Source organism: Mytilus edulis, chromosome 11 (genome assembly GCF_963676685.1).
Source record: "Mytilus edulis chromosome 11, xbMytEdul2.2, whole genome shotgun sequence".
Lineage (NCBI taxonomy): Eukaryota > Metazoa > Mollusca > Bivalvia > Mytilida > Mytilidae > Mytilus > Mytilus edulis.
Window position 1 is genome coordinate 3,695,368 of NC_092354.1, and position 122,870 is coordinate 3,818,237.

The following is a 122,870-nucleotide window of genomic DNA, read 5'->3' on the forward strand; positions in this document are numbered from 1 at the left end:
AAAGATTTTGACCACCTTTTAAACACTTAAGTGTCTATTTCATTTGAATCAATTATTTGTTGTGGAAGATTTTAACTCATTTAGTCATAAAAAAAAAAACGATCCGATTCAAGCTAAAATATGAAAAATCTACCAAATATGCGAAAAAATGTCACTTTTCAGATGGTTTTTGTCAAAAATAAAAGTGGCCACATCCGTGTTCATCCTCAATCTTTATATATGTTATGTATTATCATCAAATACAACTTTCATTTTAATATTTTGGATGAACAAGAATGCGGCCACTTTCGTTTTACACGGAAACCGTCTAAAATTTAACTAAAATGCTTGAATTTTGATAATTTCAGTAATTTAGCATGACTTAATGGTGCTAGTACTCAATATATGTGCATTGTATTGCCAAAAACAGCCAATATTTATGTAGCAGAATCATTCTTCTATCCAATAAATAACTAAAAATTTACATTTTAACAATTTGGTAAAACTGCCAAAAAAGGCTCTTACCGGACCTACTCCTTTCTACATTAAAAATGCCTGTACTAAGTGTATAAGGAATATGACAGTTGGTATCCATTCGTTAAATGTGGTTGAACTTATTATTTTGCAATTTTATAAGAGACTTTTCATTTTGAATTTGCCTCTGAGTTGAGTATTTTTGGTGTGTTTTTTTTGCGTTTTACACACAATATCATATCACCTCAGTATGACAATAGTAATGCCAAACGATTAATATTCGTTATAAAACGAAACTATCATCTGTTATGACTGAATCGCTTTCGAGATGGAACTTCATTAGAAACGACCAAACATAAATATTCAAAAGTCAATGACGTATACATACTTGAAATTAAATGAAGGTTTGATTTCAAACTGCATTAAGTTATCTATTTTATTGGTCATTTTATTAATGCTTCTGGGTTGGTTTTTTTTTTAATCTTTTCACTATGTTTTGTGTTGTCTTGTGTCGTCTAGTACAGTTGTAATAAACAGGTTGAATAATTTGTAATTCATAAGTATATGCAGAAAATTCTTACTGATACTTTAGGTCTTCCGCGAATTTATTTTACCTTTCAACTGTTTTGGGGGCATCAATGACTAATGAGACTAAGTAGTTCATCTACTGTCTGGCAATACTAAGTTATTTACGTTCGAACGCACTATTGACAAGGTTCTCTCTGGTCACTCCAGGTTCTTCCACCAATAAAAACTGACCACAAAGTAGATAAAAGTTTTGAAGGTGACGTTAAACTTATCAATCAATTGTTTTTATTTCAGTGTATATGATGAGTCTGTATACAGATGTCCATCTGACGTAACAAATTATAAGCCTTTGATTTTTATTATCAGTGTGTCAATTCGCTGTTGATGGACATTTTGTTTCTTTAAGTATAACAAACTCAGTAGTAAGCACTTCTGTGTTGACATTCTCATATAATAGTTATAGAAAAACTGACCATTAGTCTGATAAATGGACCTCCCAAAGTACAATAATGCTATTGAATAAGACAGCGATAAAGAATGAACCGAAGGCGAAGTCATTATCGGTGCCGCAATCAATACCAATCAATGACGTTGTCAGTTTATTTTCAATCTATTGGTTCGACTATCCCTATTGTATCTTTTGTAGTGTTATTTGCCTGTTTGTCCTATCATTTTTAGCCATGACGTTGTCAGTTTATTTTCAATCTATTGGTTCGACTATCCCTATTGTATCTTTTGTAGTGCTATTTGTCTGTTTGCCTTTTCACTTTTAGCCATGACGTTGTCAGCTTATTTTCAAGCTATTGGTTCGACTATCCCTATTATATCTTTTGTAGTGTTATTTGCCTGTTTGCCTTTTCATTTTTAGCCATGACGTTGTCAGTTTATTTTCAATCTATTGGTTCGACTATCCCTATGGTATCTTTTGTAGTGTTATTTGCGTGTTTGCCCTATCATTTTTAGCCATGACGTTGTCAGTTTATTTTCAATCTATCAGTTCGACTATCCCTATTGTATCTTTTGTAGTGTTTTTTGTCTGTTTGCCCTATCATTTTTAGCCATGACGTTGTCAGTTTATTTTCAATCTATTGGTTCGACTATCCCTATTGTATCTTTTGTAGTGTTTTTTGTCTGTTTGCCCTATCATTTTTAGCCATGACGTTGTCAGTTTATTTTCAATCTATTGGTTCGACTATCCCTATCGTATCTTTTGTAGTGTTATTTGCCTTTTTGCCTTTTCATTTTTAGCCATGACGTTGTCAGTTTATTTTCAATCTATTGGTTCGACTATCCCTATTGTATCTTTTGTAGTGTTATTTGCCTGTTTGCCTTTTGATTTTTAGCCATGACGTTGTGAGTTTATTTTCATTCTATTGGTTCGACTATCCCTTTTATATCTTTTGTAGTGTTATTTGCGTGTTTGCCCCAACGTTTTTAGCCATGACGTTGTCAGTTTATTTTCGATCAATTGGTTCGACTATCCCTATTGTATCTTTTGTAGTGTTTTTTGTCTGTTTGCCTTTCCATTTTTAGCCATGACGTTGTCAGTTTATTTTCAATCTATTGGTTCGACTATCCCTATTGTTTCTTGTATCTCTTGTACTGTTATTTGCCTGTTTGTCTTTTCATTTTTAGTCATGACGTTGTCAGTTTATTTTCAATCTATTGGTTCGACTATCCCTATTGTATCTTTTGTAGTGTTATTTGCCTGTTTGCCTTTTGATTTTTAGCCATGACGTTGTGAGTTTATTTTCATTCTATTGGTTCGACTATCCCTTTTATATCTTTTGTAGTGTTATTTGCGTGTTTGCCCTATCATTTTTAGCCATGACGTTGTCAGTTTATTTTCGATCAATTGGTTCGACTATCCCTATTGTATCTTTTGTAGTGTTTTTTGTCTGTTTGCCTTTCCATTTTTAGCCATGACGTTGTCAGTTTATTTTCAATCTATTGGTTCGACTATCCCTATTGTTTCTTGTATCTCTTGTACTGTTATTTGCCTGTTTGTCTTTTCATTTTTAGTCATGACGTTGTCAGTTTATTTTCAATCTATTGGTTCGACTATCCCTATTGTATCTTTTGTAGTGTTATTTGCCTGTTTGCCTTTTGATTTTTAGCCATGACGTTGTCAGCTTATTTTCAATCTATTGGTTCGACTATCCCTATTGTATCTTTTGTAGTGTTATTTGCCTGTTTGCCTTTTGATTTTTAGCCATGACGTTGTCAGTTTATTTTCAATCTATTGGTTCGACTATCCCTATTGTATCTTTTGTAGTGTTTTTTGTCTGTTTGCCCTATCATTTTTAGCCATGACGTTGTCAGTTTATTTTCAATCTATTGGTTCGACTATCCCTATTGTATCTTTTGTAGTGTTATTTGCCTGTTTGCCTTTTGATTTTTAGCCATGACGTTGTCAGTTTATTTTCAATCTATTGGTTCGACTATCCCTATTGTATCTTTTGTAGTGTTATTTGCCTGTTTGCCTTTTCATTTTTAGCCATGACGTTGTCAGTTTATTTTCAATCTATTGGTTCGACTATCCCTATTGTTTCTTGTATCTCTTGTACTGTTATTTGTCTGTTTGCCTTTTCATTTTTAGTCATGACGTTGTCAGTTTATTTTCAATCTATTGGTTCGACTATCCCTGTTGTATCTTTTGTAGTGTTATTTGCCTGTTTGTCTTTTCATTTTAAGCCATGACGTTGTCAGTTTATTCTCAATCTATTGGTTCGACTATCCCTATTGTATCTTTTGTAGTGTTGTTTGTCTGTTTGCCTTTTCATTTTTAGCCATAACGTTGTGAGTTTATTTTCATTCTATTGGTTCGACTATCCCTTTTATATCTTTTATAGTGATATTTGTCTGGTTGTCTTTTCATTTTAAGCCATGACGTTGTCAGTTTATTTTCAATCTATTTGGTTCGATTATCCCTATTGTATCTTTTGTAGTGTTTTTTGTCTGTTTGCATTTCCATTTTTAGCCATGACGTTGTCAGTTTATTTTCAATATATTGGTTCGACTATCCCTATTATATCTTTTGTTGTGTTATTTGTCTTTTTGCCTTTTCATTTTTAGCCATGACGTTGTCAATTTATTTTCAATCTATTGGTTCGACTATCCCTATCGTATCTTTTGTAGTGTTATTTGCCTTTTTGCCTTTTCATTTTTAGCCATGACGTTGTCAGTTTATTTTTAATCTATTGGTTCGACTATCCCTATTGTATCTTTTGTAGTGTTATTTGCCTGTTTGCCTTTTCATTTTTAGCCATGACGTTGTCAGTTTATTTTTGATTTATTGGTTCGACTATCCCTATTGTTTCTTGTATCTTTTGTAGTGTTATTTGCCTGTTTGCCTTTTCATTTTTAGCCATGACATTGTCAGTTTATTTTTAATCTATTGGTTTGACTATCCCTATTGTTTCTCGTATCTTTTGTACTGTTATTTGTCTGTTGGACTTTTCATTTTTAGCCATGACGTTGTCAGTTTTTTTTCTTCAAAATATTGGTTCGACTATCCCTATTGTATTTTTTGTAGTATTATTTGCCTGTTTGCCTTTTCATTTTTAGCCATGACGTTATCAGTTTATTTTCACTATCCCTAGTGTATCTTTCGTCCGACTTTTAATAAGAGTTAAGATATCGTTATCAAAAGTCGAATGACTGCAAGTAATATGTGTACTCAAAATATGTTATTAATTAAACACAAAAATACTTGACTCAATGGAAAATTCAAGGCCTTAAGCAAATGACAATATTAAATGATAAAACACATCCAACGAACTGGCAAAGTCATGACTTGGTATAGACATTTTCAAAATCAACTTGATAGCGATAAACCTATCACCTGACAGTCTCATAAAGTTTCATTAAATTAACAAAACAGACATAGTAAAAATAGGCGAACAACAGTCATCAATGCGGCACAATCTCAATTAGAAAAAAAAACACACAAATATTTAACAAAAATAAACAAAAGCGTCTTCCAAATTCAACAAATCAAACAAAAATCAAGAAAATACTGAACTCTGAGGAAAATTCAATCGGAAAGTTTCCAATCACATGGCAAAATCAAATGACAAAACACATAAAAAACGAATGGACAATAACCGCAATTATTGCTTACTTATATTAGTTTTTATATATCAATTCAGAAGGGATTGAAATTTTAGAAGTCCTGTGACTTAATGGTAAGGGTCACATGAACTCTATTGTAGACAAAAATAGCGCTTAAACAAAAATTACAATACAAAATGCCATCGTAAATTTCTTTGGAATGTAGACATCATGGATATAAAATAATAAATATTTGTTTCTAATAATTTAAGTTTTGTTTTTCAAATATTGATAATCTTAAAAAAAACTGTTTATTTTTTTGAAATTCTTATTTTGTCAAACTGGTCAGTATCTACAAGCTATTTCTGTTAAATTCAGTATGGTCAACCGCTGGATATTGTTGTTATATTTTTAGACTTAACAGTACCTGGATACTTCTGTAATTTTCAGACTTGTCATTAACTGAATATTTGTTATTTTTCAGACTTGTCAGTAATTGACTATTTGTTATAATTCAGACTTAACAGCTTCCAGTTGCTTTTGATCATTTCCATATGCTCAAGTCAATGGGTGTTTCGGATAAGCGAAAATTCTGATATAAGAACTTTGATAGGTCACCTTTTTATTTATAAAAAAAGAACATGAATACTCGAATACTCACTGTTCAGCTAAGGAATATAAGATCGACAATGTACACATCAACACAAAACTAATGTTATCCGAATTCGGATAAAATAGAAAAAAACACATTACCAAGGAGAAATAACTGCTCTTATCCGAATTGGGATAAGCAGTATAGATTGCCTACCTCAGAAAAAAGTATGCAATGAGTATCCTTATCCAAATTGGGAAAAGTATATTTAAATTTAATATTAATTTGTCTTGGTTGTTATCCGAATTCGGATAAGAAGATAAAATGAATTATACATATGAGTACCAATCAAGATTTTTCCCGAATTCAGATAAAGGTGATAAAGTCACATGTCAATTGGCCGTGTGATTATTTTTCTGAGCTACGGATTGCTTGATTGTTTCTTGTTTAACGTCCAGTAGCAAATATTTCATGTACATGAACATGAAAAAGCAAAAGTTAATGAAGGGAGGGCAAAAGTGCGTTCTACAAACTGCTCCTCCTTTCGTTTTCCATTGGTAAATGCAAGCATGATAGAAAAAAAAAGAAAAGGAAACTCGTCCGACCATATATATAATAGCTATTACATCTATGGTCCGACATACCATCAAAAGGAACAATCATCGGTAGACCTCGCCACAACGGTCGAGTATCGTTAAACTTTCATGTCAGACCGTGTACATTGAAATAAAACACAATTTGACGACAGATAATTCAGATATATTAAATGAAAATATACTAGTAAATCGACTAATTTATTGTTTATTATAAGTCCATTTCAGGCGAATATTTATATAAGATACAGTTCACACAAGAGTGCACACACTAAAATGTCCCGCCTTTTTTACTAATCATTGATTTTATGTTCATAGGCCTAAATATAAAGCTTTATTACAACTGTCACATAAACTCAACATTAACCAAGAAAACGAAACATTGATCAATGAACCATGAAAATGAGGTCATGGTCAGATGAACCATGCCAAGCAGACATGAACAGCTAACAATTCTTCAATACAACAAATATAGTTGACGTATTGCTTATAAATTCAGAAAAAACAGACCAAAACACAAATACTTAACACTTAGCAATGGACCGTGAAAAGGCGGCCAAGGTCAAATAAAACCTTCGTAACAGACATAGATCATAAAATATTTTCATACACCACATATAGTTGACCTAATGCATAAAGTATTAGAAAAATATACCAAAACACAAAAACTTAACTAAAACCATTGAACCATGAAAATGAGTTCAAGGTCAGATAACACCTGTCAGCTAGACATGTACACCTTACAATCAGTCCATACACCAAATATAGTAGACCTATTGCATAAAGTATAAGAAAAACAGACCAAAACACAAAAACTTAACTAAAACCACTGAACCATGAAAATGAGGTCAAGGTCAGATGATACCTGCCAGTTAGACATGTACAAATGAACACCTTACAGTCCTTCCATACACCAAATATACTAGAGTTATTGCTTATAGTATCTGAGATATGGACTTGACCATCAAAACTTAACCTTGTTCACTGATCCATGAAATGAGGTCGAGGTCAAGTGAAAACTGTCTGACGGGCATGAGGACCTTGCAAAGAACGCACATGCCAAATATAGTTATCCAATTACTTATGATAAGAGAGAATTTATCAATACAAAAAATCTTAGCTTTTTTTCAAGTAGTCACTGAACCATGAAAATGAGGCCAATGACATTGAACATGTACCTGACGGGAAGCTCGTAACATGAGGCATCTTTATACAAAGCATATGAAGCATCCAGTTCTTCCACCTTCTAAAATATAAAGCTTTTCAAAAGTTAGCTAACGCCGCCGCAGCCGTTGCCGCCACCGCCAGATCACTATCCTTATGTCGAGCTTTCTGCAACAAAAGTTGCAGGCTCGACAAAAACATATTTGAAGATTCACATAGAAAAATGTTAGGCACTAATGGTACATTACTTTCACAAATTACCACAAACTGTTTCGTTATATCCATATACAAGAGAATAAGACAACAATGACCAATACGGTGTACACGAATTATTTAAACACGCATAGTGCTCAATACTATGCAGGAAAAAACACACGCAACATTGCCATTACTGTGCGGACAAAAAACACAAAAGTAAATACACATGAATAATAATGTAGCACAACTATAGTCCTCCCAATATCTGCCAAAATCTGCATAGACAAACATAATCCTTTCGAACGTTTCATATTGTATTTAATATTCCTTCTCGCCTTCAATTCATTGATCTCTAAAACAGAGTCCTTGTATAAATATTTGTCACCAAGAATGCACCAACTATGCACCAATAATTTGATCTAATAAATTCTACTTGTTTACCTGACCTATATTGCCAACAAAATATGCACCAAAAATGCACCAACCTATTAATATATAATACAGTTTAACACGTGTTAAAAGGCTGTGACCTCTATGAAATTGGATACATTACACACTACTGAGAACTACGATATAAAAATAAATTGTAGAAAGAATGAAATAAATGACTTTAACAGATAAGAGTTATACTAGCGCTGTCTCATATACAGGCTATTAAAGGATGTTATGGGTGTTCTTTTACACGTGGACAGTGCTTCACTTTCACTTTATACAACATGTACAAGGCATAAGATCTAATCGTTACACTAAACCAATGTGATAGTTGGGATATGAAAACAGTGAAGGAATGTTATTTTTTTCTATAAAACAGTCAACACGTACGTTTGATTGGTACAAACTGTGATTGTTAATAACCTCATCCCAGATTACCATGATTACATGATTAAAATTTAGAAATTTCGCCAAACATGCCAAACGCGCGTTTCGGCTACAAAAGACTCACCAGTGACGCTGGTATAGAGAAAAATGTTGAAAATGCCAAATAGGCTAACGGTCGAGAATGGTTCATTTATATCATTTGCATAACAAATATCATGTTAATTCCTTCCATCCAACTCAGGCATCACTAGGTTAATATTATTGCGAAAAAAGTAATGTCAGTTTAGTCTGATCTGCGGTCAGTTTCACAAAGCTGCCTAAGGACTTATTATATATATTTCTTACTAGGATGGTCTTATGACATATCTTAGTCACAAAGTGGTCCTCAATTAGGACATCTCTAAAAGTTGGTCATACAGTTAGGACTGCACAAGAGGTGTCTTGTGATGGTCTTAGGATAGTCATAAAATTATTTGTATAAATAACACTCATTTCATATATCAATTTTGCAAGTTATCCAATTATTCGGTTAATTTTCTACTCTCCTTTTCCTGCTCATAACTAAATCTTTATAAGTTGACGAATAATTCAATGTATTAATATCAAGAACGCACGATTTTATTTCTTATACTTTATTATATCCGATACAGTGACAGATAAAATTTGGCATATATAAACCTTAGCCATATGTGCACAAATTTTTGGAACTTTAGTGTCCCCAATGTTCTTCAATTTTGTTCTGGCCAGACCTTGACCCGACTAAAATAGGCAATTATATCACATTTTTTTTATTTAAAAAAATCATGCAGAATAATTATCTGGCAACGAATTGAATTGTTTTGTATCTAATAATTATCTGTGTATTATTTATATCTTGTGTTTAAACTATATAGTAATGATGTCCCCGTATATTGATTTCTGATAACTCTTTGAAAACCTTATCATGTATAATTTCTTTATAACTATTTATTACGGAACAGATATTTTATAACAATTATTCCGTGAAGAATAAGAATAATATATCGCTTAAAGTTCTTCTTCGTTACATTTTGAAACACTGACATGAAGCGAGGGTTTAGCAGAAAGGATAGAAGGAAGGCCGTGAAAAAGGAGTAATGAGAAAGAAAAACAAACAGTCGCCAACCCTTAGGAATTAAATTAACTTGATATCTATTTTGTTTTTCGAAATCAATAGTGACGGACATTTAATTAAAGGTGTTTTTATCCGTGATCCGAAATTTTGGACGGGTTGTACTTAATGCAGTACCGACTCTTAATCATATTCCTGCAAAATGTCAAAACATTTCGCATTGTAATTTCTGATGACTGTTATTGTCTAACCCGTTTGATCTGCCAGTCAAACATTTCAAACAATACTCGCTGTCATACACACTCTGGTGCATGCCTTTTCGTTGTTTACTTATTTAATCCTAACCAAGACTTAACAAAAACAAAACAAACTAAGATTGAATTGTAATTGTAAATTCTCTTGCAAGGATTCTTAGTAAATGCGAACTTTATATTTACCGGTTGCGCATTTTCAACAACTACGTGGAAGGGTGGCATAAAATACCCGACACGTAAACGGTATTTGACAGCAATGATCGTGTTGTTTTCACGCATAACAAAGATCCTCGGGCATAATTTTCAAGAGTTGTGGACAATACGTATTATAAAAGGTTAACACTATAACTATAGGATGATGCTCTACAGGTTACTAAACTGCCTTTAATTGGCCAAACATAACATTACAGATCCTCGCGATTTGGTCATTGTATGTAAAATAGAAATACCGCTAGTATTTTCCGTTAGTTTCTTCTATTGACGCAATAAACTGAGAGCTACATGTAGAACAAGCTTAAGAGCAGTAAAAATAAACTTGCAATTGTCGTTCGGGTATCATACATGTATACATGTAGGTGGAACATTCTATTTAGTGTTTAACACTTTCAAAGTCAATTGCAACCTTTGGAGACATCCGTAAAACAAGAATGTGTCCATAGTACATGCCCCATGTACACTATCGTTTTCTATGTTCAGTGGACCGAGAAATATTAGTCAAAACTATAATCTGGCATTCAAATTAGAAAAATCATATCATAGGGAACATGTGAACTTACTAGTTTTAAGTTGATTGGACTTCAATAAAATTGAGAAAGTAAATAGGGAATGTGTCAAAGCCGAAGACCACCAATGGGTCTTTAGTGTAACGAGAAACTCCCGCACTCGTTGTTGTCTTTCAGCTGGTCCCTTCAAAACATATGTATACTCGTACAGTGATAATGGACGTCATACTAAACTTCACCAAAACTACATTAACCAAAATTTTAACCTGAATCAGGACACACAGACGAACAGACGGACAGAAGAACGGACACACAGATCGATGACCATAATTACCATCTGCTATCGTAAAAACAACTCGACTGTAGAGCTTTGTACGGGTTTTCCAGAGATTGGTTGAATGTTGTTTCTTTTTCGTCCAGTGAAAAATAGTTCATACATTTTCAGGACGAGGTCCACAAGTAGCATGACAGTATGATATCGTAATTAATTTCAGTAAAAAATCAAACTGGCTTATTATTTGATTTTGTTCAAATTTAGGTGTACATACTAGAAAAATCGTCCCTTTCCCCTGCAAATACGTATACCTTTCCCATCCTTTAATTATAAGCAATGATATCTATTCAGAAAATGATTATTCTAAAAGAAATTGTATCATCTTCTATGCACCAATAATTGTGTAGGATAACTGGGGCGTGTTTTATTGGTCTCTTCTGCACATCTCTAGAATGTCTTCTAGTGAAGAGTTAAAAGAAGTATCTTTACACCTCTATGACTTGTGGAAAAATCTACGGAAGATCAATAAAACAAAATTTAATTTGCCGTCGAATATAAACAGATTTTTTATATTTTGAATGTCATTAATGAAGTTTACGGTGATTTTTTTTAGAAAAGGAAGATAAGTCCATTAGAAATGACTGTAAAAAGTGTTCGTAACATTTTTCTTTGTAAATTCCTGTAACTCAATTTTGCTAAACCAATCAGGTTATCCCTCCCCCCCCCAAAAAAAAAATGATTTTTAAGAATAATAAACTGCATACGATTTCGTCAATGTTAATCTGGAATATGATAAATAAGGACATCGTGTCTATCCAAATTTGTTTTAAGCAACCAAACTGGATTACTTTGAAATAAAGTAAAGTTATCGGAAAGTTATCGGCTACAAAGTAACTACAATTAGTCAGCACCTCTTAAGGAACATTCCTGCCATGTTTGGTTTCATTCCATTCAGTGGCTCTCTAGAAGAAATTCAAAATGAAAAAAATAACGACCACGACGGACTACGAACGACGGACGCTAAGTGATGAGAAACCCTTCGGGTCAAGTTAGCTAAAAAAGGGGGGTATGTTTTTTTGTTTTATTTTTTTTTAAATATTTAACACTATAAGGAATGAAGTAAATCTGGATTCAATATATATATTATTGGTCATCTGTTTGGCCTGATTAGTGTTTCCCCCAGCATATTAAGGATAAAAAATATTTTTCTAGAAAAAAAACATAAAGTCCCCTTCGACTTCGTCGGTAGGGGGTCTATAACCCCTCCCCCTTTTTTTGAAGTTCAGTGGTTGTTCCCTTATAAATTAAAATATTAAAATAATAATTGAAAATAAATGCCAAACCTTTGCTACAAATCAAATACTGATAAATATAGCTTGTATATCGCAAAATCAATAGTTTCCTTATATTCTTTTATTGTTTTAATCTGCATAATTCATATCTGCTCAAATCAAAATGAAAAAACAAGTGTATGTCAAACTGATGTAATTGGTTTTAACCTCATAAATCTAACCACTGCCTAATTATTTATTTTAAAAAATGTCTAGAAAATCAACAAAAATCATAGGTTTGTATTAAGTTTGTTCCTCAACAAACGTAAGAATCATATTTCATGAGATAATCATGTGAACTGGTTTATCTAACCTCATTAACATGTCACTTTGATAGCTAAAGAGAAAAGTTTCGTAAATGACCTCAATTTTCTACTCTCACATATGTATTAGTGAACTTGCAACATGTCTCTTCTTCTTATCATCTTTTTTTTCTTCAATTTTGCCCCTATATCAATGTTATGCTATAACTAAGAATGAAGTAAAAGAAAAGGAATTGTAGCAATACTACAAAGATGAAAGAAGAATAGAGTGGTAAATTGTTTGTTTCTCAAGGGAAGTTAGTTTGAAAAATTATTTTCAAAGAAACTAAAACAACATTACATTATAGTTCATATATAAGTTTATAGACAAACACATATTCTACGTAAATAAATAATTCTAAATTGTATAATATAATACATGATTAATATACCAGGATCATTTACATGCATTTTTTTTAATCCATTTAAATTTACTTAATTGTAAAATTGATATAATGAATCAACCAGTGATGGAGAAATTACAAGGTCGATGTCTCAAGAAATGTATAATTTATGAGTTCAGGACATTCTGACAACCACCTATGATACAGAAAGAAATTCGGTTAATTCTCATTGCAGATGGATAACCTTTAAACTTCCTAAATTCTAAAATGTGTAATAAATCACAAATTAAGGGTCAAAGCACTAGAAATGAAGGCGCGAAGTTTCTCTCACATATTTTAACACAGTAATTACAAATAGGACGAACACGTCAACTGAAAATGACTTTTTCGAGAATGGTTACTTTCCTTAGAGAATGAATGAAAAGGGGGGGGGTATGTTTTCTTCCCATACTTTTTCGAGAATGTTACTTTACTTAGGGAATGAATGAAAAAAGGGGGGTATATTTTCTTCTCATACTTTTTCGAGAATGTGACTTTATTTAGGGAATGAATGAAAAGGGATGGGTGTATGTTTTCTTCCCATACGTTTTCGAGAATGTTACTTTACTTAGGGAATGAATGAAAAAAGGGGGAGGGGGTATGTTTTCTTCCCATACTTTTTCGAGAATGTAACTTTACTTAGGGAAGGAATGAAAAGAGGGGTATGCTTTCTTCCCATACTTTGTCGAGAATGTTACTTTACTAAGAGAATGAATGAAAAGGGGGGTATGTGTTGTTTCATTCTTTTTCGAGAATGTTACTTTACTTAGGGAATGAATGAAAGGGGGGATGTTTTTCCCCATAAAACATATTTTGATTCCAAAGCTGTTGAAAAACAAGCTTTCAGAGAAAAAAAAATATATTTCGAATTCTGATTTCCTCCATACCTTGAAAAAAATAATTTGATTGATAGCGTTGAAGAAATGAATTTAGTTGTTAGATTTTCCCTAAAATGCCTTTGCTGGTGGACTGATAGTCCCCGAGGGTATCACTATCCCAGTAGCCAATACTTCGGTACTAACATGAAATATGGATTTTTCGTTTTTATTTGAAATTTGCTGTTACAAATTTTTTTGAAATAATTCAAAATTAAGGAATATACGTATCTCCCTTCTGCAAAGCTTTGATTCCTTGCCCGACTTTGGCTCTGTTTTGTCCTTTTTGGTTTATAGCTTTTTTAATAAGCTTTTGATTTTCAATTATTTTGGCCACTAGCATCACTGAAGAGACATTTATTGTCGAAATGCGCATCTGGTGCAGACAAATTTGTACCATTTACGTCTTGTAATGTTGTCAATTTAATGTTATAATTAACACTGCCATTAAAGAGGGAGGTTTGACATGCCCCAAAACCACGTTCAACCCCCAATTTTTCCATAAAATGCCCTGTACAAAGTCAGGAAATTGGCCATTGTTATATTAAGTTCGTTTCTGTGTGTGTTACATTTTGGTGTTGTGTCTCTGTTGTGTGGTAGTTCTTTTATATTTGAACCCAAAGAAGCAGGTGGGTAAAGTTACGGAACTTTTTTTGTGAGGTCCAAAGATAGGATCGGGTAACCCTACCATCCCCCTTATTTAATTCATAGAAAAGTCCCTACGGCAAAGCTTTTGTCCACACTAGGTACACTCGATAAGCAATTGCCGAAGCTTGCCTGGACCCAAAGATCCAGGTGGGTAAAGTTACTAAACTTTTTCTATTGAGGTCCAAAGTTGTGGTCGGCAGAACCTACAATCCCCCTTGAATAGTTCAGATCAAAATCCCTACGGCAAAGCTTTTGTCCACACTAGGTACACTCGATAGGCAATTGCCTAAGCTTGCATGGACCCAAAGATCCAGGTCGGTGAAGTTAAGGACTTTTGTTTTAGGTCCAAAGTTGGGGTCGGGTGACTCTCCCATCCCCCTGGTTTAATTCATAGCAAAGTCCCTAAGGCAAAGCTTTTGTCCACACTAGGTACACTCGATAGGCAATTGCGGAAGCTTTCCTGGACCCAAAGTTTTAGGTGGGCAAAGCTACTGAACATTTTTTAGGTCCAAAGTTGGGGTCGGGTGACCCTACCATCCCCCTTATTTAATTCACAGCAAAGTCCCTTAGGCAACTCTTTTGTCCACGCTAGGTACACTAGATAGGCAATTGCATAAGCTTGCATGGACCCAAAGATCCAGGTGGGTAAAGTTAAGGCTTTTGTTTTAGGTCCAAAGTTGGGGTCGGGTGACCCTTTCATCCCCCTGATTTATTTCATAGTAAAGTCCCTAAGGCAAAGTTTTTGTCCCATATAGATACACTCGATAGGCAATCGCCGAAGCTTTCCTGGACCCAAAGTTTTAGGTGGGCAAAGCTACTGAACATTTTTTAGGTCCAAAGTTGGAGTCGGGTGACCCTACCATCCCCCTTATTTAATTCACAGCAAAGTCCCTTAGGCAACTCTTTTGTCCACGCTAGGTACACTAGATAGGCAATTGCATAAGCTTGCATGGACCCAAAGATCCAGGTGGGTAAAGTTAAGGCTTTTGTTTTAGGTCCAAAGTTGGGGTCGGGTGACCCTTTCATCCCCCTGATTTATTTCATAGTAAAGTCCCTAAGGCAAAGTTTTTGTCCCATATAGATACACTCGATAGGCAATTGCCGAAGCTTGCCTGGACCCAAAGTTTTAGGTGGTCAAAGTTACTGAACTTTTTTTAGGTCGAAAGTTGGGGTCGGGTGACCCTACCATCCCTCTTATTTAATTCATAGCAAAGTCCCTACGGCAAAGCTGTTGTCAATATTAGGTACACTCGATAGGCAATTGCCTAAGCTTGTCTGGACTTAAAGATCCAGGTGGGTAAGGTTACTGAATATTTTCTATTGAGGTCCAAAGTTGTGGTCGGCAGAACCTACCATCCCCCTTAAATAGTTCAGATCAAAGTCCCTACGGCAAAGCTTTTGTCCACACTAGGTACACTAGATAGGCAATGGCCTAAGCTTGCATGGACTCAAAGATCCAGGTGGGTGAAGTTAAGGACTTTTGTTTTAGGTCCAAAGTTGGGGTCGGGTGACTCTTCCATCCCCCTGGTTTAGTTCATAGCAAAGCCCCTTAGGCAAAGCTTTTGTCCACACTAGGTACACTCGATAGGCAATTGCCGAAGCTTTCCTGGACCCAAAGTTTTAGGTGGGCAAAGCTACTGAACTTTTTTTAGGTCCAAAGTTGGGGTCGGGTGACCCTACCATCCCCTTATTTAATTCATAGCAAAGTCCCTATGGCAAATCTTTTGTCCACACTAGGTACACTCGATAGGCAATTGACTAAGCTTGCATGGACCCGAAGATCCAGTAGGGTAAAGTTAAGGACTTTTGTTTTAGTTCCAAAGTTGGGGTCGGGTGACCCTTTCATCCCCCTGATTTATTTCATAGTAAAGTCCCTAAGGCAAAGTTTTTGTCCCATATAGGTACACTCGAAGGGCAATTGCCGAAGCTTGCCTGGACCTAAAGTTTTAGGTGGGCAAAGTTACTGAACTTTTTTTAGGTCGAAAGTTGGGGTCGAGTGACCCTACCATCCCCCGTATTTAATGCATAGCAAAGTCCCTACGGCAAAGCTTTTGTCCATACTAGGTACACTCGATAGGCAATTGCCTAAGCTTGCCTGGACTTAAAGATCCAGGTGGGTTAGGTTACTGAATTTTTTCTATTGAGGTCCAAAGTTGTAGTTGGCAGAAACTACCATCCTCCTTAAATAGTTCAGAGCAAAGTTCCTACGGCAAAGCTTTTGTCCACACTAGGTACACTCGTAAGGCAATTGCCTAAGCTTGCATGGACCCAGAGATCCAGGTGGGTAAAGTTAAGGACTTTTTTTAGGTCCAAAGTTGAGGTCGGGTGACCCTTCCATCCCCCTGATTTAATTCAGAGCAAAGTCCTTAAGGCAAAGCTTTTGTCCCATATAGGTACACTCGAAGGGCAATTGCCGAAGCTTGCCTGGACCTAAAGTTTTAGGTGGGCAAAGTTACTGAACTTTTTTTAGGTCGAAAGTTGGGGTCGAGTGACCCTACCATCCCCCTTATTTAATGCATAGCAAAGTCCCTACGGCAAAGCTTTTGTCCATACTAGGTACACTCGATAGGCAATTGCCTAAGCTTGCCTGGACTTAAAGATCCAGGTGGGTTAGGTTACTGAATTTTTTCTATTGAGGTCCAAAGTTGTAGTTGGCAGAAACTACCATCCTCCTTAAATAGTTCAGAGCAAAGTTCCTACGGCAAAGCTTTTGTCCACACTAGGTACACTCGTAAGGCAATTGCCTAAGCTTGCATGGACCCAGAGATCCAGGTGGGTAAAGTTAAGGACTTTTTTTAGGTCCAAAGTTGAGGTCGGGTGACCCTTCCATCCCCCTGATTTAATTCAGAGCAAAGTCCTTAAGGCAAAGCTTTTGTCCCATATAGGTACACTCGATAGGCAATTGCCTTATCTTGCCTGGACCGAAAGACCCAGGTGGGCAAAGTTACGGAACTTTTTGTTTTGAGGTTCAAAGTTGAGCTCGGGTGACCCTACCATCCCCCTTATTTAATTCATAGCAAAGTCCCTACGGCAAAGCTTTTCTGCACACTAGGTGCACTCGATAGTCAATTGCCTAAGCATGCATAGACCCAAAGATCCAGGTGATTAAAGTTACGGAACTTTTTATTATGAGGTCCAAAGTTGGGGTCGGGTGACCCTACCATCACCCTTATTTAAATCATAGCATAGTCCCTACGGCAAAGCTTTTATCCACACTAGGCACACTCGATAGGCAATTCCCTAAGCTTGCCTGACCCCAAAGACGCAGGTGGGTTAAGTTACGGAACTTTTTATTTTGAGGTTTAAAGTTGAGCTCGGGTGACCCTACCACCCCCTTATTTAATCCAAAGCAAAGTCCCTACCCCAACTTTGGACCTAAAAAAAAAGTTCCGTAACTTTACCCACCTGGGTATTTAAGCCCAGGCAATCTGAGGTAAGTGTCTATCATTTGTACCTAGTTAGCAAAAAAGCTTTGCTGTAGGGAAAATTTTATGAACAAAAGGGGGATGGTAGGGTCACCCTACCCCAAATTTGAACCTCAAAAAAAAAGTTCCGTAACTTTACCCACCTGGGTATTTGGGCCCAGGCAACCTTAGGCAAGTGTCTATCCGTTGTACCTAGTGGGCAAAAAAGCTTTGCCGTAGGGAAAATTTTATTAACGAAAGAAGGGGGATGGTAGTGTCACCCTACTCCAAGTTTGGACCTATACATAAAAAGTCCGTAACTTTACCAAACCTGGGTATTTAAGCCCAGGCAACCTTAGGTAAGTGTCTACCCATTGTACCTAGTGGGCAAAAGAGCTTTGCCGTAGGGAAAATTTGATGAACGAAAAAAGGGGGTGGTACTAAGGTCACGCTAACCCAAGTTTAGAACTAAAAAAAAAGTTCCGTTTTTTTACCCACCTGGTTATTTGGGCCCATGCAACCTTAGGCAAGTGTCTATCCTTTGTACCTAGTTGGCAAAAAAGCTGTGCTGTTGGGAAAATTTAATGAATAAAAGGGGGATGGTAGGGTCACCCTTTCCCAAATTTGGACCTAAAAAAAAGTTCTGTAACTTTACCCACCTGGGTATTTAAGCCCAGGCAACCTTAGGCAAGTGTTTATCATTTGTACCTAGTGGGCAAAAAAGCTTTGCCGTTGGAAAAATTTTATTAACGAAAGAAGGGGGATGGTAGGATCACCCTACCCCAACTTTGGACCTAAAAAAATGTTCCGTATTTTTACCCACCTGGTTATTTGGGCCCAGCCAACCTTAGGTAAGTGTCTATCCTTTGTACATAGTGGGCAAAAAAGCTTTGCCGTAGGGAAAATTTTATGAACGAAAGAAGGGGGATGGTAAGGTCACCCTATCCCAACTTTAGACCTAAAAAAAAGTTCCGTAACTTTACCCATCTGGGTATTTAAGCCCAGGCAACCTTAGGCAATTGTCTACCCTTTGCACCTAGTGGGCAAACAAGCTTTGCCGTAGGGAAAATTTGATGAACGAAAGAAGGGGGATGGTAGGGTCACGCAACCCCAAGTTTGGACCTCAAAAAAAAAAAAGTTCCGTATTTTTATCCACCGGGTTATTTGGGCCCAGGCAACCTTAGGTAAGTGTCTATCCTTTGTACCTAGTGGGCAAAAAAGCTTTGCCGTAGGGAAAATTTTATGAACGAAAGAAGGGGGATGGTAGGGTCACCCTACCCCAACTTTGGACCTAAAAAAAAGTTCCGTAACTTTACCCACCTTGATATTTAAGCCCATGCAACCTTAGTCAAGTGTCTATCCTTTGCACCTTGTGGGCAAAAAAGCTTTGCCGTAGGGAAAATTTTATGAACGAAAGAAGGGGGATGGTAGGTTCACCCTGCCCCAACTTTGGACCTCAAAAAAAGTTCCGTAACTTTACCAACCTGGATATTTGGGCCCAGGCATCATAAGGCAAGTGTCTATCATTTGTACGTAGTAGGCATAAAAGCTTTGCCGTAGGGAAAATTTTATATTCGAAAGAAGGGGGATGGTAGGGTCACCCTTCCCCAAATTTGGACCTAAAAAAAAAGTTCCGTAACTTTACCCACCTGGATATTTTGGCCCAGGCAACCCTAGGCAAGTGTTTATTATTTGTACCTAGTAGGCAAAACAGCTTTACCGTAGGGAAAAAAAATTTAACGAAAGAAGGGGGGTGGTAGGGTCACCCTACCCAAACTTTGGACCTAAAAAAAAGTTCCGTAACTTTACCAACCTAGGTATTTGGCCCCAGGCAACCTTAGTCAAGTGTCTATCATTTGTACCTAGTGAACAAAAAAGCTTTGCCGTAAGGACAATTTTATGAACGAAAGAAGGGGGTTGGTAGGGTCACCCTACCCCAACTTTGGACCTAAAAAAAAGTTCCGAAACTTTACCCACCTGGGTATTTGGGCCCAGGCAACCTTAGGCAAGTGTCTTTAATTTGTACCTAGTGTGCATAAAAGCGTATATGTACGTACAAACGGACAAATATGAAACTTTTATACCTCTTCGCTACGGAAATAGTCAGATTTATTTTGTTGAAATCTTTTTTAAAAATAATTTTCGATTTTTGTTCTAATACTAAATCAAATTAAGGGATTTGTCCATATGCATTTATTTTAGGTATACCCTTTCCCGCTTTTCATTCTAGGTGCAGCGTAATCGAGAGCGTAATGATTGGCATTAACACTGAACAGATGAGACTGTTACGATAACAAAAATTCAAAAAGTCGTTCAACCTTAGGTCACCGAATTAAAAGGGAAGCTACGTCAGAGTATATTATCTGTACATGCGTATACGAATCAGGAAAAAGTTTGTGACCGAGTCTTGTTCTTGTCCAACTTGGAAATTAATTAAATATATATTTTTTTTTCGTTTCAAAAGGTAAAGAATTTGTTTATATATATATATATATAACATGTATAATTTTTATATTCAAGTAAAGTGTAAATAATATATATGTAAACAAGATTTAATTAGCAACATACAACGACATTATCTATTATAAACTATTATTTTCCGGTTTTGATTTGGTCTCGAAAATATTTTCATTTTTTCACAAGTTTGACATTTTTTTATATATAATCATATAAATAAAGTGTGTACTTATTATCTTAAGGTTAAAAGCGCGCAATTATGCGTAATGCATTTTCCAAAGGGTATCACTAGTGTTCCGTATTTTCTTCTTCTCGAAGACTACACAAACTAGGGAAAAACGGGTGGCAGTTCCTGTTACTAGAAATGCCAGTGTTGCATTACAACCAAAAAAAATATAGGGTCATGCGGCTCAAAAATGCAGTTGAAAAAGATCGTCTCCTTATTCGCCGAATGAAAAAGGCATATTTTTAATAGCATAGACGTGCAGAAATTGAACATACTTTCTATACTTCGTATCATATGACAATGATTTTCAGCAATTCTTAAACCTAATTGGATAAGCTTTCGATTAAATGTAATTCAAATCCTGTATCAACCAATCAGACGCCGTATAGCATAGACTATTCTGAGTACCATCTTAAGGTAAAATAAACTTGCCGGTAAAATGTAAACAAATATTTGTTATTTGGATGGAGAGTTGTCTCATTGGCACTCACACCACATCTTCCTATATCTAAATAATTGCGCTCTTGTAACCTAATTAACTAAAATACTAGATTCGGTTGAATCGTCATGTTCGAAAATACGCAGAAAGACTCAAAACTCAATTAAAAAAATGTGCTCATATATACTTAAAAACTTTTCTTAACTCCGAGGCGGGTTTAAGGGAGGGGAGCATCACCTCCACCTTCTTGAGATGCTTCGTATACTGTTGCATCATCCCCACTTTTTACCTATTCAACTATTCAACTCCAAACATATTCTAGGTAGGTGAAACGCCTCCCTCCCCTCCCCTTTTCAAATCTCTTATTATACGGCTTTAATTATCTATTTCTTAACATATTAAAACTTTCAAAATTATATAATGTGTTTACTGGCAAACCAATAACAGCCAAATGATGCATACTCATGGTTAAAGGGTACTCCAAATGATTAAATGAATGGAGACAAACAATCGTATTGAAATATTCAAGATACTATAAAAAAAAGAAGATGTGGTATGATTGCCAATGAGACAACTACCCACAAAAAGACCAAAATGACACAAACATTAACAACTATAGGTCACCGTACGGCCTTCAACAATGAGCAAAACCCATACCGCATAGTCGGCTGTAAAAGGCCCTGATAAGACAGTGTAAAACAATTCAAACGAGAAAACAAACGGCCTTATTTATGTAAAAATATGAACGAAAAACAAATATGTAACACATAAACAAACGAAACCACTGAATTACAGGCTCCTGACTTGGTACAGGTGTAACGAAAATTTGTGTTATATAATGAGAATATAGCCCTGCCAAAACTTACAAAAAAACCGCAACAATCAGTGTAGAGGTCCTCATTGCCTTTTAATGGCATGTTGGAGGTATTTTTTTCTACTGCAGTGTAACAAAATTGCCTTTACCAATGAAAAATGAAATACTTGTAGAACCCAATGATTGATTGATTTATTTTTTCAATCAATCAATCATTCAATCAATGATTATCAATCAACCAATCAATTTGTTTGGTAACATTATTTCGGAAAAAAATAAATAATAAAATATCCTATGTACAATTTGTTTTTTCTTCTTATCCGAATTCGGATAACGACCAAGACGACTTTATTTTGAAATTAAATATACTAGTACTTATCCGAATTTGGATAAGGATCTCCACACTGCATACTTAACTCTGTGCGTCATGTACTCTTCTTTTCCGAATTCGGATAAGAACAGTTATTATTCCTTGATTATGTGTATTATGTATTCTATCCTAAACGATGATAATTCAATTATTTATTATTATTGTCCAAACTACGATAATAAAATAACTACTGCTATTTTAACAGTTAAATAATGTTTTATTTAAAAGAATTAGGTCTGAATACAGTTTTGTATTTAGTTCATCTTAAAAAAAGTGTTGCCTTCCAACATTCTTATTTCAGAAATATGGCTTATCCGAAACACCCATTGACTAGAGCATATGGAAATGATCAAAAGCAATTGGAAGCTGTTACTTGTCAGTAATTGACTATTTGTTATAATTCAGACTTGTCAGTAACTGACTATATGTTATAATTCAGACGTGTCAGTAATTGAATGTTTGTTATAATTCAGACTTGTCAGTAACTGACTATTTGTTATAATTCAGACTTGTCAGTAACTGACTATTTGTTATAATTCAGACTTGGGAATAACTGACTATATGTTTAAAATTCAGACTTGTCAGTAACTGAATGTTTGTTATAATTCAGACTTGTCAGTAACTGACTATTTGTTATAATTCAGACTTGTCAGTAACTGACTATTTGTTATAATTCAGACTTTTCAATAACTGACTATATGTTATAATTCAGACTTGTCAGTAACTGAATGTTTGTTATAATTCAGACTTGTCAATAACTGACTATTTGTTATAATTCAGAGTTGTCAGTAACTGAATGTTTGTTATAATTGAGACTTGTCAGTAACTGACTATTTGTTATAATTCAGACTTGTCAATAACTGACTATATGTGTTATAATTCAGACTTGTCAGTAACTGAATTTTTGTTATTTTTCTATCTTGACAGGTACTGACTATTTGTTATATTTTAGACTTGTCAGTACTTCAATATGGCCCACGGTGTTGGACGTCGTATCTAAGTGAGTTCACCTGCCTCAATAACAAAGTGCTGCGAGACAGATAATTGTAACAGTAAATATTTTACATTTTTCATGTTACATATATTTTACATTTTACGTGTTATTTGCATTTTACATGTTATATAATTGCATTAGATGTATGCTACATTATAATACCCTATTTTGATTGGCTACACTGCTATCACGCGTTATTCCTTAATCAACTTAATTACATAATAAAATTTATCATTCATGATGACACGAGGTCCAACAATAAAGTGCACATGAAAATTAAATAAAAACCTAATAAAAATCGTGTTTTCATGATCCTGGCTAAAAAATGTAATCATAAGTATTGAATGCTTCTTTTTGTAACTTCATAGGGGTATAAAAGCGTTGACCGTGCGAACATTTTTAAAAATGTACTTAGGTCAACGCAATTACACCCCAATAAAGTTACAAAAAGAAGCATTCAACTCGTAAATATATTTTACATTTTACATGTCATTACACTGAAAACAAAGAAGATTTACTTAAACACAATTGACAGTCTTGATTTGTTTCTTGAAGAAATCATCGCTTTGTGCATACCAGTGCACTGTCAGATGTCAATCATATTACTTCTCTTGAACTGAATTTTAATGTGCGTATTGTTATGCGTTTACTTTTCTACATTGGTTAGAGGTATAGGGGGAGGGTTGAGATCTCACAAACATGTTTAACCCCGCCACATTTTTGCACCTGTCCCAAGTCAGGAGCCTCTGGCCTTTGTTAGTCTGGTATTATTTTAATTTTAGTTTCTTGTGTACAATTTGGAAATTAGTATGGCGTTCATTATCACTGGACTAGTATATATTTGTTTAGGGGCCAGCTGAAGGACGCCTCCGGGTGCGGGAATTTCTCGCTACATTGAAGACCTATTGGTGACCCTCTGCTGTTGTTTTTTAATTGGTCGGGTTGTTGTCTCTTTGACACATTCCCCATTTCCATTCTCAATTTTAATAGTGAAAATGATATATATCTGATTTTGAGGTATATTTATTGTATACCGTCAGCTTGGATCGTACTAACGCAATATACAATCAGTCTAGTTATTTGCCCAAATCTGCAAATTTGTAGACAGTTATGCAATTTTATTGGTTAGACTGTTTTTTTTTCATATGAAGAAAACTTGCTGATATATTCAAACAAATACCAAACATTTGTATTTTAAAAACAATGTTGTCAACTGAGCAATTTAAGAGGAGATAACTCTTTAAGTAAAAATTTACACAATTTTCTAACGTTTACTTGTAGCAAGAAAACTAGTTCGGTAAAACAATCACTGACCATCTTTCCTTTTTATTTTCTTAAAACATATCATAAAATCTATCTTCTAACAATATATTTCAAAAATCTATCTCATAGATTTCTTTTTATGCACAAAAATGTGTTTTTTCTTGATCACTCAAACCAAAGTTAGGCAATTCAGAACGACTCATAGTTTAAAAATTAGCACGGTTACCTTTTTATTATATTTATGATAAGAACATAGTTAAATTTTCATTTTGGCAAAGTAAACGAAAATTCTATCTTGGGAAATATATACCGATGATCTACCTTAAAAATACCAACATGCGAGTATTATTAGTACAACTTTTCAGTGGAAATCAACGGGTATTAAAATACAAATAATTGAATACTGTTGAAATAAAGGAACTTACTTGATATTTCAAACACGCATTTAACATTTACAAGAATAAAATGCTCTTTGTGAATGTGTTTAAATTGCATTATATTTATTTGTATATTTATTGTAGAGGATCTGTTATGTCCTGGCGGGATTTGTGGTAAGTTTAACTTGATATTTTAAAAGATTGACCGAACAAACATTCTGTGACATAGTAAAGGGAAATACATATTACTAGTTCAACACAAAACGCTGAAAGAGTTCACAAAATTATTTAAAGTTTGAGTTACCCGACCAGTTCATGAAATACTTAATAAAAGAACTATAATTTGCTTATAATGGGTGTGACAAGAAGCCTTACATACCAATACTTATAGAAATCAACATATAATTGTTGACTCATTTTAATATATATAGTTTAAATACCAATGTCAAAATAAAAATACACATTTCAAGAAAACAGTTTAAAGTCGACAAGTAAAACAACTTTATAACGAAGAAAACGGTTTGTAATATCAAATCTACAATTTACTTGTTGTAGTATATTATTCCCAACACGAATGTCAATGTATTTAATGCTTCTCTTTTCCTTATATACAAAATATAGTATAAAAAAGTTAAAAAAGTTAAAATAAAAATAAATAAACTATCAACACCATTTAAAAATATAAACTAGATCTAAATGAAGGTAATCTAAATCACTACTTACCTTATGATATATTTCGATTCCATGTAATGTGCAATTTAATTATTTACATTAAAATGTAATTGACCCCAAGTCTGGTTCTGAGGATTATATTTCTTCATTTTCTGAACTGGAAACTTTAAAAATAAAAAAAAAAAAAAACAGACACGGCTTCCTCTGTCTCCTTTTTAGACTTATACATCGAATTTGACATAAGCAGTGATCTCTGTACTAGAATCAATGAAAAACGACACGAATGTCATAATAAAATTATAACTTGCACCACATTAGGAAGAAAAGAAAATTCCTACAACTGTAATAAACTACAGGCAACAACATCAACACTTATAACCCAAACTCACAAGATGAACAAAAAATCCTTACAACAGTAATACATTCCAGGCAACAACAACAACATATTATAACCCATACGCACAAGAAAAAAAGAAAATCTCGAAACAGTTATAAACTACAGGAAACAACAACAACAATTATAACCAAAACTCACAGGAAGAAAAGAAAAAATCCTACAACTGCAAGAAACTACAAGCAACAAAAACAACAATTATAATTCATACTTACAGGAAGAAAAGAAAATCCCACGGTTTTACTATCGTCATAAAGTCAATCAGGAACATTTTAGATTTTAGAGTATTGGAAAATTCGGAGTAAAACGTTATAACAAAGTGAATAACTTTTATTATCTTCTGTGTAATATAAGCCCATCGTTTTTTAAATACGCTATTGCGTTTTATACCAAAGTGATTTAACCTATTTTCGACCGAGTAATATAAGCCCACTGTGAATCATCAAGCAATTGATGTGCTCCTAACCATAGGGGGAAGTTGCAAAAAGAAGAAGAAGCCAGCAGAAAATCAAGACATTTTCGATACACTTTACTTAATTAATTTCGAATTCATTGATATAAAGGAGATTCAAGCATTCATTAGGGTCAGGTGCAGATCAAGGGTTATTTGAAGGGGAGAGAGGCCGTAGAAAGCCAACCTTTGGAGAAATACTTGTAAAATGTCTATGCATGTGTCATATTTGTAACTCCAAAAAGGGAAAATAGACAACTGTTATTTCTTGTATTGTAGCCGGGATATATCACTACCATGTTTCGTATGATCCTAAAATGTGAATGTATCAAAACTCCAAATGAAATCGATGGTTGAAATCTTACTGTTAAACATGATGTATGTGAGTAGATACTCAGGTTATTCTATGTGGAATATTTTTGTCAATTATGTACAAGCTACCCTTTTGCAAGAACATTTTACTATACCTTTCTAAATAAATGGGGAATGTGTCCATGGGACACAGATGATGCTCCCGCTTGCATGTCATATAAAGTAGAACGGTTAAAGTGACCCTACCCAAAGTTGATCTTGATATGAGTTTTGTGGTAATACGTAGTGTGTATAAGTTTCAGAACATTTGGTTGAGGCAAACTAAAGTAATGAACGGAAACCAAAAATATAGCATTTTTTTCCATTCGTGAAGGAGGATAGCTCTAGAACAGTAAAAGTGACGCAAACTGAAATTCTAATTTGATCTGTATTTTGTGGTAATAAGCCTTGTGTAGAAGTTTCATAACATTTGGTTGAAACGAGTAATCTGCTTCGCTGAGCGCAGCATACGCCCACAGAGGTCAACCCCTGAACAGTTGGGGCAAAAATGGACACAATATTCAAGCTTGATACAGGTCTGAATTTGGATTGTAATTAAATATTTGACATATTATGGGTATCTGAATAAATGTAGTCAAACAACTTGAAATGTATATCATATGAATTAAATTTATATTCAATTAAAGATTTCTGAGTAAATCTGTTGTCAGACTATAAACAACTACAGTTTATAAACTTCTAACGGGAGCTTACATCAAAAGATATTAAGAATTCATTAAAGTTTCATGAGAACTGCTGAAAGCATTTTTTAGGTTATTTTCCGAAATCTGGAAAATCACCTTTTTTTATGAATAAAACCACGTAACTTGAAAACCTAAAATCTAAAATTTATAAAAATCAAAAGGGAGCTCATGTCAATAGATATAAAAAAAAAATAACCAACATTTCTTGCAAGTTGGTCACGGTGAAAACATTCTTGAGTTATTGTCCGAAAACTGGAAACTCCCCTTTTTTTAATGAATAAAACCCAATAACTCGGATACGTAAAATCTAGAATTTATAAAAAAAAAAACGATAGGGAGCTCACGTCAATAGATATAAACAATTCACCAACGTTTTATGCAAATTGGTTAAAACGTTTTTGAGTTAATGTCCGACATGATATGTTGACGACGGACGGACAGAAGGGCAGACGGACAACGGTATACCATAATACGTCCCGTAAACAGGCGTATAAAAATTCAGCAATTCTTTCATTTTTAAAGGGGTAAAACTCTAGAACCGTTAAAGTGACGCCACAGAAATTCAAACTTGATCTGTGTTTTGTGGTAATGAGCATTGTGTATAAGTTTCATACTATTTGGTAGATGCAAACTAAAGTCAGAGAAGGGAAACCAACTTTGGGACGTACGAACGTACGGGTGTACAGATGGACAAGGGCAAAACTTAATGCCCACTCAGCTACGGCGGGGGCATAAACATGCAATTTAACCTTACATATAAAAAGAGAGATTTTCAATCAAAGTTCATTCCTTTCACTGTATTTGCTTTGTGCTGCTCAGTCTTGTTTTCTCTGTTGTGTTTTGTATACTGTTGTTTGACTTTTTGTCATCTTTTTTTGGCCATGCCTTTGTCAGATTGTCTCCGACTTTATGAGTTTATTTATGTCTTTGGTATCTTTCACCTATGTATTACTTGAAATCGATCATTTGCACAGAAATTGTGTTTTTTTTTTTCGTTTTTAACATCTTTGGTTTTTAAGGTGAATAAGAATATAACACATTGTTGACTGTTATACCCCTATTTTTGACATTTTGACCTATTATGTCTGTTTGTTTTGTTCACAAATTTTGTCAATATAATGGAATTGTATGCGTATGTCATACAAGTGAGAGGTTTAGCTAGCTATAAAGCCAGGTTTAATCCACCATTTTCGACATAAGGAAAAACATGTACGAAGTAAGAATATATGACAGTTGTTTTCCATTCGTTTTAAGTGCTTGAGCTTTGGATTTTGCCATTTGATAAGGAACTTTCCGATTCGAATTTTCTTTGAGTTCGGTATTTTTGTTATTTTACATTTTACTCTATAGTTTATACGCTGCTTTTTTGTGATAGATTGGTCTGTCAGGTTCAACGTATCGATGTTGCTTTGATAGGTTGGTCTGTCAAGTTCAACGTATCGATGTTGTTGTGATAGGTTGGTCTGTCAGGTTCAACGTATCGATGTGGCTTTGATAGGTTGGCCTGTCAGGTTCAACGTGTCGATGTTGCTGTGATAGGTTGGCCTGTCAGCTTCAACGTGTCGATGTTGCTGTGATAGGTTGGCCTGTCAGGTCTAACGTGTTGATGTTGCTTTGATTTTTTGGCCAATAAATTAAAACAAGAACATTTATTTATTCATTTATTTATTTACACAAGTACTCATCAAAAGTTCATACAGATAAAAACAAGTAGAAGACACTACTTAAACACAAATAGTGTTAAAATAACAAAATGAAAAACAACAAAAACACAATGGTGTCATGACATGTTAAAATTGTAAATCTTAATTTTAAAATATGTATAAAGTCACTAAATCTGGCTAAGGACTTTTTATTTTTTTACACGTTCGGAATGATTGAATACAAGAAGAAATATATTATGTATGAAATAATTATTTAGGGATTATTATAACTGTTGCAACACCTTTTCTGACAATATCATAGAATATATAAACATTCACATGTTCCCACAGTACCAATAAAAATAGCTGATAAATGAATAAACGAATAAGTTTAAGAAAATGAATAACTATACAACTATTGATATTGGTGATGAAATGAAAAATTACATTTTGTAGAACTGCCAATGAATAATGCCATTTTGAATTTACAAACTCGACTTCTCTTTAATAAAAAACAGACGTGCAACATAGAAAAACAACTCATAAAAGATTCCAGGTTTATCATTGTGTACGCCATTGTGTGTTTCATTTACAAAAAAAATCATCAGTGACACTCGATTGAAAAGGTTAAAAGGCAAAATCATCAGTGACACTCGATTAAAAAGGTTAAAAGGCAAAATCTTCAGTGACACTGGATTAAAAAGGTTAAAATGCAAAATCATCATTGACACTTGGTTAGAAATGTTAAACGGCAAAATCATCAGTGACACTCGATAAAAAAGGTTAAAGGGAAAAATCATCAGTGACACTCGATTAAAAAGGTTAAAAGACTAAATAATCAGTGACACTCAATTACAAAGGTTAAAAGGCAAAATCATCAGTGACACTCGATTAAAAAGGCAAAATCATCAGTGACACTCGATTGAAAAGGTTAAAAGGCAAAATCATCAGTGACACTCGATTAAAAAGGTTAAAAGGCAAAATCATCAGTGACACTCGATTAAAAAGGTTTAACGGTAAAATCTTCAGTGACACTCGATTAAAAAGGTTAAAAGGCAAAATCATTAGTGACACTCGATTAAAAAGGTTAAAAGGCAAAATCATCAGTGACACTCGATAAAAAAGGTTAAAGGGAAAAATCATCAGTGACACTCGATTAAAAAGGTTAAAAGACTAAATAATCAGTGACACTCAATTACAAAGGTTAAAAGGCAAAATCATCAGTGACACTCGATTAAAAAGGCAAAATCATCAGTGACACTCGATTGAAAAGGTTAAAAGGCAAAATCATCAGTGACACTCGATTAAAAAGGTTAAAAGGCAAAATCTTCAGTGACACTGGATTAAAAAGGTTAAAATGCAAAATCATCATTGACACTTGGTTAGAAATGTTAAACGGCAAAATCATCAGTGACACTCGATTAAAAAGGTTAAAAGGCAAAATCATCAGTGACACTCGATTAAAAAGGTTAAAAGGCAAAATCATCAGTGACACTCGATTAAAAAGGTTAAAAGATAACATCATCAGTGACACTCGATTAAAAGGTTAAAAGGCAAAATCATCAGTGACACTCGGTTAAAAAGGTTAAAAGGCAAAATCATCAGTAACACCCAATTAAAAAGGTTAAAAGGCAAAATCATCAGTGACACTCCATTAAAAAGGTTAAAAGGTTAAATCTTAAGTGACACTCGATTAAAAAGTTAAAAGGCAAAATCATCATTCACACTCGGTTAGAAAGGTTAAAAGGCCAAATCATCAGTGACACTCGATAAAAAAGGTTAAAGGGCAAAATCATCAGTGACACTCAATTAAAAAGGTTAAAAGACTAAATCATCAGTGACACTCGATTAAAAAGGTTAAAAGGCAAAATCATCAGTGACACTTGATTAAAAAGGTTAAAAGGCAAACTCATCAGTGACACCCGATTAAAAAGGTTAAAAGGCAAAATCATCAGTGACACTCGATTAAAAAGGTTAAAAGGGAAAATCTTCAGTGACACTCGATTAAAAAAGTTAAAAGGCAAAATCATCATTGATACTCGATTAAAAAGGTTAAAAGACTAAATCATCAGTGACACTCGATTAAAAAGGTTAAAAGGCAAAATCAGGCACAAATTTTATAATATTTAGGTAAAATACCAAGAAACACATGGTGAATAGCCTGACTTTGTACAGGTCTAACATATCTAGTATCATATGCTGGGAGTTGCGTCTACGAACCTTTTTGACACTTGATATTATTTCAAACACTTTCAAATATCTAAAACTATAAAATAAGCAAACGGTTAGCACTATTTTTTTTGGATTTAAAATCCTGTTTTCTGATAAATGAAAGATAAGTTCATTTGAAAAAAGAGATGCATTATGTCAAAAACATTATTCATGGAATATCATGTCATGTAGCAACAACTATATTTACATAATAAATCGGTGCATTTTATATTTATGAAGATACATGTTTATTAACAAGTTAACATTGAAAAGTAGTTGTTTGGTAAACACCATATACAACACACCACTGTCAATTTTTTTAGAAACAACACAAGGACAAGATTCGGTCACTGAATTAGTTATTTCATATGTGTATACTTTATTATTCATTAGACTTAAAATTCAGACCCAAAAGGGAGAATTTAACACTTTTAAGATTGACATAGGTTGATATTTTCCTGACATCTAAATGATGTTATTTACTTTATACAAAGGTCATTCTAAAGTTAATTGATTTCTGAGAGCAGCTGATTAACACACGTGCACACTTCTGGCATAATAAATTATAAATCGGGTACACGTAACAAGTTTTTGTTACAATAATACAGACTTATTAAAATACACTGAAGTTATTTCATTGGCCAAAATATGTGATGACTCTTGCACATTATCTTTTAAAGAATGAACACTTGTGAAGACGATTTGTGCATGTTTTAGTTTTTTTCTTGTCATGACAATCATACATGAAATATGTTTAATATATAAGAATGTTATCACTAGTACACTATGATTCTTTTACTTTGATTATTTAAGCGACCAAATAATTGAGAATTGGCAATACCTCCTTCTATTGATTGATTATAGGCATATGTCCTAGCTGCCTTTAACTTGTCGTGTATAGTTTTTTTTCTAAAAGAAATTGCATTTATTTTATTTATAGCACTTGTGAAGGATTGCCATATCTTTCATTGTTACAGCTGTGTTTTCTATTTGATCTGCTAGATTTGTATAAACTGGGTCTTTTCGTAGTGCTACGAGAAATTCACTAAATCCATGTACATTTTTACGTAAAAGCGTTTCCATTAACATCCTGTTCTTTTCCTGTGGGGTTTTACCAGATTCTATCTTTTTCCCATCATCTACCGACATTACCTCTTTCGTTATTAGATGATCTACTATGCACTCATGTTGTGTATCAGTGATAACCTTGAGGTAATTCTTCTGCAGACAAATTTTATACAACGGAACAGTCCAGTCTGATAATCCTACAAATATAAGGAGTTTTGCTTTTAAAAATGCTATTTTTCTTTTATTATGAACGACATACAAGTTATTTTGTCGAGCCCGCAACTTTTGTAGCAAAAGCGAGACATAACGAACCCACCTTTTATCGTCTGAATCGTCGTCGGCAGCGTCCAAAAGTATGTATTGTGTGGTTAAAGTTTTTGAAATTATAATAACTTTCTTAAACTATCCTGGAATTCTACCAAACTCAGTTGTAAAAAAAAACCTGCCTATCCTTATTTTATTTATAACCTGACTAGGTTCTTTTCTCCCATTTAACATCACATTCACTCTGTGGTTAAAATTTTGAATACTGTCTTAAATTATCATGGATGTCTACCACATTTGGACGGATGCTTGTGTATGATCATAATAATAATCCAGAAGTCTTTTTATTAAATCTTGTTTATCCGTATTTTACTTAAAAATGAACTTAGTTTTTCTGTAAGTCAACATTTAATTCACTCTGTTGTTAAAGGTTACAAATTTTAATAACTTTCTTAAACATGTTAAACTAAAATATATCCTGGATTTGTATCACACTTGGGCATAGGCTTGTTTATGACCAAAAGCTAGTATGTAGAAGGAAATTTTGTAAAAATGTATTCCTTGTTTTTGGTATATTACTTATAAATGGATTAAGTTTCTCTTTCAGTAAACATTACATACAGTCTGCAGTTAAATTTTTCAATATATTTACTAGATTCATAAACCATCGTGAATTTTTACCAAACTTGGACAGAAGCTTCTTACAATTAAAACATAATATCTAGAGGAACATTTTTAATAATGTTTTCCCCATTTTTGTTAAGCCTGCGACTTTTGTACTATATTCTACTGTTTAAGTTGCATCAATTATTTTGAACAAAATTTTATAACTGCATCCTCTAACTATATACATTTTTATTGATGAATTAAGGGATAAGTCATCAAGCAATGTAAAAGTTATCTTCTTTATCATGTGTTCAATACATACATTTATGTTTCAACACTTTTCTAAATCTATAGATTTGATTACAGACTGTATTTATTTTTTTACTAGCATAATTTGTTCATACATTTCGAACGTTTTATGTAATTAGCTTTTAAATCTATGATGTGCATTCTTTTACCAAGGTGAAAACACATACAACAGCAAATTGAAGTAAGCGAAAAACTGGGTTCCGTGAACTCTTACAATTTGTTTTAAATTGACAATTAAATATGTCTTACAATTTAAGACTCAAGAATGAATCGAATGTGTACATAGAATGTAATAATGATAAAGTCAAAATTGTAAATTTGATTGTTTCTGTATTCATTAAAAAAGTCCAAAATTCTGAAAAGATCATTTAAGTCCAGATAAACATGAGTAATACTTTCTCAAAACGTATGATTCATATCTTATATCTTTCTTTACAAATGAGGACATATATTAAATTTGTATAATATTTACTCGACATATTCTTAACATTCTAAATACGGTCTTAAAAAGCCCTGACAAATTTTTCAACAGGTTATCGGCATTCTTTATTTTCTTATTATGGTTTGACATATTCTGAACATTTTGGATTGTGTCTTGAACTTACTTGACGTTTCTGAGTTTTACAAAACATCACCAGTACACCTCATTTTTCTTTTTTTTTTCTTAAGAGAATATACTGTAATTTCAAGTTATCCTTATTACAACAAAAACAAAATTTGGCAAATGCATATTTCTATAAATCAAAATGAAGGTATGTAAATATTTTTATAAATACAAATACGAATATGAAAATGTTAACAAATACAAATGTTAGTATTTGTTAACGTTTTCATACTCATATTATAACCAATTTGAATGTGGGATTTTATAGTATTATAAATGTTGATTTATAAATGTCATCAATACGTGTTAAATGACTCACATGAATCATACTGTAGATATATTTCATTTGTCATGGATAATATTCAATGTTTACAGGGTACATAAATAATTATTGTACCAAACTGTTTACTTTAGCAATAATAGAAATGAGTATAACACAGCACAAGTTATATGTCAATATCCATTTCTCTGACAAAATGTGTCCTGTCCAGACAGTGTTGAAACATATTGAGACCGGACCGTCAAGAATGTGTCAATATATATTAGAAACTGTCAAGAATGTGTTGACACATATTCAGACATGATTAAGAATGTTAAGAACATGTCAAGAATAATCGATTCAAATTAAAGAAAGTCGAGAATAGGTCGAGACTATCAAGACACTTTTCACTTAGCCGTATTTGGCACAACTTTTTGGAATTTTGGGTCCTCCATGCTCTTTGTACTTGTTTGGCTTTATAACTATTTTGATCTGAGCGTCACTGATGAGTCTTACGTAGACGAAACGTGCCTCTGGAGTATTAAATTATAATCCTGTTATCTTTAATAAACATTCAGTCGTTGAGAAATTTTTCAACAATGAAAATACTGACGGTTAAGTAAAATCAAGTAATGATATAGATAGTCGAGAGCAATATATAGAATATAGGTACTTATTTCAGACAAATTCAGACTTTGCACAAGTCATATCTTCTGTGACTGTCCAAATACTAAATCCCTGAGATGTTTTTTGCTTGATTTTGGTATGTATTGCATGATTTTTTATTCTTAATAGTTTTTGGCTTTTAACTAGCTCTCAGTAGCTGCAAATACTCTCATATCTTCCTTATCTTAAATTGACCGATTGATACAATTTGTTATGTTTTTTAATTTTTTTTAATGCTCACTTCCTTAGGCATGTTAGGATTATATCTTGTCTCTCCATTTTTTAAATATATCAGCTTTGATAAAGTTTGGTTACACTATACATTTTCACTTCTGTGTTCGTACTATGAACAACCAAATTATCTATTTTATAAAACATATTTCCGTTTTAAATTTTAGTTTATACCTTAAAAACAAAATTATTTTCATTTACCTGTGTACATTATTCTATTTAGCGGCATTTTGTTCAAGGTTATGGTTGACTTTTTGAGATTATTCAACATCTCACCCCTTATGGTATTGATTTTGAATTTACAATAAATAAATTTGGTATATTTACAGTCTTCTGATTGGCTAAAAGAATTGGCTTTATTTTCAATGTTATCAATGTTTATGGAGACACACCCACTCTAGCGTTGTGTATGCATACGCAAACATCTGTGTACGTTGTTATTGGTATTAATATATATCTTTGAGCATTATTTTTTATAGAAATTTATTTATAATGAATGGCAATAATTTATTTTGAATTTATTGAACCATAAAATTAATTTTTGACTGTTCACATTTAACATAATCCGCTTCGCGGATTATTCAATGGGAAGAGTCAAAAATTAATTTTATGGTTAAATAAATTCAAAATAAATAAAAGCCATTCATTTATCGTCATAGATCAAATGTGTTTGTTCAGTGTATGTTTACTTGTGTTAATATATTTTTGGATTGAGATAATAAATGTCAATTAAGATATTATAGTGTGTCTTTCTATGTTGTGATGTTACACTATTGTGTCAGGTAAGGGTGAATGTTGGTACCTATTAAAACGTTTAGACCCTCTGCATTTGTTTGAAACTGTTCTAAGTAAGGAACCAGATGTTCAGTAGTTGTCGTTTGTTGATGTGGTTCATAAGTACTAGTGTTTCTAGTTTCTCGTTTTTAAATAGATAAGACAGTTGGTTTTCCCGTTTGAATGATTTTACAATTATGTCTAGTCATATTTGGCACCCTTTATAATTTGCTGTTCGGTGTAAGTCAAGGCTCCCTGCTAAAGACTGTACCTTGACCTATAATGGTTTTTCTTCTACAAAATTTGACTTGGATGGAGAGTTGTATCATTGGCAGTCATACCGCATTTTCTTATATTGTCAAGAATTAGTGCTAAACATTCCAGACTGAGAATGTCAAGTAAAAATGTATGCAGATTTAGAAAAAAAATGGTCTTTTGGACTTTTGTAAATATTGTGCATATATCATTATTTTGATTTTCATGAATGTTTCAAACATTTTACACCATTTAATTTCTCGTAAGAAATATTAATCATACAGATAAGCTAAACACTATATGGTTGATTACGGATCTATTTTTTTTTTAAATTTATTTCTAATCTGAACAAAATTTACAGTTGACTTATGTATTTGCAATATAAATATTCAAGATTCAACTCTACAATTATTATAACTTTATCTACCAGACACATATGACCTTTGGATACATTTTTCTTTTTTGATCTCAAAGCTTTTAAATATGTAGGTCGTATGCATACCTAGCTATCAAATGTTTGGGTTTAATTATTCGCGATAAAGACAAATACAGAAAATCACTTGGGATGCACAAAGTAAATAAAGTGGTTTCCATTTAAGAGTACACAGTTGTCTTGAAGGAAGAATCGAAACTGACTCCAAGAAAGACAAAACACAATATGACCAACAGAAATAAATTTAAAAAAAAATCATAATTCGAAAAATAAACTGGCAAAGTCATGCCTAAAACAGAAAAAGACCAATGGACAATTAATAGTACAGAAAACACTGCATAGAAAAATAAAGACTGAGCAACACCAACCCCACCAAAAACCCTGTGATCCAAGTGAGGTTAACCCCTTTCTTTTGTTTTGATTTAGCATTGGTTATCTACTTATTTAGAATTAAAGAAGTCCGGTATCTTTGATGAGCGTTCTAGGACAAAACCCAATTAGTAAACTTTGATCTCAGACATTATGAATTCAAAATCAGTGAGCATTTCTTGCTCAATTTAACTGACTATTTAAACATACAAAGTTGTAACACTATATGTAGTAAATATCATTGAGATGCATTCATTTTTCAGTCGAATCTTAACCACTTCGATTTATTATCCACAAAAGACTAAATGAATCTAACTACAATTACAGTAAATAATGTATCAACATTAAGTTGTAATACCCTATAGAGAATTTGGTAGCATCTAGAACTATATACCCCGTTTCTCTAAGCATGAAAAAAATAATGAAAGATACATTTCAGTCTACAAAATCCTTAACAAAAAATGGAATATATGTAATTTGATACAGAATACAATCCTATCAACTAGCTATTTGTCTAGTGAAAGTCGTGTTATAAGTTGTAATAAATATAATAAAGGAGGAACGAATGGAGAATGTAATTGAGAGATAACAACAAATGGAACACATCCATAGTCATCTTTATAACTGATAGTTCATTGAAGTCAACCAAATTATAATGACGACCAACTAAATTTCAGAGAATTGCTAATGGCTTCAATGAAAAAAGAACACAAGAGTTTAAACATGTGTATAGAGTAAGAGTATAACAATACAGATATTGGAAATAGTATGTTTGTGTTGTCAGTGAATGGTCAAGTGCTAATAAGGGTAAACCTTGAACTTAATGGTTTTGTTTGAATTTTAAAACACTTGACACAAGTCAGACTTTTACAATATATGTTTTTGAATTTTCTTAATTGATATCCAATGTGTTGATCCCTAGATAGTTATAATTAGAAAGCTTTTGACATTTTTCGATGATAGAAAGACTTGTTTGCTGATACAAATGGCCATTACTTATCATTTTTAAACTAGATGTCGAGAGGTAGAATGTAATGTGAGAAAATAGATATATGCATATATGGTTTCATAATAAATCTAAATTATTTTTTTGTAATTAACCCTCTAGCCATACCTTCATGTTCAAGAGCTACTAATGTTGTACTTGGACCCACTTCTTGTGAATCACATTTCAAATCATCAGCGATATCTGCATATCCATAATTACGTAATCCTTCAACAAACACACTGAAAGCAGGTTCTTTTCTTTCAATCACAATATCCAGCAATGCTTTGTTCTGATCATCTTGTCCAGCATGTTGTTCAATACGGCGTCTGTCGTCTACCGATATCACCAGATATGCAATCATATGATCTAAAATTTGGCTGATTTGTATTTCCTGTATGATTCTGTTTGCATTATTTCTGATCTTATCTGTTATAATAAAAATTCAATATTCAAAAGATCACAAGTGTATGACTGTTTCACGTATTGTATGCAATGTTAGAGTTAAGGATATAGATTCCTTTAAAGACGTTGTTTTGTATTGCAATGTGTAATGTCTAATGGATCATTTAATTATTTGTACGAGGAGGCTCTGGGCATGAAGGGCAGATGCTTGGAGCTTTTCAGGTAAGATCCTCTTAGCACTTTATATTAGGGATGTCAACTCGGTGAATATTACTTATCGAGTACTCATTGGATTTACCAAGCGGTACTCGAGTAATCACTCGGTAAAATATTTCCAAAATGAAAACACAAAAGTATTCCAATTTTATGTATTGTTAATCGTTGTCTTATGAACGTAAAACCCTGAACATAATCACCTAGTACTAGATAATAGTCCAAGGAATATTATACCATAATCAATAGCTCATTTACTACATACTAATTATGTAAACTAGCAATAATCTAACGAAGTAATTGATTAATATCTGTTATATCTAGAAAAATTATTACTCAAACAACAGTATTTGGGACCGTAAAAATCACACTAAACAATTAACAAAGGGGTGATAGTTAGAACTTGCTGATGTCTTTAATCATTCCGAGGGTCAACTCAGAATGCATTCAATTTGTTTGTATCTAACAGTATAATATTTACAACTTTTTCTGGGACAAGGCAATTTTTAGACTTTGTTAGGTAACTAATAGTCCTGGTGTTAAACATATAGTCTCTGACGGTATAGAGGTGGGGGAACGACTTAGATTAGGGGGCTACCATTTGATTTGTATGGAAAAGGGGGGGGGGGGGGGGGCTAGGATAACATTTGAAAGGCAGGACAGGAATTTGGTGTAAAAAAAGCAAGGATGAGCAACATCACAAAAAAGGCAGGATGGCACTTTATGTAAAAAAAAATCATTATACATGTTATAAACTAATAAAAAAAAAGACAGAACCAAATAGTTAAAAATAAAAAGTCAGGACCGAGATTACAAAAGAAAAAAATGCAGGCCAAAATGTTTCATCCTAGCCCCCATAAAAATAAAATGGTAGCTCCCTTAGCAAAGGTTTAATGTTTGGAAAAGTGCTCTGTTCGGTAGAATTTAGAATGACATTTGAACGTAAACATTTGAATCATATTTTAATTTTCATTAATTTACCGGGAGGTGCGCTCAATAAATTGTTTTGTTTATTTAAACTTTGTTTAAAGAAAGCAACAACATTCTTACAGGAGACCGATTAGTCAAGTATCAGTTTGGTATTCGATACTCAGTACTACCGAGCGATACTCGAGTACTAGAGTACTCGTTGAAATCCCTAGTTTATATATAAGTAATTATCATGCTTAAGCTAAACAAACACCCGTGTGACCATCTGATTTGCATGAAATTTTACAAAACTAGACATAATATAGAATAGATAAGAAATTCGTGAATAGTACTGTGTAATGGTAGAAAAGAAATGTCAAGTCTTGAGATAAATTAGATGCTATTTACATTTTCTTATTTATATATATATATATGATAATAATTCTTTTTTGATAAAAAAAAAAAATATAAAATTTTATAATAATTAGATTAATTTAGTGTGAACTATATAATATGAGACATACAAATCATCAAGAAACAAACAATGGAACTTTTTTTTTAAAAACCAACCAATAAAGAAACGATGGCTACTTTGGAAAAGTTGTAATTGTAAAGACTCGAGCACCATCGTTTTCTCCTATTAGTCTTTGTTAAATTAGCATTTTTCAAAAACAAAAAATAATTGCAGAATGTTTTTTTTTGTTATTTATGTAAAGTATTACTTGGCATTTGTAAAGTAACATATAACTTAACACTTAAATGCATATAAAATAGTAAACATCACTAGAAGTTAACAAATCAAATTCCCCTCCCCTTTTCCCTGTTTACATGCTTTAGGAACTATGTCACCTCAAATTTCCAAAATATTTAATAGAAATACCAAATAAAAAACTATATTGCTTTGATAAACAACACATACATGTTTATGACTCAGAATTTATTTTTTTCTCTTTAACTTTATGAATATAATTATAACAACCAAGATAAAACATAATGTTTTTTAGGCATTTATGTTTATAAGTATACGACATTAGGGCAGTTGTTTTGAGTTCAAACAAATATTGTATTGTGTGTTTTAATATTCAATCTACACACAAATTATAAATATCATCACACAATTTTGAAGAAAAAAATATCAATAAAAGTCTGTCTGCATCCTGTTCAATAATACTGTACAAAATCTTTGTGGAGTCAAAGCATTATTCAAGCTGTATATCACAGCATTGTACATTTACATAAACATTCTTATTTGAGGGAATAAACCATTGTACTGTTTCAGTAGGGACAATCACCTTAAAGCATCCTCTTTTATGATCCATATGAAATATTTGGTTAATATTAATATGCTGTTTGATAAAAAAAAACAATATTTGAGTTCAATCTTATAAGAGGTAAACAGTTATACAAAAAATAAAATAGAAACTGAAGATTTCATTTTGTAAAAAAATGTATGGTAGATTGAATTACAATTCAACACCTTAACTAAAGTGGTATAGACGGGACCCCGTTCCTACAGTCATGACAGTAGTATGCTGAATCTAAAATGCTTTAAAGTATTCCAATTTAACTATAACGATACATCTTTAAATATTTGAAGTAAGATAACTAGCATATATAAATTAAATTGCATATTCTCCAAAAAACACTAAAAATTCTCGATTATCTTTGTTCAGACTTAAATCAGATATATATAAGTACATGTATGATATAAATCATGGCAATGTTTTGGGTTATGGTGACAGCAGTGTAGGAATTAAGGGCCAAAAAGAGGCCAAAAACAAGCCAAGCATTTTTTTAATTTCTAGACAATAACTTGTGTGCAAGTGTATAAATATATCTGACATTGTACCACAAGGTTCCATATCACAAAAGGAAGATTGGGATTGAGTTTGGAGGTAATTGCCCAATTCATGCAGGAATTAAAAAAAAAGGAATTAAAAAAAAAAATTACAGGAATTGGGGGCCAAAAAGGGTCCACAACAAGTATTTTTCCAGTTTCCAGACAATAACTAGTGTTAAGTGTATGGATCCATCTATATTGTACTACAAGGTTCGTAACTACAAAGCAATGGCTTCGATTGAGTGTGTGTGTGGTTGGGAGGGGGGTAATTGTCCCAAGGGGGGATTCAAAAAGTTTAGGGTGGGGTTCCAATATTTTCAAAAAGTTGCAAGAAGAAACCTTTAAGTGCACAGTATTGCACAATAGATTTGTAAGATCTTGAAATTTATTTTTTGTCAGAAACCTATACTTTGTCAAAAATTTGATCACAATCCGAAATCAAGACAGTATCAAGGTTGAATATTGTGTCCACATTTGGCCCACCTGTTCTGGGTTTAACCTTTACGGTCGTATCAGGCCACCTAGGGGCATTATGTATTTCAGTATGTTTGTCCGTTCGTTCTGTCCCGCTTGAGGTTAAAGTTTTTGGTCCAGGTATTTTATGTTGAAGTTGAGGTCCAATCAATTTGAAACTTGGTAAACCTGTTCCCTATGATATGATCTTTCTAATTTCATGCCAAATTAGAGTGTTGACCATAGAAAATTATAGTGCGAGTATGGCATCAATGTACTATGGAAACAATCTTGTTTTATTTCGTATTTATGATAATTAAAGAGTGTCAGTTCAACAAGAAATATTTATACTTTGTACTGGAATCCTTTTGTCTTTAACAAGAATCCTTTTTGTATCTCAAAAATATGTTATATATGATATCAACAGGAAAAATTTGAAAAGCTATTCTATTAATACTCGTTATATTACATAAATCATACACAGATGAAATGTAATTAAAAAGAAAGTATGAGTTTTAAAATTAAGCCCCAATTTAATTTCTTAACAATGTGTCTCCTTATTCAGTATTGCTCCTATTCTTTTTCATATCTACAGGATAACTTAAAAAGGTGCAATGTAATGATTTAACTAACCTGACCCATAACATTGCTATTTATAAATATCTGATTTAAGTCTGAAAATTAAATTTACAGTATATATATGTTTATGTATTATAATTAAAATTAGTAAACTATCAAAAGTTGATGGCAATTGCTCCTATAAGAAAACATCTGATTTTAGTGAAATATGAAGTAGGTCCTTTTGACATTCCTGGTAGATTGTCTTATCTATTAAAGTTTCTAGATATTAAAAAAAACAATGCATGCAACTCTTAAATTCTATTAGAAGTCATTGCTTGCATTCATGTGTTGATGGACAGGATTAAAATGTTTGGCAAAAGATCCCCTGAGAATCATTCAGCAAAAGTTTGGTTAAAATTGGTCTTTTAGTTTTTAAAAATCTTTATTCAAAATGACCATTTTGACAGATGTTAAGTCTACAGGGTCCAAATAACTAAAACGGGAACTAAGAAATCTAAACCTTTCACAGCATAAACAGCGTTTACATATTTTAGAAAATTTTTGGTTGATTATTCATTGTTTTGTCTTTTATCTTGTTGACTGATTTGTTTGTGGGTTTGATGCGAATAAAGATGATTTGTTTTTAATCTTTTGATATTGTCTTCTTAGTTGAAAATAATATAACCTTTTTTGTTCCAAGCTAGTGTATGAAATATGTTTAAATTGATCCTTTATTGTGTTGTCTTCAAATGACCACAAGCAGCATACTATGTTCACCAACTTTTTACGGAGACTGTAACTCAGTGGTTTGGTTGTGTGGCTGTTTTACATATTTGTTTTACAATCATACATTTGTACATAAATTAGGCTGTTAGTTTTTTCGTTTGAATTGTTTTTCATTTGTTATTTCGGGACCGTTTATAGCTGACTATGTGGTATTGGATTTGTACATTGTTGTAGGCCGTAAAGTGTCCTATAGTTGTTAACTTCAGTGTTATTTGGTCTCATGTGGAGAGTTGTCTCATTAAAAATCATACCACATCTTCTTTTAATACAAACTGTTTGCTCAAAGCAAGTGCAGAATATATTTTATATTTGAATTGATCCTATATTCTATCTTCTTCAAATGACTTCCAGACACATACAATTTCATCCACTTACCAGTAACAGTTTCTACAGCTCTTAGTGTTTGCAGATCCACATTCTTTACAACTTCCTCTAAACACCGTGCACCTTTTCTACTATTCACCAGAGCTTGTTCAAGGACACGTATTGTAGGTCTTACTAATCTGTCTCCCCTCCACCTAAACAGAACGTCTTTACTCTGGGCGGTCAAGTCACAATGGCGTTTGTCTATGTTCTCTAAATCTGCTATGGACAATCCAAGTTCTATTCCTAGTTGAAAGACCATTTTACCAATCTGTGTTGATATGTTATCTAATATTTCATCTGTAGGAATTGAATCTAAGATATCGTCTTGAATACCTGTAATATCATTACAAGCATTACTCAATGACATTTAAACTTTATAAATGTTGTGGATACTTAGAAATTGTCTTGATTTATCTTGATCATAACTCATGAATAGTTGGTTTAAATAAAGGTATATAGGCAAAAATGGACACAATATTCGCGCATGATACGGCTCTGAATTTGGTTGGAATTACATATTTGACATATAATAGGTTTCTGACACAGAATATCTGTGGTCAAAGAACTTAGAATTGGTTATAGGATTATAATTTATATTCAATGTTTTGCTTTTGTGCAATACACTCTTCTTTTGCGAACTGACCCCATCCCCAAAATTTCAAATTTTATTTACCCCCTTTTTTTGCTTCTGTGCAATACACTATGCTGTTGCGGATTGACACTCCTACCCACACATACAGTTCTTAAACCACCCCTCTTTTTGCTCTTGTGCTATACACTATGCTGTTGCAAATTGACTCCCCCCCCCCAAATAAAAATAAAGAAAAAAATTATCCCCCTTTGCCAAAAAAAAAATATCTAAAAAATATTCCTTTTTATTGCTTAAATCTGAAATGGGAAACTATTGCCCCCTTTCTTTTAATTTCAATTTTTTGTTTACCTCCTACCCTCCTTTTAAAAAAAAAATCATTTCCCTCTAGATATGGTCATAATCTGAATTCAAATTTCTTATGGAATTTGCAACCATGATTACCCGTTTAAATAAATCATAAATGTCTAAAAATAGAAAATGACATACATAATCATGGCTTAAAATAGTTTTTCCTTAACAGCATTTGTAAAAAAAAAATTAAAAAGAAAATTGACAGGCATTCACCTCAAGACAATACAACATTTATATATACATAATTAAAAGCAGTGTAAGAGAGGTAATCGAAATTTATAATTTGTCCGATTTTGTTTAATTATCTATTAACCTGAAAAACCTTTGTTTGCCCCTTTGTTGCCCCTTATTCCCTCAGCAATTCTAACTACCCCTTTGTAGTATAGAAACTTGTGGTATAATTTTAAAGAGATCAATACACCATACCACAAGTTATTGTCTGAAAAATAGAAAAATGCTAATTTAGGCCCTTTTTGGGCCCCTTATTCCTAAATTGTTAGAACCATAATCTCCAAAATCTATAAACCTTGTATTTAAATTTCATAGATTTATATTTGCATTTACTAAAATTATTGCCATGAAACCCAGTGTCTTGGGACGACGGTGATTACGACGTGATACCAATATACGACTGCAAAAATGTTTGCAGTCGTATAAAAATATCTATTACTCGACCAATAAATGGACAAAGCGCTAAATATGCAATTTGGATATGCTAGGCGAGGGGATATCAAAAGCACTAATAATCATGACAATTAGAGAACTTGAAGAACCTAGATTTGCCATTTTAAATGTTAATATCTGTATAGTTATAACCGGTACTCACTAGATATCACTTGTTTTCTCCTCCTCATCTGAAAAGGAATAATATCAAACATTTTAAAAATAGTTGATGGGACTGATCAGCAGGAGCTTTTGGAAATGTTCCACAATGCTTACTGTAAATTCAGAAATTATTGCGTGCATTTATTATTGCGATTAGAAAAAAAAATTATGCTGAACATTATTGTAAATCACAGATGTTCATATGTCTTTTCGCAAAGTAAAGCTTTGTTCAAATCTATGCATTTAGTTACCTTCCGTATGTTTTCTGTGATTGAATACACAATTCTTAACTGATGTAACTTGTAAAGGGAATCTAGAAACTAAGATGCATTACTAGAACTTATGTGTTGTGCATGCCGACTTTGGGGATCTAGAAACTTAATTGAACATCGACCACGTGCAGAAGATTAGTGTAGAACGAGGCCCGGCTTGGGTAATTATAGGATATTTTTAACTTCAAAAGAAAATAAATTACAATATTAAAAGTTGATAATCGCAATCACCAGTAGTAAATTATGTTTGGCTTCTTAGTCCTTTTATGCATACAAGCGAAGTTGAGAAAAATAAAATTCATCATAAAGGCTTGGCTTGTGGTATATTGTTAAAAATAAATTTAATTACACATCTTATAAATTAGCTTTGATTAGCAAAGACTCATTTGGTTATAAATAGGAATGATATTTTTTTTACGCCATTAAGTAAAAAAAATGTCAATGTGGAAGTTTGTCACAAAGAAACGCTCCCCTGACGATATCGTCTTGAGGTTGCCCAATCCTGATAACGCTACCAACAAAGATGCAGCTGATAAAATTAAAGATTCTAACACTGAAATTGTCAACTCTCTTGCTACTGATGAGTCAACTACCAGCACAAAACGGGGGGTCAAGAGAAAAGCCAGCAACAACCACTACACACCAGAGACCCGTGCTAAAATAGCTAAATACGCCACTGAACAATGCAATGTTGCCGCTGCCCGCAAATTTAGCAAAGACCTCCAACTTGACATTAAAGAAAGTGCAGTAAGAGCCATGAAAAAGAAATATCTTGTACACTCAAAAGAATCCAACCACCAACCTGTCAATGCGTTGACACCAGAAAAACGTGGTAGACCGCTACTACTTGGTGATTTAGACAAAGATGTAGCAGCCCACATACGCAGCATCAGAGAAGCCGGTGGCATCGTAAACCAAGCTATCGTTATTGCAACAGCCCGTGGTCTAGTCAAACACAAAAACCCAACACTACTCAGTGAAGCTGGTGGGTCGATTCATATCACCAAGACATGGGCCGTATCCTTCCTAAAAAGACTCGGGTACGTCAAGCGAAAAGGTACCAAAGCAGCCAGAAAACTACCAGTTGACTTTGAGCACCAAAAAAGTGAATTTCATCGTATCATCAACGAGACCGTTACAAAGTACCAAGTGCCTCCACAACTTATCTTCAACTTTGACCAGACCGGGTTGAAGATCGTCCCTGTATCTAACTGGACATTAGAGATGGAGGGCTCAAAGCAAGTTGATATCATCGGTTTAGAAGATAAACGTGAGATAACAGGTTTACTAGGTAGCACATCAGATGGTTGCCTCTTACCACCTCAGATTTTATACCAAGGTAAAACAGACCAGTGCCATACTAAATATCCGTTTCCCTCCGACTGGGACGTTTTCCACACAGAGAGCCACTGGAGTAATGAACAGAGCATGGTGCGATACATTGAGACTGTCCTTGTGCCGTATACCGACAAAGTTAAAGAAGAGTTAAACCTGCCGATACGACAGCAGTCAATTGCCATATTTGATGTTTTCCGTGCACACAGGTGTCAAGAAGTCCTAGATGCTTTGTCTAAAGCTCGAATTCAACATGTTTTCGTACCCGCGGGTTGTACTGGGGAACTTCAGCCAATGGATCTCAGCGTGAATGGTGAGCTCAAAGCTGCCATGAAAAACGAATTCACGAACTGGTACGCAGATATGGTTGCTGAAGATCTTAAAGATTCATCCACCATCAACAAGGTTGACTTAAGACTTTCTGTTCTCAAGCCGTTACATGCTAAGTGGTTGAGTAAAGTGTTCCACGACTTGAAGTCAAAGAAAGACATTATCTTGCTAGGTTGGAAAAAGTCTGGTATAAGTGACTGTATAAAGTGTTAAATTGTATTTTTAATGAACTACATGTAGTGTTGAACTTGTGCTCAATGAACAATAGTAGCTTGTGCTTTATGAACAATATTATCTTCTGATGATCTTTGTTATTTTGTTATTTATTATTTATTTATTGTAATAAATTGTATTATATAACTTGTTTTTATTTCTAAGTTTCAAAAGGTTTATTTATACTGAAAATACACATGCTCCACTGAACAATTACAAACAATATTAACAAAATAAAATAACATCGTAATTTGTCACTTTATATAATAATCGAACAGCATTCAAAAGTAATTACTAGTACTAGTATCCCATTCATAAAAGTTCCCGGCAGTATTGTTCAATCATAAACATGTTACAGACACATTACCAATTAAAAGTCGAAGTGTTATAAAAATGTCACCTGGCTTCACTGATTACACAGGTTAGCCGAAATAAGTTGTAAAAACATATTACCCTTAAATGCCCCAGGTGAAAGGTTAAACACATCACACCACTGAACAAAGGGAGATAAATCAATCACAAATTGACATTGGAAAAATGAAAGTAAGAATGCGAGGTTTAATTATTGCGATCGTCCGACGCTCGCATTATTCGCATTAATAAAAACCTCGCAATAATTTCTGAATTTACAGTATATAAAAATGAGTAGATCAGTGTAAATATAAAGATGTAAACTTGAAACATCTGAGCTATTTTCAGGAAGAATAATTCTGATATCCTTTCTAAATTTCCCTATGCTACACAAAATCTTATTTAACAATATACTTAGCAAACATCACAACATATATGTTCCAAAGGTTGAAAAATGTTTTAAAATGAATTAGTGATGTATTTAGAACATCAGCCATGGGTTTAAACTCATTTTTGATATTAATGGCTTGAACTCAAATCTTTGGAAGGCTTAATGAATAAATAACTTGGTGTTCATATAAAAACAATGACAACATTTTGAAAATTTAAACGCCAAATTCCACATCTACCGATGTGGCTATCGTTACTATGAAGTTTCAAAAAAAAATTGAGCATTTTGATATTTTTGAAATTTTTGGTGTAGTTTCCATGGCAACAAAGTAGTTCCACTGAATGCTGCAATCATCAAAAACCAGTATATGGCTGGCACCTACATTGTATTAAAATATAATGATTCTGAGTTTAAGCATCTCCAAATTATTCACCAAAATCAAAAACTGGATTTTTCACATTTGTTCCGTTTCCATGGTAACGGCAGCCATATTTTATGTTTTGAAACCCAACTGCAACCGAAATTTTGTGTTCCTCGTTATAGTGAGCTATCAGTAAAATTGGTTCCATTGGCTCCAAAAAATCTGCCGTACAAAACTAGAGGCTCTAAAGAGCTTGTGTCGCTCACCTTGGTCTATGTGAATATGAAACAAAGGACACAGATGGATTCATGACAAAATTGTGTTTTGGTGATGGTGATGTGTTTGTAGATCTTACTTTACTAAACATTCTTGCTGCTTCCAATTATCACTATCTATATTTAACTTGGCCAAGTAGTATCAGTGGAAAATGTTAGTGAAAATCGACAAATTTTATGAAAATTGTTAAATATTGACTATCATGACTATGAAGGGTAATAACTCCTTAGGGGGTGAATTGACTATTTTGGTCATGTTGACTTATTTTTAGGTCTTACTTTGATGTACATTATTGCTGTTTACACTTTGCTGTACATTATTGCTGTTTACACCGTGCTGTACATTATTGCTGTTTACAGTTTATTTCTATCTATAATATTATTCTAGATAATAAACAAAAACAGCAAAATTTCTTTAAAATTACCAATTCAGAGGCAGCATCTTAACAACCGGTTATCCGATTCATCTGAAAATTCAAGGGCAGATAGATTTGACCTCATCAACAATTTAACTTCCTGTCAGATTTGCTCTCAATGCTTTGGTTTTTAAGTTATAAGCCAAAACTGCATTTTACCCCTATGTTCTATTTTTAGCCATGGCAGCCATCTTGGTCATCGGACACATTTCTTAAACTAGATACCCCAATGATGATTGTGGCCAAGTTTGGTTAAGTTTGGCCAAGCAGTTTCAGAGGAGGATATTTTTAAAAAAATTAACGACGACGGACGATGACGGACGCCAAGCGATGAGAAAATGTTGCTTAGCCCTTCGGGCCAGGTGAGCTAAAAACAGAAGAAAAACATGAAGAAAAGGATTAATTTACCAGTATCATACATAGCTTACCATACATAAGGTATGTGTTGTTATTTTCATTTCAATTAAGCCTTTGGCCAAATCTCCAAAACGTATGCCATTGTTCTCTCTCAAATCAATAAGTGTTAAAAACTTGACCATCTGTGTATTTCTTGGGTAATTCTCTACCATATCACCCCATTCTGTTTCTTCCATGTCAAGATGAATAGCTAAATCATGTATCATGTGTTTGTCACAATTAACAGACAAACGAAGCAACTCTGTGTTACTTGGAATCTGAGATAATGCATCTTCACTCAAACCTTAAATTAATATATAAAAAATACATATGATAAATTTTTACACGCACATTACATCAACATACAGCTTAAACAACATATAACCTATTTATACAAGGATAACTATCATATTTCCTAAGAAAATCGTTAAACTTGTTTTTATAGCAAGATAAACCTCCCATTAAATTGACAGTTTTTAACAGCCGCATTATATTGACAAAACTTGAACATAAACCCAAATATATAGGAAATTGGTAAACTTGACAATAATTTGTATCTAGCAGTCAAATGATCTTCTCAGTATACGACTTATTTATTTACATTATTCATAAAAACTGAGTTTTGATATCAAATGAAAGTAGATGAAAATATTATACTTATACTGAATAACGCAACTGTTCATAAATTGTAATAGAACGCTGTATACTTAGCCCGCTACACATGATATTTAATGATACATCTCTCTGACATTTCTGGTACATGTACTATTAATCTTTCTCAAATTACAAAGTTTAAGTCGCCTATAGAAATTGGTTGATATGCATGATGTGTCTGTGATACAAAAAAAAAGAAAACCAACAGAAGACTTGTTGTTTATGGAATTGCATATTAAGATACAAAATGTCTTCTGAACTATAATTTACCGATAGCTTCTTATCTTATTGTGAAATTTTAACTAAATGCACATTTGATGGGTGTAATTTGTAAGAACAGTAGGTAATGCTTTCTTTTTTGACATCTGGTATCGTTCCACTTTTAGCTCCAGAGATTTTCTTATGATTTGATTTGTTCCAAAAGTTCAACACCAGTAATCATCAATTGTCTCTAATTTATTTAAAGCAGATATTTAGTTCATATATAGAACTGTTTTTTAACGAGAAAACAAATTTCATTCAATTTCCCTCTAATGTATTATGCATCATCTGCAATGAAAATCCGGTGATGCATACTAAGAACCAATTGGACATCTGTTTAAATATAAGTGTTATTGATTCCTTGCCATAGTTAGCCTCTGGGGTCATTGTTTCAATGTATATTTTCAGAATGTTTATGTTATTTTCAGTGTATTTCTTTTTAAGATCATATGAGCAGTTTGATGTCATCTTCAAAGTATTTTTGGTTGGAATCATAGCAGGAAGTTCTTCACAAATTCGATGTTTGATGACGAAAAACAGGAACTTTGTTTCTATCGTTCCTTTTTTTTGTAAAAAAAAACCCTCACTGTTCAATCAAAAGATGTAACTGACCTGTGAATGGGGAATTAAACTTGGTATAATTTAGTGTCTAATGAAATCAACAGTTAAATAGTAAAAGAAGTTTATTACGAAACCCAAGAGCATTGAAATCCAATAATTCTCATATGTTATATCATTGACACCTTCATGGTTTATTTAGTTCAGTCAGTTAAGGAATTATCACTGAGAGGTCATGTCAATTCGTTATTAACTCTTTTGGTATTATTCTATCAATAACAAAACACAAAGTTAAATACAAAACACATAACTATACCTGTACAATCTGGATCACACTGCTTTTGTTTCATGTGTTTCTATTAAAGGAAAACAAATATATAATTGTAAATTCAACATCCACAATAAACTGCACAGACACTAGTTATAACAAAGCATATACTAAACACAACAATTTAATCTATTAACAGTAACTATGACCCGAATTCGATTGATTAACATGGACATATCTTTCTGTAAATATCTTATTAGCTAACTGCAAACAGATTAACCTTAGAGTTGATATAAAACTCAATAAGGTAAACTTAATGTAAGTTATGTCTTGAAATTCCTGTTGAGCAAAAAGAACCATACCTTTTTAACAAATTGTACATATATATTTAAATGGATTAAAAGTTAGTCAACCGTAAATTTACTATTTTACTTTAATTGGTTGCTTTCCAAAAAAAGATTAGATTTTCTTTCCTGTTTGTGATCTCGTCACATATTATAATAAGAAAACAACAATGTGTCCATAGTACACATATGCTCCATCTGCATTATCACTTTCTGTGTTCAGTGGACCGTGAAATTTGGGTCAAAACTCTAATTTGGCATTAAAAGTAGAAAGATCATAGGGAACTTGTGTACAAAGTTTCAACTTCAACTACATCTCTTTATTCATTTGTTATTGTGGTAGGTGAAATTAAGTGATTACAAAAAAAACTTGCATATTCAATACTAGTATTCAAACCTGTTTCTGGTTCCAAACCTTCCAGTTGAGTGTAATGTCGTCACCATGGTTACAAACGCACTCATCAGTTTTTAAAGCTAATCTTTCTTCTGGAAAGTAACAGATAAATCTTGAGCAGGAATACTCAGTGTGAAATGGTAGTTGACTGATGACCTTTTCGTGGACAGTGGACTGATAAAATTCCGAAATCCTCTCCAATGTTAAATGCAAACATTCTCTGACACTAGTGGCTATCTCAGGAACTATCAGGCCCTTGGAGCGTTTGTGGACTAGGTACAGTAAGATCTTGTTACCTTCTACACAGACAACGATATCATGCTCTTTATCAACTGATAACCCAACAAACCCAGAAAACATAAGTTTTCTTCCACGGTATTGTTTTAATGTCCACATACTGAGACATGCACATATGAGACGATTTGGTAAGGCAGGAGGTATGATGGTTCCTTTGAAAACAAAGGCCAAACTAAGTGTCCTCTCTGGTGTACATTCTTGTGTCAAGAAATCTGTATCATTTCTTTGGGTAAGCATACAGGGTACAAAGAAGTTTTCTATTGGTAGACGACTTCCTGTTTTTGTATCATATCTCCGTTGTTCGGATACGATATCTAGATGTATCAGCATATCAAATATGTACTCTTTAAAAGGTAAAATCTGACGGAATTCTTCTTGTTCCCAAATCTGGTAGAGGTCTACTTTTTGTATCAATCCATTTTCAGACATCTTTTGAAAGGTTTTCCTTGTTTTATGTTCTTTGGGCCAAAATGCAACATCTATAAAAATGAAATAAAGAATATGTTATCAGACTTAAAATATAGTTTATATTATGAGGTAATACCGGTCTATAAAAGCTACATGATAAAACAATTTGTATCGCTCACTTAGATCATCACTGGAAAAAACAATTCATCCTAATATATATTTCAATTAAATGTCTTTTGTACCAGAACACATTATGTTTTTGTCTAGTCTGTTATAACGGGATTTGATGATCAAAGTTGAAGCATTTCCCATTTGGAAGAAAATAATCTGAAACAAGGCTTGCATGTGATGTGGGAAAACTGTGAGTTTTCAAATGTTAGCATGGTTTGTACATGTTATCTGTAGAAGAAACACTAAGAATGATGCATGGTAGTCATCCATGATGACATCTTGTCAGTCAATTACTGTCGTTCATATTTTTATTTTCCAGCTTTTATCACATAAAGTTTACTCCTCAGTTACTATTTATTCTAAGTACATGAAGTAAACAAATATTTTGAATGTTTATTACCTTGATTACCTTGATTAAATACATTCCTTTTCGGCGGGTAATTTATTAGTTTTGAGGTAAGTTCCCAAGCTGTGATCCTTTTCCGTGGGTAATTTATTAATTTTGAGGTAAGTTCCCAAGCTGTGATCGTATATATAAAGAAGACAATTATGTTAAACACACTGAATGTGGTTTTTTTCCTTGACAAATACATGAAATATGATATTTATAAAATAGGGGCGAGATATACCAGAGGGATATTCAAACTCATAAACTGACATCGCCATGGCTAAAAAAGAAAAAGACAAACAGACAAATATGATATTTATAAAATAGGGGCGAAATATAACAGAGGGACATTAAAACTCGTAAACTGACATCGCCATGGCTAAAAAAGAAAAAGACAAACAGACAAATATGATATTTATAAAATAGGGGCGAAATATAACAGAGGGACATTTAAACTCATAAACTGACATCGCTATGGTTAAAAAAGAAAAAAGACAAACAGACAAATATGATATTATAAAATAGGGCGAAATATACCCGAGGAACATTCAAACACATAAACTGACATCGCTATGGCTCAAAAGGAAAAAAAGACAAACAGACAAATATGATATTATAAAACAGGAGCGAAATATACCAGAGGGACATTGAAACTCATAAACTGACATCGTCATGGCTAAAAAAGAAAAAGAAAAACAGACAAATATGATATCATAAAATAGGGCAAAAAAATACCAGAGGGACAATAAAACTCATAAACTGACATCTCCAAGGCTAAAAAGGAAAAATACAAACAGACAAATATGATATAATAAAATAGGGGCGAAATATACAAGAGGGACATTCAAACTCATAAACTGACAATGCCATGGCTAAAAAAGAAAAAGACAAACAGACAAATATGATATTATAAAATAGGGGCGAAATACACCCGAGGAACATTCAAACTCATAAACTGACATTGCCATGACTAAAAAAGAAAAAAACAAACAAACCAATCTGATATTATAAAATAGGGGCGAAATACACCCGAGGGACATTCAAACTCATAAACTGACATTGCCATGGCTAAAAAAGAAAAAGACAAACAGACAAATATGATACTATAAAATAGGGGCCAAATATAACAGAGGGACATTCATACTCATAAACTGACATTGCCATGGCTAAAAAAGGAAAAAGACAAACAGACAAATATGATATTATAAAATAGGGGCCAAATATAACAGAGGGACATTCATACTCATAAACTGACATTGCCATGGCTAACAAAGAAAAAGACAAACAGACAAATATGATATTATAAAATAGGGGCCAAATATAACAGAGGGACATTCATACTCATAAACTGACATTGCCATGGCTAACAAAGAAAAAGACAAACAGACAAATATGATATTATAAAATAGGGGCCAAATATAACAGAGGGACATTCATACTCATAAACTGACATTACCATGGCTAACAAAGAAAAAGACAAACAGACAAATATGATATTATAAAATAGGGGCCAAATATAACAGAGGGACATTCATACTCATAAACTGACATTGCCATGGCTAACGAAGAAAAACACAAACAAACAAATATGATATTATAAAATAGGGATGAAATATACCAGAGGGACATTCAAATTCATAAACTGACATCGCCATGGCTAGAAAAGAAAAAGAGAAACAAACAAATAGAATATTATAAAATAGGGCGAAATATACCAGAGGGACATTTAAACTCAAAAACTGACATTGCAATGGCTAACAAAGAAAATGACATACAGACAAATATGATATTATAAAATAGGGGCGAAATATACCAGAGGGACATTCAAACTCAAAAACTGACATTGCCATAGATACGACATAATCCGTTATCATCTGTGAAACGAATATTTCATAACAGTCAACCAACTCGTGATGGTGTCTGTAAACATTACTTTCAACTTCACCGTTTGGAACTATTGGTTTAGTTTAGCAGGAATTTCTGCTCTATTAAAATGTGAGGTTCAGATTTCCGGATGAAATGTGTTCCCTTATATAAATAGAAAGTGACGCAGTTACAACATGATGGGAGAACTAATTATTAATAGTTGATATTTCATGATTATGAAGACTAAATGTCTGCTGACTTTCAGACAATTGATTTATCCAGGATATCTTCCATCAAAATACAAGTTTCATTTAAATTAATTTTTGGTGTATAAAACTTGTTTTATCTTAAATTGACAAATATTTCAAAAAATTGTAAGGGTTCCGCGGAACCCAGTGTCTCGCCTACTTTTGCTGTAAATTGCAGGATCAACAAAAATGAGGGAAAAATCAATAAAAATATTCCGCTTGATAGCATATTTGGTAAGTAGGAAGCTTCTGTCCACGTTTGGTAAAAAATCCTGGATAGTTTATGAATCTAATAAATGTTTTAAAAACTTTAACTGCAGACTGGATGTAATGTTAACTGGAAGAAAAACTAAGTCCATTTAGAAGTAAATACAGATACACAGGTACAAAATATTAACAACATTTCATTCTAGATACTAGCTTTTGATAATAAACAAGCTTCTGTCTTAGTTTGGTACAAATAAAAAATAGTATAAGAAAGTTATCAATTTTTTTAAAATTCAACCACAGAGTGAATGCGTTGTTTCCTGGAAGAAAAAAAGTCAATTTAAAGTAAGATATGGTAAAAATGGATTTGTCATTTACAAAATTTACTTCTGGATACTATCTTATGATTATAAACAAGCTTCTGTCCAAGTTTGGTACAAACCAAGGATAGTTTAAGAAAGTTATTAAAATTTTAAAAACTACAACCACAGAGTGATGTAATGTTTTACCGCAAAAAAACTAACTGCATTTATAAGTAAAATACGGAAAAAATGGAATCTTATTTTCACAAAATTTACTTCTGGATACTATCCTATGATCATAAATAAGCTTCTGTACAAGTTTGGTAGAAATCCAGGATAGTTTAAGAAAGTTATTTAAATTTTAAAAACTTTAACCACAGAGTGTATGTAATGTTTTCCCGCAGAAAAACGAAGTCCATTTATAAGTAAAATACGGAAAAAAATGGAATTTTATTTTCACAAAATTTACTTCTGGATATTATCTTATGATCATAAACAAGCTTCTGTCCAAGTTTGGTAGAAATCCAGTATGGTTTAAGGAAGTTATTAAAATTTCAAAAACTTTAACCAAAGAGTGAATATTTGTGGATGCCACCGCCGCCGACGACGCAACGGAATGTAGGATCGCTTAGTCTCGCTTTTTCGACTAAAGTCGAAAGCTCGACAAAAATGGGAACCAATGAATAATTTATAACACTAGGCATCAATATGGGCACTTATACCATTTTGCAATTGTGTTTCATTTGTGGTCAAAATGCATTGATCCTGCAACAAAATTGAAAATAAAAACATGGAATGCGCTAAAGAGACAACTACCTCACCAACATGTAGAAAACAGTCAAAGGACACCAACACATCGAAAAAAAACTCGCAACCCTAGGGGTGCATCAGCTTGTCCCTAAACAATAATGTATGTTAGTTTAGTGAAACTGAATGTCACACTAACCACGTCTACATTCACCTTCTATAAAAAAAGCTTAGTATAAGAGTTTCAGTTTAAATATATATAACAAGTACAAATTGTCTCAAAACATAATTGTGTTGGTAACCAACTCACACATTGTCTCAAAACATAATTGTGTTGGTAACCAACTAATAACAAGATAGAACTACTTGTATTCTCAAAGTTTTTTAGCATTGTTCAAAAATATTTTATATTTTGACACCATGTAGTTCTATAGTTATACCGATAACTTTGTACTTAATAAATGTCAGTTTCAGTTTAATTTGAAAAAAAATATATTATATTGAAGTTTCATAAAATGTTTATGAAGTAAACTTAAGAAAGAGAACAGAAACGAAAAATTCCCCATTGTTTCCATTTGTAAGAAGCATAACTCTAGAATGGTAAAAGGGAAGGTACCAAAATTCAAATTTGATTTTTGTTTAGTGGTAATAAGCATTTTGTATAGAATTCATAAAGTTTGGTTGAGGCAGGGACTTTCTATACTAACGGGACTTGTCACTTATAACGATATCTATACATATTATCAGACTGATCTCGGCCGTAGCTGATGTCACGTGACTTTATAGCAAATCATTTCACATTTACGAAGTTTTTTACATAACTACAAATAAACTACAAGTATATGTTTAAGTTTAAAAAAAATCGTTTTTATGAAATTTTATACATTTTGTCATTGCAAACTGCTTTTCATGTTTTTCAAAATATTTCTCGTCTTTTAATTATTGATCTTTAAACTTTGAGGAATTTGTACATTGAATTTTTAGTGGCCGCCATCTTGTGTGATATGGTAACCATTTTACACAACTGGGGTGTTCTTCAAAACGATACGTCTCAGTTAAATAATTCATCATTCTTTCAAATCTTATATTTGTTGTCATCTTAAATCGCTTTTATTCAGATTTTATATATACAACTAATAATAATTATACAATTACAATGTACTGTGAAGTACGCAAATATATACTAGCATTGTATATCAGAACTAAGTTTATTGTTGGGTGGTAGCTTTAAACAGGCGGCTGAGTAATCAGTTAAAATCAATAAAGACGAGTCCCGTTAGTATAGAAAGTCCCTGGTTGAGGCAACCTTAAGTAAGAAAACGGAAACAAAAAAATCAGCAATTTTCCCATTTATAATTTAAAGGGACATAACTGTAGTATAATAAAAGTGACGCCACACAATTCAAACTCGTCGGTTGCCTGCTGCCGTACATCACCAATTAAAAAACAACATTTTCATTCAGAAATCTGTTAAAAAATTGCATGCATTTCACAACACTGGATAAAAAAAAGATTTATCTTTTTACTAATCATATTACATAAAAGTTCTCACATACCAACACAAATATTTATAGTAAAGGATATTATCAAACAGTCTGTCACGCTCTAATAAAAGGTAGGTAAACACTTTTTGGATATTGGAACATTTGTACCTGCAATATATATATTCACCACACAATGAAAATACATACACACCTGTGATAAAAGATCTCATAACTTCCACCATAAGAAGAGGGTTGATCATTACATTATCTCTCAGCTGGGGGGTATCGAAATAAACAATCTTCCCCAGAGAATGATGAAAATGTAGGAAATCAGTCAACTGCTCAGGGGACAGGACAGACACCTCGCTGATAGCATTTAATTCTTTAACTTCAGCCAATGACATTATTTGTTTTCCTTCTGCCACTAGTTCAGCGATCTCTAACTCTAGTGGAACACAAGCATTGGGCATTCTTTCACCCCAGCATGGGTGGTTGAATGTAAGTTCTGTTAATGTTTTCTTCAGAACTTCTATTTCTGGGTCGGCTTGATCTTTGGCATTGACGAATATTAGAGGTCTAAGGACCAGATGATGTTTTCCCTCATGGTCTTTAAACAACTCCTCAATTCCTCTGTAAAGCTCTTCACGTCTGGTCTCAATATTCTCCTGATAAATATAAAAGTTGACAGAATAATACATTGTAAAGATACTGTATCGCACACCTGGTGATTTAAATGCATCTTCAATGGTGGAATAACAACAACAACAATACTTTATTTAAAGAGAGTTACACAATTAGCTAATCTTCTCTGAGACCCTCATCATGAAAAATCAAACAAAACGCAAACATATACATTGCATACATTCGTATAAAAAGTCAAGTATGATAATAATGTTCAATACAACTTGATAAAATGTGATGAATAAATAAACATGATGACATAATCAGTTTTTAATGTTATTTATACAGCTAGGTTGATTTCAATAAATGATCTGTTATAAATGTTGTATTTGAAAGAATAAACATTTGTAATATTTCTTAACGGTATTGGCAAATTATTCCACAAGAATGGTCTCCAATACGTAAACAAGATTTTGAACAATTCTTGTTTTTGGTTTAGGGAGTATGAGGTTTCCTTGAACAGCATTTCTCAAGGGGTATGTATTTCTGTCTGAAACATAATGAAACTTGTCAGTTGGATATGATGGGGCATAATTTTTAATGCACTTAAATGTCATCACAAACTTGTGATATTTTATTCTCTGTTCAACTGTCAACCAGTTTAAGTGTTTGAATAAGGGCGAAGAAGGAGCGAAAGGGTTGATTTCTAGTATTAATCTAGCAGCTCTCTTTTTTAATTTTAATATCCTCATTGCTACAACTACTCCACACTTACAGTGACGGATCCAGAGGGGGGGTTCCGGGGGTCCGCACCCCCCCTTTATTTTGGCCGATCAATGCATTTGAATCGGGACATATGTTTGCACCCCCCTGCACCCCCCCTTTGCCCTGGGCTAGCACCCCCCCTTTCGAAAATTCCTGCATCCGCCACTGACTTAACAACAATAATCAATAAGGGGCAAGATAAAACCAATATAGAATAATTTTTAATAGTAGATATAGTCTAGATGATATAATTTTGAGCAGATCACATCAATTTGGTTTGTCCATGTGAGGGAAGGGTCAATCTTAATTTCTAAAAGACTTTCGCATGTGGAAGATTGTATCACTTGATTGTTAATAGTTAAACTACTCTCATTGTAATGTGGCATTGCTCTTTGCTTCGTTCCAATAACAATTTTTCATATAAAAAGGAAGGTCGTTTATGTGTAATATTATATAAACAGAAGTGGGCCTAATATGGAGCCTTGGGGGACACCATACTTGATATCAAGTTTTTCAGAATGAGCATTAACAATTTGTACTTGTTGAGTTATTTCATTCAAATAGGATTTTAAAAAAAGAAATAGCAGTATTATAAAATCCATAAATTTCAATTTTTTACAGAGAATATCATGATCTACTACATCAAAAGCTTTCTTAAAATCCAACAGGACTGCTAAGTTGATTTCACCATCATTCATAACGCGTTCTACAATTAGATTTATCTCAAATTTTCACGTTACATACATTTTCTCTTAATTTTACACTTTTAACCTAGATCTTATACTTTCAAAGATAACAGACTGCAACTGTTATTAGTTATTAAATCTTACATTCCAAGGGAAATAAAATGAAAAGTGTATTTTGAAAGAAAAACTTGCTATTGATATTTTTGTTTGGTAATTCACTTTACCTACCTAGTAAAGAAATACAAGTTAACAAAATGAGTCCCATTTAATAATTTGGCAATCAATCTAAAACAGGTCGAGATTGTATTTGCATGAACATATGAATATTGTTTAAGTTAAATTTTTTGTTGATAAAAAATTAGCATGAATTGTCCCCACGCATTCCCTGTCCCGATTTTTGATTTGACCAACTCCTCAACATTTGTATTACGTTTTGGAATTTCAAATAGTTTGGCCTCTAACATCACTGAAGATACATTTATTGTTAAGACCTTCATCTGGTGCAGTACCCACTAAATGCTTAACTTTCATATTGTCAACATATGTGTTGAACTAAAACTGACTTAAATACAAACTTTAACATTTAAACTGAGCAATTGTTTAAAGTCAATAGATCATGACAGAGAGTGACACGGCAAAGAATTTCCATGACACTGAGATGTATCAAATTGAATATTAATACAAATGCAAACCAAATATCATTTTCTTATCTATAAGTGGTTCTTCATATATTCTACTCTAGTTATAGGCCCTGTAATCTGATCTTAAGTCTATTACCCACCAATCAATTAGGATCTTGTTCTTTCAAAAGTGTAGCTTTACACGAAGTTTGGTCTAGTAAAGACATATCGGCATATCATCATTATGTAAGCATTAGAGCTCTTATGAAGCAGTGTTTCAAATGGCAATGACTTACTACTATATATCTAACATTAGATCACTCACCGTTGGTACTTTGTCTTTGTGAGTTGCAACAAACAAGATCTTTGGAATGCCTGCATATACAACCTTACAATACGTCAGGATGGAATTGACCCAATATTGCAAGAATACTACATCAAAAAAAAAATCTGTCATAAAAAAAGTATAAACAAGTATATACATTCTGCATTTTTCATATTTGTGATACTACACTTTTAAAAGTTTTTCATTGTCTTTTGTCTTGTTAACCCCTTATTTAAAAAAAAACTGGATGAATTGCTGATAAATGAGGTTGATAAAGTATCAATACTTTATGAACCTGATTTATTTAAACAGCTGCATGATAATAGTCTTCCTTTAACAATGTTTAAGTTGGATTCTCTGTCAAAAAGTGACAACTGTTTCAGTGTATATGTTTATTCTATATTTGTTCTTCAGACTATTTCATTAACACATAGTTAAAGAAGGGCATATTACAACCAGATGCTCCGCAGGGTGCAGCTTTATACGACCGCAGAGGTTGAACCCTGAACAGTTGGGGCAAGTATGGACACAACATTCATTGACATTCAAGCAGGATTCAGCTCTAAATTTGGATTGTGATTAAATAGTTGACACAGCATAGGTTTCTGACACAGAATGAATGTGGTCTAATGAACTTAAAAAAATTTGTTTGCCTTTGAGCAATTCACTATGCTGTTGAATATTAATCCTCTCAAAAAAATGTTTGAAGAAATCTTTTTATTTATGAAATCTGAAATGAAAAAAATTGACCCCCCAATTTTTATTTAACATCCCCCTTTCCCTTATTTCAAAACTGATCTCAATTCAAATTTCTAATGAAGTTTGCAACAATAACTACTCATTTAAATACATCATAAAATATTAAAATGTAAAAAAAGTGCTTGTTATCACTGAATGGTAAAGATTGTTTTAATCTATCAGTTGGTAGTAAAAGTGAATATTGTATAAAACAAGGATTTAAGTTGATTCAACTACTATTATGGACAAAGAAAGATAACTCCAATTGAAATCCAATTGGAATTTCTTGCTATTGCACAATATTGTGCAATTAGATATTTCTTGCTATTGTGCAATACTGTGCAATTGAAAATATTTGCTATTGCACAATACTGTGCAATTGAAGATTTCTTGCTATTGCAAAATACTGTGCAATTGAAGATTTCTTGCTATTGCTGAATACTGTGCAATTGAAAATTTCTTGCTATTGCACAATACTTAATATAATAATTTTGGATCCTGATTTGGACCAAAAATTAAGAATCTACATATACACAGTTAGATTTGGCATATCAAACAACCCCAATTATTCAATTTTTGATGAAATCAAACAAAGTTTAATTTTGGATCCTGATTTGGACCAACTTGAAAACTGGGCCAATAATCAAAAATCTAAGTACATTTTTAGATTCAGCATATCAAAGAACCCCAAGGATTCAATTTTTGTTAAAATCAAACTAAGTTTAATTTTGGACCCTTTGGACCTTAATGTAGACCAATTTTAAAACGGGACCAAAAATTAAGAATCTACATACACAGTTAGATTCGGCATATCAAAGAACCCCAATTATTCAATTTTTGATGAAATCAAACAAAGTTTAATTTTGGACCCTTTGGGCCCTTTATTCCTAAACTGTTGGGACCAAAACTCTCAAAATCAATACCAACCTTCCTTTTATGGTCATAAACCTTGTGTTTAAATTTCATAGATTTCTATTTACTTACAAAATGTATACTAAAGTTATGGTGCGAAAACCAAGAAAAATGCTTATTTGGGTCCCTTTTTGGCCCCTAATTCCTAAACTGTTGGGACTTAAACTCCCAAAATCAATACCAACCTTCCTATTGTGGTCATAAACATTGTGTTTAAATTTCATTGATTTCTATTTACTTAAACTAAAGTTATTGTGCGAAAACCAAGAAAAATGCTAATTTGGGCCCTTTTTTTGCCCCTAATTCCTACACTGTTGGAACCAAAACTCATTAAATCAATCCCAACCTTTCTTTTGTGGTCATAAACCTTGTGTCAAAATGTCATAGATTTCTATTTACTTAAACTAAAGTTATAGTGCGAAAACCAAGAAAAATGCTAATTTGGGCCCTTTTTTTGCCCCTAATTCCTACACTGTTGGGACCAAAACTCCCAAAATCAATCCCAACCTTCCTTTTGTGGTCATAAACCTTGTGTTAAAATTTCATAGATTTCTATTCACTTTTACTCAAGTTAGAGTGCGAAAATTAAAAGTATTCGGACGCCGACGACGCCAACGTGATAGCAATATACGACGAAAATTTTTTCAAATTTTGCGGTCGTATAAAAAAGGTAACAATGCTTAAGACCTGCATACAATTAAAACGTATACAAACTAATATTTCACACCACCAAAATAATGGCAAGTTCAAGTTGCAGTCCTGTGTAAGATTTTATGGAACAGCCCTAGGATTTTGTGTTTGTTCTAATCACTATCTTGTTTTTTTTTAATTATCATTTATGGCCGAGAACACAGTTACTCCGTAGTGCATTTCTTTTAAAAATGCAAATTAAAAAATCACACCTGCTCTATCCAAAATGATGTGATATGGAACCTTATAGTACAATGACAGAGAGAACAGTACACTAACACACAAGTTATTCTCCTGAAACTACAAACATGCTTGGTTTTTTGTCCCTTTTTTACCCCTATTTCCTTAACTATTGGTACCACAACCCCCAAAATTATCCTTCCTTTTGTGGTATTGAATCTTCTTGTAAAATTTCATAGAGATCCATTCACTTCAACTAAAGTTATTGTCCGGAAACCAAATGTGTCGTCGAACGACAACGACATACTAGCATTATATGAACCTCAAAAAAATGTGTGCGGTCGTATACAAATTCCTGTCCCAATTTGACAAGTAATTCCATTCTTCTACTTACTTTTTTAGGCATAAAATATAAAGAAATAAATCTGGATGGTGTAAGAAAAAAAAATTGCAAGTTATACACTGTCACATGAGGGTCACTATTTGTAGACAAGGAAAATCAAACGATGATAACTGTGTCCCGGGACCTTACAACAGACATTTAAAGCCAGGTAGTATTGTTGAAAAGTAGTCCACATTTCCTAAGATTTATTTTCAAAATTAGTTTTCTAAAGAAGTCAAAACTGAAAACTAAAAAAATCCTCATTTTTCCAGATTTTGATGTTAATGAAATACATAATATAAACTAGGACTAATTTCAATCAGTTCTAAGAAGGTTACATTATATAGAAATGTTTAACTCAATGCAATAAATGGAGATGCGGATAAGTGGGTTTCTTACGATGCATGTCCTTCAAAACAGATTCAATCATACTGAAATTATGTAGTTAACAAAGTTCTGTAAATCTGGAATTGCATCATTTGAAAATTATATAAATCAAAAAGAAGCTTTATTCCTTCAATTAAAACGTGCGTTAAAGTAAGAACTGATTAAAAAAAAAAAAATTGTCTGAAATGTTAATGGATGGACGGACAAACTACAATATATCAAATGCTATGTTTTGTCTTTATAAATGTGTTCAGTTTTGGTTCAAGCAAAGCAACACCTTCAAAATACCTACGTGATAAATCCTTCTCATCAAAACTACTATTTTTAGTCTTTGGGTAGATATTTTGAGAAATCAGTATGTAAACATTCTAACATTAAATATGTTTTCTGGTTTACTCATTTAAAACAATAAGAATCTCTATAGGAAAACATTTTTTTTAACATTGCTTAATGACTAGGCCATTAATTGTGAATTTGACAATACATTGCTTAACTTACTTTTACAACAAATAACATATTTTGACACAATTAAGGATAACATTTAACTGAGAGCAGAATAAAAAAGGAAAAAACCAATTTTCCTCTTTTTTCACTCTTAATTCTGACAAGTGCAATTAGAGGCTAAATTTGGACCAGAACGTAATAAATTTATTCTATAACCCATGTATTTGAGAAAAAATCATGTAAAACAAAGACAATTCTGTTAAATTAGACTTTATTTGTTACATTTCAAAATAAGTTTATACTGAATTCTACACTTAGCTCTCCATTTTTAGTCAACTCTGTAAAGGATGCAACATAGAATAAATTTATTCTAAATGCATGGTGCTTTATGTATATGATCATTTATAAAATAAATTTATTATGTAGATATCTATTATTAGTTCTAGAAAATCATAGAATACATTTATTCTACATTTAATGTGATTTATGATTATAATAATATATAAAACAAGTTGCTTTCTTTAAAAAAAGAAATGCAATCGTAAACCCAAATGCTTGTTTGGCATTATATATATATTAGATAATTGTTTAATAAAGATGTATTGTCTTATATTACTTTTGTTGTGCATAAGAATTAGAAACTGACATTGCCTGTTTAGTGGTTTAAATAATGTAATACCGGCTTCACACATCAACGTATAGATCCGACGTACGTCGGCCGAGGTAAAAAAAAATCATGCACGCTACCAAAACGCTAGTAATTTTGATGCATTCAACCTGTCAATCATATCTGTATCGTGTGCACAACGAGCTTAAAGTGTGTATTGGGTGTGCGTAAAGCGTACCTTAGCGTTTCTCCTGGTTTTCCTACATTCCCAACTGCAGGTCTGTCTATATGTAAATGTTTGTCAATAAGTCGGTCACATTCGCCCGTCTGTTTACATGTTTACCAGTCCGTCTATGTCCACTGGTTCGTCTACATGTTCACTAGCTTTGAAATAGCTTTCGGTAAGTGCGATTATTTCAGTGATTTGTGTCTATTGTTTTTATGTAAGTGATTATTGTGCACCGTACCCATAATTTTAGGGACGCGAATTGCAACTGATATTTTACAGTTTTTTCTTGCGATGTGTTGTCCTTAAGGTTTGGTTCATTTGGGAGGGTTGGGTTTATGGCCACCACATTGTTTATGTGCCAATGTCCATTCTAAAGCCAGAAACATGTAGTACAGTGGTTGTTGTTCATAATTCATGTCGGTCAAGTTGTTTTCGTAAATTATTTTGTTATCAATAAGGCTGTTTAGTTTTGTTTGATTTTTGTTTTTAAATCTTAATGGTCGGGGCATTTAATAGCCGACTAAATAGTAGGTTTTTTTTTCATTTTTGGAGGCCGCTCGGTGGCCTTTAAAGACTTACTACCACGTCATTGTAACTCTGGTTGGTATTTGTATCATAAGTGCTGGACCATGGTCGATCCTATATGCACCTTTGAGGCAGGCGGGATATTTTTGTAGATCTTGTACAGCTCAAACTAATGTGAGTAGTTCCTGTACTTCTATGTCTAGTCCCATGTTGCATGGTTAGAGAGGGTGTAATATCTTCTGTAGGTTTGATGAAGTTTCACCCGTATCGGACTTCTTTTCCTAAATGAAAGCTTTAAGGCGACGAGTATTTTTGTATGCAATGTGCCCTTAACGTGTCTAAAACTTATCTGTAGCGTTTTCAACGCTCGTGTAGCGTGTATATTATGTGCGTGCAGTTTACAGGTACATGTATATACGTTTGACAAACGCTTGAGCTGAATGATTTTTTTTATGTTCCATTAAAATTTTCCTGAAGTAAAAGCGTTCACCAAGCGTATACCTTTGCATTTCGACGTAAAATATCTTTATAGCAACTTAAGATGCTAATGCATATTCAACAGATTTGTAAGCTATTGCGCATGCATTTGAAAGGTGGTCATAGATATTGCGCATGTATTTGAAAGGTGGTCATAGAAAGACCAGAAGTGTTCCGACTAACATCCGGTGTTCCGAAAGACTACATCACTCGTCCAATATATACTGCGTAAACCCTCAGGGGTTTACGCAATAAATTTATTTTGAAAGTAAAGTAATCTGTATGGTGAGGTTGAGACACAGAATAAAATTATTCTATGTTCAATGTGATTTTTGTCTTGTATAATAATATATAAAATAAATTTATTCTGAAAGTACAGTTATTATATTAAGGTGGAGACACAGAATAAACTTATTCTACATTCAATGTGGATTAAAAGTATTATGATATATAAAATAAATTTATTTTGATAGTACAGTAATTATGTTAAGGTTGAGACACAGAATAAATTTATTCTGGTTATAAAAATATATAAAATTTGTTTAGGAAAAAATACACTGATCTGTATGATTTGTTTAGGCTACATAGAATAATTTTATTTTAAACTAGCGGTATTTTTGATAATATTTGATATGTTCACATAATTTTACCTTGAAAATACATTTAGGTCAGAAAAAAATGTGTTCCTATATAATTTTCTACCTTTCATGTCTATTTACATGTAAGATTCATAAAAATGTATTTTATTTGAAGTTGCGATGTGACTGTTTATAAACCCAACTTAAGACAATGCATATATCTGCTATCAACAATGCAAAAGGACACTCCCTTGAAATATGAAAACATCAATTTCTTCAGCTGATTTTGTTATGTGGGACTGAATAGAAAAACTGTGCAGCAATTTAAAAAAAAAAATATCAATATATAAATGTAAAATAAACAGATAAGAAATAGTAAAAGTTCAACAGGTTTTTCTTAAATTGAAAATATATCTGTTTTTTAAAACATGTCTCTCTCTGTAGATGCACGTGCTAAAAATTGTCTTTTTTCTTGCTTCTGGATATGCCTGATCTGAAAGAAATAACGACAAATTCAAAACAATTTCAAATATTTTTAGTAACCATACCAAAATTTATAATCTTTGATAAAGAAATTGTCTGTCTTTCTTTTAATCTTACTTATGATGTCCATTTTGCTTATATAATATTATTCACTCTCTTTATTGTAATTAATAATAGTCTTCCTCTGTGTTGAAGTCCGTACTTTGACCTATAATGATTTACTCTTATAAATTGTGACTTGGATGGAGAGTTGTCTCATTGGCACCTATACCACATCTTCTTATATCTATTGCCTATGGATACAGCAAGATAAAGATGGCTATGCTATGCACTTGAACAGTAATTATTGAATTTTAATTTATACAATAAATGGATTAACTTACAGTAACTCATTAAACTTTTACAATTTAAAAGTCAACAATCTATCAAATTAAAACCTCATTATTACATACCTAATCTTCATCTTCAGAGACACTGAATAAGTCAGGACTGAATAACAATCTTAAGTCTTTTTTGCTGGTGTTTCATAACAGTTTTCTCACTCTACAAGAAATATTTGAAGTTTAAAATGCAGGAACACTTACTCTGTTATTGTTTTTCTTCAGGCATATTTCTTTATTTTTATCAGGATTGGCATGTATCATTCCCAACTTCCTGAATATGCATGTAATATTTGCCATTGGACATTCAGCCAGTCATGATCAATCAATCAATCAATAATAGAGTCTTAAAACAGATGAGTGGTTCATGCCTAGGAGACAGCGAACTGAATACACAAATAACAATTAAAATCAGGTTTCATTAAGTCTGAAACAAAACACAGGACTGGTGTTAACAATACTTTTACCTATCCCATTTAACATACCAGAAAACAAGTAAGACATGTTCCAAAAGGAAAAGCAGCTTCCTCAGGTAAAAATGTGATTAATGTACCCAACACATTCTCCCTTCAACAAAATATTCATTTTCCCTTCAAAACGTTAAAGATGCGCGTTCAGCACTCTGATACAAAAATATATTGAAATTTAGGTACATGTACTTTAGTCAACACTTTACACATTTTATTACCACAATATGAGTGCAAATGTCTCGCCTTTGCCTTACTTATCATTGAAATCATATTGAAAGTCTTTAGTACAATTATCAGGTATACTTAACTTTATCAATGCACAACTACAATGTATGACACAACTAAAAATTGTCCAATGAACCATAAAAATGAAGTCGAAGTCAATTGAGACCTGTCAGACGGACATTTCCAGCTGACACTGATTCCATACATGATACACCCTATATAGTGGTCTTACTGCTTAAAGTATCTGAGAAATAGACCAAACCACAAACACTATACATTGGCCAATGAACCATAAAATTGAGGCCAAGGTCAGACGGAACCTGTCGGGTGGATAGGTACACCTTACAATCATTTCAATAATCCATACACCAAATATAGATGACTTACTAGTTATAGTATCTAGATACGGTCTTGCTTAAGTTTCTTTATTTTGGATAACTGATCCATGGAATAAGGTCGAGGTCAGGTTAACTCTACATGTACCTAGCTGACGAACATGTAAATGTTGCTAGGAACCCATATACCAAACAAAGTTATCATATTACTCATAATAAGTGAGTTTTTCATTTAACAAAACACAATGTATCAAGTAGTTACTGAACCATGAAAATGAGGTTGCCGGGACAATGACATATGACAGATGGAAATTTCGTAACATAAGGTATGAAGCATTTAGATTGGATAACTTATAAAATATAATGCTTCAAACAAATAGTGTACACCATCGTCGCCGCCGTTGCTTGGTTGCAATACCTACCATGCCATGTCTCGCATACAGGCGAAAAAAAAACCCAAATCACTGCACAACAGACATCAACGTTTCATATAAACCTCTGAAGAAAGAGATACCTTTCTGAGAATTTTTTTTTCCTGCAAGGACCCTTTAATTTGTATTCATGCTGAACTATATTTCTTCTAGAGTTTAATCGTTAATACACATGATATATATGCTACACTTTTACTTTTTTATATAATTTTTATGAAATTTTACTGTTGTTAAAGTGCGTACATTTCCCTCGAGATACAATGTATATTATTTACCATTTAAAATTCCTTGCAGTCAGAATTAATACATTTTTTTAAAAATTATTCGAAAATGCCTGCCCATAACAAGTATTAATTTGATGACCATTCGGGCATTCATTTGAGAAGAAAGATTCGACTGAGGTGTGTTTTTTCAGGGAGGTTCTTTTAGTTCGAAAAGGACATCTGTGGGGGCGCACTACGTTTGCGCGCATTTGGGGATTAAAATATTTTACGTTTGCGCGCAGCTTTTGATAACATTTACGCGCATTTATTTTACAGGTAATTTCAGGTAAAAATATAAATAAAAATTATATTAAGTTATAAATAACTATATTTTTTTTTGTATTTTCATTTTAATAAATTATTAATTTTAAAAATAGTTTGTTTATCAGTCAAATTATATACTGTTCATATTGAATTCTAAAAGAAAGTAAAAACTCCGTTATAGCTTAAGGCTTAAGGTCAAGTTACAATATATGAATGGGCTATGTCACGGATTTTCTTAAAATTTTGCATACACCTTTGACTTACTGAATTGTGTCTGAAAATCGAAAAAAATCTGCGGTTTTATCTCTTTTTTCCCTGCCTTATGAGACTTATACTAAAGGAAGGGGTACTGATACTTGTAAATAATTGAACAAATTAATAGATAAATAAGCATTATTACCTGTATTTTCCCTAAAACATTACTGATTGAATACTTTCAAAATATGTGCCTTATGATAACATTAAGAATGGAAATGGGGAATGTGTCAAGGAGACAACATACTAAGACTAACGGAAGGGGTACTGATACTTATAAATAATTGAACAAATTAATAAATAAATAAGCATTATTACTTGTATTTTACCTGAGTTTACCTGCCAAAAAAATTCGCGCAAATGTAAACGAAAGCTGCGCGCAAACGTAATGATTTTTGCGCGCAAATGTAATGGTAATGCGCGCAAACGTAATGCACCGATCTGTGGTCTACTAAAACAGTGCATAGTTATGAAAATTTGTCAACAGAAGGCATGAAAGGCTTATAATATCTATGTTAATATATAAATACATAAAATAAATACTTGCAAACTTCTGTTGTCTATCCTGATATGTTCCTGGTGCCGTTTCAACCACGACAAATACAATACACACACGGACATTGAATCGTCGCTCCTAATCTTTGAATAACATTCGAAACAGACCTTTCCTCCATGTACTAACTCGAATAATTCAGCGCCCCCTATCCACTACTTTTCTCGAGGAAATGATTCATGGAGTGATCGAAGTGATCGTAATATAAAGACTGGATTATTCGGGTTATCTATGTACTGACAAATATATTAAGATAGAATCAAATGCACACGCTGTTAATTTATTATGTAATTTCCGTCGTTTGTTTGTCATTATCTATCGTGCGAAATTTTACATTCGGATGTTTATAATTTATTAGGTTTATATGATCACGATGGCTACAGTATGTGGTCATTAAAATATGATATGGGTAATTAGCATATGATAACAAATCGTGTTTGAAGAAAGAATCGTAAGATTTTATATTACAATTATCTTTTTCGTTTGGTTCTTAAAATTAAAAATCATTTACGTTATTAAAAAAAATCGAAGTTTTGAATATACCAATATTTTTTTTTTGTATAGGAACATTTATTCCATAGAAAAACAAAAGAATATTGGGTATCGATCCGTGACACAAAATGAATATAAGCTAGCACATTATAAAACACGTACACAAAATAAGCAAAGGAACGCGCTTTAATTGCTCAAAGTCATATTAAACCTTCAACATGCAACAAAAAGGATCTCACCACACTGCAAATGTAAGACGACCACTAGCAACAGCCAGAGCGAAATAGTTTGCAAAAACAATTTGAATAGACTTCGTAAGATGTTACACCACCATTTTGGGCACGTTAAAAAGGGAAAGAAGTACGTATTTAAAACAAAGTAGTTCTTACGTATTTAAATCAAACTTTATTATATGCAGAATAATTTTCTGTAAGTTATATAGATATCAAATGAAAGGGTAAGGACTGCTGATCCTTGTAGAACACACACATTTGACAGATGAATACAAATGATACAAATAGTTATGAACTAATTCTATAAAATTGAGGGCGTATATATTGCCTGTTACTCAGATATGAAGTACCTAGTTTGGTGTATCTAAAGTTATAATATAATTAGTACAGTCTGATGTGTAAATAATGGTATACTTCTCCCCCATATATATATTTGCATGCTGTTTTTTTTTTTTTTTTGTGTTGACGTCCGAAATACTGCACTGAAGACTTACAGTTAGGGTTTTTTTGCTTGTGAGAGATATATGTTTAACCCCGCCACAGTATTTATGTATGCGCCTGTCCCAAGTCAGGAGCCTGTAATTCAGTGGTTGTCGTTTGTTTATGTGTTACATATTTTTCGTTCATTTTTTTACATAAATAAGGCCGTTAGTTTTCTCGTTTGAATTGTTTTACATTGTCTTATCGGGGCCTATTATAGCTGACTGTGTGGTGTGGGCTTTGCTCATTGTTGAAGGCCGTACGGTGACCTATAGTTGTTGATGTCTGTGTCATTTTGGTCTTTTGTAGATATAGTTGTCTCATTGGCAATCATACCACATCTTCTTTTTTATATTAGCTTATTGTTCCTGCTTTCCGTAAAAAAAGAATGGCTTTTCCATTATATTATATGTTACATTGCTCCTACCAAACAAATAATGAAGGTTAAGAAAACATTCGTTTATATGTAATGAAAGCATTTGAAGACTGGTACGATTGAAATTAGAATAATGTGTCTTGGCAGAGTGGCATGTCTTCTTACAAAGTTATCTGTATCTTCTGAAAAAACGCGTCAAAAAATCTGACGCAGTTTGTCTAGTACAAAACGTGCAAATAACATAAAGCATGTTGTCATTCTGTGTGTATGTAAGGTAAAAGCTACCACTGGACATCAGACATCGTTATTATCGTCATCCTTATCATTCTTTATATAAATAATGACCGGAGTATCTTATGGTAAAAAGGGACATAAAAAAGTGGTTAAAACTTTGATCCATCATGGTTATCAATCTAAATTAATTTAATTCTCTAATTTCGTTATCCTCTTATAAAATACAAGCACTATCATGGTTCTGGAATGATTTATCCGGGTTATTGTTTCATTGGTAAATTTTAAAATAATCATGAAATGGCGAATTAACTAAAAAAATATAAACTATGAAAGAACGAAGCACTTACTTCAAAGTTGATTAAACCCGCAGGGATTTCAAGAATGCTTTTTACACAAGACAAAGTCAATAAAGAGATTTTATTACGAACCTATCTACTGGATTTATTGTTATTTTGTTCAAGTCCTGAATATGTACGTAATTTTAGCCACATCACGTTCAGCAAACTTAAAAATCGTCTCCTTAATTTTTTTTTATCTGAAAACGATGAAAGCTCATTTAGTCGAGGGTTTCGTTGTATAATTAATGAAGCCCCCCCCCCCCCCATAGTATCTTTTTCCGCACTGATGCCGTTTCCTCCTTCGACTCACTAAAAATCGAGGTATATTAGTCAAGTTACCGCCACTGGATATGAAGCATGTACAATGTACAGATTTATCATTAGCTTTGAAGAGAATGGGATACCAAACAACATATCCATATTTTTGTTTCGCCTATATATTTTTTAGCCTTAAAGTTCTTTTACATTTTTTTAAATTGTTGAAATTTCTATTACAATTAATGCACTTTTGATTATAAGTTGAAACAATATATATATAATTAATTATATATAATATTACCTTAAAAACGCATGCACGCGATTTTTTGTTTCTTGATCTTTTTGTTTTTAGAGGCCTGAGGCTGTGATGGTTCAAACCTCGCACATGGCAGTTGCGTTCAAATGCAATCTCAAAAAATAAAGTTGAGAATGGAAATGGGGAATTTGTCAAAAAGACAAAAACCCGACCATAGCACAAACAACAGCAGAAGGTCACCAACAGGTCTTAAATGCAACGAGAAATTCCCGCACCCGGAGTCGTCCTTCAGCTGGCCCCAAACAAATATATATACTAGTTCAGTGATAATGAACGCCATACTAAACTTCAATTTGTACACAAGAAACTAAAATTAAAAATAATACAAGACTAGCAAAGGCCAGAGGCTCCTGACTTGGGACAGGCGCAAAAATGCGGCGGGGTTAAACATGTTTATGGGATCTCAACCCTCCCCCTATACCTCTAGCCAATGTAGAAAAGTAAACGCATAACAACAGGCACATTAAAATTCAGTTCAACAGAAGTCCGAGTCTGATGTCAGAAGATGTAAACAAAGAAAATTAACAAAATGACAATAATATACAAATAGCAACAGACTACTAGCAGTTAACTGACATGCAAGCTCCAGACTTCAATTAAACTGATTGAAAGATTATGTCTTCATCATATGAATATCAGGCACAATCATTCCCGTTAGTGGTTTAGTATCATTTATTTAGTAATGATTCTTTATGTCGTAACTACAATTCCGTTCCCTTTTCAGGAATGTGACCCGCCGAATTATCACCGAGTTTGTAATAACATGACCAATACGACGGGTGCCTCACGTGAAATTCTTCCCGTTAGGGGTTTAGTATATTGATTGAATATAATTATCAGTTTTCACGACAAAAATCTTAGATTCTCTCTTGGCATTCCGGCTTTCTCCACCATTACAGTTTGATAACCACGAGATGAACAATATTGTTCTGAAAGTTACATTGATTCCGAAAACACTAATAAATCGATATTTCGGTTTTAGCACCCACTACTCAAGGCATAGGGTTTGAAGATCGATTGGAAAAAAGCAACCGTTTCTAATCACAATGTTTCATAATCAAAATAATGCTTTACTTTGAATACATGGAGGGCAAGGCCTCAACCTATAATATACGTTCTCACAAGTACGAGGGTCAGGATGGGGTCAAATTTAAACCATTTTTCTCTTACTATTCTTTCTATTTTTTTGTTCATTATTCTCTATTCTGTAAACCCCCATCCACAGTCTCAGGTATAGACGAAGTGTCATATATGTGGTCTAGTAATGTCAGCAGTGTGAACTGCACATTTATCATTTTGTAGAAAAAGATGAACGGGTGGTGTTTATACATTGTTTTGATGTAAGATATGATACATCTTTTCTATAAAATCGATTGATTGACAGATTGTTGGTTGCTTAACGTGCAGTGTCAAATAGTGCATGCATGCATGCACGGAACGAGAAGCTATTTTAAAACAATACATACCATGAGGAATATCTGTAATAAGGGTAGACCGGGATGAAGTGCGGTAAGCTTTTTATAAATCTTTAAAAACAAACAAAGAAAGGATAAGACAAAATGGAACACATTCTCAAACGCCTATTTATCGGTAATAATACTTGAGGGTCTTGTTGGAGTTGATAGAATATCGAATCACGGGACTGGGAAACGCAGAATAAAGGACAAAACATATAGCATATACAAACAAAATATAAAGAATAGAAAATAAAAGGATGATCAAATAGAGAATAATGAGCAAAATTACAAAAAATGCATAAAGAATAGAAATAATGTTTTAAAAATTAAAAGAATACAAAATCGATGGACCATCCATCCAGACTATTACACTTTTGTAGTTGTCCATTTTTGATTAACATATTTTTTTATTAGAATGATATAAAATGACCACACATTAATAACCTCTATGAAATGACACAGATTCAAATAATTTACAATCTTCGATTTGTTTAATTCATGTTAGCAAACAAGTGCCGCATATCTATCTGAAGTTGTTAAAATAATTATTGCTAATTATAACAAACGCGGCTTAACAGCCTTACCATTTTATGTAATGTACGCGTACGTTGATTGTAGGCCCCTAGTGTTACCACATGCCGAGAAGACTTCAAATGGAAACACAAGATAATTAATGACAAGACGAAGGCGAAGGACACTGATCTGTAATTTTGTATGATATGATCACTTGGTATTTCTCTCTATGTACGTGCAATGAAGATGACAGAAAAGTGGAAATTAAAAGGAGGGAAGACAAGTTGAACATAGACGGGATAGTTTTCCAGTTTCGTTTATGAAACATTCATCACAGTTCAAGAAATTGGAGGTTAGTTTTGCTCAGTATACTAGAGGTGGGATTAGGGGTGGGGTCAAGGATACTGGGATCCCCTCATAGATCCCCGACATATATGCTCAATGCATACTAGACGTTTTACAAGTCTCTGCGTATGCCCCTTTTCAAATCCTCGATCAATCTGCATCTGCGAATATCAATTTGCATATTTTTCTACGATATTACTTTTACTAGATTTATTTCACTTGACTGGGAGGAGTTTAAGAAGTTCGCTTATTTAAGACCAGTCCATCTATAGACAGGAGTTTTGGGATAAGATCATCAATGAAGTGTCCAGTTATTCGTCTCATATCATACACTGGTCTCACTCAGTTCCTCAGTTCTTTTGTATATGCGTTTGGTGACACTGATTAGTGATTAGAATTCAATAATAATTATAACGACACTCATCCTTATCACACACATCTTCAAATAGACTATCCTTATGCGAATTAAAACATAAGCTCCACCCGATCAGTTGAAAAAAAACGTTGGTAAACATGCATCAGAATATCGATCATTCCATAATAAACAAGAACAATTTGGAATATAACATTTATGGAACGCCACAACTGCCTATGATTACTATAATCATATCATTAAGGAAAGAGGTATATCATGAAGCAAATTAAATTAAATGTTCATTCTATAACTAAATTTGACTATACTACTCTGACAATTTGTTATATCACTAAGATAAATTAATATACTACAAGTGTGGACACAGATCAGTGTGGATAGTATGTTTGGATGTTTGACAGTGTTTTGTATGACAAAAGAAGTTCTATGTTTTTCCCATTGGTTTCTATATTATTAACTATGTTGCATAATATGACAACCAACCTGAGCATTGGGAGAGTTGTTTATTTTATATTTAGTTTTTCATGTTCAAGACAGGCATACAAGAGACACTAATTGCATCAATTACCAAATGATTATGTCAGATAGAGTATGTTCCACATTCTTGATTTTGGATATATTTTGAAGCTAGTAGAAGAGGAACACATAACAAGTTGATTTTTTCATGGTGTGATTTTTTTTTTTATATTGAAGATGGTATCTGAAAACATGTACTTGCTTACTATTTGTATGGTTCTATTTATATTACTTTGTGGAGAATCAACATTATCATAAATACAAGATTTCGTTTAAAAGTCGAAATTGTTTCTCAGATAAGAAGACATTTATTAGATTTTAGTAATTAATTTACTCAGATTAGAAGACATTAGTAATGACAATGCCTGACATGATGCTTGGGGCTAGATGAGACTCAGTTTTATTGTTAATAACCCCCCCCCCCTTTTTAAACATCCCTGGATCCGACTCTGAAGACTATGCCTTAAAGCAAGGAATTGTATATTTAAATATAATGATTCCATGCTTAAAGTGAAGAATATATATAAAAGATTGGGTACATGTTTTCTCTTTTTAATTCATAAGTTTGAACGTAAATTTATTAGATAAATATTATTTATTATCTTTTAATTATTATGATAGTAATAATGTTTCTAATTGGTAATCTCATTATTATTTACTACGGGTGAAAGTTGAAGTAATCTTGAAACATTTAAAAAATTAAATGTTCACTTTCTTCACGCTTAGTCTTATAACAGCTGTTAGCACACACTAGCTATGAAATTGTTGCATAGAAAGATGGAACATGTACCTATTATTTGAGCAAAAAGTGAAAGATACCCAGGGGCGGGACCAGCCATTTTTAAAAGAGGGTTCTAAACATTTGTTCCAATTTAAAACCATTGATCGTCAAAAAAGGGGGCGTTCAAAGCACGGAACCCTAACTGGCTCCGCCACTGAATCCAAAGGATATTTATACTCATAAGTCTATGAAACAATAAAACACCATTGCGAAAAACAAATAAACGACTAATAGACTATTTTATGTAAAAAACTAGTTTTGAACATTTTCATAAGTACCTAAAGAACTGTACTCACACTCTCATGCAATCTGTTTGGCACACAGAACAATTGACAAAAAGTCTCCATCTTCATGGATAATATGACGATTTCAGTCAAAATATAATACGCTGTTCTTTATAGGTCACTAGACACTTCTATCAAAAGGAATTTTTAAAGAAACACAAAAGTTTAGAAGGCAGACAAAATGACAGAAGTTACTACAACCACAGAGAACATTAGTGAAGGATACATTTTGAGAAAAATCTACAGAGGTAATTTAAAAGATTAAACTTTTAACTGGCTTGCAAGAAATATCTTAGAATGCTGAAATTAAGAAACATAATTGTTGTTTTATAAAAAGTGTTCTTTCTTATCTCATCGCAAAAGGTTTTGAAAGTGCTAATATAATTCATATTTTGACAATTGTATTTCGGCCGGAATTGTTATTAGTGAATTAAAAGTCATTATTTTAAGAATGCGTGCAATGTATCGGTTACTCTATGTAAAGGAATATATTATGAATTTTAGAGTGAGGGCCTGATATGTGATGTGCAGTTGTACAATCATTTGCATATCTTATTTATACGGCGATCAGATCCGGCTGCTCCTTTAGTCCTTGTACATCTCTCTGAAACATTTGCTTACTTTACAAGTTACAGTTCGTTTTTGACAAGGTTAGTGTAAGATGTTGCATGGGTGGCATAACTTTTACCATCTTGATTTATGCCCATTTATAAACATAAAATTGCTGGATTTTTCGCTTCTGTTCTCTAACTTTAGTTTGCCTCAAGCAAATGTAATAAATCGTATACACAATGCATATTACCATAAAACACAGATCAAGGTTTAAATTGAGTGGCATCAATTCTACCGTTCTTGAGTTAAGGCCATTTATAAACATAAAAAATGCTGATTTTTTCGTTTCCGTTCACTTATACTTTAGTTTGCCTCAACCGAATGTTAAAATCACAAATCAGTCTTAACTACTTTAATCGTGTACATGTACATGATGTATCTGAATGTGGAAGTTGACACGTGTATATTTACGAGCGGGGGCATTTGTAGCCCATAGACACATTTTCCATTTTTTTTTATATGCACTTTTTTATTTGATCTTTCAGATAGCTGTGGTTGAACGGAATAATGGAAACATGTATTTGGGAATATTAGAAGATAAAATGTTGACATTTACAAAGATAATTGTTCGAAAAGTTAAGAAGAGTTTGAAGATGAATAATTCAAACTACAGATCTGTATGTCAATAAAAGATCAGATTACTTAACGATTAGTACCATTTGCATTATAACGAAGCTTGTCTCTTGTGTGAAAAAAAAAACCAAAATTTTCACTCATTACAGATTTCAGAAATTGAAAAAGAAAATTTCAAATATCATGTTGCCAAAAAAATTAGGGGCAAGGGTATATTTTTTGGGGGTGAGGGTTCAAATAGCAACAGCATAGTGTATTGCACAAAAGCATAAAAAAGAGGTAAATATATTTATTTATTTTTTTATTTTTTTTTTTTTGGGGGGGGGGGGGCAATTCGCAACAGCATAGTGTATTGCACAAAAGCCAAAAATTAAATATAAATTCAAATGATATAACCAATTCTAAGTTTTTTGGCTACCGTTATTCTGTGTCAGTTACCTATATTGCATCAAGTATTTAATTATAATCCAAATTCAGACCTGTATCATGCACGAACATTGTGTCCATTTTTGTCCCAAATGTTTAAGATTTGACCTCTGCGGCCGTATCCAGCTGCGCTTGGCGAAGCAATTTATTGTATCAGTTTGTCTGTAATAAATAAGACCGATGGAATTTTCTTTTAAATTATTTTAATTTTTTATCAGGAGATATTTTTAAGATTATTTTTATATAGAACAAAATTCATATTGAATGTAAAATAAATTAATTCTGTGTCTCAGCCATACAGATAACTTTACTTCAAAATAAATTTATTTTATATTTTATCATAATCCGAAATCGCATTGAAACTAGAATAAATTTACTCTGTGTCACAGCTTCATCATACAGATAACTTTACTTCAAAATAAATTTATTTTATATTTTATTATAATCCGAAATCGCATTAAAACAAGAATAAATTTATTCTGTGTCTCAGCCTCACCATAGAGATCAATATTATCATAATCATAAATGACATTGAATGAAGAATAAATTTATTCTATGATTTTCTCGAACTAATAATAGATATTATGGCTCTATATAATAAATTTATTTTATACATGATCATATACAGTAAGCACCATGCATTTAGAATAAATTTATTCTATGTTGTATCCTTTACAGAGAGTTGACTAAAAATGGACAGCTAAGTGTAGAATTCAGTATAAATTTATTTTGAAATGTAACAAATAAATACTAATATAACAGAATTGTCTTTGTTTTTATGATTTTTTCTCAAATACATGGGTTATAGAATAAATTTATTACGTTCTGGTCCGAATTTGGCCTCTAATTGCACTTGTCAGAATTAAGAGTGAAAAAAGAGGAAAATTGGTTTTTTCCTTTTTTATTCTGCTCTCAGTTATTTGTTTTGCAGCTATTTAATACGAAGTTTTAACAAAATAGATTTAAGGAATAACAACAATAGTGCACACACTGAAATATCTCGCCTTCTTTACTAACCATTTATATTATGTTGATAGTCCTAGATATAAAGTTTTACTACAACTATATGTATCACATAAACTTAGCATGATCCAAGAAAATGAGGTCAAGGTCAGATAAACTAAACAGAAATACATGTACATCTAACAATCATTTAATTCACTTAATGTAGTTGACCGGTCCGTCTACAAAGGACTCATCAGTGACGCTCGAATCCAAAAATGTTAAAAAGGCCAAATAAAGTACGAGGTTGAAGAGCATTGAGGACCAAAATTCCTGAAAGTTTTTCCAAATATACACAAGGTAATCTATTCCTCAGGTAGAAAAGCCTTAGTATTTCAAAAATTCAAAAGTTTTGTAAACAGTTAATTTATAGATATGACCAAGAAAACTTAACATTGACCAATGAACCATGAAAAGGAGGTCAAGGTCAGATAAACCATACCAGGCAGACATGTACACCGTACAATCAATCTATGCATTCAATATAGTCGAACTATTGCTTGTAGTATCTAAGAAACAAACTTAACCATGAAAACTTAACATTGATCAATGATCCATGAGAATCAGGTAAAGGTCAGATGATACATGGAGACTGACATGTACATCATAAAATATTTCCATACACCAAATATAGTTGACCTATTACATATAGTATTAGAAAAAATACTAAACCTCAATGAAATGAAAATGATGTTAAGGTCAGATCACACCTACAATACTGTGCAATTGAAGATTTCTTGCTATAGCGCAATACTGTGCAATTGAAAATTTCTTGCTATAGCGCAATACTGTGCAATTGAAAATAATTTGCTATTGCACAATACTTAATATAATAATTCACATATCCTGTTTGGTGTGTATCTCCTGCCATATCATTATTATTTGCTTTTATATATATATATCAGAAATAAACAAATAAAAAAAAAAAAAAATGAAAAAAAAAAAAAAAAAAAATCCCCCCAAAATTTTTTGAACCCCTTATGATTCATCACCCCAAACTCAATCCCAGCCTTCCCTTTGTGGTATAATACCTTGCAGTACAATTTCAGAGAGATCCATACTTTTGAACACAAGTTATTGTCTGGAAACTAGAAAAAAAAGCTTTTTGTGTCCTTTTTGGTCCCAAATTCCTAAACATTTAGGGCAATTGCCCCAAAACTCCAACCCAGCCTTCCCTTTGTGATATGGAACCTTGTAGTATAATTTCAGAAAGATCCATACACTTACACAAAAGTTATTGTCCTGAAACTAAAAAAATGCATGTTTTTTTACCCTTTTTGGCCGCTAATTCCCAAAATTTTGAGGCAATTACCCCCAACACCAATCCCAGCATTTCCTTTGTGATATGGAAGCTCAAAGTGGCAATGTAAACAAGTTACGTAAACCTTTAGATTGGCTTACAGCTAATACATTAATGCTAGCAAGACATGCATTTTCATCATCCAACTGCTTTTCTAAAAGTACTTGACGACAGTCTTTTCAGTTGGATGATAAAAAATGCATATCTTCGAGAAAAATAACAAATTTTTTGGCTTCCATTTCTACGATTTCGCTTTATATTTGTCATCTTGTGATGTTTTAAAATTTAGTGTGACTGTCCTTAACTTCAAACATAACGTCCAATAAAATTTAAGTATGATGTATACAAGCTGAAGCCCCGCCTATCTTAATTGCCATGCTTGAGCAAACATTGATACAAGCAAAGCAAGCAAGCAAAACAAAGATTTGTCTTGCTAGCATTAATGTATTAGCTGTAAATATTAAGACAAATTTGATTGTTTTTTGAATATTCCCTTGCTGTTATAGAAATGTATCCTGTTTTCATTATCTGAGTGTAAATAACATGCACATTACCTGCTGGAGTTGGCGTCATGTGCTGCCCTGGAAAACACATCACATCAGGGACCTGTTCATGCAAATCTTTGCTTCCATCAAATACTACAAGAAACAACGCTCGGAACGTCATGAAGGTCTGATGTGTTGTTAGACAAACATATTGTCCACCAAAATCCCAGAAGATAAGACGTCCAACTTTCATCTTATACTTCCCACTTTTGAGGACCTTTTCCATTTTCTTTCTTATTTCTTCTTTAGTCATTCTTGTTCTCATTTTCTTTTCCATCTGTTTTACCGTGTGAGGCACATTGGAGGATTTCGTAGATGGTAGAGATTGTGCTGCTGCAGACTGTTCTGAGGGCAAAGAGGAAAGTGTAGCTTTGGCATAACCAGTTGAGCTTGTATCTGCAGCTTTGTTGGTAAGTTCACTCTCCTCCTCTTCTTCCAGAGAGGTCATTAAAACCTTATGATACACAACATCCAGGGCATTGTAAGAGTCTGAAATTATATTTAATACATCAGGCAAATCAAATCCAAAACAGATGCAGGCTGTCAAAACCAAGTGAAGAATGTAAGAAAAATCAGAATTAAGATAAGAATCATATCTTATCAGGTGTAACATTCATATAATGCTATTAACACATTTTAAAGAGAGTCATATTTTAACTGATTGATTGATGAAATTATTGATTATGGAAAATAAATGTTAATTCATTGCATAATTTTAACATTTAAATTCAATTTCAAAATATAAAAACCTTAACATCTTTCTAATGAGATTAGTAATGATGTTAAGATTTTCATACACAAATAAGATTTGATATTGAATTAATATGGTGCGTGAATAGAAGGCACAAAAAAGATGGCTACAATGTGAAACTAATTTAAATCAGTGCTATAACATCTCTGCTGATAGCGCAGTCCATGCAATAGAGTTTTTTTTAAATGTGGTCAGATGTTTGTACTTATGCCTTTTCTCACCTGGATCAACAAGAATCCACTCTTTTGTAAGAATATCTAGGCCACAGCGACCTTCTACCAGAGAAATCCCATCTGTCGGGTGTCGACCATCAGGTATAATTTCTCCAGCTAACAGCTTAACAAGAGTCGACTTCCCAACAGAAAATTGGCCAGTTACCATGCATCTCATATCAAAAGATTCATAGCTGCCCTTCCCTAATAAACGATTTAACATGGCAGACTGTTGCCCTTTTCCGATGGAATCTAAAAAAAATTAAAAAAAATTGGAAAGTTTTGATTTGTTCATGTTGTGAAAAAAAAAATGTATCCATACAAACACTCATAGATAATTTCTCCTCATTTGTTGGTTAATATGTTGATATGTCATCTTTTCGATATGTCAATGCGTTAAATATGTCACAATGTCTTTATGTCTATGTTTTTATGTATTAGCCTGTTTATGTATTGAATTATTGGTGTAATGATGTAGAAGTCTGTTAATGTGTTAATTTGTTAGTGTTTTAATATGTTAATGTGTAGATTTATTAATCTGTAATAGTGTTCATCTGTCAGTGTGTCAATATCCAAATGAGTTGCTGTGTGAGTCTGTTAATGTGTCGTAATGTCAACTTGTGGATGTTAGAGACTGTTAATGTGTTGATTTGACAGTGTGTCAATATGTTAATGTGTTAATGTATGAGTTTTTCAATATGTTTGTGGTTCAATATGTTCAAGAGTGTCTATATGTCTATGTATTGATGTATGATCCTGTCAATGTGTCAATATGTCGACGTGTGAATATCTTAGTCTGTTAATGTGTTGATTTGTCAGTGTGTCAATTTGTCAATATGCAAATGTTTCAGTCTGTTAATGTGTCAATGTATGAGTCTGTTAATGTGTTCATCTGTCAATGTGTTTATGTTTGAGTCTAGTAAGATGTTGATATTCAGTGTGTCAATATGTCAATGTGTTGATGTTTGAGTCAGGAAATGTGTTGATATGTCAGTGTGTCATTATGTCAATGTGTTGATGTTTGAGTCAGGGAATGTGTTGATATGTCAGTGTGTCAATATGTCAATGTGTTGATGTTTGAGTCAGGGAATGTGTTGATATGTCAGTGTGTCAATATGTCAATGTGTTGATGTTTGAGTCTGGTAATATGTTGATATGTCAGTGTGTCAATATCCAATGTGCTGATGCATGAGTCTATCAATGTGTTGATCTATTAGCGTGATGATGTATGTGTGCTTAAGTGTTGATCTGTCAATGTTTCAATATTCAATGTGTTGATGTATGAATCTGGTTATATGTTGATATGTAAGTGTGTCAATATGTCAATGTGTTGATGTTTGAGTCTGGTTATATGTTGATATGTCAATGTGTTGATGTATGAGTCTGGTTATATGTTGATATGTAAGTGTGTCAATATGTCAATGTGTTGATGTATGAATCTGGTTATATGTTGATATGTAAGTGTGTCAATATGTCAATGTGTTGATGTATGAATCTGGTTATATGTTGATATGTAAGTGTGTCAATATGTCAATGTGTTGATGTATGAATCTGGTTATATGTTGATATGTAAGTGTGTCAATATGTCAATGTGTTGATGTATGAGCCTGTCAATGTGTTGATCTATCAGCGTGATGACAAATGTGTGTTAAAGTGTTGATTTGTCAGTGTGTGGATATGTCAAATTGTTGAAGTGGGAGACTGGTAATATGTTGATCTGTCAGTGTGTCAATATGTCAATGTGTCTGTTCAATATGTCATTGTGTTGATGTACGAGTCTTTTAATATGTTGATCTATCAGTGTGAATCTTTTAATGTGTTAAGTTTGTCAATGTGTCAATATGTATATGTGCTGATGTATGGGTCTGTTTATTTTTTGATTTGTCAGTGTGTCAATATGTCAATGTGTTGATGTACCAGTCTGTTAATATGTTGATCTGTCAGTGTATCAATATGTCAATGTGTTGATGTGTTAAATCTGTTAGTGTGTCAATATGTCTATGTGTTGATGTGTGAGTCTGTTAATGTGTTGATCTGTCAATGTGTTGATATATCAAATGTTGATGTATGAGTCAGTTGATGTGTTGATCTGTCAGTGTGTCAATATGTTTATGTGTCGATGTATGAGTGTTAATGTATTGATATATCAGTGTATTAATGTTTCATGTTTGAATCTGTTAATTTGTTAATCTGTCAGTGTGTTTATATGGCAATGCATTGATTTTTAGGTCTCTCAAGGTATCAATAGGTCATTGTGTTGATGTATGAGTCTTGTTCTATGTAGATCTGTCAGTGTTTTGATGTATGAGTGTTAATGGGTTGATTTGTCAGTATGTCGATGTATCAATGTGTAGATGTTTTAGTATGTTAATGTGTTGATATGTTGATGTGTGAGTCTGTTAATGTGTTGATCTGTCAATGTGTTGATATATCAAATGTTGATGTATGAGTCAGTTGATGTGTTGATCTGTCAGTGTTTCAATATAACAATGAGTCAATATATGAGTCTGTTATTTTTTCTAATCTGTCAGTGTGTCAATATGGTAATGTGTTGATGTATGAATCTGTTTAAGTGTTGATTTGTCAGTGTATCGATATGACAATGTGTTGATGTATGAATATGTTTATGTGTTGATTTGTCAGTGTATCGATATGACAATGTGTTGATGTATGAATATGTTTATGTGTTGATTTGTCAGTGTATCGATATGACAATGTGTTGATGTATGAATATGTTTATGTGTTGATTTGTCAGTGTATCGATATGACAATGTGTTGATGTATGAATATGTTTATGTGTTGATTTGTCAGTGTATCGATATGACAATGTGTTGATGTATGAATATGTTTATGTGTTGATTTGTCAGTGTATCGATATGACAATGTGTTGATGTATGAATATGTTTATGTGTTGATTTGTCAGTGTATCGATATGACAATGTGTTGATGTATGAATATGTTTATGTGTTGATTTGTCAGTGTAGCAATATGCCAATTGATGAGTCTGTTTCGTGTTGATCTGTCAGTTTGTCGATATGTCAATGTGCAGATGTATGAATCTGTAAAAGTGTTAATCTGTCAGTGTGTCAATATAGCAATGTGCAGACCTCGACAATAACGCTTGTCCAATTGTCCGGTACCAGAGGGAAAAAAGGTCGGACAAGTAAAAGCTGTCTCAAGCTTGTCCGTTGGGACAAGTACAATTTTTCTGCAGAAAATAAACTTCATCCAACTTTAATGAACAGAGTATAATTATAAACAACAAACAAACAAAACAAATATTAATTTGACATGTTTCTGTCACGTGGTTTCTGTATTCTGTCTATTCAAATGCAAAACCTTTTTCTTCGACTTGCAATCGATAATTTTTAACTGGTTCTTTGTCAGGTACTTTTTAACAGGTCAAAAGTATACTATTCTCGGAAACCAGTCTTACTGATCCGAATCAATGCTGCGCTTTATAGATAAGGTAACTTTATAGTACAGTTTGTCACCTGGACAGGTTTAGCTCGAAGTTTAAGACAGTTTGGCACCGTAGGACACATATTTAGTAGGAGACAATTTGGGACCAAGACAAATCAGTATCTCATTTTCTTACCTTATTATGTTCTTTTTTAATAAATACCATATGAGTTTTCTCATTGGCAATCAGACCTCATCTTCTTTTTATTGATTGCATTTGAATAAAACTTTTTTCAACTAAAAAAAAATCCAATGAGCAATGATGAGTGTACAGGCCTATCAGATGGTGCCTAATGTTTAGATTCTGATGAGACTGGCATTGGTGAAAACTAGAACCTAAGTCCTGTGACATGACTAGATTTAGTTGTACTTGACTCATATTTTTGAAAAGTATTTCAAAATAAATTCATCAAATTCTATTTTATTATTTAAATTCGTTTTGTTCCTTTAATCAACTTAAAATGTAAAAAGGTTAATTTGGGTTAAAAAAAATTTGGACAAGTAACAATTTCATTCGGACAAGTTTTGGTATGTACTTGTCCTACTGGACAAGTTGAAAAAAAGTTATTGTAGAGGCCTGATGTGTCGATGCATATATGAGTCTGTTATTGTGTTGATCTGTCTACAATGGTCTAAGTGTGGATACCTCAATGTGTCAGTATATGAGTCTGTTTAAGTGTTGATCTGTCAATGTGTCAATATGTCAATGTGTCAATATGTCAATGTGTAGATCTCTCAAGGAGTTGATGTGTAAAAAGCTTTAGAACTGTCAATGTAGAAATATGTCAATGTGTTAATTTGTCAACTGGTCAATGTGTCCATATGTCTTTGTGTCAATGTTTGAATTTGATCCTCTTTTGATACCTCAATTTTGAGATGATGATCTGATAATTACCTTCAACTACTGGTGCTGCAGGTTCCTGTAAATGGGTGTCAGGAGTTACTTCTTGGGATGTCTTTGACATGACAGTCTACAAAAGAAAAATATGCTATAAACTATCATGCCCTGTGTGAAAACTTGTCAAATAGTTTAATACCCCTACAGAAAAAAAAAGTTGAGGGCTATGTGCAGGACAGTTGAGGGCTATGTGGAGGACAGTTGAGGGCTAGCTGTTTTAAGTAAAATAGTTGAGGGCTAGGTGTTGAGCAGCTTTCTTTGGTTACATCTTCTGACATCAGACTCGAACTTCTCTTGAACTGAATTTTAATGCGTATTGTTATGCGTTTACCTTTCTGCATTGGCTAGAGGTATAGGGTGAGGGTTGAGATCTCACAAACATGTTTAACCCCGCCGCATTTTTGCGCCTGTCCCGAGTCAGGAGCCTCTGGCCTTTGTTAGTCTTGTATTATTTTAACTTTTAGTTTCTTATGTACAATTTGGAGTTTAGTATGGTGTTCATTATCACTGAACTAGTATATATTTGTTTAGGGGCCAGCTGAAGGACGCCTCCAGGTGCGTGAATTTCTCGTTGCATTGAAGACCTGATGGTGACCTTCTGCTGTTGTCTGCTCTATGGTTGGGTTGTTGTCTCTTTGACACATTCCCCATTTCCATTCTCAATTTTATAGCTCAACTCAAACTTTGCCAAGCACTGTATGTTTGATAGATGTCGCTCAACTGGCCCTCAACTGAACCTGGCCATTAAGTTGAGAAAGAGTTGAGCAATTGATCTTTGGTTTTCATATAGTTGAGCAAAGTTGAGCATTTAGACTTTGATTTTTTTTGTAGTTGAAGAAAAGTTGAGCAATTGATCTTTGGTTTAACTTTTCATGTAGTTGAGCAAAAGTTGAGCAAAAGTTGAGCAATTAGAAATATGAGCTGGTGATATAAATGTTATGTGCCCATCTGTTTTCAATTTATCTCTGTGTACATGTGTAAAGTACAAGAAGACAGGAAATTTTATTGTAAATGTACACAGAGTTTGAGGCAAAATTAAGGGAAGCACATGTTTTTATACATTTTTCTACAGGTATTTACTTAACTATAACTCATAACATAAAAATAAAAAAACAAACAGTATTTTTTTATTATAAGATATATCAAATATTCAAGATTTTGGTAATTAATAGTTATTATTAGGGGCAAATGTTAAAGGGGTCACACTGTCACAATACCCTAAAAAACCTCAAACAAAGTTAAAATTTGAACTGGGCTTGAGCATACACATGGCAAGCAAAGATGTCTTCTAGCTATCATAAATAAAATAAGAATTTTACAATGGATGTTTACTAATAACTGTATAGACATTGAATAGTGCAGTGTATTCTTCTGATGGCATGACTTTTGGATTAAGGAAGATTGATGTTTTAACAAATATTTATGGAAACATCTTTTGGTAAGTACATTGCATTAGAATTTCCACCATTTTGAATAAGTGTGTATGCACATTTAGTTCAAAATAGTGATATTTAAAGTGTCTTCTTAACTTTTTACAGTGAAGAAAAAATTTAGACAACATATTTATGCATTAATTTATATATTATCAAGTGTGTAAGACAGGAGACATATTTATTGTATTATTAAGAGAATTTGTTTTATAAAGTTTTACTAATATACTAATAATAATATTCTAATACATGTATACTGAATATGGTATAAAACTATAGACACCTGGGGTAAGACTGCCAATAAGACATCTATCCACAAATGACAGATATATATATATATATATATATATATCTTTTTTTTCTTGTTGAACATGTTGAACAACTCTTTCTGTTTTGAGAATTTCAATATATATCTAAATACTTCTCCTTGCATAAAAATTAATATGGCAGCAGCATTAACTAGATTGTATTTACTAGATAACTTTTAACTAGAGTCTCTAAAGAGCCTGTGTCGCTCACCTTGGTCTATGTGCATATTCAACAACGGACACTCTCCAACATTGTAGACAAGAATAGAATTCACGACAAAAATCAGTTTAGATGATCTCGTATTGCTTATCATTTAGCCTGTTTAGTTTCTCTCTAACTTCTTTAGTTTTTGCTCAAAACACAAAAGAAGATAAACAAAATCCTCATTTAAGGGCTATCCCTCCTATAAAGAGTCAGTCTACTTAACTATATCGGCAAAATTTGAATTGTTAGTAGATCTTGACTAAGGGCGATAAGGGCAATAACTCCAAAAAGAGTCATCTGACCATTTCCTCTATATTGTCTTCATTGTAGATTTTGTTTTGCTGATCATTTTTGCCTAGCTAATTTTCTATCTGTCTAATATAGTTTTAAGATCAGGGATGATTCCAGGTGTTTTCAAATGGGTCCCTTGAACATCAAATTGGGAATTTTCATCCCAATTGGGAATTTTTTAGGCATACAATATAAGACGAAATAATATCCTTTTCCTGTAAAAACGGAAAATGTATAATTTAAAGTTTAACCATGTACACTGATTGAAGAAGTTATTGGATTCAGACCAGGGAAGTTGTAATACATGATCATCATTGCACATGATGCACTATCATCTTAAGGTAGATTCATGGTATACCGCCATCTTGGAGTGTACAATAACAGTACAAAATCGGTCTAGTTATTTGCTTAAATCTGCAAGTTTGGAGACAGATTTGCAATTCAATGGTTAGACTGTTTTTTTCTATTTAAAGAAAACTTGTTAATTAATGGTATTACACAAAATATTTTACCAAATATCATTTTTTTGGTTTTAAAATCTTTTTTTTCAAATGAGCCATTTAAGGGAAATTACTCTTTTAGTACAAAATTTACAATGGGCTAATAGGGAATTTTTTTATTTTTACTTGTAGCAAGAAAACAAGCTCGGTGACACCATGTTTCCTTTTGTTTTCTTAAGACATTTTTTTGTAATTATTTTATTTTTCAAGATGAAACATGTGAAATTACATAATACAGTATTATACACAAGGCATAAAAAGTTAATTAATACTTATCAGATCGATTAAATCATAATGGTATAACAAGATATAAATATTACAATTGATTTTGTCAATTAAATGCTGCTTCTAACAATTGCCACTTCTGATCCATTTTTATTTTTTGTGTAGGGGTTAAGAAACATACAGAGTATTTTTCTATTGTAATCCAATACTTTAAATATTCTATCCCACCATATTTTGTGGGCAATACACTCTTACATTTGTATATATAGTATTTAAATAACAACAAGATATTATTAACTGTTTTACTGTTGACAGAATCCTCAGACACACCTAAAATGACCTCTTTTGCACTAAAAGGCAAGAAGATTTCATAATTTCTAATCCAATCTATAATGGATAACCAGAAGTTTTGTGTTACATTACATTCCCCAAAAATGTGAAAAATATTTTCTTTAACTTCTGAACAAAATGTACATCATGTACATAGTTCAGTTTCTTTTAATTTACATTTATATAAAAAGGAATTACATGGTAAAATCCTATGAACAATCTTAAATTGAAAATTTTGTAAAAACGAATTTTTGGTTATAATGAAGGGCATGGAATAAATAGCATTCCAATCTTCAATCTGTAAATTTAAGTCTATTTCCCATTTGTTACGGGAAGAAAGAGATAATACTTTATTATCCTCCAGAAATAAATTATAGAAAAATTTACAAGATTTAGGTTCTTTTTTAACTTTATCTACTAATTTATTTTCAATATTATCAAGTTTAGAACTACCTACTATCCTACTTTTCCATATATTTGGAATAGCACTTAAAATACCATAAAACTCTACAAAATTAGTATTGAAATTATACTTTTTCGCAAATTCTTCATATGAGAATAATGTATTATTATCTGATACCAGATCATTGATGAAAAATATGCAATTTTCAATATATTTACCCTTCAAAATCATCTTGCCATCCATTTTGATGTTTGGATTTAGCCATATGGACTGGGACAGAATATCGGTGTTGTTTTCAACTTTCAGTTTATTTTTCAATTTTGAAAAATTAACCAGGATATCATGCCAAAAGGGATTGACTTTTTTTGCTAAATAAAGCAATCCTTCCTTACTTAAATGTAAAATTTTGTCCCCCCCAAATTTTTGTATATAACTAAGCAGCAACACTTTCCGAGGAGAGTAATTTTGGGGGTCTAGTAATTTATACAGCCAAGACATTTTAACGCTATAACAAAAATAGTAAATATTAGGCATCTTAAGACCGCCATCACAGTGTTCGGACATAACCACTGTTCTTTTCACTTTATCTGGTTTTCCTTTCCATAAAAAATTGAAAAATATATTTTGAATCTCCTTCAAAACCCCATCTGGGGGGTTAGGGAGGACAGTCAGAACTTGAACCAGAATGGGAAGTGCTAAAGTTTTAATCACCACCACCCTCCCAATATATGTTAGTTCTCTATAAGCCCAAGTATTAAGAAGTGACTTGATACTGTTTATCTTGGCTGTAAAATTACATAGAGTCTTATCCCTTTTAGCAAGCTCAAACCATATTCCTAATAGTTTGAACCTCCCAGAAAGGTTCCAAACAAGATTTTTTTCTGGTAAAAGTTTTTCCATACTACCCTTTTTTGACCCAATCCATATGGCCTCAGTTTTGTCAACATTACACCTGAGTACAGCACATTCTGAAAATTTATCAAACAAATTTAGACATTGATTTAGAGACTTTTGGTCACCATCCAGGACAAGGGAAGAATCATCAGCATATTGACTCAATAAAAATTCTGAGTCATTAATAGTTACTCCAGCAACATCAGGGTCATTTTTAATAGCTGCACTGAGTAGTTCCAAAACTAAAATAAATAGATAAGGAGACAGAGGATCCCCTTGACGAACCCCTCTTTTCAATGAAAAAAAATCTGGAATATATCCGTTGTTTAACACTGCACTAGAGGCATCACAGTAGCATGCCTTAATCCAACTTATAAATGTAAATTTTCTTAAGACATATTATGAAATCTTTCTTCTCACAATTTATTTCAAAATTCTATCTCTTAGAATTTTTTTTATGCACACTAATGTGTTTTTTCATGAACAAACTAACCAAATTTTTGCAATTTCCAACGACTCATAGCTTGAAAAATAGCACGGTGACCCATACTTTTTATTTAATTTTTGAAAAGAGCATAGTAAAATCTTCATTTTGGCAAATTATAAAAAAATTCTGTCTCAGAAAATATATGCTGGTGATCTACCTTAACTTTGGTAAACGAGGCATATTACCAAAAAATATATACCAGCTAACATAAACCTAAAGCAAGCAGTTTGGCTATTCATTCGAATTTCAAATTATCTCATAATATATAAGATATATTATATCATATATAAGATTTATATAAGATATCTGTTATATTTAATGCGTTTCGCTCGGTTTTGGTTTGTTACCCCGATTTTGTTTTTTGTCCATGGATTTATGAGTTTTGAACAGCGGTATACTACTGATGCCTTTATTTATAATATATAAGCTATCTCATTCAATATATGAAATAACTTATATTATTTCATTTTTAAAAGCTATCTTATATATTATATCATATATCATATACTATATGATATGTATTATATTATATGAGATATCATATATCATGTATATATTTAATAAGATATCTAATAAAAGTTTAAAACTTTATTAGATATCTTATATACTTCATAAGATATCATATATACTTTATAAGATATCTTATATAATTTATAAGATATCTTATAAACTTTATTAGATATCAGATATACTTATAAGATATATTATATACTTAATAAGATATGCTATATTCTTTATAATATACCTTGTAAACTTTATAAGATATGTTATATATTTTAAAAGATATCTTATATACTTTATAAGTTATCTTATATACTTTATACTTAGATATCTTAGATACTTTATAAGTTAACTTCTAGAGTTTATAAGAAATCTCATAAAGACTATGAAATATCTTATATTTTTATATAAGATATCTTGTATAGTTTATTTGATATCATATTAAGAAAATTATATACGATATCTTATAAATTATATGAAATATCTTATAATTTATATACGATATCTCTAATAATATATCTTATATCATATATAAGATATCTTAAATTATCTTTTTTATTAGATATCTTATACAAAATAGATATCTTATATAATTAAGAAGATATTTAATATCGATTATAAGATATCTTACATAGTATATAAGATATCTTATAAATATACTTTATATAAGATTTCGTATATAGTTTATAAGATATAACACATAGTTTATAAGATAGCTTATATAATTTATAAGATATCTGATAAAGAAAGTTATGAGATATCTTATAAACTATATAAGATATATTATAAACTATATAAGATATCTTATAAACTATATAAGATATCTTATAAACTATATAAGATATCTTATAAACCAAATAAGATATCTTATAAACTATATAAGATATCTCATAAATTATGTAAGATATCTCATGAACTATATAAGATATCTTATAAACTTTATAAGATATCTTACAAACTATATAAGAAATATAATGGACTATTATATAAGACATCTTATAAAGTTTTGAATTAGATTAAATAGCAAAACGGCTTGCCATACTAATCACTGAAAAAAATCATCCATTGGGTATTTTTTCAACAGATCATCTCTATAAACTCACCTTGATTCAAATGGATTTCAAATTGAACTGGCCAATTTTGTTGAATTCAGAAAATCAATTACAAAAGTGTATATACTATAAAAATGTAACTGATAGATATTTAAAGCAACATAACGAGAGAACTCTAAAATTATTTGGATCATTTTTATATCTTTTGAAACAGTTCCATAATGATGACATCGTATTTCAAGGGAGGGGGGGGGGCTCATTTCATGAATGGTCTATCATCAACATTATTTTCAAAAACGTTCAAACTTTTGTCTTTTGAGGAAATAGAGCATAATATAAAATAATTTCTTTTACAAAACAATTTTTAATCAAATTACATAACCGAATCTGCTGGGTAGTTCGCTTTTACGAGATTGGCGCCCAATAAAATTATAGATCAATGTATCAAAATTTGAATTTGCTCTTTGCCGAGGTCTGCTTTGACACCCATGTTGTCAAAAAAAAATGTTTTTGATTAACCTGCTGAGCGATCTTCTTTTACGAGATAAATTACTCCCATAACATTTTTATCAATCGAATTCGGCAGCTACGTTTTGACAACAAACTATGAAAAAATAAAGTTGCCGTAATTGGTGACGGAAACTTTCACGGAAAAAACATTTTTCATTTTATTTTCCTGTATTGGGAATTTATATTCACAAACATTTTTGGGGGCCGCTAGCTGTCTTAAGGGCCGCTAAGCGGCCCTAAACTGTATAGTGGAATCATCCCTGAAGATAGAAGGCAAAAAACGGAAAGATTGGTCAGCGAAGGGCAATAACTCTAATAAGGCCACGGTTTTTTAATTTGTTGGTTTACGGATTTTTCGCATAAAAAAGTCGGGTCGGTCGGTCGGGAAAAAAAAAGAAAAAAAATATCTTTCAAAACAGAAAAAATACGCAAAATAAATATATATTTCACCTTACTAACAAAATGTTGGTCTTATATGCTGTTTTGTCATCATTTCTTAACATTAAGTTTGTTGAAATATTATTGATCGGTGATCATGAACATCGCATGACATCTTTTAATAATTTCCTGTAAAAAAGGGGGGTTGCACGGACAAAGACAAAATTAAATCGTCATTTCACAAACAAGAAAAACAGATTCGCGTAGCTCTCAATCAATTCCAGAAAACTTGGTGAATAATGATCTTCAAGCACAAAAACTGATAAAGAAAAAAATATAAAGACGTCGTACAAAAATAAGTTTCAACACACGTGTCGAAAAACGTAATAGACTCATCCACTGGAAAAACGACAATATCGGGTTAATCAGTTGTCATGCAATCCGGTTTTTATCCCAATGATCGATATTTTTTGTTATCTATGAAACAAGAAAATTTCAAATGATTTGTTAATATTCATTACTTTAATTGATGTATTCCACCTGTCCACATTTGGACAAGTCTATTTCTCTGAGATGATGCATCTTACGGACTGATGACAAATAAGGGAAACGAACTTATTTTGTAAGTGGTTTTAAACACAGGTTTCGTTCCACAAAATTATTTGCGCAAAAGACATTTCAAGGTCAGTTATAATTGATTTGTCTATTTTTAGAAACGTAAATTGGAAGTTTTATTTTTCACAACAGAAAGTGTTACAGTCAACTTTGTTAATGATTAATGCATTTCATTTCATAATAAAGAAAATTTTAATTATTTTTCAGGGATAATGCATTTAAAAGGGTCGGCGGGAATAAAAAAGCATGAAAAGTCAATTTTATTTTTATTCTGAAAATCGGCAAAATCGGGTCGGCGGATCCGTAAACCAACAAATAAAAAAACCGTGGCCTAAGGAGTCTATAGACAATTTTGACCATGTTGACCTATCTGTAGAACTTGTCTTGTTCATCATCTTCACCGCTGTATCTATTATAGTTTTCAAGATAGTAGGCAAAAATAAAAACTAGAGGCTCTAAAGAGCCTGTGTCGCTCACCTTGGTCTATGTGAATATTAAACAAAGGAAGCAGATGGATTCATGACAAAATAATGTTTTGGTGATGGTGGTACATCTTACTTTACTGAACATTCTTGCTGCTTACAATTATCACTATCTATAATGAACTTGGCCCAATAGTTTCTGTTGAAAATGTTACCGGTAGTAAAAATTTACAAATTTTATGAAAATAGTTAAAAATTTACTATAAAGGACAATTACTCCTTAGGGGGTCAATTGACCATTTTGATCATGTTGACTTATTTGTGAATCTTACTTTGCTGAACATTATTGCTGTTTACAGTTTATCTCTATCTATAATAATATTCAAGATAATAACCGAAAACAGCAAAATTTCCTTAAAATTACCAATCCAGGGGCAGCAACCCAACGACGGGTTCTCTGATTCATCTGAAAATGTTTGGGCAGATAGATCTTGACCTGATGAACAATTGTACTCCCAGTCAGATTTGCTCTAAATGCTTTGGTTTTTGAGTTATAAGCCAAAAACTGTGTTTTACCCCTATGTTCTATTTTTAGCCATGGCGGCCATCTTGGTTGGTTTGGTCGGTCACACCACACATTTTTTAAACAAGATACCCCAGAGATGATTGTGGCCAAGTTTGGTGTAATTTGGCCTAGCAGTTTCAGAGGAGAAGATTTTTGTAAAAGATATATAAAATTTAGGAAAATGGTTAAAAACTGACTTTAAAGGGCAATAACTCCTAAAGGGGTTGACTGACAATTTTGGCCATGTTAACTTATTTGTAAATCTTACTTTGCTGAACATTATTGCTGTTTACAGTTTATCTCTACCTATAATAATATTCAAGATAACCAAAAACAGCAAAATTTTCCCTAAAATTACCAATTCAGGGGCAGCAACCTAACAACAGATTGTCGGATTCATCTGAAAATTTTAGAGCAGATAGATCTTGACCTGATAAACAATATCACCCCATGTCAGATTTGCTCTAAATGCTTCGTTTTTTTAGTTATATTTGCCAAAAACTGCATTTTACCCCTATGTTCTATTTTTAGCCATGGCGGCCATCTTGGTTGGTTTGGCGGGTCACGCCACACATTTTTTAAACTAGATACCCCAGAGATGATTGTGGCCAAGTTTGGTGTAATTTGGCCCAGTAGTTTCAGAGGAGAAGATTTTTTTAAAAGTTAACGACGACGGATGACGACGGACGACAGACGACGGACGACGACGACGACGCCGGACGCCAAGTGATGAAAAAAACTCACTTGGCCCTTCGGGCCAGGTGAGCTAAAAATGGTAAAATTTGTCATTTGAGGGCAATAAATCCTACAAGAAGTCATCTGACGGTTTTGACAAGTATAGACAATTGGCAGAGCTCAACATCCTGATCATTTTAGCTCTTATCAGATTTTCTCTTTATAATGGTTTTCAAAATTATAGACAAAGGGTCTCTTCTACTAACTTGCCTAGTCTGGGGGGCATTCACCCAATATAAGTATATATGGTTTTTAGAAAAGTAACTCGGAATAGTTCTGACAAGAGTGCACCCGCTGAAATGTCTCGCCTGCTTTACTAACCATGATTGGTTTTATGTTGATAGTCCTAAAGATAAAGTTTCACTACAAGTATCACATAAACTTAAAATTATTAATGATCCATGAAAATGAGGTCAAGGTCATATAAACCAAGTCAGAAAGACATGTACACCTTACAATCATTCCATGCATCAAATAAAGTTGACCTTATTGCTTATAGTATCTAAGAAGCAGACTTAAACAGGAAAACTAAACACTGACCAATGAACCATAAAAATGAGGTCAAGGTCAGATGAACTCTGCCAGACAGACATATACACCTTACAATCATTCCATACACCAAGCATAGTTGACCTATTGCTTATAGTATACAAGAAAAAGACCAAACCATGAAAACTTAACATTGACCAATGAACCATGAAAATGAGGTCAAGTAATGACACCTGCCAGACAGACATGTAGACATTGCAATCATTCCATACACCAGATATAGTTGACCTATTGCTTATAGTATTAGAAAAACAGATCAAAACACAAAAAATTAACATTGACCAATGAACCATGAAAATGAGGTCAAGGACAAATGACACATGCCAGTCAGACATGTACACCTTACAATCATTAATCCATACACCAAATACTGTTGACCTATTGCTTATAGTATTAGAAAAACAGACCAAAACACAAAAACTTAACATTGACCAATGAACTGTGAAAATGAGGTCAAAGTCAGATGAAACCTGCCAGACTGATATGTACCCCTTACAATTATTCTATACACCATACATAGCTGACCTACTGCTTATAGTATCCGAGAAACGGACCTAATCACATAACTTTAACCTTGATCACTGATCCATGAAATGAGGTGAAGGTCAGGTGAACCCTATCTGACGGACACGTAGACGTTGCAAGGAACCCATATACCAAATATAGTTATCCTTTTACTCATAAGTGAGAAATTCACAATACAAAAAAATCATATTTTTTTTCAAGCAGTCGCTGAACCATGCAAATGCATACTTTATCAACTTATTTACTGTATAACATATTTCGTTTAGATATGGAGTTCTGTCCCTTCAAATATCTTCCAACTGTTAAAATGTCATTCTAATTAATCAGCTGCAAAGGAAACTGAAGTTACAATCCAGAACTCCTTGTTTCAATTATGTATCAATGACTTTGAAACACCAGACCTTTTTATCCAAGAATCAATACACTTTGTAAACCTTCCTTTATGTACATTCTTACAAAAGTCTTTTTATCCAAGAATCAATACGCTTTGTAAACCTTCCTTTATGTACATTCTTACAAAAGTCTTTTTATCCAAGAATCAATACGCTTTGTAAACCTTCCTTTATGTACATTCTTACAAAAGTCTTTTTATCCAAGAATCAATACGCTTTGTAAACCTTCCTTTATGTACATTCTTACAAAAGTTTCATTTTAATCTAGCAGCCAAGGGTAGTGAAGGTATCTGGAAACCATTAGTTTTGGACAAGGGACAAAAAGACTGAGACAAAACAATAAACAGCTGCGCTATGAGCGCATGATACCCCCGATGTCTTGTGTGGAAGTTTTATGCAATAATCATCAATAGTTTCTGAGAAAGTTTCAAGCAATAACCATATATTGTTTTTGGGACACGGCGGGAAATGTGAAACCCCCAACCTTGTTTTTTTTTTACAAAAAACTAAATATCACTAAAATAAAATTTGGAATCAAAACCAAAAAGTATACAGATCTTTCAATTAATATAACAAAGAAGTGTGTCAAGTTTTAAGCAATAATCATACATTATTTTTGAGATACGGCGCGACATGTAAAAAAAACCTCCCCTGTTTAACAAAATACTCAATCTCAAAAATGAAATTTTGAATCATCACCAAAATTTATACAGATCTTTAGATTAATATAACAAAGACATGTCTTAAGTTTTAAACAATAATCATAAATCGTTTTTGAGATATGGTGCGACATGTAAAAAAAACCTCCCCCTTTTTTACAAAATACTCAATAACTCAAAAATAGAATTTTGAATCATCACTAAAAATTATACAGATATTAAGATTAATATAACTAAGAAGTGTTTAAAGTGTTAAGCCATAATCAAGAATCGTTTTTGAAATACGGTGCGACATGTGAAAACCAGATGCTCCGCAGGGCGTAGCTTTATACGACCGCAGAGGTTGAACCCTGAACGGTTGGGGCAAGTATGGACACAACATTCAAGCTGGATTCAGCTCTAAATTTGGATTGTGATTAAATAGTTGACACAGCATAGGTTTCTGACACAGAATGAATGTGTTCTAATGAACTTAAAATATTTGTTTTCTCTTAGAGCAATTCACTATGCTGTTGAATATTAATCCTCTCAAAAAAATGTTTAAAGAAAATTTTCTTTTTATTTATGAAATTTCAAATGAGGAAAATTGAACCCAATTTTTTAAACACATCCCCCTTTCCCTTATTCCAAAACTTATCTCAATTAAAATATTCTAATGGAGTTTGCAACAATAACTACTCATTTAAATACATCATAAAATATTAAGATGTAAAAAAACTGCTTGTTATCACTGAATGGTAAAGATTATTTAAATTTATCAGTTGGTAGTAAAAAGTGAATATACATTGTATATTGTATATAACAAAGATTTAAGTTGATTCTGGACAAAGAAAGATTACTCCAATTAAAAAAAAATCTTGCTATTGCACAATAAGATATTTCTTGCTTACTATTCTGGACAAAGAAAGATAACTCTAATTAAAAAAAAATTTGCTATTTCACAATATTTTGCAATTAGATATTTCTTGCCATTGCACAATACTGTGCAATTGAAAAGACTTGCTATTGCACAATACTTAATATAATAATTTTAGATCCTGATTTGGACCAACTTGAAAACTGGGCCCATAATCAAAAATCTAAGTACATGTTTAGATTCAGCATATCAAAGAGGCCCAAGAATTCAATTTTTGTTAAAATCAAACTTAGTTTAATTTTGGACCCTTTGGACTTTAATGTAGACCAATTTGAAAACAGGACCAAAAATGAAGAATCTACATACACAGATAGATTTGGCATATCAAAGAACCCCAAGATTCAATTTTTGATGAAATCAAACAAAGTTTAATTTTGGACCCCGATTTGGACCAACTTGAAAACTGGGCCAATAATCAAGAATCTAAGTACATTTTTAGATTCAACATATCAAAGAACCCAACCGATTCATTTTTTGTCAAAATCAAACTAAGTTTAATTTTGGACCCTTTGGACCTTAATGTAGACCAATTTGAAAACAGGACCAAAAGTTGAGAATCTACATATACAGTTAGATTCGGCATATCAAAGACCCCCAATTATTCAATTTTGATGAAATCAAACAAAGTTTAATTTTGGACCCTTTGGGCCCCTTTTTCCCTAAACTGTTGGGACCAAACTCCCAAAATCAATACCAACCTTCCTTTCATGGTCATAAATCTTGTGTTTAAATTTCATAGATTTCTATTTACTTATACTAACGTTATGGTGCGAAAACCAAGAAAAATGCTTATTTGGGCCCCTTTTTGGCCCCTTATTCCTAAACTGGTGGGTCCTAATCTCCCAAAATCAATACCAACCTTCCTTTTGTGGTCATAAACATTGTGTTTAAATTTCATAGATTTCTATTTACTTAAACTAAAGTTATTGTGTGAAAACCAAGAAAAATGCTTATTTGGGCCCTTTATTGGCCCCTTATTCCTAAACTGTTGAAATCAAAACTCCCAAAATCAATCCCAACCTTTCTTTTGTGGTCATAAACCTTGTGTCAAAATTTCATAGATTTCTATTCACTTAAACTAAAGTTATTGTGTGAAAACCAAGAAAAATGCTTATTTGGGCCCTTTATTGGCCCCTTATTCCTAAACTGTTGAAACCAAAACTCCCAAAATCAATCCCAACCTTTCTTTTGTGGTCATAAACCTTGTGTCAAAATTTCATAGATTTCTATTCACTTAAACTAAAGTTATGGTGCGAAAACAAAGAAAATGCTTATTTGGGCCCTTTTTGGCCCCTAATTCCTAAAATGTTGGGACAAAAACTCCCAAAATCAATACCAACCTTCCTTTTATGGTCATAAACCTTGTGTTAAAATTTCATAGATTTCTATTCACTTTTACTAAAGTTAGAGTGCGAAAACTAAAAGTATTCAGACGACGATGACGACGACGACGACGCCAACTTGATAGCAATATACGACGAAAATTTTTTCAAAATTTGCGGTCGTATAAAAACACACCCCTGTTTTAGTTACAAAGTGCCGTAACTCAAAAAGTTTTAATTTAATTTTCACCAAAAAGTATACAGATCATTTGATGATCATAAGAAACAACTATGTTAAGTTTCATGAAATTTGGATAAGTCTTTCTCAAGTTACGGTGCGACATGTTTAGGCCGGACAGACAAACGGACAGACAGACGAACGGACGGACACCGGACATTTGTATACCATAATACGTCCCGTCAAAATTTTGAAGGGCGTATAAAAACTATATATATGCTCCATTTTGAACACCAATGAGCATAAACAAACTTCTGATTTTTTCGATTTCATTTTTTTTTGCTGCTCTCAACAACGGAAACTCTTTCAATTTTATACTTAACCAAAGCTGGCCAATAACAGTCAAACCATTTTTACTACATTTAACTGTGTCATGCCATTTTCTGATCTTTCAAATGACCATATCTCTCCTTAGTTGATCTCGGTTTTGCCATCAGCAACATATTTAAATTTGAAAAGAATTGGTAGAACATCCCGTACTTTTACATATTATTGTCAATAACAAGTGTGGAAACAGACTAGCGTGAAAAGTATCCAGCATTCTGAGCAATAGTCAGATAATCTCCCCTTTTTTACAAAATACTCAATAACTCAAAATAAAATTTTGAGTCATCACCAAAAAGTATACAGATCTTTAGATTAATATAACAAAGAGGTGTGTAAAGTTTTAAGCAATAATCATAAATTGTTTTTGAGATACGGCGCAACATGTAAAAAAAAAACTCCCCCTTTTTTACAAAATACTCAATAACTCAAAAATGAAATTTTGAATCATCACCAAAAAGTATACAGATAATGAGATTAATGTTACTAAGAAGTGTGTAAAGTTTTAAACAATAATCAAGAATCGTTTTTGAGATACGGTGCGACATGTGAAAAAGAATCACACCACTGTTTTAGTTACAAAGTGCGGTAACTCAAAAAGTTTAAATCTTATTTTTACCAAAAAGTATACAGATCATTTGACCATCATAAGAAACTACTATATTAAGTTTCATGAAATTTAAATAAGGCGTTCTCAAGTTATGGTGCGACATGTTTACGCCGGACAGACGGACAGACACTGGACATTTGTATACCATAATATGTGGCGTATAAAAAATAAGAGACAGCCAACAGATGAGAACACAGATTTTAAACATTTGTCTTTCACATTTGCCAACATGTATATTAGGCAACAAGCTTGGAATTGTCAACTTACATTGTTAACTGACAAAAATTACTACAATGACATTGAAAACTACAGGCAACTGTTTTATTGTAATTTCTTTGTACCAAGTCTGTTTTGTCTCTTATAATCTGTGAATATCTTTTAAAGTAAGACAAGACTATTTACCTTAAGGAAGTCCATCAATTCTTCCTTCTTCCTTTTTTCCTCTTCATTATCATAGCTGTATATTCTTACCAGATCATAAGGAGTGTCACCCTGAAATACAATCAAATAACCTTTCATTAATTATACACATATATATCTTTTATTTCAAAAAACTGTAAAACAGTAAATAATAGGTAACTGTTGCATTAATTTTACCTATCAGGGATCTCCATGGCCTGTTAAACGATGGCGCCGCGCCATCGTTCAAATGTCTTGCGCCATCGTAAAATGACCCGCGCCATCGTTCAATTGTCTTCCGCCATCGTTCAAAACTGTAATCGTTTTTATAGCCTGACACCATTTTTTTTATCAATTATAATCAAATGCATGTAATTGCATAACCCTCGGGCTTTTTTTTTTAGTATAATCCAATACAATTCTAACGCCAGAGGGATATCGGGATTAAAATCGCTAATCACTTGTACCTGAGCTTGTACAGGTAGATCAACAAACCAGACAGGAGAATATTATCTGAAGATTCATTTGTCGAATTATTTAACTATGTTTCCGCAAATGCTTATGATAATTCAGATTAAATAAATATATTAATAATCCAGTAACAAAGTTTAACAAGTCGAACACGTACTTTTATTTTGACTTACGCAATCATCATCCCCCTTTTTAAGAAGTATAAAATAAGACGTAAAACAGTAGTTATTATTTCATCGCAAATAACTCGAGTACTGCTGTATTGTAACAATAATATAGAATTACTTTAAAAGTTAAAAAGTTAAAACTTTTAATATTTCCTGTAAAGAAATATTGTATCGTTATTCCGAATTCATTTCGTAGTTTACAATCAAATTAATACGTCCACGTTTTCGGTTTCTATTCAGACTCGAAAGATGCATGTTGCATATAGCATTAATTGATTTGCTAGATAAAGTCATTACAAAACTTTTCATTTGACAACGTTTGCTTTACAAATCTTTTTAACCTTTTACATAAACTGTACGACTCGTTTTGTCGTTGCTGCAAACCAGCCATACCGGTAATGGGTTCATGACTTCTGAATTTGATAGTGTTCGTGAAAAATAAGCTCCACATGATTTTTAACCCCCATAACAATTACCAAAAATAGCAAGAAAACTACATGGGGACCTTTGTGATAGCTATTGGTCATTCTTGACTAAGGGAAAGGGAGGGGGCATGAAGGCTTGGCCTTTGAAGGGTTACAAACGGCAATTATTGAAAATATATATACTTCTATATAGTATTTATAATGAAAATTCAAATAAATATAATTTAAATAAGCAAGGAATTAGCATGTTCACCTATCCTTATGTGGAGGGATGAAATACTTTCGATCGCGCTACACTGTACAGCGTAGATACGGTTTATGATGGTGAAAGTTCCTCCTTCGTTCAATTTTCATCCATGGAGATCCCTGCCTATACAATGCAGAATGTTGTCTTATTTATATATACTTGAAATAAAAACCAGTGAACCTAAACCAACAACACATATGAAGTGTCATTATAAAGAGATCAATGAATAATATTTGAGATTTTGCTGTTAAAGAAATTATTGAATGATTGGTGTAGGGTGTGTGGGTGAAATGTGATAAGATGGTAGTTATATGTGTTGCTGGAGTATAATCAAATGGTAGTTTTGTTAATAGTGTATAATTGGTGTAAGATGTGTTGCTGGAGTATAAATAAATGGTAGTTTTGTTAGTAGTGTATGATTGGTGTAAGATGTGTTGCCGGAGTATGCTTAGATGGTAGTTTTGATAAAAGTGTATGATTGGTGTAGGGTGTGTTGGTGGAATGTGATTAGATGGTAGTTTTGTTAATAGTGTATAATTGGTGTAAGGGGTATTGGTAGAATGTGATTAGATGGTAGTTTTGTAAACAGTGTATGATTGGTGTAAGATCTGTTGGTGAAATGTGATTAGATGGTAGTAAAGTGTGTTGTTGGAGTATGATTAGATGGTAGTTTTGTTAAATAGTATATGATTGGTGTGAGGTGCATTAGTGGAATGTGATTAGATGGAAGTAAGATGTGTTGGTGGAGTATGATGAGATGGTCGTTGTGTCAGTAATGTAGGATTGGTGTTAGGTGAGTTGGTGGAGTATGATGAGATGGCAGTTGTGTCAGTAATGTAGGATTGGTGTTAGGTGTGTTGGTGGAGTATGATGAGATGGTAGTTGTGTCAGTAGTGTGGGATTGGTGTTAGGTGTGTTGGTGGAGTATGATGAGATGGTCGTTGTGCCAGTAGTGTAGGATTGGTGTTAGGTGTGTTGGTGGAGTATGATGAGATGGTAGTTGTGTCAGAAGTATATGATTGATGTAGGGTGTGTTGGTGGAGTATGATGAGATGCTTGTTGTGTCAGTAGTGTCGGATTGGTGTTAGGTGTGTTGGTAGAGTATGATGAGATGGTGGTAGTGTCAGTAATGTAGGATTGGTGTTAGGTGTGTTGGTGATGTATGATGAGATGGTAGTTGTGTCAGTAATGTAGGATTAGTGTAAAGTGTGTTGGCAGAGTATGATGAGATGGTAGTTGTGTCAGTAATGTCGGATTGGTGTTAGGTGTGTTGGTAGAGTATGATGAGATGGTGGTAGTGTCAGTAATGTAGGATTGGTGTTAGGTGTGTTGGTGATGTATGATGAGATGGTCGTTGTGCCAGTAGTGTAGGATTGGTGTAGGTTGTGTTGGTAGAGTATGATGAGATGGTAGTTGTATCAGTAGTGTAGGATTGGTGTTAGGTGTTTTCGTGGAGTATGATGAGATGGTAGTTGTGTCAGTAATGTAGGATTGGTGTTAAGTGTGTTGGTGATGTATAATGAGATGGTAGTTGTGTCAGTAGTGTAGGATTGGTGTTAGATGTGTTTGTAGAGTATGAGATGGAAGTTGTGTCAGTAGTATATGATTGATGTAGGGTGTGTTGGTAGAGTATAATGAGATGGTAGTTGTGTCAGTAATGTAGGATTGGTGTTAGGTGTGTTGGTGGAATATGATGAGATGGTAGTTGTGTCAGTAATGTAGGATTGTTGTAAGGTGTGTTGGTAGAGTATGATGAGATGGCTGTTGTGTCAGTAGTGTAGGATTGGTGTTAGGTGTTTTGCTAGAGTATGATGAGATGGTAGTTGTGTCAGTAATGTAGGATTGGTGTAGGATATGTTGGTAGAGCATGATGAAATGGTTGTTGTGTCAATAGTGTAGAATTGGTGTTAGCTGTGTTGGTGGAGTATGATGAGATGGTAGTTGTGTCAGTAGTGTAGGATTGGTGTTAGGTGTGTTGGTGGAGTATGATGAGATGGTTGTAGTGTCAGTAATGTAGGATTGGTGTTAGGTGAGTTGGTAGAGTATCATGAGTATGATGAGATGGTAGTTGTGTCAGTAATGTAGGATTTGTGTTAGGTGTGTTGGTGGAATATGATGAGATGGTAGTTGTGTCAGTAGTGTAGGATTGGTGTTAGGTGTTTTGGTGGAGTATGATGAGATGGTAGTTGTGTCAGTAATGTAGGATTGGTGTTAGCTGTGTTGGTGGAGTATGATGAGATGGTAGTTGTGTCAGTAATGTAGGATTGGTGTTAGGTTTGTTGGTGATGTATGATGAGATGGTAGTTGTGTCAGTAGTGTAGGATTGGTGTTAGGTGTTTTGGTGGAGTATTAATAGATGGTAGTTGTGTCAGTAATGGAGGATTGGTGTTAAGTGTGTTGGTGATGTATGATGAGATGGTTGTTGTGTCAGTAATGTAGGATTGGTGTTAGGTGTGTTGTTAGGTTGAGGTCAAGTGAAAACTGTCTGACAGCCATGAGGACCTTGCAAGGTACGCACATACTAAATATAGTTAAACTTTTACTTATAAAAGATAATTTAACATTACAAACATTTTTTTTTTCAAGTAGTCACTGAACCATGAAAATGAGGTCAAGGACATTGGACATGTGACTGGCGGAAACTTCGTAACATGAGGCATCCATATACAAAGTATGAAGCATCAAGGTCTTCCTCCTTCTAAAATATAAAGCTTTTAAGAAGTGCTTGATCACTATCCCTATTCCGGGCTTTCTGAGATTAAAGTCGCAGGCTCGACAAAAAATAAACAGTTTTAAGGGGGCTCGCAGGTCTAAATCATTTTTTTAATTTAAAAAAATTGGGTCACTGTTCATTTAGGCTCACAATCTGCCTTCGAAAGAAGTATACATTTTTGTTAATGTCCTTTTTTCTGTTGACCTAATAGGGGAAATAGTTGTAATATCGAAATAAAAAAAGAACTAAATTTTGTAATATCGAAATAAAAAAAGAACTAAATTACAGAAATCGCTTAAATTTTACAGTTATTTAGTTTATGTACAGCTTTTTCGAAAACAACAATAAAAAATATAGGTCACCAATGAGTAAATTTAAGATATTTCTATTTTAATGCCAAACAAGATGCTGTCACAACGACAGCAAACTGGATTTATTAACATTTATTTGTGTCCTGGCAATATCACAAGAACCATTACTCCTGAACGGTAAAAGTCAAAATCGTCATTATTGAACTTGACCTATATTTTGTCATCAGTAACAACATATAAAAATTTCAAAAGCTTTGGTTGAATGGTTCATTAGAAAATGAACGGACACGACTGGAAACACCATTTTTCAATCTTTCAAGAACCATAACTCCTGAACGGTAAAAGTCAAAATCGTCATAATTGAACTTGACCTCTATTTTGTCATCAGTAACAACATATAACAATTTCAAAAGCTTTGGTTGAATGGTTCATGAGAAAATGCACGGACACGACTGGAAACACCATTTTTTCAATCTTTCAAGAACCATAACTCCTGAACGGTAAAAGTCAAAATCGTCATAATTGAACTTGACCTCCATTTTGTCATCAGTAACAACATATTAAAATTTGGGAAGCTTTGGAAGAACAGTTCATGCGTAAATGCACAGACATGACTGGAAACTCCATTTTTCAATCTTTCAAGAACCATAACTCCTGAACAGTAAAAGTCAAAATCGTCATTATTGAACTTGACATCCATTTTGTCATCAGTAACAACATATTAAAATTTGGGAAGCTTTGGTAGAACAGTTCATGCGTAAATGTACGGACACGACTGGAAACTCCATTTTTCAAACTTTCAAGAACCATAACTCCTGAACGGTAAAAGTCAAAATCGCCATTATTGAACTTGACCTTCATTTAGTTGTCAGTAACAACATATTAAAATTTTAAAAGCTTTGGTTGAACAGCTCATGAGTTAATGCACGGACAACATTTGATTGCCGCCCGTCCGCTCACCCGACTGCCAAACCGCCCGCCCGCCGTTCATCCCCAAATCAATAACCGACATTTTTGTCACAAAAATCTGGTTAAAAATGGCATTTTTGCACCAAAGGGAGATAATTTGGAGCTTTTTCAATGATAACTACATTTTAAAAGTCACCTGAGGCCAACACCAATTGATTTTTTGGAATGATTCTTGTACCATAATGATAAAGTAATAACTACTTAAAGTAATAAATGAAATTTGTAATGAAAAATTATTGTTTAATTTTTTTCTGAAAATCTTATACCCGTGAGTCTCCTTAAGAAAACTGTGTTCATTCATTAAGTGTATGAATAAAAAGGTTAGTCCCTCCATGTAAAAGTAACGCACAGACTGATTTCTTCATATTTAATTTAACCTGTTTATTATACAGGTATTTCATCATAAACTTAAAAGTTGTACTTTATTATATTTTATCTGCAGCTGTTTACCCTCAACTATGGTATTTGTATTTATATTGTAATTGTACTTTCTCTGTTGACTTGTCTATCTAATAGGAATAAAACTGAATGTTACCTGTTTTGATTTCACCCAAGGACTGCATCCTTGATCTATTAAACATTTTGTTACATCAATCCGTCCATACTCAGCAGCATGATGTAAAGCTGTTTGTCCAATCTATATCAATATAAAAATATAAACATGTTAATGGTGTGTGATAACAAAATCATGAGAGGATTCAAATAATTTACCAAATGTAAGAAATATAACATCGGGTAAGAAAATATCCAATTATATTTGTGTATAAACTATTAAATGGTAGATTAAGATATATAAATTCAATGTATATTTTCTGATTCCGTGAAACAAAACAGGTAAAAAAAATAGTAAACTCTTCATTATATAAGTGTAACAAGTCAAATAATAGCAGCCCTCACTTTATATAAGTCTCACAAGTAATTGTTGTCCATTTAACTTGTATGATTAACAACATGATTTTATGTTGATTCAGTAGAATGATCAAAGTTGAAGAAAAAAACTTTTTTCAAGAAACATTAAAACGAGTAATATTTTCTGATTCAGTACGAAGAGACAAGAAAAATAAGACCCCACTTTATATAATTCTGTCAAGTATTTGTTATTTTTAAAAGATGTTTTACATTAGATCTGTAGAATTAACATTATCTAACTAAAGAAATTAACACAACTTTTTCTCATCAACTTCTCATTAAAATCAAATGTTTAAAAAATAATTTTTCGTCAAGAAACAAAATAAAACCTTAACTATCTAATTAAGTTCTGTGTTACGAATAAAATGAGACCTCACTTTATATAATTCTAACAATTATTTGTTGTCCATTAAACCTGTCTGATTAACAACATGATTTTGTGTAGATTCTGTATAAAATGGTGTTTAGTCAGAGTAAGGTGATTATATCTATCATTACCTTGGATGTAACTTCTAACTGACTTCCGTGAGTGACTAGGAAAGTCACCACCTCCAGGTGTCCTTCCCAAGCCGCCAACATTAATGGTGTCCTTCCACTCTGTAATATCAACATATAACAGACATCAAAACTTGTGTCATAAACTGGACAATGTTGTGTAATAAATATAAACAAAATATATATCACATGAATCAGTGGACAAAACTGAATAAAATGACCAGTCACACTGTTATTTATATTCTAAATAAACAACAAATAAACAACGTGTTTTATTGTGAGATGTCAGAACTTCCATCAGAACTGTTAGGTTAAAAAAATAACTTTTTTCTAGAAACATAAACAATATTTATATCAATGGACTCAGCTGGACAAGACAATTAAGATGAGACCTCACTTTATATAATTCTAACAAATATTTGTTGTCCAGAAGAATGATCAAAAGTTAAAAAAAAACTTTTTTCAAGAAACATCAAAACGAGTTATATTTTCTGATTCAGTACGAAGAGACGAGAAAAATAAGACCCCACTTTATATAATTCTGTCAAGTATTTGTTATTTTTAAAAGATGTTTTACATTAGATCTGTAGAATTAACATTATCTGACTAAAGATGTTAACACAACTTGTTCTCTTTAACTTCTCATTAAAATCAGATGTTTACTAAATAATTTTTTGTCAAGAAACAAAATAAAACCTTAACTATCTGATTCAGTTCTGTGTTACGAATAAAATGAGACCCCACTTTATATAATTCTAACAAATTTATATTTGTTGTCCATTAAACCCGTCTAATTAACAACATGATTTTGTGTAGATTCTGTATAAAGTGATGTTTGGTAAGAGTAAGGTGATTATATCTATCATTACCGTGGATGTGGCTTCTAACTGACTTCCGTGAGTGACCAGGTAAGTCACCACCTCCAGGTGTCCTTCCCAAGCCGCCAACATTAATGGTGTCCTTCCACTCTGTAATATCAACATATAACAGACATCAAAACTTGTGTCATAAACTGGACAATGTTGTGTAATAAATATAAACAAAATATATATCACATGAATCAGTGGTCAAAACTGAATAAAATGACCAGTCACACTTGTATTTATATTCTAAATAAACAACAAATAAACAACATGTTTTATTGTGAGATGTCAGAACTTCCATCAGAACTGTCAGGTTAAAAAAAAAACTTTTTTCAAAAAACATTAAAACGAGTTATATTTTCTGATTCAGTACGAAGAGACAAGAAAAATAAGACCCCACTTTAAATAATTCTGTCAAGTATTTGTTATTTTTAAAAGATGTTTTACATTAGATCTGTAGAATTAACATTATCTGACTAAAGATGTTAACACAACTTGTTCTCATCAACTTCTCATTAAAATCAGATGTTTACAAAATAATTTTTCATCAGGAAACAAAATAAAACCTTAACGATCTGATTCAGTTCTGTGTTACGAATAAAATGAGAGCCCACTTTATATAATTCTAACAAATATGTGTTGTCCAGTAAACCTGTCTGATTAACAGTATTTTGTGTCTATTCAAAATAATGATCAAAGCTTAGAAAATATTTAGTGGTATTTCCGTGTAAAATGTTGGGTGTCTACCAGCTGCTTCATATCTTATGAGTTGTTGTGTATAAGGGTAATATAGCAATGGTGTATGTTTGTGGTGAGTATAAGGGTAATATAGCAATGGTGTACATGTTTGTGGTGAGTATAAGTAAAGAACTGCAATAAGCCATGTTTATTTTTTTTCAAGTTTGCATTGCCTATAAGTGTGATTTGTAACTTGTTTGTGATGAGTGTAATAATGTCATTGCTATGTCACATGTTGGTGTGGACTATAAGAGTGTCATTACTATGTCGCATGTTGGTGTTGAGTATAAGAGTGTCAATGCTATGTCACATGTTGGTTTTGAGGTAAAGAGTGTCATTGCTGTCACATGCTGGTGTTGAGGTAAAGGGTGTCAGTGATATGTCTGATGCTGGTATTTAGGTAAAGAGTGTCATTGTTATGTCACATGTTGGTGCGGAGAATAAGAATTTCATTGCTATGTCACATGTTGGTGTTGAGTATAAGCGTTTCATTGCTATGTCACATGTTGGTGTTGAGCATATGAGTGTCATTGCTATGTCACATTTTGGTGTTGAGGTAAAGGGTGTCAGTGATATATCACATGTTGGTGTTGAGGTAAAGGGTGTCATTGTTATGTCACATGTTGGTGTTGAGGTAAAAAGTGTCATTGCTATGTCACATGTTGGTGTTGAGTATAAGAATGTCATTGCTATGTCACAAGTCGGTGTTTAGTATAAGTATGTCATTGCTATGTCATATGTTGGTGTTGAGTATAATAGTGTTACTGCTACGCCACATGCTTCTGTTGACTATAAGAGTGTCATTGCTATGTCATGTTGGTGTTGAGTATAAGAATGTCATTGCTATGTCACATGTTGGTGTTGAGGTAAAGAGTGTCATTGCTATGTCACATGTTGGTGTTGAGTATAATAGTGTCATTGCTATGTCACATGTTGGTGTTGAGGTAAAGAGTGTCATTGCTATGTCACATGTTGGTGTTGAGTATAAGAATGTCATTGCTATGTCACATGTTGGTGTTGTGTATAATAGTGTCATTGCTACGTCACATGTTGGTGTTGAGTATAAGAGTGTCATTGTTAAGTGACATGTTGATGTTGAGGTAAAGAGTGGTACTGCTACGCCACATCCTGGTGTTGAATATAAGAATGTCATTGCTCCGTCACATGCTGGTGTTGAGTATAATAGTGTCATGGCTATGTCACATGTTGGTGTTGAGGTAAAGGGTGTCAGTGATATGTCACATGTTGGTGTTGAGTATAAGTATGTCATTGCTATGTCACATGTTTGTGTTGACTATAAGAGTGTCATTGCTATGTCACATGTTGGTGTTGACTATAAGAGTGTCATTGCTATGTCAAATGTTGGTTTTAACTATAAGAGTGTCAGGGATGATTCCAGGTGTTTTCAAATGGGTCCCTTGAACATCAAATTGGGAATTTTCATCCCAATTGGGAATTTTTTAGGCATACAATATAAGACGAAATAATATCCTTTTCCTGTAAAAACGGAAAATGTGTAATTTAAAGTTTAACCATGTACACTGATTGAAGAAGTTATTGGATTCAGACCAGGGAAGTTGTAATACATGATCATCATTGCACATGATGCACTATCATCTTAAGGTAGATTCATGGTATACCGCCATCTTGGAGTGTACAATAACAGTACAAAATCGGTCTAGTTATTTGCTTAAATCTGCAAGTTTGGAGACAGATTTGCAATTCAATGGTTAGACTGTTTTTTTTCTATTTAAAGAAAACTTGTTAATTAATGGTATTATACAAAATATTTTACCAAATATCATTTTTTTGGTTTTAAAATCTTTTTTTTCAAATGAGCCATTTAAGGGAAATTACTCTTTTAGTACAAAATTTACACTGGGCTAATAGGGAATTTTTTTATTTTTACTTGTAGCAAGAAAACAAGCTCGGTGACACCATGTTTCCTTTTGTTTTCTTAAGACATTTTTTTGTAATTATTTTATTTTTCAAGATGAAACATGTGAAATTACATAATACAGTATTATACACAAGGTATAAAAAGTTAATTAATACTTATCAGATCGATTAAATCATAATGGTATAACAAGATATAAATATTACAATTGATTTTGTCAATTAAATGCTGCTTCTAACAATTGCCACTTCTGATCCATTTTTATTTTTTGTGTAGGGGTTAAGAAACATACAGAGTATTTTTCTATTGTAATCCAATACTTTAAATATTCTATCCCACCATATTTTGTGGGCAATACACTCTTACATTTGTATATATAGTATTTAAATAACAACAAGATATTATTAACTGTTTTACTGTTGACAGAATCCTCAGACACACCTAAAATGACCTCTTTTGCACTAAAAGGCAAGAAGATTTCATAATTTCTAATCCAATCTATAATGGATAACCAGAAGTTTTGTGTTACATTACATTCCCAAAAAATGTGAAAAATATTTTCTTTTACTTCTGAACAAAATGTACATCATGTACATAGTTCAGTTTATTTTAATTTACATTTATATAAAAAGGAATTACATGGTAAAATCCTATGAACAATCTTAAATTGAAAATTTTGTAAAAACGAATTTTTGGTTATAATGAAGGGCATGGAATAAATAGCATTCCAATCTTCAATCTGTAAATTTAAGTCTATTTCCCATTTGTTACGGGAAGAAAGAGATAATACTTTATTATCCTCCAGAAATAAATTATAGAAAAATTTACAAGACTTAGGTTCTTTTTTAACTTTATCTACTAATTTATTTTCAATATTATCAAGTTTAGAACTACCTACTATCCTACTTTTCCATATATTTGGAATAGCACTTAAAATACCATAAAACTCTACAAAATTAGTACATGTATTGAAATTATACTTTTTCGCAAATTCTTCATATGAGAATAAGGCCACGGTTTTTTAATTTGTTGGTTTACGGATTTTTCGCATAAAAAAGTCGGGTCGGTCGGTCGGGAAAAAAAAAAGAAAAAAAATATCTTTCAAAACAGAAAAAATACGCAAAATAAATATATATTTCACCTTCCTAACAAAATGTTGGTCTTATATGCTGTTTTGTCATCATTTCTTAACATTAAGTTTGTTGAAATATTATTGATCGGTGATCATGAACATCGCATGACATCTTTTAATAATTTCCTGTAAAAAAGGGGGGTTGCACGGACAAAGACAAAATTAAATCGTCATTTCACAAACAAGAAAAACAGATTCGCGTAGCTCTCAATCAATTCCAGAAAACTTGGTGAATAATGATCTTCAAGCACAAAAACTGATAAAGAAAAAAATATAAAGACGTCGTACAAAAATAAGTTTCAACACACGTGTCGAAAAACGTAATAGACTCATCCACTGGAAAAACGACAATATCGGGTTAATCAGTTGTCATGCAATCCGGTTTTTATCCCAATGATCGATATTTTTTGTTATCTATGAAACAAGAAAATTTCAAATGATTTGTTAATATTCATTACTTTAATTGATGTATTCCACCTGTCCACATTTGGACAAGTCTATTTCTCTGAGATGATGCATCTTACGGACTGATGACAAATAAGGGAAACGAACTTATTTTGTAAGTGGTTTTAAACACAGGTTTCGTTCCACAAAATTATTTGCGCAAAAGACATTTCAAGGTCAGTTATAATTGATTTGTCTATTTTTAGAAACGTAAATTGGAAGTTTTATTTTTCACAACAGAAAGTGTTACAGTCAACTTTGTTAATGATTAATGCATTTCATTTCATAATAAAGAAAATTTTAATTATTTTTCAGGGATAATGCATTTAAAAGGGTCGGCGGGAATAAAAAAGCATGAAAAGTCAATTTTATTTTTATTCTGAAAATCGGCAAAATCGGGTCGGCGGATCCGTAAACCAACAAATAAAAAAACCGTGGCCTAATGTATTATTATCTGATACCAGATCATTGATGAAAAATATGCAATTTTCAATATATTTACCCTTCAAAATCATCTAGCCATCCATTTTGATGTTTGGATTTAGCCATATGGACTGGGACAGAATATCGGTGTTGTTTTCAACTTTCAGTTTATTTTTCAATTTTGAAAAATTAACCAGGATATCATGCCAAAAGGGATTGACTTTTTTTGCTAAATAAAGCAATCCTTCCTTACTTAAATGTAAAATTTTGTCCCCCCCCCCCCCAAATTTTTGTATATAATTAAGCAGCAACACTTTCCGAGGAGAGTAATTTTGGGGGTCTAGTAATTTATACAGCCAAGACATTTTAACGCTATAACAAAAATAGTAAATATTAGGCATCTTAAGACCGCCATCACAGTGTTCGGACATAACCACTGTTCTTTTCACTTTATCTGGTTTTCCTTTCCATAAAAAATTGAAAAATATATTTTGAATCTCCTTCAAAACCCCATCTGGGGGGTTAGGGAGGACAGTCAGAACTTGAACCAGAATGGGAAGTGCTAAAGTTTTAATCACCACCACCCTCCCAATATATGTTAGTTCTCTATAAGCCCAAGTATTAAGAAGTGACTTGATACTGTTTATCTTGGCTGTAAAATTACATAGAGTCTTATCCCTTTTAGCAAGCTCAAACCATATTCCTAATAGTTTGAACCTCCCAGAAAGGTTCCAAACAAGATTTTTTTCTGGTAAAAGTTTTTCCATACTACCCTTTTTTGACCCAATCCATATGGCCTCAGTTTTGTTAACATTACACCTGAGTCCAGCACATTCTGAAAATTTATCAAACAAATTTAGACATTGATTTAGAGACTTTTGGTCACCATCCAGGACAAGGGAAGAATCATCAGCATATTGACTCAATAAAAATTCTGAGTCATTAATAGTTACTCCAGCAACATCAGGGTCATTTTTAATAGCTGCACTGAGTAGTTCCAAAACTAAAATAAATAGATAAGGAGACAGAGGATCCCCTTGACGAACCCCTCTTTTCAATGAAAAAAAATCTGAAATATATCCGTTGTTTAACACTGCACTAGAGGCATCACAGTAGCATGCCTTAATCCAACTTATAAATGTAAATTTTCTTAAGACATATTATGAAATCTTTCTTCTCACAATTTATTTCAAAATTCTATCTCTTAGAATTTTTTTTATGCACACTAATGTGTTTTTTCATGAACAAACTAACCAAATTTTTGCAATTTCCAACGACTCATAGCTTGAAAAATAGCACGGTGACCCATACTTTTTATTTAATTTTTGAAAAGAGCATAGTAAAATCTTCATTTTGGCAAATTATAAAAAAATTCTGTCTCAAAAAATATATGCTGGTGATCTACCTTAACTTTGGTAAACGAGGCATATTACCAAAATATATATACCAGCTAACATAAACCTAAAGCAAGCAGTTTGGCTATTCATTCGAATTTCAAATTATCTCATAATATATAAGATATATTATATCATATATAAGATTTATATAAGATATCTGTTATATTTAATGCGTTTCGCTCGGTTTTGGTTTGTTACCCCGATTTTGTTTTTTGTCCATGGATTTATGAGTTTTGAACAGCGGTATACTACTGTTGCCTTTATTTATAATATATAAGCTATCTCATTCAATATATGAAAAAACTTATATTATTTCATTTTTAAAAGCTATCTTATATATTATATCATATATCATATACTATATGATATGTATTATATTATATGAGATATCATATATCATGTATATATTTAATAAGATATCTAATAAAAGTTTAAAACTTTATTAGATATCTTATATACTTCATAAGATATCATATATACTTTATAAGATATCTTATATAATTTATAAGATATCTTATAAACTTTAATAATTCTTATATGATTTGCATATCTATAAATACTTGAATTGGATTGGTCAATTAGAATTTTTCTCTAAGTTTACACTTCGATAAACCATGTTTCCGAAACTACTTTTGTAATCTATTCATGCGCAATACACAAGCTTGCAGTGATCCCGGGATTTTCAACAAATTGAGATATAAAAACAATTGCATAACAGTTGTGACTATTCTAGTGCATATATAACCCAAAAAAAGAAAGAAAGTTAATTCACTAAAGCTTCGAAAATGTATAAAAATAAAATTTAATAAAATTCCGCGAAATTTCATGAAGGATTTGGCGAATTTACGTGATGGCAAAACACGACGTCATACGAATAGATATGTTCAAGGGAAACATTATTTCGTTACGTGTACGCTTCAAATTCGGATTACATTTAATTAAAAGGAGGTTTTTGAGGTAGGTGCTATTTCATTTAAGATTCCGTTGTATTTATCGGACATTTATGGTTTTTAGAAAGTCAAGATGGCGGTGTACTCCTTAGTTACGACTTGCCATTGTGCTTTTGATGGCAAATATATATAGTAGCAATCAACAACAAAAATGTTTATTAAATATTACAAATGTTTGGCTGAAGAATTATAAGGATTAAACACATTTTTTCTAGAGGTTATTGATGTGTAAACCGGGGCTCTTACTCACAAACTCAACATAAAAGTCCTTCGGACTTTTATTAAGTTTGTGAGTTAATCGCCCCGGTTTACACATCAATAACCTCTAGAAAAAATGTGTTTAATCCTATATTAGATATCAGATATACTTATAAGATATATTATATACTTAATAAGATATGCTATATTCTTTATAATATACCTTGTAAACTTTATAAGATATGTTATATATTTTAAAAGATATCTTATATACTTTATAAGTTATCTTATATACTTTATACTTAGATATCTTAGATACTTTATAAGTTAACTTCTAGAGTTTATAAGAAATCTCATAAAGACTATGAAATATCTTATATTTTTATATAAGATATCTTGTATAGTTTATTTGATATCATATTAAGAAAATTATATACGATATCTTATAAATTATATGAAATATCTTATAACTTATATACGATATCTCTAATAATATATCTTATATCATATATAAGATATCTTAAATTATCTTTTTTATTAGATATCTTATACAAAATAGATATCTTATATAATTAAGAAGATATTTAATATCGATTATAAGATATCTTACATAGTATATAAGATATCTTATAAATATACTTTATAGTTTATAAGATATAACACATAGTTTATAAGATAGCTTATATAATTTATAAGATATCTGATAAAGAAAGTTATGAGATATCTTATAAACTATATAAGATATATTATAAACTATATAAGATATCTTATAAACTATATAAGATATCTTATAAACTATATAAGATATCTTATAAACCAAATAAGATATCTTATAAACTATATAAGATATCTCATAAATTATGTAAGATATCTCATGAACTATATAAGATATCTTATAAACTTTATAAGATATCTTACAAACTATATAAGAAATATAATGGACTATTATATAAGATATCTTATAAAGTTTTGAATTAGATTAAATAGCAAAACGGCTTGCCATACTAATCACTGAAAAAAATCATCCATTGGGTATTTTTTCAACAGATCATCTCTATAAACTCACCTTGATTCAAATGGATTTCAAATTGAACTGGCCAATTTTGTTGAATTCAGAAAATCAATTACAAAAGTGTATATACTACAAAAATGTAACTGATAGATATTTAAAGCAACATAACGAGAGAACTCTAAAATTATTTGGATCATTTTTATATCTTTTGAAACAGTTCCATAATGATGACATCGTATTTCAAGGGAGGGGGGGGGGGCTCATTTCATGAATGGTCTATCATCAACATTATTTTCAAAAACGTTCAAACTTTTGTCTTTTGAGGAAATAGAGCATAATATAAAATAATTTCTTTTACAAAACAATTTTTAATCAAATTACATAACCGAATCTGCTGGGTAGTTCGCTTTTACGAGATTGGCGCCCAATAAAATTATAGATCAATGTATCAAAATTTGAATTTGCTCTTTGCCGAGGTCTGCTTTGACACCCATGTTGTCAAAAAAAAATGTTTTTGATTAACCTGCTGAGCGATCTTCTTTTACGAGATAAATTACTCCCATAACATTTTTATCAATCGAATTCGGCAGCTACGTTTTGACAACAAACTATGAAAAAATAAAGTTGCCGTAATTGGTGACGGAAACTTTCACGGAAAAAACATTTTTCATTTTATTTTCCTGTATTGGGAATTTATATTCACAAACATTTTTGGGGGCCGCTAGCTGTCTTAAGGGCCGCTAAGCGGCCCTAAACTGTATAGTGGAATCATCCCTGAGTGTCATTGCTATGTCACATGTTAGTGTTCACTATAAGAGTGACATTGCTAAGAGACATGATGGTGTTGACTATAAGAGTTTCATTGCTATGTCACATGTTGGTGTTGACTATAAGAGTGTCATTGTTATGTCATTTGTTGGTGTTGAGGTAAAGAGTGTCATTGATGTGTCACACGTTGGTGTTGAGGTAAATAGTGTCATTGCTATGTCACATGTTGGTGTTGACTATAAGAGTGTCATTGCTTTGTCACATGCTGGTGTTGACTATAAGAGTGTCATTGCTATGTCACATGTTGGTGTTGAGGTTAATGTGTCATTGCTATGTCACATGGTGGTGTTGAGCATATGAGTGTCATTGCTATGTCACATGTTAGTTTGACTATAAGAGTGTCATTGCTATGTCACATGTTGGTGTTGAGCATATGAGTGTCATTGCTATGTCACATGTTAGTGTTGACTATAAGAGTGTCATTGCTATGTCACATGTTGGTGTTGACTATAAGAGTGTCATTGCTATGTCAAATGTTGGTGTTGACTATAAGAGTGTCATTGCTATGTCACATGTTAGTGTTGACTATAAGAGTGTCATTGCTAAGTGACATGTTGGTGTTCACTATAAGAGTGACATTGCTAAGAGACATGATGGTGTTGACTATAAGAGTGTCATTGCTATGTCACATGTTGGTGTTGACTATAAGAGTGTCATTGCTATGTCACATGTTGGTGTTGAGGTAAAGAGTGTCATTGATGTGTCACACGTTGGTGTTGAGGTAAATAGTGTCATTGCTATGTCACATGTTGGTGTTGACTATAAGAGTGTCATTGCTTTGTCACATGTTGGTTTTGACTATAAGAGTGTCATTGCTATGTCACATGTTAGTGTTGACTATCAGAGTGTCATTGCTAAGTGACATGTTGGTGTTCACTATAAGAGTGACATTGCTAAGAGACATGATGGTGTTGACTATAAGAGTGTCATTGCTATGTCACATGTTGGTGTTGAGCATATGAGTGTCATTGCTATGTCACATGTTGGTGTTGACTATAAGAGTGTCATTGCTATGTCCCATTTTGGTGTTGATAATAAGAGTGTCATTGCTATGTCACATGTTGGTGTTGAGGTAAAGAGTGTCAGTGATATGTCAGATGTTGGTGTTGAGGTAGAGTGTCATTGGTATGTTACATGTTGGTGTTGAGGTAAAGAGTGTCATTGCTATGTCACATGTCGGTGTTGAGGTAAAGAGTGTCATTTCTATGTCACATGTTGGTGTTGACTATAAGAGTGTCATTGCTATGTCACATGTTGGTGTTGAGGTAAAGAGTGTCATTGCTATGTCACATGTTGGTGTTGACTATAAGAGTGTCAATGAATGTTGTATAATCAGGTGTCGCATGTCATGTTCAGTACTTGAATGGGTAAACTGGAATGGGTAATGAATGCTGCATGTCACATGTCATGTTCAGTACAAGAGTGGTAAATGCAGGTTGTATAATCAGGTGTCACATGTCATGTTCAATACAAGAGTGGTAAATGTATGTGGTATAATCAGGGGTCACATGTCATGTTCAGTTCAAGAGTGGTAAATGCAGGTTTTATGATCAGGTGTCACATGTTATGTTCAGTACAGAAGTGGTGAATGAATGTTGTAGAATCAGGTGTCACATGGCATGTTTAGAACAGGAGGGGTCAATGAAAGTTGTATGACCAGGTGTCAAGTCTCAAGTCATGGTCATGCAAGATTTTTTTTTGAACCAAAGTAATTTTTTTTGTATACAAACTGGAGTGGTATTTATCAGTGTAATAAAGTAAATCACAATATTTCAGTTAGGAAGTATCAGACAGCAACCCTTTATCATACAAACTGGAGTGGTATTCATCAGTGTAATAAAGTAAATCACAATATTTCAGTTGTATACAGTAAGAAAGTATCAGACAGCAACCCTTTATCATACAAACTGGAGTGGTATTCATCAGTGTAATAAAGTAAATCACAATATTTCAGTTATATACAGTAAGGAAGTATCAGACAGCAACCCTTTGACATACAAACTGGAGTGGTATTCATCAGTGTAATAAAGTAAATCACAATATTTCAGTTATATACAGTTATGAAGTATCAGACAGCAACCCTTTGACATACAAACTGGAGTGGTACTCATCAGTGTAATAAAGTAAATCACAATATTTCAGTTGTATACAGTAAGGAAGTATCAGACAGCAACCCTTTGACATACAAACTGGAGTGGTATTCATCAGTGTAATAAAGTAAATCACAATATTTCAGTTGTATACAGTAAGGAAGTATCAGACAGCAACCCTTTGACATACAAACTGGAGTTGTATTCATCAGTGTAATAAAGTAAATCACAATATTTCAGTTATATACAGTAAGGAAGTATCAGACAGCAACCCTTTGACATACAAACTGGAGTTGTATTCATCAGTGTAATAAAGTAAATCACAATATTTCAGTTGTATACAGTAAGGAAGTATCAGACAGCAACCCTTTGACATACAAACTGGAGTTGTATTCATCAGTGTAATAAAGTAAATCACAATATTTCAGTTATATACAGTAAGGAAGTATCAGACAGCAAACTTTCTGACATACAAACTGGAGTGGTATTCATCAGTGTAATGACGTAAATCACAATAATTCAGTTGTATACAGTTATTAAGTATCAGACAGCAAACTTTCTGACATACAAACTGGAGTGGTATTCATTGGTTAATGAAGTATTTCATGTTTGTTTGTGGCTGTTGTTTGTCTTTTTGTCTGGCCATGGCATTCTTCTTCTACTTCATGTACTTAAAGTGGTTTTTCACTTTTTT

General features: G+C 32.6%; 1 protein-coding gene across 1 annotated transcript; it reads right to left on the bottom strand.

Annotated features, from left to right (window-relative positions):
* Window positions 1–28,881: 28,881 nt before the first annotated feature.
* Window positions 28,882–110,323, bottom strand: LOC139493905 (uncharacterized). The gene is made up of 15 exons (XM_071282066.1): window positions 110,208–110,323; window positions 109,336–109,437; window positions 103,501–103,590; window positions 87,710–87,785; window positions 83,362–83,604; window positions 82,399–82,878; window positions 61,128–61,234; window positions 58,322–58,775; window positions 51,996–52,768; window positions 51,303–51,342; window positions 49,546–49,817; window positions 45,175–45,202; window positions 43,415–43,738; window positions 38,002–38,301; window positions 28,882–32,314 (listed from the first exon to the last, which is right to left on the bottom strand). Exons 1-15 carry the CDS (start codon window positions 110,319–110,321, stop codon window positions 31,980–31,982), a joined length of 3,738 nt encoding a protein of 1,245 aa, XP_071138167.1. The 5' UTR covers window positions 110,322–110,323; the 3' UTR covers window positions 28,882–31,979.
* Window positions 110,324–122,870: the final 12,547 nt, after the last annotated feature.

Coding starts and splice junctions, on each gene's coding strand:
- LOC139493905 (XM_071282066.1), bottom strand. CDS start 110,321: ATGTTGATATTACAGAGTGGAAGGACACCATTAATGTTGGCGGCTTGG. Junction 82,879..83,361: donor GTGGATTCTTGTTGATCCAG/GTGAGAAAAGGC, acceptor ATATAATTTCAG/ACTCTTACAATGCCCTGGAT. Junction 45,203..49,545: donor CAACACATACCTTATGTATG/GTAAGCTATGTA, acceptor ATTCCTTTTCAG/ATGAGGAGGAGAAAACAAGT.